The 120,490-nt window shown below is 40.4% G+C and overlaps 2 protein-coding genes across 19 annotated transcripts; one reads left to right on the forward strand and one right to left on the reverse strand.

Annotated features, from left to right (window-relative positions):
• Nucleotides 1-18,984: 18,984 nt before the first annotated feature.
• ATP23 (ATP23 metallopeptidase and ATP synthase assembly factor homolog) lies at nucleotides 18,985-37,425 on the reverse strand. 4 transcript variants are annotated; one of them, XM_060694698.2, is made up of 6 exons: nucleotides 37,273-37,425; nucleotides 25,808-25,853; nucleotides 25,644-25,725; nucleotides 24,550-24,687; nucleotides 21,563-21,646; nucleotides 18,985-19,591 (listed from the first exon to the last, which is right to left on the reverse strand). In XM_060694698.2, the coding sequence occupies exons 1-6, from the start codon at nucleotides 37,334-37,336 to the stop codon at nucleotides 19,388-19,390; spliced, it is 618 nt and encodes a 205-aa protein (XP_060550681.1). In that variant the 5' UTR covers nucleotides 37,337-37,425; the 3' UTR covers nucleotides 18,985-19,387. The 4 variants fall into 4 exon arrangements, with proteins under 4 accessions (XP_060550681.1, XP_060550679.1, XP_087730277.1 ...); XM_060694696.2 differs by lacking the exon at nucleotides 37,273-37,425 and adding an exon at nucleotides 36,828-37,113; XM_087874151.1 differs by lacking the exon at nucleotides 37,273-37,425 and adding an exon at nucleotides 29,454-29,596.
• On the forward strand, nucleotides 36,537-119,903 carry RPAP3 (RNA polymerase II associated protein 3). Of its 15 annotated transcripts, none has more exons than XM_087874148.1 (17): nucleotides 36,537-37,183; nucleotides 38,585-38,737; nucleotides 42,146-42,283; nucleotides 42,980-43,093; nucleotides 45,851-45,978; nucleotides 47,363-47,484; nucleotides 49,737-49,807; nucleotides 49,962-50,093; nucleotides 50,577-50,704; nucleotides 55,563-55,684; nucleotides 56,065-56,135; nucleotides 56,269-56,385; nucleotides 57,677-57,903; nucleotides 58,393-58,591; nucleotides 60,924-61,021; nucleotides 62,351-62,451; nucleotides 62,981-63,350. In XM_087874148.1, the coding sequence occupies exons 2-17, from the start codon at nucleotides 38,585-38,587 to the stop codon at nucleotides 63,064-63,066; spliced, it is 2,007 nt and encodes a 668-aa protein (XP_087730274.1). In that variant the 5' UTR covers nucleotides 36,537-37,183; the 3' UTR covers nucleotides 63,067-63,350. The 15 variants fall into 15 exon arrangements, with proteins under 15 accessions (XP_087730274.1, XP_087730268.1, XP_087730265.1 ...); XM_087874142.1 differs by lacking the exon at nucleotides 62,981-63,350 and adding an exon at nucleotides 62,584-62,793; XM_087874139.1 differs by having other exon boundaries at nucleotides 37,097-37,183; nucleotides 38,552-38,737; nucleotides 62,584-63,350.
• Nucleotides 119,904-120,490: the final 587 nt, after the last annotated feature.

Raw genomic sequence — 120,490 nt, forward strand, 5'->3', positions numbered from 1 at the left:
AATGTGCTAAACATATTCAAATATTCCTCCATTTTTTTTCAATTTTGGAAACTTAACCTAGGCATCATTCAAGGAAAGATATATGTAGGTATGGATATGTGTCTATATATATGCGTCTGTGTCTAGTGTTGCAATACTAAGTTTACTTATTGTCTTCAATATTTATTTATTTATTTATTTATTTATTTATTTATTTATTTATTTATTTATTTATATATTTATTTATTTATTTATTTATTTATTTAATTTATATACCGCCCTATTCCCGAGGGACTCAGGGCGGTGAACAGCGAACGATAAAAATACATGTAATACAAATGTTAAAAAAACCAATTAAAATATACTAAACACTCTGGTCCTAGATAATTCAAGACATCCCAGTTTAAAATAAAATCAAAAGCAATATAAAGGGAAAGTTAGGCCAGGCCGGCCTGCTGAAACAGGAATGTTTTGAGGGCACGGCGGAAAGTGCGCAGATCCGGAATCCTCTGTATCTCTGGGGGGAGCTCGTTCCAGATGGTGGGTGCCCTCACAAAAAAGTCTCTCCCCCTGGGGGCCGCCAGTCGACAGTGTTTGGCTGACGGCACCCTGAGAAGCCCCTCTCTATGGGAGCGTACTGGGCGGTGAGAGGCTATTGGTGGCAGAAGGCGGTCTCGTAAGTACCCCGGTCCTAAGCCATGGAGCGCTCTAAAGGTGGTAACTAAGACCTTGAAGCGCACCTGGAAGACCACAGGGAGCCAGTGCAGCTCACGCAGGAGGGGAGCCATATGGGAGTGCCATGCTGCTCCCATTACTACCCACGTGGCCGCATTCTGGACCAGCTGGAGCCTCTGGGTGCTCCTCAAGGGGAGCCCCATGTAGAGAGCATTACAGTAGTCCAGGCGTGAAGTGACGAGGGCATGAGTGACCATATTTAACGAGTCCTGATCCAGAAAGGGACGCAACTGGCGAATCAGGCGAACCTGATAAAAAGACCTCCCGGCCACAGCCGTCAAGTGTTCTTCTAAAGACAGCCGTGAGTCCAAGAGGATGCCTAAGTTGCGAACCCTCTCCGTGGGGGGCAATGACTCATCCCCAATAGTCAGTGATGGCACCAACTGACTATATCGGGATGTCGGAAACCACAGCCACTCGGTCTTGGATGGGTTGAGCCTGAGTGTGTTCCTCCCCATCCAGATCCGTACAGCCTCCAGGCACCGGGACATCACTTTAAGGGCATCATTGGGGTGGTCTGGGGTGGAGATGTATAGCCGAGTATCATCAGCATACTGATGATACTTCACCCCAAAACCACGGATGATCTCACCCAGCAGCTTCACATAAATGTTGAACAGAAGGGGTGAGAGAACCAACCTCTGTGGCACCCCACATACAAGGGGCCTCGGGGTCGACCTCTGCCCCCCTGTCAACACAGACTGCGACCAATCAGAGAGAAAGGAGGAGAACCACCGCAACACGGTGCCCCCCACCCCTAACTCTTCCAACCGGTGCAGCATGATACCATGGTCGATGGTATCAAAAGCTGCTGAGAGGTCTAATAGGACCAGGACAGAGGAGCAACCCCTGTCCCGGGCCCTCCAGAGATCATCTACCAATTTAGATGTAGTGATCTGCATGAAAACAAGTTTGGAAGTGCTGTTTTGTGGAATTTAGCATCCACTTGAATAAACTCCCAATCCACATTTTTATGTTTAAAAGAGCAAGAGATATGCTATTAAATGTGTATACTTTTCAACAATTCATGCTGGCAGTCTTGAAAAACCATGAAAAAATGTTGGGCAGTTAGGTATTCTCCATAAAAAAGTAAAAAATATTGTCACTGGCAATTGGAAGCGATTGAATGTCCACCTTTAATACTGGAAAAAATAATTTGAAAAAAAGGACATTTCACTTAAAATTCTGATTAATCGTAGTAGGAATCGATCATCTAAATTACATACATATTTAAGAACCCTTGCTGAATCATTCAATCGCTATATTTATTGAAGACCATGCTGTTCTGCCCCAAAGATTTAAATGGAAAACATGTCTAAATGTTTATCTTGAAAAATCTGAAAGAAGTTTTCTTAGACAGGATTACACTTGTTTTTCAATGATTAACTTCATAAGCTGACAATGTGATGTCAAACAGCCACTGTAATTATCTTTTAACAAATTGGAAACAGGTAAGACGCTTCCACAGAATTGAAGATTCTGCCATCAAAATGATGAAAATAGGATCATGCTATTACATTGTCAGAAGTATGTATACAAAATGCAGAGTTTGTGGCACACTGGTAGGATGCTATTTTTGTCATTCACCCTCTATCGCTTCACCTCCACATCCACAAATGTTTCTGCAAGAGAGCCTGAGAAAGGTATATACTCAGTCCATTGGAGTTTATTCTAATATTGAACTCAGTTGATGTCAACATTCAGCTTCCATATCTTTCTGCAAGGGAGATCCTTTATCTACCTATCCTAAATATCCTCACGGTAAATGCATCAGGAGAACCAGAGCCTGCCAAATATATTCTACTTATAGTCTCTGATCATTATTATGAGGAAGTAAATGTTTCATTTTTGAACTCTCTAGTGCTGAACAATGCAGCAGAATTGTGTTTAATTTCTAATCTGTTTTAACATTAGTTATGTAAATTGGATTAAAATGTACATTTAAATAAAAATGGAAATGCATGCTGAAATAATTCAAGGCTTGCTTTTCACTGTAGTTTAATTTTAGTGATACTCTAGCTCCCTCTGCTGTGCTGATAACTATCCCCAAATGCAAGGGCAAGGATTACTAATCCGATTCTCCCGTTTTTCCCCCCTTCAGTAAAATTATTAGCAAATAGCACATATTCATATTATAGAGAAAAGCAGTGGTTTCTAACAATTATAAATAGTTCAGAAACTGTCTATTACCTCCATGTATTTTAAGATTAAAGTACATGCTGACTGCTCGTCATTTCTGCAACTATATAAGCAAAATCCATTCTTTTTTTAAGTCTTTGCACCTTTCACAGATGACCATTGGTGGCAGCATATAGTCTCAAAAAAGTTAAGCATGTCAGGACTGCTTAATGTTTGGAAGATAGACCACCAACACCCCTTCCCCAATCTATAAACTAGATTGGGAATTTGAACAAAGTATTATGGAAGACTATGTCTGTCACTGCGTTATTTTATTTACCAGCTGAGCTCATCATTTCTGGACTATCAGACTTTCCGTAGCTTGCCAAGAATTGTTATCAAAAGCTACTACGCATGTCCATCCACCCACATTCTTTCACACATTTTTTCCTTTGTTCTCTTGCCAGAAAGGTCTGGCTGAGATAGCCGGCACGAACTATTTCAAAATATAACAATTACTTTTCTTAGTTAGTGAGGTGTTTTATTTTACTTTATAACAAATAAATGAGTTTTATTAGAAAATATTTCTTCGGGTTTTATTTTCAGAATATTGCAACTTGGAGAAGCCACGACCCATCCTCTAATTAAAAATCAGGGTGATTGTCCCAGAGCCAAAGATGGGATTAATCAATGCCCTGACATCTGGTAGCAGACGGACGATTGATTTATGGCTTTTTCCTTGTTTTGTTATTTCTGATAAGAGCGCATAGGCAATTAGTTTTTAGCTACTGAGGTACGCTAATTATTTTTGCTGAGATGCCGAAACAAAAGAAAAAAGGCAAAATGAAACTAAGACCACTCTTCGTAAATGATTTGATTGATCTTTCCAACAAAGAGGTGGCAGACAGGAGATTTTCAGATTTCCAGCCCTTTGCTACAGCCACACGCCTGGAACAAGAAGCCATGGGAGCAGAAATAGAGGGAGATAAGACAGAAGCTGTTTTTGAAGATGATGATTTACGACTGAGGTCAGTAGCATTTTCTTCTGATTTTCCAAGCTCTGAAAAAGTCCTCCCAGAACCTTCTGAATTTGTAATGCTTGGTGCAGAGCCAGATTCCCCACAAATGGCAAAGCCTTTTTACTCCCACGCAGAGAGAGAAATAATTCATTATTCTCCTCACACTCTTGAGCTCACCCTGGATGAGCTGGCTATGAAAGCCTATTGTGACCGTATAAAATTCTATGAACAGGAGCTATCCCAGGCAAAAATGGCTATATCTATGCTTGAGCAAGATAAGGGAGAATCTCGTGACTTAAGATTTTCAAAAAGCGCCATATTGCCTTCTTCTCCGGAGCCAAAGACACTCCCCCTGGTGAATTCTGTGTCAGGCCAATTAAAACAGAGAGCACTGCATACGTCACATGAAAGTCTCCCTGATCAAGTTACATGTAAACCTGCCACACAGTCATTTCTTGTAACTGGGCTGCCCGAAACTAAAGGTGCAGCACTATCTGCTGCCGAAAGTAATTTACTACAGGAAGCTGAAATGCCACAAGTGTTTCCACAGGCCCAAACTCAAACACCCCCTGGTGGTGCTGGTGTCTTTTTAGATGGAACACAACCAAGCTTAATGCAGCAAAGGCAAATGACTGCATCTCCAGCAGGTCATACCAATATTGCAGCTCAAGCACAAATGGCAACTGGAATACAGCAGATTCTAGTGCAACAGCCACAGCAGCTACAAATGCCTGCATATGTGCCACAGCCACAAGTGCAAATAGGGCCAGCTCCTGGTCCACCTCCAATGGCACAACCAAGACCATTTTTAGGTCCACAACAGGCACAGCAAATACCACTGCCATTTCTGCCAGCACAGCCAGCATACCAAATGCAGGCTCCTTACCAGGCATTTTCTGTCTCTCCACTAACTGGTGAATCAAAACTAAAAATGTCAGGACATAATTATAAAGCCTGGGTCAGTGAGATTACACTATTGCTTCTTAGAGAAGGCACTCACTGCATGATTTTTAACCTCCTGCACAACCTTGGACTTTTGCAATAAGAGATTTAGAGATAAGAGCTTGTACAACATTATTGATGTCCATGGATACTGAACTGCAGGTCACTTTTCCACCAAACACAACAGCCTGACAAATTTGGGCTCAATTGGAAAATTGCTACAGGCCTGTCTCAATTGAATCTTCATGTTTACTCATGTCTGAACTCCACGGTTCAAGATTGAAACCTGGTGAACAAATTGGAGGGCATTTGACCAAACTGAAAGGAATCAGAACAGAATTGAGAGAAAGAGGCCATAACATTGAAGATATTCAAATGATCAGCATTATCATTAATTCTTTGAATTATGAATGGAAAGATGCTGTTACAAAAATTAACCAAGTCCCAATTGCTCAACGCACAGTGGACAATGTCTGTAGACTTTTAATTGAAGAAGAGGCATTCATGTTGGCCACGCCACACTTGAGAGGACCACTCGCATCAAGAGCTCCAGCTAGGCGCCCCTTCCGAGGAAGGACCTACGCTCCAAGGATGCCAAGGTGCAACACCTGCAATCGTGTGGGACATGCCACCCGGGATTGTCCCCAACGAGTTCCAGCTCCCGTGACGTACCAGCCCAGAGGAACAGATTCCAGAGGCAGAGGCAGAGGTGGAAGACAAGGTCGTCGTGGTCCCCAGCGTGATCCACAAGCTCCACTCGCCACATTGGCTTTAACCAATGATCCACAACTTCAACCAGAGTACGACAGACGACTCCTGTGGACTTTGGACAGTGGTGCAGCATTGCATGTTACCTACAGAAAGGAACTTTTCACAGAGATGCATGAGCCTGAACCAGAATTACGTGAACTTTATTCTTTTTCAAATCATCCTTGTCAGGTCAAAGGAAAAGGAACTATTTATGTTGAAGAGCTCAATGCATTCATTCCAGATGTTTATTACATACCAACAGCAACCAGTAATTTGCTTAGTCAGAGTCACTTGTCTAGAGCATTAAAGTTCCAGGTTCACCACCTTGAAAATGCAAGTTACATAGTTAAAGATGGAGATATTGTTGCTGGAACCATATTAATTAGTGGTGTTTATTACTTAAAGCCAAAGCCTAAACCGCAAACACAGGCAAGTATGCAAACTCCAAAAAGGGAGAGCACAGGCCCAGAGAGAGATGCTCCAGTGAGAGATCCTGTTGCTGCCCCTAAAGCCAACAAAAAGAGAGTTGGTAAACAGGTTGCTCAGAGCAAGCCTGAGGTTCCTCATAAAAATGTTAATGTTGAGAATTCACTAACTGGTAAACCTTTGCATTCCAGGTGTATCCATAAATGGCATAGAAGATTGGGGCATGCCAGTTTCTGTGTTCTTAGGAAGATGCCGGAGTTCGCAAAAGGTTTGGATCTAAAGGGGTGTAAGGTGTTTTTGGATTGTGCTGTCTGCAAAAAGGCCAAATCCAAAGCAGCAGCCATTTCCAAACGCGCTACATGCCTGTCAACACGCATTTTTGATTTGGTTCACACTGACATAGTTGGTCCTTTCCCGCCATCATTTGGTGGTAGAAAATATTTCCTAACAATTGTTGATAATTACTCTAGATATGGATATGTATATCCTATGAAAGAAAAATCAAAGACCTTTCAGATCTTTAAAGACTTTGCAGCCCTTGTTTCTACCCAACACCAAGTTCGCATCGCCAGAATCCAGGGTGATCGTGGTGCCGAATTCATGTCTCAGCGTTTCCAGGACTGGATGCGTAAGAATGGAATTATTCATCAGACATCAGCCCCTTACACACTGGCTCATAATGGAGTCGTAGAACGAAGACAAGGGGTACTGCAAACCATGATGCGTTGTCTCCTAGAAGACGCCAACCTTGGTAAGATATACTGGGGTGAAGCTATCAAGTATGCAAATTACATTGTCAACCGTACTTGGAGCAGTGTAACAAATCAGACTCCTTTCTTCATGTTGTATGGCTACAAGCCCGATCTTAAAAACATCCATATTTTTGGTTCATATGCTATGGTGAACATTCCCTTAGCTCAAAGAAGAAAGGGAAGTCCAGCAGCAAAGAGACTGAGATTTATGGGTATTGATGATAACTCAAAATGGAGCAAATTTATTGACTCTAAGCATGTAATTGTGATTTCCCAATCTGCTAATTTTGAGGAAGATGTTGACTGGTCCAGGATTCATTCCAATGATCCTGGAGTTTATTTTCCTAGAGATGATACTGCTGATGCTACGCAGATTGATGATCAAGATTCCACTAGTTCTTCTCAACCCGATGTTCCGTCTTCGCAAGCTGCGGATGCTGACGCTAGCGACGAAAGTGAGGACGAGGATGAAGCAGAAGAAGACTGGACTGTTGTTCCGAGACGTTCCAAGAGGGCCACAAAAGGAATCCCTCCACAACGATATTCTTGGCAACTGACAAAAGCATCCTTGCCTTTGATTTGCAATGTTACACTTCCACCTGATAATTTCACACAAATCAAGCAGCTTTCTGATTCAGAGCAAGACAAATGGTATGAAGCAATGCAGGTTGAAATGGACAGTCTAAAGAAACTTAAAGTATTTACACCTGCAAAACCTCCGGCAAACAAAAAGGTCATTGGCACTCGATGGGTCTACAGAATCAAAAAGAAGCCAAATGGTGAGTCATTGTACAAGGCCAGACTTGTAGCTCAGGGTTTCGCTCAACGTTATCCTGAGGACTACACAAATACTTACTCACCGACAGTTTGAACTGAGAGTGTAAAAATTGCTTTAGCAACTGCAACTATTCTTGGTTTAGAAGTTTTCCAGTTCGATGTTGACACAGCTTATCTACATGCAGACCTAGATGAAGAGATCTACATGAGAAGCCCTCCAGGATTCCGACAGCAAGAAGGGGATACCTGGTTTCTAAACAAAAGTCTTTATGGTCTGAAACAATCTGGTTTAATGTGGTATTTATGTCTTACTGACAAACTAAATTCAATGGGCTTTATTAAGTCCGAAACTGATGAGTGCGTGTTCACAAAAAGATCTAACAATGCATATGAGATAGTTGTTGTTTATGTTGATGATATTGTTTATATTGGTCCAAATAAGCAAATGAGTGAAATTTTTGCCAAAGCTTTGCAGAGATACTTCACATTGAAATCATTAGGTCACATTAGCACTTATTTAGGTGTTCAGATTGAAAAAACACAGAAGGGGTTTAGTCTTTCACAAGAAGATAAAATTGAACAAATTTTGCATCATTGCAACATGAAAGATGCTAACACAACAAAGATACCCATGCAAACAGATTTTCATAACTTAACACATGAAGCAAGTCCTGAGTTCGAGGATCAAACACTTTATCGTTCAGTCATTGGGTCACTATTGTATATTAGTAGTTGGACCAGACCCGACATTGCATTTAGTGTTAATCTCTTATCACGACACGTAGGTAAGGCAAAACAGTTTCATTGGACATGCATTAAGAAATTATTGAGATACGTAAAATACACTAAACACATGAAGTTATTGTTAGAACCAACACATACTGATTATGCAGAATTAAGTTGTTATGCAGATTCTGATTGGGCAAGTGATAAGAAATCACGTAAAAGTACTTCAGGTTATATGATGTTCTTAAATGGATGTCCTGTTTATTGGCAAGTACGTAAACAGAATTTTGTTTCTTGTTCATCTACTGAAGCTGAATATGCTTGTGTTTCTGATGCATGTAATTCTCTAACTTGGTTTGATGCTTTAGTCACAGATATCTGGACCCACCCGATCCGACCGATCACCATGATGGAAGACAATGAATCGGTGGTTTATATTTCTGAATCTCATTTCACAGGTTCTAGGTCCAGACACATTGACATTCGTTATCAAAACATAAAACATTTAGTGAAAAAAGGTTTTGTTAAAATGCAATATGTATCTACACATGATCAAATTGCTGATATGCTCAACAAACCACTCCCAGAAGCTCAACACGAGTATCTGCGTAAGAAGATGTGCCTTATTTGATGATGTACTGATATTCGCTCAACTGGCAAAAGAAGGGGAATGTCACTGCGTTATTTTATTTACCAGCTGAGCTCATCATTTCTGGACTATCAGACTTTCCGTAGCTTGCCAAGAATTGTTATCAAAAGCTACTACGCATGTCCATCCACCCACATTCCTTCACACATTTTTTCCTTTGTTCTCTTGCCAGAAAGGTCCGGCTGAGAAATAGCCGGCACGAACCATTTCAAAATGTAACAATTACTTTTCTTAGTTAGTGAGGTGTTTTATTTTTCTTTATAACAAATAAATGAGTTTTATTAGAAAATATTTCTTCGGGTTTTATTTTCAGAATATTGCAACTTGGAGAAGCCACGACCCATCCTCTAATTAAAAATCAGGGTGATTGTCCCAGAGCCAAAGATGGGATTAATCAATGCCCTGACAATGTCAGACCAGTTCCATAGTATTACCCGGAAACTATGTGGATATTCCAATATAGTGTAGATATTTTCCGACAAGTAAATTGCTGATTTGATACATCAATCCTCAGGAGCAGCCTTTGAACACATGCTAAGTCAATCCCAACCTGTCATTAGGCAGACACCTCAGATGTTTTTATGGGTGGGGGGGAGATAGCATCCCCACCTCTCTCCTGCACCTCCCGACACATTTCTTCCATTGCATTACTCTTTATGTTCTTCCTCAGAGCTAGCCTTCCATGGTCAGATATGATTAGGAAAGTAGCCTATTCCCCAGACATAACATACAGCTCTTAAAGCCATACAATTTTTGGAATAGAGCCATTTTGTTACTTCAGGCAATATGTTTTAGAGCATTTAGACAATGTTGGTTGCAAATAAAGGAAAGCTGGTGCAATAAATAATAAATAAATAAATAAATAAATAAATAAATAAATAAATAAATAAATAAATAAATAAATAAAAGCTTTTGCAAATAAAAGCATCAGACTAGAGAGGTCTAGGTATCTTGAAAACTTTTCAAGATATCAGGACTTGGCCCCTTATCTCTGATCACTTATTCCCCTTCTGCTCCGAGAATCTCGCCTCCCGAAATGCCACATTCTCAGTACCCACAACTGGCTGGTTTGACCTTTCAGACCCCTCGGGCTCCCCCTCTTTCCCCGGCTATCATCATCACCAAATCACATAACGGCTGCATTTCTTTTGATGACAACAACACCATACAGTTGTCCCCCCCGACAGTTCTACCTGTACGATATTCAAGCCACTACCGAGACCAGGACGATAACCTCAGCCCAAATCTGGCTTCCCACCAGAATTCTCCAAGAACTAATAATGACCCCAAAACTAAGCAAGGAAAACAAGGCAAGATAACAGATTTTTTCAGCCTAACTGTCCCCCAGTCTTCCCACCAGCCCCCTGTTGCTTCTAAATGACAGTCAAAGATCTAGTCTCCAACTCTTCCTTGGTCCATCATGAGTTGGAACATTGCAGGGTGGGCATTCAAAAATCCGACCCAGACTTTTTGAACTACCTCAAAAACTTTCAAATTCTCATATTTCAGGAAACGTGGGAGGTCAACGACATTTCGCTATGTGGTTTTGAAATCATATCCCTGCCAGCCCGTCCCTCACTGCTTGGTGGTCGTTCGAAGGGCGGCCTTGCAACAGGTATCTCCCTGGATTTGCACGCAAACATGGCTCTTGTGGACTCTCTTCCCCCTTATGCCCAGGCAAATTTGATATCCGTCGGGAAGCTCTCGCTCCTGGTGTTTAATGTCTATCTTCCTCCCAGGGGCTCTCACCGGGACTTGGATGATCTGTGGGCCGGTCTGGAAGACTTTCTCACTACCATCACACTTAGATTCCCTCATTCTCTGGTTCTTCTGGCGGGGGATCTAAATGCCCGCATTGCGGGGACTTGGGAAACCCTAGTTGCCTCCCATTGGTGGACAGGCCTGGCCAGGGATGACCATCCCCTGGAAACCCTGAAAGGGAGAATTTCCAAGGATCAGAAAGTTGACAAAGCGGGGACCTGTCTAGCTCTCCTTACCATCAAACTAGACCTCTTCCCCCTTAATGGCAGATGTGCCCCGGATGTCCCCAGGGAATTTACCCACTTGGCCAAAAATGGCAACAGCACAATAGACTATACTTTGGTCTTGAGAGCCTTTTTGCCATACATTTCTTCCTTCAAAGTAGACGACAGGATTTTCAGTGACCACCTTCCTCTCATTACGGTTGCACGGCTATATAGACCTCAAGGCCATCCTGCTCACGTTGTCTCAATAGACTCTAATCCCAGAGGCTCCCCGATGTTGCCGAAATGGTCAAAGTCTCTGGCCCTTTTCCACGCATGCTTTTTTTTTTTTAATCTTGAATTTATATACCACCCTACTCCCGAAGGACTCAGGGTGGTGAACAGCCATAGAATAAAACATATAAATACAAAATTTAAAATGAAATAAAATGAATTAAATAATTTGGCTGAACAAATTTAAAACCCCAATAATTTAAAGCCAAATTTAAAATTTCCATTTAAAAAGGGGAAAGACTTAGGTCAGGCCAGCTTGATGAAATAAGAAAGTCTTGAGCGCACGACGGAAGGTACGCAGATCTGGGATCCTCCGTATCTCCAGGGGGAGCTCGTTCCAGATAGTAGGTGCCCCCACAGAGAAGGCTCTCCCCCTGGGGGCCGCCAGTCAACATTATTTGGCTGACGGCACCCGGAGGAGCCCCTCTCTATGGGAGCATACTGGTCGGTGGGAGGCTATTGGTGGTAGCAGGCGGTCCCATAAATAACCAGGTCCTAAGCCATGGAGCGCTCTAAAGGTGATAACCAAAACCTTGAAGCACACTCGGAAGACCACCGGGAGCCAGTGCAGGTCGCGCAGGAGAGGTGTTAGGAGAGGGGAGCACCATGTTGCTCCTGTCACCACCCCCGCGGCCACACTCTGCGCCAGTTGGAGCCTCCGAGTGCTCTTCAAGGGGAGCCCCATGTAGAGAGTGTTACAATAGTCCAGATGGGAGGTGACGAGGGCATGAGTGACCGTGCGTAAGGAGTCCCAATCTAGAAAGGGACACAACTGGCGGATCAGGCAAACCTGATGAAAAATCCTCCCGGTCACAGCCATCAAGTGCTCTTCTAAAGACAGCTGTGAATCCAGGAGGACATCCAAGTTGCGAGCCCTTTCTGTAGGGGCCAATGATTCGCCCCCAATAGTCAGTGATGGCACCAGCTGACTATATCGGGACGTCGGAAACCACACCCACTCGGTCTTGGATGGGTTGAGCCTGAGCCTGTTTCTCCCCATCCAGATCCGCACGGCCTCCAGGCACCAGGACATCACTTCAAGGGCATCGTTGGGGTGGTCTGGGGTGGAGATGTACAGCTGGGTGTCGTCAGCATACTGGTGGTACCCCGAAACCACGGATGATCTCGCCCAGCGGCTTTACATAAATGTTGAACAAAAGGGGCGAGAGGACCGATCCTTGTGGCACCCCACATATAAGGGTCCTCGGGGTCAACCTCTGCCCCCCTGTCAACACAGACTGTGACTGGTCAGAGAGAAAGGAGGAGAACCACCATAGTACGGTGCCTCCCACCCCCAAATCTTCCAACCGGTGCAGCATGATACCATGGTCGATGGTATCAAAAGCCGCTGAGAGATCTAACAGGACCAGGACAGAGGAGCACCCCCTGTCCCGAGCCCTCCAGAGATCATCCACCAACGTGACCAATGCTGTTTCCATGCTGTACCCAGGCCTGAAGCCCGACTGGAATGGATCTAGATACGTTTTATCATCAAGAAGCAGCCAATACCTTGTCAGCCTTAATTGGCACCAAGGCCACACCTGGTGTGCTACTGACCACCTTCACTGAGTGTCTAAACGGTCTTATAGCCTCCTTTCAGCCCCCCACCCTTATCCCTGGTAGAGTTTTCCGGAGGAAGGGAGCCCCTTGGTTTAACTCACAGTGCAAACAAGCCAGGAACCATATGAGATTTATATATTCTGCCCACAAACAAACAGGTTCATCGAGCCCCCACCCCCTGCTTATTTCGAGGCCAAGAAGGCATACAAGCTAGCCCTTTCAAGAGCTAAGCAAGACTGGCACCGGCTAAGGTGGAACGCATTACTAGAGGCCGCGAAATCCAGCAACCCTAGAGATTTCTGGAGTCTGTTAAACAGGAGGCCAACTAGTAGGCTCACTCATTCCATCTCTGCCACTACATGGGAACTCTTTCTACGCCGAGTCTTTTATGACACTGACATGCCAGTTTCTTCGACCTCAGGCTCTCTTCCTAACCACCTTCCCAGATGGCCTCCTGTCGAACCATCCACGATTGCCAAGCTAATCGGACAACTCAAACTTCGAAAAGCCCCCGGTCCGGATCTCATCCCAGCCGAAGCCATTTTAGCCCATAAGGACTGGTGGACCCTGGTTCTTACTGAGGTATTCAATGCGATCAACCAAATGGGCCTTATCCCCAAGCTCTGGAAGGATGCCATAATCATCCCAATACATAAGAAAGGCACCCACTCCGATCCTGGCAACTTCTATAACATCAGTCTTCTTTCAATTTTGGGGAAACTCTATGCCCGCTATCTCCTGTCCAAACTGGAGTGCTGGGCTGAAGAGGCTGACCTGCTTGGTCATGAGCAGGCGGGGTTCCTTCCAGACCACTCTACAACTGACCATGCTCTGATCCTTCATCATCTTGCCGTCAAATATTCTACCCTCAGGAAGGGTCGTCTCTGCGTTGCCTTTATAGACCTAAAGGCTGCCTTCGACAGCATCCCTAGAGCTATGTTGTGGGCCAAACTTTCCGCCTGGGGTATTGACAAAAGATTACTCTGGCTTATCTCCCAACTGCACGATGGAACAGAAGCAAAAGTGCGCCTTACCCCACAGGGAGATCTCTCTAATGCTATCCCCGTTAACAAGGGGGTTAGGCAGGGGTGTATACTGGCACCCTTTCTCTTTAACTTATATATCAGTGACTGGAGAAAGGCATTTTCGGTTCACATGGTCTACATCCATGCGCCTAGATTAGCTGATTATAGATGTCCGCTCCTGCTCTACGCTGACGATGCCGCAATACTTTCATTTTCCCGGGTGGGCCTACGTAGAGCCTTAAAAATCCTTTCTGCTTATTGCTCTGCTAACCAACTGCATATAAACCACTCTAAGTCTAAAATCATGGTTTTTGCAAGAAGTAGGAAAATTTATCATTGGAACCTTGATGGCAGCCCAGTGGAACAGGTCCACAGATTTCAATATCTAGGTATCCTCTTTCAATCCAATACCAAGTGGCCTGCGCAGGTTAAGTCTCTCTGTAATAAGGCTAAGATCTCCACCCATGCCCTCGTGCACTTTTTTCATACTGAGAGAGCCCATCACATCCCCTCAGCAATAAAAGTCTACAGGGCAAAGGTGATAGCTGCTATCACCTATGGCGCCCCCCTCTGGGTCCAATCCAACATCTCCTCTCTTGAGTCTGTCCACAGCCAGTTCCTAAGCTGTTTGATGGGAGTCCCTCCCTGCGTAAGTAATGCCGCAATTTGTTTGGAACTGGGCATATCCTCACTTGCTACAATCTTGTGGAAACGTGCAATTGGCTATTGGTTGTCCCTGTGGATTAGACTTCCAGGCTATTACTTAGGCCAATGCCTATGGCGGGACCCTTTTCATAGTCCCTGGGCCCATAATATCCATACAAAACTTTTGAAGATCGGGATTTCCCCCATTGAAGCTTTTATTTTAGGCCCTGATGCTGCCAAATCATTGATTTTTCAACGGCTGGACAACATTGATAGACAATTAAATCTGGCAAACGGATCGGGAACATGTTCACCGTTTTCCCTTGGTATTGTTCCCTCGCCTCACCCTTCGCCTTATCTCTCCGTGTTACACTCTATCAAACATAGGCTCGCATTTATGAAGGCACGATTTAATGTGATCCCCTCGAATGTCCTCGACAGTAGGCTCTCGAGGGGAGTAAAATCCATCTATTGTACATGTGATGGCCGATCCCCGGAATCTCTGTTCATTTGTATGTCCCCACTACCGAGACGTAAGATCAAGATTCATTTCTCCTATTTCCCAGAGATTCCCTGGTTCACCTGATCTGTTCAGCCTTTATTTCCTACTCCAGGACACAGACCCCAATATAACTCCAAAGGTGGCAATTTTTTTTGCTGCAGTCGTGGCTGAAAAAAAACGGGGGAAGAGATGGGTAACCCCTACGGCAGAGGATCACTAGTATTGACAGTACAGATTGTATCTGAGGCAATAGATGGTGTACTGTCACATGATCTATCTATATTTGTAAAATATACTCCCCTTCTATGTGTATTTTAATTTGGTCTCTGACCGCAATAAAAAGCTTACTTACTTACTTACTTTGTGTATAGGAATATTTCTACTGCAAACCACAGCAGCTAAAATGCCTCAAATTACAAGGACCAAAATACCTAGGGGAGAAAATCAAGGTAGTTTTTAGGTTACACTTAATATCATAAATCTTTGCAACATGTTACTACACAAGGTGACAGTGAACAACAGTTTATGTGCATGACCTTTTGATGCTTCCTGAAAATGCTGCCATACTGGAAAGTGTTAAGAGGAAACTGGAAAATAACTAAAGGTCACAGGCATATTAACAAGCATGATTATGCTATTGCAAGCTAAACTGTTTATGTCAAGAAGGATCTTTGAAGAATTTAATGCACAATTTTCTCCATAGATGCAGAAAATATTTTCTAATATTGAGTCACTTTACAGCCAGGAGTTATGACATAGTAGGTCACTGGTAAAATTACTGCTTGAAAGGAAGATTTAAAAAATCTTGACATGAAACATAAGGAGGGGGAGGGAGGGTCAGTTGTTTATAGATTAGATAATTACAGATAGAATTGTATAATGCTCCACAATGGGACAATAAATGTGCAGGCATATGGATTGTGATATAAAATATTTGCAATTCCCCCCATCAAGATCCCTGGTTACTCCATCAGTCTCATCAGATGTGGCAGAAGAGGCCTGCCAACAGATGCCCCTACCATGTCTGTGTCCTTTGGATGGAACATAGTTTGGTCCCAGCCCTTGACCTTTAGGAAGGGCCTGAAGATATGGTTGAGCCTGTCAACTCTGAAGCAAACCTGGATGAAGCCATCTTGTGCTGCCTCATAGTTGCCACGAAACCAGAAAGGGGGAAGGGAGGGGGAAAGTAGATGGCCAGGCTCCAGTCAAAATGCTTTCTTGTGGGAAGCAAGATCATTGAAACAGGTAGTCGTTGAAAGTGGAGAAGAATCTGCCTTCCATCTTCATTGGACAATGTGACCAGTGACACTTGGAAGAGGGGAGTTTGATTCTTTTAATTAAATGAAAACTGTGGGAATTGTCAGAGTTGGTTTTCACCTGCTGTCCTGATATGATGTATCCAATAAACATATCCTTTGAGGAATCTACCTGCCTTGAAGTTATGTTTTCAATGGGTGCATTACTTGGAACGCTGACAAAGCCACTGCGTTTGGCAGTTCAGTTGGAGGATGCCTCTTCAATAGTTATATTATTGGGATTGGATCCAGGCAGTAATAATAGCATCCTTGGATGAGGGGATCTTCCCTGCCGCCCTGAAAGAAGCGGTGGTGAGACCCCTCCTCAAGAAACCTGCCTTGGATCCAACCATATTGGATAACTTTCATCCGGTCTCCAACCTTCGCTTTGTAGTGAAGGTTGTTGAGAGCGTCGTAGCATGGCAGCTCCCATTGGCCCTAGAGGATACAGACTACCTGGATCTGTACCAATTGGGTTTCAGGCTGGGGTACAGCACGGAGACAGCATTGGTCACACTGGTGAATGATCTTTGGAGGGCTCGGGACAGGGGGTATTCCTCTCTTCTGGTCCTCTTGGATCTTTCGGCGGCGTTTGATACCATCGACCATGGTATCTTGCTGCGACGGCTTGAGGGGTTAGGAGTGGGAGGCACTGTTTTACGGTGGTTCTCCTCCTATCTCTCAGGCCGTACACAAGCGGTGTTGGCAGGGGGGCAGAGGTCGGTTATGAGGCCCCTCACCTGTGGGGTGCCCCAGAGGTCGGTCCTCTCGCCTCTCCTGTTCAACATCTATATGAAGCCGCTTGGGAAGATCATCCGTGGTTTTGGGGTGCAGTATCATCAGTACCAGCTTTTTATATCCATCCCAAACCAGCCCAGTGATGCCCTCGACGTGATGTCCTGTTGCCTGGAAGTGGTACGGACCTGGATGGAGAGGAACAGGCTTCGACTCAACCCTGTCAAGACCGAGTGACTGTGGGTACCGGCATCTTGTTCTGATCGAGATATTCCATCGTTGACCATCGGGGGTGAGGTGTTACCCCCTGTGGATAGGGCCCGCAACTTGGGTGTCCTCCTGGATTCATGGTTGTCTCTGGAAGACCATGTGACGACCGTGACCAGGAGGGCATTTGCCCAGGTTCACCTTGTGCGACAGTTGCGCCCTTACTTGGACCAAGATGCCCTACGCATCATTACTGATGCGCTGGTCACCTCCCATCTTGACTACTACAACACTCTCTACCTAGGGCTGCCCTTGAAAACCACTCGAAGGCTTCAGCTGGTGCAGAATGCGGCCGCGTGGGTTGTGATGGGAGCGTCCCGACACTCCCATGTTACACCCCTCCTGCGCGGCTTGCATTGGTTACCGGTTGCCCTTCGGGTGAGGTTCAAGGTGCTGGTTATCACCTATAAAGCCCTTCATGGCCTAGGCCCGGGATATCTGTCGGACCCCCTGCAGCCAGCAACAATCCCCAATTGCCCGGTGCGTTCCCACAGACAGGGCCTCCTCAGGGTGCCGTCGGCCAGACAGTGTTGGCTGGCGACCCCCAGGGGGAGAGCTTTCTCTGTGGGCACACCCACCCTCTGGAACCAACTTCCTTTCCAGCTCCGGATGGCCCCTGACCTTCGCTCGTTCCGCCGCAAGTTGAAGACCTGGTTGTTCCATAGCCTGGACTGATGGCGGGTTTTTAATGAATTTTAAACTGTTTTAAATTGGATTTTAATTTTATATCGTTTTAATAAGGAACTATGCATTTTATCGTTGTGAGCCGCCCTGAGTCCTCAGAGATAGGGTGGCATATAAATTGCATAAAATAAATAAATAAATAAATATACTAAACTGGATGTATTGATTGTATTTATCTTCTTATCATATTATGCTTTTGTGCATGAGGTTTTTAACAGTGGTTTTGGTATAGTTGTACATTAGCTATTTTTACTTTTTAAATTCTTCTTCCTGTTTTTTAAAATTTCTGTGAGCCACTGTAATATCCCATTTCAAAGACAGGTGCTGTATTTTCAAAAGGCAGAAGCCAGTCTAACCTAACAAGTTCTTGGATTTTTAATGCAAAAATTAATATTTGTCAGGCATATATATTTGAACATGTCTTCTTTAGTACATAATTATTCACTGGAATAAAGAATTATTTTAATAAGAGCACGCACACATATAGAAAGCAGGAATGGATAAGACTTGGTGTGAATCCCAAATCCAGAATGGATTAGAATAATTTACTCAAAGAGAAATGAAGCAAATCCAATTTGTCCACAAACCAAACAAAGAAAAAACTACCCCTCCTCCAGACAGTTCAAAGAAAAAAGAATGGAGAAATCACTGAATTTAGTGAGTATATTTTCTGACTCTTTCAGTCTTTTTTTTTTTTAATTAAAGGACTATTATTTTAAACCCCTTCACCAGTCTTTATGATGTTTGGCTTCCTCCATTTCTTTGTGGTGTCCTAAAGTTCCTGAAATTTTTATCCAATTCTAGTGAAAAATAAAAATATCATTGGAGAGTTCAGATTGCTACAATTCAGTTTGGGATGTTGCTTCAATTTGGGCAAAGAGATCAGAGTTGTTGTTTTTTTTAAAAAAATAAATCTTACATTGATGTTTGATTGAAACATCAAACAAACTAGGGCAGCAATGAATAAAAATGACTAGTCATGGCACACTCTTTTGGGATGCATTCTGAATGTCCTACAAAACAAGAATGTTATGATTTGGTTTAAGTGTTTGTTTTCATATTGACTTACTACACAGCTCTGAGTTTGATGATATTTACATTATGTTAAATGACAAAATCACACTGTCCAACCACTTGGAATAAAGTACATACAATTAAACATGACCTTTATTCAAACAAGGATGAAAAAAATTGCAAAACTAATTAAAAGAGTAATATACACAAACAGACATTTGAAAGCCAAAGTGAACAAAGCTCAGTTCTGTGGCAAGCTTCTCTCCTTTTGTTCCCCCCAACGCAAAAGCAAATAATAAAAGTTACTGAGCTTGCAGTGAGATGCTACTTTCATAATTTGTCCTCCCTTGAGCCTAGCCCTTGATGCCTATGTTCACAAACATCCATTTTGCTTGTTGAAAAAAAATAGTAATCAATCAATTGGGCAAATGAAACACAGAATGGAAATTAAACAAACTGGATATAGTCTCTCCAGGGACTTCAATTATCCTCTAATGTGGTAGATAGTCTGGATACAAACAGTTTTCATTTATAAATTTTGATAGTAACGGTGTCGGTTTTGAAAACCTCTGTATGCATACTTTGCATCCAATTTGCTGTGAGGCACTCTGTCAAATGGCTCATGATCATTGAAGCAGGATTCAAAGACTTCATCTACTGCTTTCTCTGCCATCTCTTTAGTGATATTTCTAACAGCCAACATGGAGCGAACAGCTTTCATCTTTACACAAGTCTGAAACAGGTAATAAAAAAAGCCAAGGCACATTTAATCAACTATTAAATCATCATCATTTAATCATCAATCATCATTAAACAAACAAATAGATTTATATAATATTAGGTAATATAACTATTACCTAAATAAATAGATAATTATGTTCCATGGATATCTTCCAATGTATTGCTATCTAACTCAAAAATATTTTTAAAATATTTTCCACATTAAATGTATCACTTGGAAGATACCATAGTGTACAATTCAACAGTTAATAACAAATAATTCATGAGGATACTTTATCAGCTGTGTCATTTAAAAAAAAAAACCGTAAACATTTGTAATGCTTTTGCAGTAATTTTAGATCAATGAATAAATTCAGACTTTCATTATATCTAGGACTTCCATTACTTGAAATACACATATCTAGATTACCTGATTATATGATTTCAAGAATAATAGCAATTTTCAAAGGAATAGCGAGAAATAATTTAATATATTTATTACCTCATAAATATTGTGGGGCATCCAAGGCCTATATAAAGTAGTCCTGAACTATAGATTATTACCAAAGAGCAATGAACAATTATTTTATCCAAGTCCAAATAAACAAGTAATCTTAGTGTCTATGGAGATTGATTCTCAGTCATGCAGGTCATGGTTGTCCCAAAAGTGCTTTTTCAAGAGGCAACTGGGCTTTCTGGTTTTTCTTTGAAGATGTTTTGCTTCTCATCCAAAAAGTTTCTTCAGAGCTGAAGAAGCTGTTTGGATGAGAAACAAAACATTTTGAAAGAAAAACCAGAAAGTCCAATTGCCTCTTGAAAAAGCACCTTTGGGACAAGTAATCTTCGTCTTTCTAACCATAAAAATAATGTTCCATAATTTGGAATGTACATATCAAAACTGAGAAATATAATCCAAGATTTATTGCTTAATGCATTGTAAGCCACCCTGAGTCCCCGGAGAAGGGCGGCATATAAATCGAACTAATAAATAAATAAATAAATAAATAAATAAATAAATAAATAAATAAATAAATAAATAAGATTGGCTAAATTTTGAAAAAATTGATCTGGTCAATGAACAGTAGATTTCTCATCCTTAATCCCTCTTCTTTAAAATAAAGGATGCATGAAAAGTATTGCTCTCACTTCCATAATGTTAATTTAAATAGGAATATTTTAATAAATAAAACCCAAAATCATTGAAAGCTATCTTTTAACTGTCTTATTATATTTACAACTCCATATTATCACCATTATTCACTGCTTTATTAAATGCTTCATTAAATGCTGTCACAAAAGTGCTTCACATTTTGTCTCTTCATCCAGGCCTTGATAATCCTTTCCACTTCCTCTACCTTTGCCACTTCAAAAAAAACAATTACCGTATTTTTCAGACTATAGCACGCACCAGTGTATAAGACACACCAAGATTTCGAAGAAGTAAGTAAGAAAAAAAAAGTTTTTGCCTTCCCCAGCCCCTAGGAGCACTTTGCAAGCCTTCCAAACCCCATTTTTTGCAAAAACGGGTCCGTTTTTCACCTGTTTTATCCCATCTCTCTTATCCCATCTCTGAGGACCTGCTGGAAGACCAAAATGTGAAGTTCTTTCATTCAGAAGCTTGTTCATCACTGAGAAATGTATTCAGAGAATGTGATTTCATGGGGAAATAAATTCAGGTAACAAACAGTTTATTTTGAGGATTATTTTTCTGTTCCATCTATTTTAACATCCCTATTTCAGTTAAAATTATGGAAATGGAGGCATTATTTTTAATTCTCTCTATTTCCCCCCCCTACACACACACACACATGTACATGCATACACACACACAGCATAATGAATGAGAAAAAAACTTCTGGTCTTATGTTTTTTTCATGTCTATTGACACTACATTCCTTTTGCCAAGTCTCAAATTACAGAAGAAACTACCTCAAATGAAGACATGAACTGAAAACTTTACTTTGACAGATTATTATTAATTTACCTGCTGATGCTGCTTCAGCCCAAACCTAAATCTCATCATCTCATTTATTAGAGAACAATCTCCACTGAGATTAGATGCCCGAATCTATAAAAGATGCACAAATTGAGTAGAATATTTACAGAAAAGTTAGCATAGTATCCCATTTTAAAGCTTTTGTCCAAATGGCTGCAAAACTGTCCTTCATTTCCAATTTGTTTTGTAATTGTTGTCAAATGGTTAAGAATAAGTGAATTCTCTTGGTTGTTCATATAGCCAAGGATGCTATTAAAACATAACTGCTGAAAGACTATCACCTTGATATCATTTTAGATGAATAGAACATGACTTTACTCATTCAACTAGGGCAGTAGTTTTCAACTTCAGCAACTTGAAGATGTGTGGACTTCAATGCCCAGAATTCCCCAGTTGAGAAATACTGAGCCAGGTAGTAGCTAAATCTCAAATTACAGAAGATACTACCTCAAATAAGACATGAAACCTAGCTGAACTTAGCTGATTGCAGAAAATTAAAGAAGAGATGATTTTATTAATTTTTGATTTTATTAATTATTCATGATTTTATTAATACTTAGTTGGGATATACCAGGAAAACTCCAAGGCTGTTAGCTAGGCGAAAAGTGTTTATTAGAAGCACCCCAAAACTGTACCAAACTATTCCCATACTACTGCCAATAAACTAGATCCGTGATGGCAAACCTGTGGCACGCGTGGCACGCAGTGCCCTCTCTGTGGGCACATGACCCATCGCCCCAGTTCAGCTCCACTGCACATGTGCACGTACCTCCTGCCAGCCAGCTGGTCGTCGGGTCTCTGCCATGCATGTGCAAGGGGCCAGGCCCCCATAGGGGGGGCCATGAGCACATGTGTGCATACGCTTTGGGCACTCAGTCCAGAAAAGGTTAGTCATCACTAAACTAGATTAACATATCCATGGAGACAATAGGAGTTGATATTCTGATTCAGCAACGACTTTATTTTCTCCAACCTCTAAGTAATACTACCCAAACTAGCTTAATTAGCACCTCTTAAGATCTGATGGACATCTATCAGTCAGTAAATCTTTGATTATCTCAGTAGGTGGTAGTATTTAATCTATCCTTTCTGAGTTTTGAAGCTATACAAGTGGGCTCTGCTTAGTCCTTGAATGAGACAACACTAGTACCAGAATTATATTAGAAAGAAAAGTTTTTAAAAATCTGAGGAGACAATTGCAAATTATGACAGTATTGGATACATCCATGAAGTCACAAGGTACCAAGTTCAACCCAAAGAAGATATCAGTGGGAAAAGACAATATAACTGCCATAGATCAGGATTATTTTCCTTGTGTTTACAAACTGTAAAGCTCTTTCTAAATTGTGTGAGGCAGGATGCTTCTTCCCTGGAACCAAAAAAAAAAAAAAGGGGGGGGGGAAGAACTATTGTTCTTTATCTTAAATATAAATCAGCTGGTAAGATATTTTCGATTGTTTGCAAAACTATTTATTGTTATACTAATTTAAATAACTCGGTGGAGTTATTTAAATAACTCATAGGTTGTTTTATGTGTTTACTTTTAAAAGCTTGCTGGCAGTGAGGGTTAGAGAAATACACTGCTGTGGTCAAACAATGGCTTAAATCATTTGAAAGATGCAAAACATGCTGCAGTTTCACAAGCTATTTCTCCTGTGACATTTCTAGGCTGCTCTAGATGAAAGAGGAACGAGAGAATAGTCAAGTGAATATATTGTTATATCCGCTGAAGATAAGAACACACTACTCATTTAAAAAACTATTCACATTACCTTACTCCTCTCTTAACTCTCGCTATCCCACCCTCTTTACAAAGTCCTGGATCTGCTTTAAAAGTACATAGACACAAACACATATTCACACATTTATAGACTAAAAATTTGCTGCAAACCATCCAGAAAAATGGTGCATAACATAATAATTTTGTCTTAGTACTTCATATATTTTGATATATGTTAAAATAAATCAAATGTCGGGGTTTATTTTTGATTGATTGTTTGATTGATTCATTGATTTATTCCATTTGTACCAACAGGATGAATGAAGAAAATCTATTTACAGAAATTGCCCAGTATATTTTACTTTTAACATGTAAAAAGCAAACAAGCAAACAAACAAACCAAACAAACAAGTCCTTCACAATGTAATTGATAAATTGCTACAATAAAACTGTGAAATCACAGAACCAATATCATGACCTTATATTCCAAACACTGTGGAAAACTTCAGTATTGTGATTATAAGAATTTATCTCTTCTTGCTTATACTGAAAACAATGAATTAGGAGTGGAACTGGCTTAAACCTATAGGGTAAAAGGTTAGAAGCCTGCAACCTTCTTTCCCAGACGTTCCCTGGGTATTTAGACCTGGCCCTCCTACTTCCTGCTTTAGAGTAGCAGCTTGGTAGTTCTACTGCTATCATCTAATTTCCCGCGTGTGCTTCCCCTATTATCCTCTTCCTGAATCCCAGCACACAAGAGACATACGGTTCCACGTACTATTTTTCCGGCAATAATCAAAAGGAACCAAAAGTAAAATAACATTTGAATAACGTTACAGTCTACACATTACATTACAGAGTACTCCTCTGTAACTAATGTTCTTGTTAAATTCTCTTTCTCCAGACTAGAGGGAGGGACTGGAAAATTTCCATGGGCACATGGACAACAACCAGGTCTCATTTGTGGGTACAGACTGAGATACCTACAATTTGTGAATGTTTATGCCTATCTATAAAACAGACTGATATTCACAACAGGAATTAAGCAAAGAAACATAAAATATGATAGTAGGATCACTTAATTCTACTAATTCATTCAGAAATATGTTTCACTTAAACCATCAGGACTTACTTTCTGAATAAATAAGCATAAGACTTTACTGTAAGTGAAACTGTGTTGATATGAGGTTTATGCTATGTGTGTTTCTGATATCCTTATTAAAATATATTTATAAAATTAAGTGTTTCAACTTACCTCTGAACAGGCTAAGTGCTTTATATTGTTAAACCAATCCACATGAGCACGGCAGTGATCAAATGCATGGATAAGTTCATGAGCAACCACTCTGTTCATTTGTGATTGACTATGTATGTTGTTTTGGCAAAGTACAATCTGAAAACAAAGTTAACCCAAAATTTTAAGAATGCATTTGATTTTTAGAGCTTTCACAACATAATGTGCTTTCCTGTTCTATACACATCATTGTTCAATCATTCATTAGATGTAGTGCCAGAGAACTTGAGGGCACTGTTTATCTGGTTTCCCCCTCTCTTTCCTTTTCTGGGCATGAGGAACCTCCCAGAGACTAAATATACATATTAAAATACAAACTAAAACTAAAAATCAGCTGATATCATTACAATATAGCAATAGCACTTAGACTTAAATACCACTTTACAGTGCTTTACAGCCCTCCCTAAGCGGTTTACACCGTCAGCAATTGCCACCAACAATTTGGGTCCTCATTTTACCCACCTCAGAAAGATGGAAGGCTGAGTCAACCTTGAGCTTGGTGAGATTTGAACTGCCAAATTGCAGGCAGCCGGCAATCAGCAGAAGTAGCCTGCAATACTGCGCTCTAACCAGTGCGCCACCGTGGCTCATATACCGGGAGGAGATCACCAGGCTGAGGCTGATGTATCAACAGTCATGAGTCCCTTTGTGCCCACAAGAGAGCTAAGTCCAGCCCACCGTGAATTCCATTTTTACCGCTAAATTGCTTTGACCACTAGTGAAAAATAATTGCTTTGTCATTGAGCTCTGGGGCTATTCCTAATTTATTTGATTTCCTATTATAGTTATCTAGAAATAGCACCATCTATTTTAATATAATAAAGCTAGCTTACAAAAAATGAGGGAAAAATATATTGACCCAATAGAAAAAAAAATCAGAGGGTTTAATATGAATATTTAGAAAATATTAAGTTGAGATTGACAAAAATTCTACTATTTAGAGTTCTACTATAACTACTATTTAACACTGACTACATAACTCAACTATTTTGTTTTACTAATATAGCAGAGCATAAAAAGGTGCAAACATTAGGCAGAAAAAAGTAGTAGTTTACCTGTGATACTGAAGAATCAAATCCTCCACCAACATGTTTATCACAATTTTCACATGAAATGTGTCGGTTATTGGTAACAGCACTAAAACAATTGAAGAGTCACACATGTAACAAATATAATACAGAGCATTCATATAATAATCTTTGGACATAAATTATCTCACCAGCCAGAATTCTTCATAGCTTCAAGTAGCAGTTTAGCTTGTGGACCTAGAATAAACATTGGCACAATAACTCATTTTTAAACAAATCTGTTATTCAGAGAAAAAAAAAATGCAGAGCTCATCTTTAAATTACCACAGAAAGTGTTTACAATATCATTAAACTTATGAAGCATCATACATCCAGAAACAATTTATAGATATCATAATCAAAACACAAAGATGAACTTGATTGATGGCAAGAGATACTACTGGCAAAATCTTAAGTGTTTACTTAGATATCAAATCTAATTAATTAAAGGGAGTTTAATAATGTTCAAGTGTACACATGACTTTCACAATCAAGGACCATAGGAACTAATCTGAGTAAAATTGCAAATGAATATTCTGCTTTGGTAAAAACTTTGAAACAATATTCTTTTGATGTAGGGCAGTGGTCCCCAACCTTTTTATCGCCGCGGACCAGTCAGCCTTTGATAATTTTACCGTGGCCCGCTGAGCGCGCGCAGGGGTGGGGGGCGTTGTTCGCGACGACACATTGATTGTTTATATATCAGATTATTTTGATTAAACAACTTTTATTTTATTGTATTTAAACATGCCTTACAAAATAAAATACAATTACATAAATATAAAGTGCTTTAACATTTTAACAGTTAAACTTTAACTAAGCGCTCTAGTTACTAGATTCTAGTGAATCAATGAGAACCCTGAGCTTGTTTTTCTGCAACGAGACGGTTCCATCTGGGGGTAACAGGAGACAATGACACCCGAAGTGTCTTGCTTATGTCCAGTTTATTTCGTTGTTTTATTTTGGTTGCTGTCACTGCAGAAAACCCCGCTTCACACAGATAGGATGTTGGAAAAGGCAAAAGGGACTTAAGAGCTGTAGTGGCAATCTCAGGATATTCCGCCATGACTTTAATCCAGAACACCGGCAGAGTTGTTGTCTCAAATACAGTTTTAAGGCCGCCGTCATTTGCAATCTCCAGCAGTTGATCTTCTTCTTGTACAGACATGCTACATTCGTCTGGTTTGTTGACAAATGGGTCGCGGATCCATTCCTTACCAGTTCGTGGGTCTTTTGTGGTTGGGAAGTAGTGCTCAAACTTTTCTAAAAGCAAAGACAGGTGATCGTGCACCAACTGGGAGAATGAACGCTCAGGCTCAGTCTCTCCTAAAATCCCCGCTAATGTCTGAAACATGTCCAAAATGCCTCTGTTCACACGCCGTCCCCACAACTCCAGTTTGGCTTTAAATGCAGCTACTTTGTCAGCCAACTTGAAAACAGTTGTCATTTTCCCCTGAAGGGACAGATTGAGTTCATTGAGCAGGCTAAATATGTCACACAGGTAAGCCAGTTTTGCAAGCCATACCTTGTCACTGAAATGTGCTGCCAGTGGTGACTTCTTTTCTGAGAGAAATCTTTGCAATGGCTCTCTTAATTCAAACACCCTGGATAGTGATTTTCCTCTGGATAACCATCTTATTTCTGTGTATAAGAGAAGGCATCTGTGCTCTGTGTCCATCTCCTCACAAAGCTGCTCAAATAGACGCGAGTTAAGGGCGTTTGCTTTGATGTGGTTAATAACTTTAACCACATCATTCAATACACTGTTAAATTCTGGTGACATTTTTCGGCTTGCCAGCATTTCCCTGTGAATGATACAATGTGTAGATTCGCACTCAGGTGCAACCTCCTTAATCCGAGCGGTTAAACCAGACAGCCGTCCGGTCATGGCAGCAGCTCCGTCTGTGCATATGCCGACACAAAAGGACCATTTTAGTTGTCCTGATATATAACCATCCAGTGACTTGAACAGTTCTGCTCCTGTGGTGTTGGTTGGCAAAGATAGTGCACATAATAAATCCTCATGCACATCCTCCTGATAAAGATATCGCACATAAACAAGTAGTATTGCCTTGTTGTCGATATCTGTAGATTCATCAACCTGTAGTGCGTACCACGGTGAAGTATTAATCCTCTCCAACAATTGTGTCTCAATGTCTTCAGCTATTTCATCAATGCGCCTAGTCACGGTGCTAGCCGACAAAGGCACATTTGCTACCTTTTTTACAGCAGCCTCTCCTAAAAGTTCACGACAAATGTCTTTAGTGGAGGGCAAGATCAATTCTTCACCGATAGTGAATGGCTTTTTAGCCTTAGCAATACGGTTAGCCACCAAATATGATGCTCTCAGAGCATTCTCCTTTATTGCTGTGGTGGCCCTCAGAAATATCTTCTGTCCTTCGTGTTCCCTTTTTTTTCTTTCAAAATACTGCAGGGGTTTGTCTTTTAATCCAGGGTGCTTGGCATTCAAGTGGCGAAGCAGTTTTGAGGGTTTCATTGCCTCATTAGAGAGCCGCTCACCACAAACTATGCAGAGTGGGGTTGGCACGTGGGAATCACCTATCCCGATAAATCCATATTTCAAGTAGGACTCATTGTATTGTCTGTTAAAAGTTTTATGTTTCTTTGATGCTGAAGGCTCTTCTTCTGTCTCTTCACTGGGCCTTTTCTTTTTCCCAAGGAAACTTTCTGACGACATCTGTTTCGTACTCATCTTTGCTAATTTGTGGGTTAAATTTGAGCAAAAACAATATACACCTACACCAACTACTGTAAAAATGAGAAAGTACCAGTGAAAAGCGAGAAGAGCTAGCACCTGGGTACACGTTATGAATTATTAATGCACTTATGCACTTTATATGTTTGGACACTGGTAGAATTAATATAAATTATATGTAATTTCACTGTATAATGTTAGAGATAATTTGGGGCCTCTAGCCATGGCTCACACTTGGAGAGTACCAAAACCTGCTATAGTGTGCTGTTCGTATTTCCCCCCCCCCCATCTATCTATGTCAGTGTTTCCCAACCATTGTGCCTCCAGCTTTTTCCAAACTACAACTTCCAGCATGCCTGGAGGGCCAGAGGCTGTCTGGGTATGCTGGGAGTTGTAGTTTTGCAACAGTTGGAGGCACCCTGCTTGGGAAAAATGGAGCTATGCTTGTCCTCTCTTTCTGCCTATCTATGCATCTATCTATATCAGTGTTTCCCAACCAGGGTGCCTCCAGCTGTTGCAAAACTACAACTCCCAGCAATGTGTGTCCAATCACACTTGGTCAATAGAGAATTCAATTCAATTCAATTCAATTCAATTCATTCTATTCCTATCCTATTCTATTCTATTCATCTTCATATATATACACAGGTACTACACAAACACACACACACACACCTACTCTCCACCTCATCCCTACCCAGCTCTATAGAGTCCACAGAGCCCATTTCATACAACGCAAACCCGCAGGCATACAACCCCCCCCCCACACACAACCCGGCCCCCACAAGGGAAGGACCCAGATTCTCTCTCTCACACACACACACAGAGACGCGTGTATTGCAAGACACGTGTGCATGCCACCCCCCATGCCCAGAGACACCCCCCCTCCAGTCTCCCCCAGACAGGGAGGCGTGTTTCGAAGTGTGTGTGTGTGTGTTTGCACAAGGGTGTGACTTTTATACACACACACACACAGAGGGGGGAGGGGTTTGAGCCCCCCTCCCAGTCCTGCAGGCCCGAAACCCCCCTCCCCTCCCCCTCCCCCCATTCCCAGGTCTGGCTCGGCCCTTCGCCCCGCTGACCTGCCCGGCTTGGCTCGGCCCCAGGCGCCCTTCCTTCTCCCGAGACGTGGTGCGGGCGGCAGGCGGGGCGACGCCGCCCCTTCCTTCTCCTCCTCCTCCTGCTCCGCCCACAGGACGCTTCCGCAGCCGCACCGACCTGCCCGGATTTAGGGGGAGGGAAGCGAGCGTCGGAACAAATGGAGACCGGAACAGAAGGAGTGGGACGCTTCCCCCCCCCCACCAGCTGCGCGGCCCGGTGCCAGGTACTCCACGGCCCGGCACCGGTCCGCGGACCGGGGGTTGGGGACCACTGATGTAGGGCACCTAGGCAGATGGCCCAATACCTAGATACTACAATAAAATCACGATACCAGAGCACCCACTTTGCTGATTGTGACATCCTTTGTGCAGGAAAAGAAGGAAAGCAACATGTCCCAAAGGTGCTCTTTCAAAAGGCAACTGGATTTTCTTGTTTTTTTTTTTCCTTTGAACACGTTTCACTTCTCATCCAAGAAGCTTCTTCAGAACTGAAGTCCAGTTGCCTTTTGAAAAAGTATCTTTGGCACAATCATGGATGATTGAGAATCTCCATAGTCAAGGAAATCATTAATGTTTTTTTTTCTTTTCTTTTGCTGAATGGTATCTCAATGGTTAGACTGGAGTATAGAAATAGAGCACTTTGCTTTTCCATAACTCACTGAAACTTCACTTCTGTGTTCAGAGAAAGAAGTACTGTACTCTATATGGAAGCTGACTTGCAACAAATTAAACTGTGTCAATTTAACTTAAAACTGTCTTAAAAAGTCTTTTTCAGCTGTATTGAGATACCATGAATTAAACCGGGCACCTTTATACTCTCTATAAAAGTGCTCACTTACCAATTGCTTCACTTAGTGACCCCTCAAAGTTATCATGATGTAAAACAAATAGTTTTGCAACACAACCACCTGGACAAAAAATTGTGTTTTTTCCATACCAGTGTCATGAGTCAGCTTTATAAATAAATTTGTTACAGATAAATTCCAATACGGTGACTGAAAATGTAATATAGTTTTCAATATGCATCAGCATGATTTCTACTTGAAGAGAAGCAAATTTTATCCATTTTGACAAAAAAATGTATATTTGAGGTTTCTATTCCTTCCAAGTGTCCAGCTAGATGACAGCATCAACATCCTTGACTAATGTTGTGAAATAGGTATTTATTTTAAATGATTAAAATAAATAAAAGTTAATAATAATGTATCTAGAAAAAATAAGACCAGTAGAACATTCCAGAATTGTAATTAAATTGAAAAGGAAGAAGAAAAAAGATGAAGCCATGGAAGAGGAGTTGAACTTTGACTGAAATGAGTCTTCCCTTGCTATGGAAGAGTACACAGGAAGGAGAAATTTCCTAAATAATTAATCATTGAAAGGAGCTGGACTCCAGAAGTTGTGGGTTCTGCATCACTGGAGGTTTTTAAGAAGAGATTGGGATTGTATTTCTAATTAATTGTAGACATTCAAACTATCACCTCCATCTATAAGTTGGTAGGTCTCCTAGTTTGTAGCTGGTTGCTTTAACCACTACAGGAGCAGCAGCAACTGCAGGAATGATTTCCTTCTGTGGTTTTATCAATGAACCAAGACTGATAAGATTGTTTGGACCTTTTAATATTTCAGTTTAAGTATTTTTTTTTAATAGACCTGTGATAGTCAGGCAATAAATTGTAACAGGCAAACCTCTCTCGGAGACAACATGGCTGCGACAAGGCCAAGACAACCCAAGATAAAAAACTTTTTTCAGATAACGGACACTGCAAGTAAGACCCCTTCACTCTTTTCTTCCCCCCCTCCAAACAAACCTAGCCCCATACTGGATTGGGAAAAAGACAACTGCTTCTCTGTGGAGGAGGGAGTTCCAGTTACAGTAGGAGTTGGGGGAGGGAACAAGAATAATATTAGGAACAATTATAAAGGAGACTTGGATTAGGTCGCCAAGAATTGCCTACTAAAAGCACAAACAGTTTCTGCCATATTTGACAAGCTCCTGAAAGCAAATGGAGGGATTAAAGAACTAAAGTCTCTAATGGGAAAACATATCAATAAATTAGATGAAGAAGTAAACATCAAAACTCACATTCCAAATCTTCCCCATAATGCTTAGTCAACCTATGTGGACCGGGGGCCTCAAGACAGAGAAGATACAGTGGAGAGTCTGGTCTTACAGAGACACAGGATCTTACTCCACGTTACTAACACCTCTCTGAACAGGGGCAGGTGGCATAACAGGAAAGTGGTTTTGATCTCTCTAGCCCAACTCTTACACTGTAGGCTATATTCCAAAGAGCTAACAGAGATTTCTTGCCTCCCCAACAAACAAGGCTGCAAAAGAATATTGCTAACCTTTCGGTAGATTGTTCTGCCATCGGTGTTATTCAGGCATGAAACCTCCTTAAAGAAACTCTGCATTTGGCCAAGATGGGTATTTCACATCACCCAAATTCAGTTAAAGTCTGGGCAGAGAGCCAAGACAGTAAGGGAGGTTGACAACAACCTTGGGAATTCCAAAATACTAAGGGCCAAACAAACAAGCCTTCAACTAACAAGGTTATAAAAAGATAAAAAAGAATATTTAAATCTATGCAATGGAAAGTTTCAGTTCATGGATGACATGGAAGAACCAGTTTGCCAGCCTTTGCCCAGGAGACCAAGAGCAGATACTAAAGAAGATTGAAATAATTAGCTTAATATTGAAATCAGCAACTAATGCAACAGAAAGCTTGAATGTTTTGCTTCCTTCTGGCAGCTTCTCTGTGGAGTTGCTATCGGCTTCTGAAAATACTCAAGCGCCAATAAATAGAAAGAGATGGTGTACCAGTCCAAAACAAAAAGGAAAGGGACATCCAACAGGACATAAGAGTACAAGTCCAAATTAACCATCTAGTAGGACAACTAAATAAGGAGAAGGAAAGCCAGAGTCCCCGCCCACTTGAAGAAACATCACTTAGATCAAAAGTAGAAGAACACTGGCAATCAAGATAAAGAGGAGCAACAACAACAAGAATTGCAACTCACAAGGAAAAATACCGAACCTCACAATAACTGTGTCTATATGAGAAGCATAGTTAATATTGACCCAGCTCCAAGTCAAGTTGACATCCGGCATTTTACTACCTAGCCAACCAACCAAGCCAGACCACCTTGCTTCCGCAATCTCATACAGATGGTGACGTGGAACGTGGCTGGCTGGAAAGGAATGGTTAATAGTGGACTAATGAACTTTAGATTTGATGTAATAGCCATTCAGGAAACCTGGTTAACTGAAAGTGGACGAACCAGGACAACTGCCAGGCTTTCAGGGATGGGCCTCCCCAGCCCAAAAAACAAAGGGAGATCCTCTGGCAGGTTATGCATTTTTATAAAGCAAGAATTGCAATGGCAGGGGAAGAAACTATACAATGAAGACAAGTATTTGTATTTCTTAGCTGTTAAATTTGGATATGAAGAGTTCGAGTTAATAGTGGTAAATGTGTATATCCCTCTAAACACATCCCGGTATATTACAACTCCAAATACTGGATAAATTTGGAAGTTATCCTAGATCTAGACGATACATCTGTATTGTACCCTCAGTCCATAGTGGTATTACTAGGAGATTTAAACGCTAGATTGGGCCCTTCTTTGTATGAGTTCACCCAGAAAAAGGGAGTCCCAGGGCAGTTTTTCTATAACCATCCTCAGTGGCTCTCGAGAGACCGCAACGCTGCTGGCCTGCTTCTAATTTCCTTAATTTTTAAGGGTAATCTCCAAATCCTGGGAGGTAAGGATAAGAATTATACGTATCATTACACATACACTTGGCCCATTCAAGCAGTGTACTGGATCTCTTTTGTGTGTCTAAAGATAAAGTCGACCTCTTCTCGGAGGTTATGGTACACTTCAGTGACAATAGCGATCATCAGCCTGTAAGCGTGACATTGCGAGCGAGCTCAGATTCAAGACCATATAACATGGCTGACAGATGGCTCTCCAAAAAGGTAGAGGTGACCCAAAATAAAAGGTTAATGTGGGCTAAAGTTGATACTAAGACAATATCTCTGTCTTAAAGAAGAGAATGCTACCAACTGGGTTACAATCCAGTCTACTACTAACTGGCCGCCAGCCTTCGACACATTCTTTAATCTTTGTAATATCCTGAAGAAACACTTAACAACTAAATCTGCTACCAAAAGAGCTCGAGTGGGTAGATCCAGTTGGTTTGATTCTGAATGCCAGCGGCTGAAAAAGAAATTGAGGGCAGCCATGAGGCTTGCCCAGAGGAATCCTACTGCTCATATACAAGCTGAGATGTTGCACACAAGAAGAGAATACAAAAAAAATATAAAATTAAAGAAAAAAAGCTTCACCACCTTAATTTGGGCAGAACTTGAATTGGCCGCTAAAAGTCATAACTCAGCAATATTGTGGCATTCAGTAGCAGGAGTTCTAAAGGAACAGAGATTTGCATTGATAAGCCAATCTCTGCTGAAGAATGGGAAAACTACTATGTAAGTCTGTTTGCCTCTCTATGTAGAGAAACTGCCTCTAAGCAGTGAACAAGCACCCCCTAAAACCCTTCCCCCTTGGGGGCCAGTCTCTGTAAAAGAGATACAATCTATTATTAAATGTCTAAAGAGCAATAAATCTCAAATGTGGCCAAGAATGAACATTTCGCTTGTAGCCAGCCCAGATGCTAGATCGGCCCCCTGCAAACTCTCATCTCTCGAGGAGCGCTCACTGAAGCGGCACAGGAAACTTCGGCCGGACTCCTTGAGAGATGAGAGTTTGCAAGGGACCGATCTAGTGTCTGCAATGGACACCAAAGGTAGGGTTGACTCTGGCTGCTTCTCTCTGCTGTAGTGCTTCCCGGACATGGTTTACCACTCCAAGCTCCAAGCGGCAGGAGATGAAGGCTGCCTTGGGGCCGCCAGCTGGCGCAAATATACCGCGGTGAAGACGGAATGCTGATGCCGCGCAAATGCAAGTAGCGCTTCGCTCCCACGCTTTCCCGCCATTGCCACCGCCGCTTTGCCCTGCTTCCCCCCCCCCCCGCAACAGCACCATTACCTCATTCTGGCTGGTGAGGGCTGCTCTCCTTTTTGCATGTTGCACCACCTGCAAAGTTGTACATTGCACGTGCCACCCCCACCCCCATGGTGGAGATTTCCAGGCCCCCCAACGGGCAGGCCAGTGAACTCGGGTGGAGGAGCTGCTCTAGGATGACCAAAGGGCCAGTCCTATGACTACTACAGCTCTGGAATATGAGACTGACTTTCCCACCAACGTCGGCAAGCTACCGTCAGTCTGCCCATCTTTGTTTTCCTTAACTCAGATTGACCAAGCTTCTTGAGAGAAGGAACACAAAAGAGGTTTCCATGCTAGGTGACTGGACCAGGCACTTTCTCTTGGGCCTCCCACCCAGAGGCCTCGCAGAAGCAGACAGGTAAGCCTGAAAGGCGGCTGAGAATTCCCCCCACAGTGGTCCGTGGGATTTAAAATTATGAATTTGGTGGACCCTGAGGTCCAAAAGGTTGGAGACCCCTGCTCTGGATTACTAAATTGACAAATTATATAAAGAGCTGTGGCCTCCCTGCCCTCTGTGTAACAGGAGAACAAAAAAGAGTTGCCCAAAGAATCATGGATATAGAAGCTCAAAGCGACATATCCACACTTAGTAAGGCTGGTAGCCTGAAATGGCAGAGCAAATATAAATGCACCTTCTAAATGGACAACTATTTAAAGTCACAACTGCCAAAACATCTCAGGGAGATATTTACTTGAGCAAGATTCAAACAGCTTGATGGTTAGATTTGGGAGATTCCATTCTATCCCATATAATGAACGTACATATATTTGTGGAGCTGAAGAAGTAGAAGATCTGACTCATATATTATTTGATTGCTGTTTATATAAGGGGGCGAGAGATAAGTACCTTGATCCACATATTAAACATATGGTCCAGTGGGAGGCCCATATTAAAACAACATACCTCATGTGTGGCCAGAATTTGAAAATGACATTGAATACAGCACAATATCTGACTAAAATGGTCCAATGCAGGTGTGAGGGGCAGCTCTCTGCTTCGTCTTCACCCTTCACCACCCTCGCTTTGTGGCCGCCACATCAGTGCATTGCTCAGTATCCTGCTAGGTTATGGCAGCGAGCAACAAGTGGCAAAGAATGAAGTGAGGCAATAGGAGGGGGGTGGAGGATAAAGCAAGGCATGGGGTGCGGAGCAGCCCCACCCACCTCGGCTTACCTGAGGGCCCTTCAGCCAGGCCAAACCCTCACCCCCCCCCCCCCCAGGGCAGCCACAACCCTTTTACTAACCTGCTTTCCAGCTCTATTCTCCATCACTGCGTGCAGGGCAAATAAGTAGTCTGTGGGACTACGGTAAAAAAAATAGTTCCAACCTCGCAAGATTTTTTTTTTATGAGAAGTTGGAAGGTCTGGACTATTTTTTTTCCCCGTAGTCCCACAAACTACTTTAGTTGCCCTGCATGCACCAATGGAGAACTGGGCCTGTGCGCGTGCATGCACACCGGGATGGCGTGGGCCGGGCTGAAGTGACATGGGCCAGACCCGTTTCCAGGATGGCCTGTAGGCTGGATCCGGCCCGCGGGCCTTAAGTTTGACACCCCTGCTTTAGGCTAATCAATCAATCAATAATAATAATAGTTCACAGTTTGATTCAGATGACACTTGATATATCAGCAAAATTATTTTCCAAGTTTATTAAAATAAATACTCAAATGATATTTTATTTTTTGCTCTCTCCTAGGCCAGATCTCCTCTGCATTAACAATGACCACAGTTGGAGAGGAACAAGCATTTTCTTTGTTGTCAGTTGGTAGGTTTAACCTTATAAGTCACTTTGGGAAGATTTACAATCTGGAAATATCAAATACAAATAATATTATACAATTATAATAAATAATATCAACACCACATACTACAATTCTGCATTAAGTTCTCAACTTCCATTTTGGAACTTTGCAGATCTCATGGTTGAATTACATGCTCTAAAATTTTGGATCTTTCCACCTTTTCCCATTTTTTTCCTCCCCCATTTTGCTTTTTGAAGAATTCTGTCAAATGAGAAAGTGTGTGTAGGTGTATACGTATTTCTATAACCATACGGATATAGTTTCGTAGCATTTTGGTCAGTCACTATAGTGGAGTTACTTAAGATAGGGCAATATATTTTCAAGGTCAGAATTACAACTTACCACGCAGTAAACTTTAAGGAAATATGTTAAGGCTCATTTGTTTGAGGAGAATGCACACTAAATACCTAGAGCGATTTCTCTGAAACCGCTCACTAGAAAAATACATTCTCACGACTAGGGAGCCGAGGGGGGGGGGACTTACTGTCTAAGGCAATCTTCAGCATCGACTGGCACCTATACTGGGAACCAAACAAGCTGGAGATGATTTTTCCCTTCAACGCGGGCTTCTTCCCCTGGCCAAGAGTTCGCTCGGGAAAGCGACTGTAGCCAAAGTCGTCCTCCTGCTCTTCGCCAGAGTCGCGACTCTCCGGTTGCGAAGTCTGCTCAGATGTCATCGTTCATACAAGCGCGGGCGATGGAGCAAAGTGACCTTTGTTCACATGGCCTCCCCGGCTACCGTACCCGTCCCTCGAATCCAGGCAAAGGCCACCTTCTGCCGAAACCATAGAGGTTCGCCACGCGTGTTTCCTGCTGCCTGTCTGGGGTGATTCATCGTAGGTAAGCTAAATGAGATGGGGTCCATAGAGCTCTTTCTTTATGCCTCTTTTCTAAACCATCTATAGACAAATAAATTATAATTCTCTTGCCTCGGCAACTTTTTAATTCTGTATCCATGAAGCGGGGTAGTGGAAGCGCGGCAGTCATGCGCATTCTGTGTAGGGAGAACGACACTCATGCACCAGAACGCGCATGCGGAGAGGTGGGCGAGCGGAGCTGTCGACGCTCTTTCTCATTTTCTCTTTCTGCCTAACTTGGACTATAGAAGTTGGAAGTCTTTTCCGCTAGAGCGGCTACCAAGACAACTCACTTCCCTTCGTTTGGCGCGCTGGGTGTTGTGGAAAAGGAAAGCGAGAAGGGCTTCGGAGCAGCAGAAGAGTGAGAGGAGTTTGCAGTCGCAGAGGTTGGGGCCGCCCCGCTACTGTTCCCAGGCAGGGCTGGGGGAAAAAAAGCAAAGAAAGCGCATTGAGGTTGGGCTGATGGCTTGTTTCTTGGGTGCTTATGAAAAACCGGGAACATCGAGCCTTGTTTGCCTTTCTGGCGCAGTCGGAGAAATTGACGTCCTCCCTTCTTTTTGGAGGGTGACGTTCAGCATTCACAGGCCGCACCCAGGACGATTCTTTTTCACTGGGGGAATACTGTAATAATGCATCAGGGTTGCTTCCCCGCCTCGTTCGCCCCCCCCCCACCGCGTCCCTTCATGCCCACCATACACAGATATCTTTTTTTAAAAAAACCCTGTCCTTTAAAACCTGTTCCCGCCAAAATGATGGGCTTTCTGAGGCCACAGAATATGAATGAATATGTACAGAAATAAAGCATGCTTATCTGACTTGTGTATAAAAATAAGTTGCACCCGTCATTTGTTCAAATTATTTCTCATTTTAGTGAAAAATTAAAAAGTGGATTAGTTGTTCCATATCAGTTAAAAAAAAGTGCAAAGGTGCTTGCATGGGCAGAATTTGTGCTTCTGGTTTGATTCCTGCCTTAGTGGCTGATTTATTTTCAGGTGAACTGGAAACCTGATTAGCTGTGGTAGGACAGTTGTCAGAGAAACTGCAGAACTTTAACTAGGCCCAGCTGGTTGGCAGGACATCACTTTCTAGTACCAGGGTTCTTCATAAGATGCTAAGATGTTTGCTTACATCAGATTTAATTTATCCAAAGGGGAAGTGCAGTGCGGCAATTGTCCTTCAAAGAGACTTTGAACCTGGATGATTTCAATTTGCTTGTGTTATTTTACACCTAAGTATTATTGTAATAATCACTGGTAAGCTAATTTTTCCACAGTAAGCACATGTGATTTACGTAATACTATGCCAAAAAAGAGGGTTTTTTTAAGCTAAAATATGTTTATGATTCTTACAGACCTATCTGTTTTCCAATGCATTCTTTCATCAGATGAGTTCACCAAATAAAGCAATTGAGTTACAGTTGCAAATACGACAAAATGCTGAAGAACTTCAAGATTTTGTGAAAGATTTGGAATCATGGGAGAAGGATATTAAAGAAAAAGATCATGATCTAAGGCATCAGAGTGGCACTGCCGAAAAAGTAAGACTGGTGTTTTGATAATGGGATGAATAATGACAGCTTGAAATGCAGTCTGTTAACTAGATCATCTAATTACAAATAGAGTTACAAATAAAACACCTATATAGTTAACTTAGGATTCGGTTATATTGCTTCTGTGCCAAAGACTTAGGCGTAATGGACAGATGGGCTTTCTTGCTATAGGTCTAAGTAGAATATCATAAAATAAAAATATATTCCTTTTAAAACGCTTTAGAAATTGCTACAATTCTTCCTCACTGTTCTGCAGTGAAGAAAATCAATACTTGGGAAGGTGGAATGGGATATTTTAAATCCAAACGTTTGTCTCCATATCTTAGATGAGTACTTCAGCTAATGTAAACTATTTCAATCTGTCACTGTTAAAATCATGTGAGAAGCAAAACCTTTTCTGTTAGGACAGATTGTCAGTGTTCAATTCAAGGAAGTGGAATTGCCCTTGTTGGAAGAAATAGCCAAGTTCAGTTCCAAGCCGGGAATAAAATGGAGGCTGATTGGAAAGAAAGGTTCCCCTTATTGATGAAGCAGAACCATCAACCACATGTAATTCTGGGACAGCTGACAAAATGGAGTTTAGAGTGGGTGGGTTTTATATCTTCTGGATTCCTAAGGGGTCATGTAGGGGTCATGTCTGGCTCTATAGGCAAAAGGGGAAATGCAAATCCTAGATGTTTGTCTGAGCTAATTTTGTCAACCTTTGGCTTGATTGTGTTGCTTATCTGAAGTTTCTGCCTGACCCAGTCTTTCTGAATTGATTACCAAATCTGCATTTCTATAAGCTGGCCTCCTCCATTTCTGCTTGGGGCAGGGAAAAGGGCTGGTTTATGCCTCCCTTAAGATTTTTTTCATTTCTCCTTTAGGGGAAATATTCTATCCTGCCTTTTTAATATTCCCCAAAATACTTCATTCTTGGGGTGAGGGTGTCCCACACCCTGTTAGAATTAGAATGAATGAGCTGGAAGGGAACTTGGAGGTCTTCTAATCCATCCCCCTGGTCAAGCAGGAGAACCTATAAGTGATTGTCTAGACCAGGGGTCGGCAACCTTAAACACTCAAAGAGCCACTTGGACTGGTTTCCTACAAAAAAAAAACAACGCCGGAAGCCACAAAACCTGGGTGGGCGTGGCCAATTCGATGTCACTCACTCCCACCCAGTCACATGACCCCTAGCCATGCCTACCCAGCCACAAAACCATTCTCTATGTCTCTCTCCCTCTCTCCCCCTCTCTCCCCCCTTTCTTTCTCTCTGTGTCTCTGTCCCTCTCCCTATCTTCCCCTCTTTTTCCCCCCTCTGTGTCTCTCTCCCTCTGTATCTCTCTCTCTCTCCTTCTATGTATCACTCTGTGTGTGTCTATGTCTCTATCTCTCTCTCTCTCTGTAAGTGTGTGTGCGTGTGTGTCTCTCTCCCTCCCCCCTCCAGGTGACCGTCCTCCTCCTCCCCCTCTCCTCTGGCTGGCTGCGGCTGAGCCAGAAGCATGTGCACATGTGTGTTGTGGCCCCGCCCTCTGAGCCTGTCCCATTGGAGGAAGAAAGCTCCGAGCATGAGGAAGAGGAGTCAGCCAGGCCTCCCGCTCCAGGCCCCTCCCCTCTGGCACTGTCTCAGGTGCCGGCCGAGGGAGAGGAGATTAGCAGGGAGACAGGTGGCTCGGATGAGAGCGAGGGAGAGACATCATTCCTGGACGCACGCCTCCGAAGGAGTGATAAACGCAGCAGCTCAGGAGGCGTGCTAGGGATTAGAACTGAGTCACTGGACCACACCCCAGAGACTATATAATAGAGGGTGGTGGCCAGCAATCCCTGTGACGAACAAAAGTAAACCTTGGATAGTTACTAAAGCCTCGTCCGGAAACTGCTGAGAGGAATATTATTCTGATTGGACTTTTGTACGCTAAGTATCTTATCTTTCTGTTTTGTGGAAATAAATGCACTTGGCAGACGGTGTGTAAATCGCTGCCAAGTTGGAGATAAAGACCTGGGTGTGTGTCAAAGTGTTTCCTTAACCCTCGGCTGGCTGTGTTTGTGTGTGTGTGTGGACGGGGACAGATCAACGTGGGGAGACCCTTCTCAAGCAAGCGCCAAAGCTCAGGAAAGGCGCACGCAGGGCGGGACGCAGCTTGCTTAAGGTGGGCCTCCCTGCCCAGTGTGCATGCACACTGTACTCCTGCCCTCAGCCACAGCTGGCCAGGGGGTCATGAGAGGAGGAGGGGTGAGGAGAGTGCAAGAGCGAAGTGGCGCTGTACCTGCCTTCGCGCCACTTTTTTTTTTTTTAATTTGATTTATATGCCACCCTTCTCCAGAGACTCAGGGCGGCTTACAATGCGTTAAGCAATAGCCTTCCTACTTTTGTATATTTATACAAAATCAGCTTATTGCCTCCACAAGCTGGGTCCTCAATTTACCTACCTTAGAAAGGATGGAAGGCTGAGTCAACCTTGAGCCTGGGGAGATTTGAAATTGCAGTAATTGCAGGCAGCTGAATGTTAATAACAGGCTATTAGTCTGCTGTGCCACCAGGCTGCCTTCGCTTCCTGCCATTTCGGGCTAGAGTCCAAAAAATAAGAGGGGTGAGGGGCAGAGCTAACCAGTGATGGGAAAGGGAGCCACGGCAGAGGGCCCAAAGAGCTCCTTGCGGCTCCAGAGCCGCGGGTTGCCGACCCCTGGTCTAGATTCTTCTTAAAAACATCCAGTGATGGAGTGCCCACAATTTCTGGAGGCAATTGGTTATTTGTCCTCACTGTTAGGAAGTTTCTCCTTAATTCCAGGTTGCTTATCTCTTTGATTAGTTTCCAACCATTGTTTCTTGTCCAGTGCTCCAGGGCCCTTCAGAAGCCCTCCAGTGCTTTGGAGAATAATTTGACCCCCTCTTCTTTGTGGCAACCCCTCAAGTACCGGAATACTGTTATCATGTCACCCCTAATTCTTCTTTTCTTTAGACTAGCCAAACCCAAATTCTGCAGCCGTTCTTCATATGTTTTAGTCTCCAGGCCTTTGATCATCTTAGTTGCTCTTCTCTGAACTTTTTTCAAAGTCTCAACATCTTTTTTGTAGTATGGTGACCAAAATTAGTTGCAGTATTCCAGGTGTGGACTTACTAGGGTTTTATAAAGCAGTAGTAATTCTTCACGTGATCTTGATTCTATGCGTCTGTTTATTCAAGTTCTACCGTTTTCTATTAAATCATTGGTTTGGGATTTTCTGTTGAAGTGTTTGGAAGACTTTATGGTTTTCCCCTTGGAGAACCACTTTCCAGTGGCTAATGTTTTGGACCCTTGTCTTTTAGAAAAAAGCTAGCATTGATTTTATACTACTGCATTCCTGTTTTATAAATGGATGTCATATATTATTGTCAAAAGTTTTCTCAAAGTATACTGCTACATTTTCTGTTATTAGGATTTACCCCCAATTCGGAATGAAGCTTACAAAAAAAGGAAGAGCAAAGTTAAAACAGACTCAAAACAAACAAGTGAGGAAAACAAAAAGAACAAGATAAAATCTTATGATTATGAGGCTTGGGCAAAGCTGGATGTGGTATGAGAATATTTTTTATTAAATATGTTTATCAAAATGCTAGGCAAGATTTCGTGACATTTATACACATAACTATAAATTACTAGTTTTCATGTTGTAAATAATGTTGGTAACTGTACTAAAGATACCAGTCTTAAGTGTTGTAGTATTTCATTAAAACTGGTATCCAAAATTTAAAAAAATGCTTATTTTATAAAAAGTATAGTTGACACTATTGTGTAGCATGCATTAATTTTGTTTTAATGCTTAAACACTACTTTAAAGTTTGGGTGTTGATTTTATTTAGCTGTTGTACATAACCTTGATGCTGTCATGAAAAGACACTATATAAATATGACAATATTTTACACACACTTTTAATATAAAAAAAACAGCAGACATAGGAAGAAGATGTTTATACTTCTAGAAATTATGAAGAAATTTATTTCCTTCATTAGATAGGAGTTTGATGGAGTAGTTGGAAATAGTATCGAAAGGCTATGATTCTGCCATTGATACAAATATTTCTATATAGTACCAGTATTAGTATTAAATTTATATGCTGCCCTTCCCACTATCAAGCGACTATATAAACTTTATATAACTGCAGGGTTCTCTTTATGTATCATATATTTACTTAGATTGCTTTGTTGTTGGATTATATACTCATTCTTTAAATTTGTTTTGCCTTTGTAAGATTTACATTTGTCTTTTCAGGATAAGATACTTGAAGAATTTGATAAGGAAGATACCACTCATGATTCAGTGTCAGATTCTGAGGAAGATGTAATTCACATTTATACAGAAAAAGCTCTTGCTGAGAAAGAAAAGGTTATTTTTCATGTTTTAATAGACCCACATTTTTTCTTCTAATGCTCACTAAGGAACAGGATAAATTAACCTATATAAAAATTTGTATTCTCAAACTCTAGTTGAGAACATTTTTTTCTTTATATTATGCCTTTATTATTTGTATAAATAATTCAAGGCATACTCAACATACCTTCCTCCTATTTTTCCACAACCATGTGAGGTGGATTGGGTTGAGAGAGAGTGACTGGCCCAAAGTCACCTACCTTGCTTTCATGGCTAAAGTGGGACTTGAACTCATAGTCTCCCACTTTCTAGCCTGATGCCTTAACCACTAGACCAAACTAGCTCTTAAGTTTCAAGTTCTTATATTGTTTAGTTATATGAATTTTGAAACCAAGTCTGGATTTTAGTAAAACCAAGAATATGTCTTGCTGTTCTTCAGTTTTTCATAAGATTTTTGTTCATATTGTAATTTGATTGCCTATTCATCTTATGATTTTTTCATAAGATTTCAAAATTGTCAATAAATAGTGTTCTAAATCAAATTACAGAATGCTTTGAAGAACTTTTGTCTTTAGAATATATTACAATGCAATAGTGACCATGATTTAATATCCCTATATATCTATGTCTTCTTTCTGTTTCTCTTCTACCATGGGTTTTGTAGATCCTGAAATTTATGTTCTTGAAACTCTAAAAAAAATCCTTCTTGGATATATCTAGGTAATTATTAAATGATTGATATGTCTTTATTGCCATCTGATCTACCTGCTAGAACAGAGGTGTCAAACTCTTTATTTCATTGAGGGCCACATCAGGGTTGTGGTTGACCTCGGGCCAGGTGGGCCTGGCTGGGGTGGGCATGGCCAGCTTAACATAGTTTGTTTCGTGGGCACCTGTGGTGCCTGGGTGAGACTGGGAGGATCCATTGTCTCCAGAGGAGGAAGGCGAGACCAAGGTGAGTGTCAAAACTTTATCTTGGGCCACACAGAGAACCCCTGGATCGTGGTGCAGGCTGCCCGGAGCCCTAGGCAGTGGAGTGCAAGTACCCAGCCCAGCCCTCGAGCTCCCAAGGCACCGGAATCCCAAGGGGGTACCCGATTCCGCTTACCTCCTCGAGGCTGCTGCTGCTATACTCACTCTACTTGGCCAAGTTGCTCATCATGTGTGCAGGAGGGCAAAGTTTGTGGATCAGAGGGCGGCCCATTCCCTCTCCTTGCAAAGAGACCCGGCTTTGTAACCAAAGCATCTTCAGCTCTAGAATGGGAGACCAGCAGGAGCAAGGTGATGGCGAAAGGGCAGCAGGGCTGCTGGTGGCCAAGTGCTAAGGCAGGACTTCCCTCAGACCCTCCCTCCTTCTCATAATCTCCACCCTTCCCTCCTTCCTTCTCCTTCTTCCCCTCTTCCCCCTTTTCCTGCCTTCTCCCCCTCGTCCCATCTTTCTGTCCCTTCCTTCCCTCCCTCCCTCCCTTCCTTTCTTCTGCATTTCTCGTTAGGTTAAAGACAAGCCCTTTGTCCCTGTCACCCACTCTCCTTTCTTGCTGCGCTATCAGCTGACTAATCTGCGTGCATATTCTGATACACATAGCTGTGAAAGATTGAATCTCTGCGTTGCCATCTCCCTCCCTCCCCTCCCTCCCTTCCTTCCTTCCTGGGCAGGGGGAAAGATTGGCAGCTGTGGCTTTCCCACACAGTGGCGGGGCAGTCCCAGCAAAAGGGAAGCCTCGTAAGTTGCGAGGCCAAGCCTGTGAGCAGGGTATGGAGGCTTGTGGTGGCCATCCAGGCCAGTACATGGTCAGCTTTAGATCTGTCCCATGCGGTCACCCTGAGTGTGTGCACAGGAGGCGAGCGCTGGCATCCTGGGTGAAACGGAAGCACTCCGAATGCAGTCAGCCTGCGAGGCAAGATGGTCCTCAGGGACACCAGGTCCTGCACGCTTGTTGTTTCCTGTGCGTGCATCCAGGGGGAAGGGCAGGAGTGGTCCCTCGCTAGCTCCAGGGTGGCCCCACAGATCTAAGGGTGACCACATTCTGGCCCGGATGGCTGCCACCAGATTGTGGGCCGAGGCACCACAGGCTGCTGTTTGCTGTTTCCAGGGCAGTCCCGAGGACCAGATCTAACCACTTCGTGGGCCGGAACTGGCCTGCGGGCCTTGTGTTTGACATGTCTGTGCTAGAATAAAGCCTGAAAACTAATATGAATTCTTATGTATCTTAATGTTTTAAAAAGTAAGAATTGATAGAGTTGATAGATTGTGAAGTAGATTGGCCTTCTGTCTTTTTCCAATTTTGTATCTTGTCCTCTTTATCTTATCTCTAAAACAGTCCCATGAGTTAGGTTACAGTAAAAACGAAACAGACCAAAGATCTTTTTTGCGTGTTTTTCTTTCTTTTATAAAATATAGTTTTGTTTTTTATTCATTTATTTCAGTCATTCAATTTACACTATTTGGATACTACTAATTGAAGATAAGAATTCTTAAAGAAGTTCAGATGAAATGTCATAAAATTAGATTTATAATCACAAATTGCCATTTCAATTATGATGATATGGGAAATATAGCATTTATTTAACAAAGATTTTGAAAAACCCAGAATATTGTGGTTGAATTGGACTCTCCTGTTAAATCAAATGTAAGGATTTCCTTTATCTAGCACTTGAAAATAATTCTGTTGGTTTGAAAAACTGTGCAAGTATTGTTTCAAAGACATGAGAAAAAGAGAATAAAGGTTTGTAATATATTCATCTTTGTGTATATCTCATTTGTTTTAACAGGGCAATACTTACTTTAAACAAAGAAACTATGATGCTGCAATAGAATGCTATACAAAAGGAATGAATGCAGATCCTTACAATCCAGCTTTGCCTACAAATAGGGCATCTGCCTTTTTTCGGCTAAAGAAGTAAGAGTTTGTTGACTTCCATCATATTTCACTTCAAATATAATTAATTGCAGATTAAAAACTGAATTTTTACATATATTTTATTGGGATATCTTTACCACATCATTACCTGGCAAAAAAAATTCTTGCTAGTTTTAACCTTGTAATGTTTTATATACTTGTGTTATGCAACCCTATACACACACACATACACACATATACATACATACACAAGTATTATAACAAAAAACAAGACTATTTTTCCTGTTGGAGGGCAGTGCAAAATAGAGCTATCTGAAGAATACAGAATGTACTTACAAGCAAAGAAAACAAAAAACTAAAACATTTTTAAAAATATGTGCTTTAAGAAGAATTACCTCATTTCTAATGCATTTCTATTGCACATCAAATTTCACTTTAATAATGCTCAGGGAAATGCATTTTAAAATTCCCATTTTAGTAGTAAAACAATTCTGTGAAGTGAGGAAGACCAAGTGATAATGATAGGCCCCATGCATTTAATGCTTCATCTTGCTCCTGGTCCTGCCTAGAATATCACTAATTCCAATTTGTGTATTAATCAGGGAAGTTTAAATTGGTTAATCATAAATACAGACCACGTGAAATTCACCAAATTTGCTTAGATATAGTATAGTATATAGTAGTAAAGAATATGGCCAGAGCTAGACTATAGGGAAAATTAACCTTTATTTCTCCATAGAGTCACTGATTCTAAATTGATATTTTTGGAACCTTAAAAAGGATTAATATTTAGGTTTTTTTTTTCCTAGTAGGGTATTTTCCCTGGACACACTTAGATATTATGTTACAAATTTCGTCTAGGGGTTCATGTAAGCATCCTGTTTTCTCTTTAATTACTTAGGAACCTCATTTTATTTCAAATTGGGTCTATAACCTAGTTCACTATTAAAGGAATTGATTACAAACTAAATTGAAACACCAGTACCCTAACGGTGGTTGGCTGGTGTTTTCCTTCTCAAAATTGGACCGCCAATGTGAGAATATTTTTTTCACAGTCCTTCCAATGTACAGTAATAGACTATGTCTTCAACAGCCTTGATAGTTTATGAAGTTAAGAATGGGAGCTTTTTAAAGTTTTGCCCCAATTGTTCATTGATAGCTTTGAGAAATAATATGGTGAAATAGTTAAGATGGTGGATCTAAAAGAACCAGGTCTAAATCCTCCCCTATGGTAACTTGCTAGATAACTTTGTAAGATTTCTCAGCTCTCGGTATTCAGAAAAATTGGAGGAAGATAACTTATTGAACTACTGAAAGAAATATAGCAGATAAATAGTACTTCAGAATCTGTATCTGGGCTTGTCCTTTTATTAGTATGTAATTAATGAATAAGTATTTTAATAGCCATACAATATCATTTCAGGTTTTCTGTGGCTGAATCTGATTGCAATTTAGCCCTTGCCTTAAACAAAAATTACACAAAGGCTTATAGCAGAAGAGGGGCAGCTCGTTTTGTCTTGCGAAATTTTAAGGGTGCCAAAGAAGGTACATGTCACGTATTGTATAATGCATTCCTTTTTTTGTTGTTATGCAAAACCTTTGATATATAAAGTATGTATTTGAGATGATCACTATTACTTTCCATAACTGCTGTTTCTCCAGTTTCAGCATAGAAGAAATTAGCCAATTATTCTTAAAGGTTGCTTAAGAATTTTTCTTGTGTTATTATGGGAAATATCTGTGATTTTAAAAATTTAAACACTGACACAATATGCTTTATCTGACCTTTGTAGGAGATATTACGGGAAATATCTGGTTTTAAAAATTTAAATACTAATGTAATATGCTTTATTTGACATTTGTAGAAGATCGTGATTTGTACCGTATTTTCCGGCGTATAAGACGACTGGGCATATAAGACGACCCCCGACTTTTCCTGTTAAAATATAGGGTTTGGGCTATACTCGCCGTATAAGACTACCCCTCTTCCAACGCACACGAAATAAAAATTAAAAAACATCAACTGGCTCACCCACAATGTAAAAGCAGCTGTGCTAGACCCAAAATGGCCCCTGCAACAAGCAGGAACCTCACACAGCCACAAAAAGCCCAAAAAAAAACAACTTTCACACTTTACACAAACAAAATTCCACATACAGCTTTGTGAGATTTTGTGTGTTTGTGTAGTTAGAGTGAAACACTACAGAAACACACTAAATCTCAGAAAGCTGCACAAATATTATTTTATTTTATTTTATTTTTATTTTTATATGAAAACTAAATTTAAAACTTCCTAAACTTTAAATGGCTAGGTCTAAAAAAGAACAACTAAAAAAAAACCCAATTAACTATTTTTTTTAAAGCTCCCAAAGGGGAAAAAAACTTACCCAATAGAACAGGGGTCTCCAACCTTGGCAACTTTAAGACTTGTAGACTTCAAGTCCCAGAATTCCTCAGCCAGCTTTGTTTTGCTGGCTAAGGAATTCTGGGAGTTGAAGTCCACAACTCCCTGCCTGCTTGATTGCAGGCAGGGAGTTGCTTGCTGATGGAATGGATTCAGGCAAGCGTTGCGACCAGCAGCTAAGGTAAGCAAGCTGGAGGGGGGAAACTTTTTTCCTTTTACATGGCTCTGGCGATCCAAGCTGAGTTGCCTGATTAGCAGATCGTCAGAGCTTGAATCGCCAGAGCCATGTAAAAGGAAAAATGTTTTTTCCTTTTACATGGCTCTGGCGATCCCAGCTGAGTTTCCTGATTAGCAGATCATCAGAGCTTGGATCGCCAGAGCCATGTAAAAGGAAAAAAAATTTCTTTTACATGGCTCTGGCGATCCCAGCTGAGTTGCCTGATTAGCAGATCGCCAGAGCTTGGATCGCCAGAGCCATTTAAGGCTTGTCAGAGCCTTATGGGCTGGTCTGCCTGGTTACAGGAGAACGACACCCGGCGTATAAGACGACCCCTGACTTTTGAGAAGATTTTCATGTGTTAAAAAGTCGTCTTATACGCCGGAAAATATGGTATATAAAAGTTATTTTTTACAGTTTTATCCCATCTTTAGGTAGACGATAGGCTATGTCAGTGATGATGAACCTTTTACAACTTTTTAGAGTGTCCAAACTGTGCACGTGCATGCCCAAACTGAAAGGTGCACGCACGCTAACGTGCATGTGTGAACATGTGCATGCATGCGCATGCACGGACATGCATGAGCGTGCACATGCACGGATATGTGCATGCATGGACATGCGCACATGCACAGCAGAGACCCGAAGACCAGCTGGCCGGCGGGAGGCGGGGCATCCCAACACCGGCAGCGCAGCAAGAGGTGTAAGATCTTTTTCTTTCATGAGCTTCTGTTTCATCGTTTGCAGGGAAACAGAAGCTCACAAAAGAAACGCCATGGAGACCTGACCTGGGGCGATGGCGCACATGACGGTGCAAGCAGAGAGGACTCTGTGTGCTACCTCTGGCACGTGTGCCATAGGTTCGCCATCACGGGGCTATGTTAATAAATTGATAACATAAAATGAACTGTGGCAATGTTCAATCAAAATGAAAACAAGTACATGGAAGACCTGGTTTCTAATATTGTAGAATATAACTATAATACTCTAGACAAATAGAATATATTTCAGGAATGATCTAGTTTATCTAGGGCACAGTTTTTGCACTGAACTATGTCATATTTTATATAAAGAAGCACTACTGGTATCATAACGGAACCTTATATTTTCCTTTCTTTAAAGAATTTCTTATACAATCATAGTTTTTGAAAACTCTACCTTTATATCTTCATGTAGATTATGAAAAGGTTTTGGAATTGGACCCAAACAACTTTGAAGCGAAGAATGAACTTAGGAAAATTGAGCAGGTGAAGAACGTCAACTTAATAAATTTGCCAATGACCATGATTTTGTGTAGCTAAATATGCACCAAAGACAAATTCCTTGTATGTCCAATCACACTTGGCTAATAAAGAATTCTATTGTATTGTATTTGAAATATTGTTTATGTTTTTATATTAGGCTCTCTTGTCAAAAGTAAACTGTCAGGCTGAAGAAACAGATACTTTTCGGAAAGTGGAAATTACAGAAGATGAACTGAAACAATTGGAGGAGGAGCAGTTGAAGCAAAAGGCTATGGCAGAAAAAGATTTGGTAAGCAGTAATGCAAGAATATTTTTCAGATATTTAAATTGGAATGTTTTTGGTCTAACGAATCATTTCTTGGCCAGTGGCAGAATGACCATGCTATTCATGGATTGCATTCTCATAATTGATGACTATATTTGACCAGTATTGTTAAACTGATTTTTTCTGTACTTCCTTTGCATGTCAGTAATTTCAGATGACGCATTGCTTACAATTGATTTATGACATCTCAATTTAACTTATAATTTCAACAGTAACGCTAATTGTGGTATAAGGCAATGTAGTCCAAAACAGCTGGAGACATCATATTGCTTACTGTCTGATACCAAGAATACAGAATTCTATATAGCTGTTTGAAATTTTTCCCCGTGGTCAAATCTTCCTGCTCTACTCTTGCAAATAAAATTATTGAGAAAAATGTTATTTTCAGTAGTACATGAATGCATATATTTAGATTACCACATTATTTATTTCTTTTTCCAAATATAGGGCAACAGATATTTCAAAGAAGGTAAATATGAAATAGCAATAGAATGTTACACACGTGGAATAGCAGCAGATGGCACCAATGCACTTCTTCCAGCAAATAGAGCTATGGCCTATCTAAAAGTTCAAAAGTGAGTTGTGTGAATTTACCATTTTTATGTATGCATTTTTATGAAATTCACTTTAAAATGCATGATTTTTATTAAACCAACCGTTCATTTTATTGGTCATTGGGAATGGCTTACAAGGAGTCCTTGGTGCTCTCTGAGCTTGCTTTTTTTCTTGCAGATGTTTCATTACCCTAACTAGGTAACATCAGTGCTAGTAAGGAGATTTGTCAGAGTGCCAGGCTTCTAGAAATTCCCTGGCATTTTTGGACTTGACCTGGTCTAAGTTTGTCACATTTTTCCAGTTGATTTTCTCTGAAATCAGCCATCATTAGACACATAAACATTAACAACATCTATAGTCTATGCAAAAGAGATGATCAACCAGCCCAAAAGAGAAAAAAAAAGACTCCAGCACCTCTCCACCAGTAATCAGCACTCTGATTAGCATAGATTACCGTATTTTTCGGATTACAAGACGCACCGGAGTATAAAACACATCTACCTTTTTTGGTGTTTTTTTTTTTTATTTTTTAGACAAACACACATACAAACATGCAATGTATTTTCTTTGAACAGAGTATTTGGCTGGTTCACAAATTTAAACAGTGTTTAGTCATTTCAATTAAATTTACAATTTCTATATTTCCTTTTTACCATATTTATTCCTCATCTATTTTTTTAAAAAACCAATATTACCCTTCATCCTCATCTCTAATCTTTATTTTTTTTATTTTTTATTTTACTTCAATTTTATATACCGCCCTTCTCCCTAGGGACTCAGGGCGATGTACAGCCAAGTAAAAACACATAAATACATAATACATAATACATAAATTAAGAACAGATTAAAAGGAAATATCTCAATTTGGCCCAAAATTTAAAAAGACAAACGAATTTAAAATGATTTAAAAGGATTTGTTAGGCCAGCCCGGCTTGTTGGAAAAGGAAAGTTTTAAGGGCACGGCGGAAGGCACGGAGGTCTTGGATTCTCCTTATCTCTGGGGGCAGTTGATTCCAGAGGGTAGGAGCCCCCACAGAGAAGGCCCTCGGTGGCAGAAGGCGGTCTCGAACATAACTAGGTCCTATGCCATGGAGCGCTTTAAAGGTGGTAACCAACACCTTGAAGCGCACCCGGAAGACCACTGGGAGCCAGTGCAGCTCGTGCAGGAGCGGTGTTATGCGGGAGCGCCATGCAGCTCCCGTAATTACACGTGCGGCCGCATTCTGGACCAGTTGGAGCCTCCGGGTGCTCCTCAAGGGGAGCCCCATGTAGAGAGCGTTGCAGTAGTCCAGGCGAGAGGTGACGAGGGCATGAGTGACTGTGCACACGGAATCCCGATCAAGAAAGGGGCGCAACTGGCGAATCAGGCGAACCTGACAAAAGGTCCCCCTGGCAACAGCTGTCAGATGTTCCTCCAAGGACAGGAGGACACCCAGATTGCGCGCCCTCTCCACTGGGGCCAAAGACTCGCCCCCGATAGTCAGCAATGGAGTCAGCTGACTATATCGGGATGCCGGGAACCACAGCCACTCGGTCTTGAAAGGGTTGAGCTTAAGCCTGTTCCTCCCCATCCAGATCCGTACAGCCTCCAGGCACTGGGCCATCACTTCAAGGGCATCGCTGGGGTAGCCTGGGGTGGAGATGTACAGCTGGGTGTCATCAGCGTACTGGTGGTATCTCACCCCAAAGCCACGGATGATCTCGCCCAGCAGCTTCACATAAATGTTGAACAGAAGGGGTGAGAGGACCGACCCTTGTGGCACTCCACAGATGAGAGGCCTCGAGGTCGACCTCTGCCCCCCTGTCAACACAAACTACAACCGGTTGGAGAGAAAGAAGGAGAACCACCGTAACACGGTGCCTCCCATCCCCAACTCTTCCAACCGGTGCAGCATGATACCATGGTCGATGGTATCAAAAGCCGCTGAGAGATCTAATAGGACCAGAACAGAGGAGCAACCCCTGTCCTGAGCCCTCCAGAGATCATCAACCAACGCGACCAATGCCGTTTCCGTGCTGTGCCCAGGCCTGAAACCCGACTGGAACAGATCTAGATAGGACGTTTCCTCCAGGAATTGTGGAAACTGTCGCGCGACCACACTCTCAACAACCTTCGCCACGAAGCGAAGGTTGGAGACAGGACGGTAGTTAGCCAATACTGCCGGGTCCAGGGAGGGCTTCTTGAGAAGAGGCCTCACCACCGCCTCTTTCAAGGCAGCGGGGAAGTGACCCTCACTCAACAAAGCGTTGATAGTTCCCTGGAGCCAGCCTCGTGTGACCTCCCGGGAAGCCAGTACTAACCAGGAGGGACACGGGTCCAGTAAACATGTGGTCGCATTAAGTCTCCCCAAAATCCTGTCCACGTCATCTGGAGTCACAGAATCAAACTCTTCCCAGATAACATTCTCAAGACTATTCCTCTTCATCCTGCCCGGATCTACCCAGTCAGAGTCCAAATCCCGCCGGATCTGAGTGATTTTGTCATACAGATATCGTCCGAAATCCTCAGCCCTGCCCTCCAAGGGGTCCTCCCGCACTCCCGATTGAAGCAGGGAGCGGGTCACTCTGAACAGGGCCGCCGGACGATTCTCTGAGGACGCAATAAGAGCGGAAAAGTAATTAGACTTCGCCGCTTTTATCGCCACTAGGTAGGTCTTAATATACGACCTTACCAGTGTTCGATCAGATTCGGTGAGACTGCCCCTCCAACCGCTCTCCAGGCGTCTTTTCCGGCGCTTCATCTCCCTCAGCTCCTCAGTGAACCAAGGAGCCACGAGGGATCGACACCGGGTCAGAGGCCGCAAAGGCACGACTCGATCTAAGGCTCCGCTAACGGCCCGATCCCAGGCCGCCACCAGGTCCCCAACCGAGTCATGTGCTAGAACCTCAGGAAATGGCCCAAGCTCCATCTGGAACCTCTCAGGATCCATCAGGCGCCTGGGGCAGACCCATCTTGTAGGCTCCGCCTCCCTGCGGCGGGGTGTAGCGGTTCGAAGATCTAGGCGAAGGAGCGAGTGGTCAGACCATGACAAGGGTTCTATGTCTATATCCCCTATAACAAGGCCACTCAACCACTGGCCAGAGACAAAAATCAAGTCCAGAGTGTGACCCCCCCTGTGGGTGGGGCCATGAACTAACTGGGTCAGGTCCATGGCCGTCATGGAAGCCATGAACTCCCGGGCCATCTCAGATGTCTCACCAGCGGATGGCAGGTTGAAATCACCCATGACCATAAGCCTGGGTGTATCAACTGCCACCGTGGCTATCACGTCGAGTAGCTCGGGCAGGGCCGTTGCCACGCGGCAGGGAGCCAGGTACATGAGCAACAGGCCCATCTGAGCCCCATGACCCCATCTCACAAAGAGGGTTTCACATCCGGCAATCTGTGGCACAGTGGTCTCCCTCGGACCAAGACCTTCTTTAATAATAACCGCCACCCCCCGCCCCTCCCCTGGGCCCTCGGCTGATGGAGCGCTCTGAAGCCTGGTGGGCACATCTCAACCAGGGGGACCCCTCCCTCCGGGCCCAACCAAGTCTCAGTAATAGCTGCCAGGTCCGCTCCCCCCTCCTGTATAAGATCATGGATGAGGGGGGCCTTATTAACCACAGACCTGGCATTGCATAACATCAGCCGGAGGCCCAGGTCCTGAGTATCTAAGCCATCTAGTATCTGAGTGGAGTCTTGGGGACCGGGGCGCGCAATTGCTCTCAAACAGCGAGTGCGCACCCCCAACACATGATATGGTCCCCTGCTCCCGCCATATCTGCCCCTCCCATTATCTTAATCAAATTCTATTTTTCCCTTCTATTCTATATTATACCCCTTCCCATTGTCATCTATTTTTATATCCATCCTCACATTGGTTAATTATGTAATATTACAGTTGTTTAATACAAATTCAACATTTTAATATAAATCAATTAGTTATATAACTATCTTTTTTGTATATTAATATGAACATGAATATTCCAATTATTTCCATGCAATCCAATTTCTTACAAATCAATTAATTATATTTACCAATAATAATAAACCAAATAATTTCCCCCTCTTATATTACTCATTTTCACATCTTAAACTCTCCCAATAACCCACATAATTTTGCCCATATAATCCACCAAATCACAACTTAATCATTTCTACTTTCATCACAATATATAATTAAAAATATTTAAATCGTTACAATTTCCCTAATTAAATGTAAAAATGTTCTAGCTGTTATCCAAGCTACAACTTAATCCTTTTTACTTTCATCACCATATACCATTAAAGGTATTTCAATTGTTACAGTTTATACTTATTCATATTTCTAAAAAAAAAAATAAAAAAAGAAAAACTTACAATTGTCTAGAATTCAAAAATACAAAGACAAATATTCCAATTATTATTCATTTCATTTTTACAATCATTTGTAGTTCTAGACTAATATTTCTCACATGTATTTTAGCTGTATATACCTCATCAAATTTACATGTTTTCTTAGTGAAGTTAATTCAGTCACAGTTATATATTTATTTGCCTTTTGTCTTTATTTTTTATTAACATTCACAAAGTACAGCTAGTAAAAATTGAGATTCTTGGGATCCAAGCAAGATCCTGCAACAAATTATTGCTGTTAGCTTCCATTAGAGTATCTTGCCATTCTAGTATCTACAAGATTTTTGTTTCTAAATAATAAATATATATTAGTCCTTCCCTAATTAATCTGTTGAGGTGATTTTACATGCATTCTAGTATATATTTCTCTTTCATACCTCACATAACATGAAAACCTTAATTGGAATAGATGAGAATTACTATATGCTTTAAGAGCCCAAAACTGTATTAAATTATGCTATAATAAGTATTTTTTAAACAAACAACTCTTTATCAATAAGATATGAAGAAGCAGAGGAAGATTGCACTCGAGCTGTGTTATTTGATTCTTCATATTCTAAAGCCTTTGCCAGAAGAGGCACAGCTAGAGCTGCTCTTGGAAAACTAAAAGAAGCTATGCAAGGTACGATTGTATGGCTGTTTAATGTTGTCCCTTTCTCTATCCAACTCTTTGAAGGAAGCAGCTCCAATCCAGCAATAACATTCAGAAATTCAAAATGCTGTGATGTACAGTAGCATCATAATATAGCTTTTTTGAACCAATTTTTTTCTAGTTGCTTTTTAGTAAGAATTAAAGAACAGATAATATTACTATTACGAAAATCCTATAGGTTTAAACAGATAAATGTTTGGGAAGTCCTGTTGAAGTTAGTGAAACTGCCAAGTGCTTACCCTTTATAGATGTAACTGTACCATTGTAAATAAATGTGTATATTGGAAGAAATGCACTTGTATCTTTATAAAAATGTATTGAAAGCCTAAATATTTTTTTTCCTTTGCTAGATTTCAAAAGTGTCCTGAAGCTGGAACCTGGAAATAAGCAAGCAATGAATGAAATAACAAAGCTTAAAAATGTATGTGTGCTTGTGCTTGTGTATTTTAATACTATCTTGCAACAGCAATTAATTGCTTTTAATCTGGATATTTTGTGGGTATTAACCTCTTTAGATTTCCATGGATATTTATTTGACTAATCTTTCCTTTAAGGAGTTAATCGCAAAAGGTTTTTTGTCAGACATTGAATATTTTGGACTACTACAGAATGAATCAGAAATACAAAATCTGGTAAAACCCATTGATAAACCCTTGCATCTGAGATCAGCTGTAAGTAGTATTGGTTTGTTTGTTTAAATATAAATATTTTAAATAGGACAAAAATAGTTAAAAATGTGACATTAAAAGGCGGGAGGAGGGCTTAAGTATTAATGATGAAAGAATGCAAGTCTTATTTTTTTAAAAAAAAATTAGTGAGGACTTTTTTGTGTGTAGTATTTCTGTAAGGATAAGCAATTTGGCATATTAGTTGAAGTTACTTGTTTCTGACTCCAATCCTGTCTCTCTTATGCATTTACCAGTAATTGAATACTTATAATACTGAGTGAATAGTGTTTAGTAGATAACAAGAGAATGCTTCTTGATAATAAAACTGAATAAATTATCCAGGATTCAATTCCACTTATCCAGTTCAAAGCACACTATTGAATCTAATCCAGAATTTATTTAAGTTAATTGCAAATCCTGGCCACCAATATATCAGTCATAATTCTCTTGGGTTTAGATGAGGGTGGGATCATTAAAATCTATAGGTGGGCAAAACATTTGTTAGAACTAAACAAAGTTATTCAAAAGAGCATGAACATTTTGAACCTAGAGGCTCTTCATCAGGTAAGACATTGCACAAATGGATAGCAAATGAAAAGAAAAAATAAAAATGCATCACAGTATTAAGTCATAAAGTCCACAGTAAAAATACCAATATCAAGTTCTTGGACTCAGTATATTGGGTATTGTTGGTAACAGGTTACACTTGTTGTCAGGAACAAAGCAGATGAGTTGTAGCTGATTTTAAAACCATAGTTGCTAGTCTTCACATGTTGATAAGTCAGGAATTAATAAAGAATATTTGTCACGGTTGAAATGAGGGGTCCGTGGTGCTCTCTGAGCTTGGTTGTTTTCTTGCAGACATTTCATTACCCAAAATGAAACAGCTGCAAGAACACAACCAAGCTCAGAGTGCCTCAATTCAGGAATTGGCCAACACAAAAAAGTGGAATTCTAGTTTATTCTTTCCTGTTGTTCTTTATCTCATTCTCCTTTTTCACATTAAAATAATGATAAACTACCACTTTAATATTATATTCAAGTCACTGAAAAATCAGGCACAAAAAGTATAATTATTTAAAGGAGTGAAATTTCATTTATTTTCTTCTTTCTACCTTTGTGATAAGATTGATAGATTGGATGCAACATTTTCCTTAGATTATTTCTGTGGAAGAGATAGACAAAATATTCTTTGTTTTCATTAAGATATAGTTATTCTTTAGAAATGCTGCTCATTATATGTAAAAGTGTGTTTCTATGTTAATTCATTGCTTGGTTATTTTTGTTTATTTAGAAACCTTTAAGAAGAATAAACATTGAGGAAATCAATAATGATGTGCTAAATGCAAATTTGATGCTCACCAGAGAATCTGAGCCTATTCAATCTGTTTTTGATAACCCAAATGAAATACAGGAATTAATATCTATTAAGAATCAAAATGAAGATTTCTCTTCTCCATCTGGGACTCCCAAAGCAAAGCTGCTGAAAATAGAAGAAATTGGTGATGCTTTGTTGACCGAGTAGGCTTATATATTTTAGAATAGAATATTGTCAAATTTTTATGTTCAAAGGCTTTGTAAAAGAAATATCCTATGCATGAATTTGTGCCAAAAACATATTGTGATTTTCTTACTACTTTTTGTAACCCTTTAAAATTATATGAGTTTAAGAATCTAGTTCAACATTTCAACTGCTTATTTACATATCTACAGTTTGGCAATAGCACTTAGACTTATATACTGCTTCACAGTGCTTTTACAGCCCTCTAAGCGGTTTACAGAGTCAGCCTATTGCCCCCAACAATCTGGGTCCGCGGAAGGATGGAAGGCTGAGTCAACTGCATTTAGCATTTGTTAAACTTAATTACATAAGAAAATTTGCATAATTTGCTACACAATGATTCTAATGGTACTTTTGACATGGTACTAAGTACTCTAAACAGGTAATTGTATATATTTCCTAAGGCAAAATATTTAACCAAACAGAAATTCTCTGTCTTAATATTTTAGATCTGTTATCACAAATGCTGTGAAAGAAAAACCGTCACTTCAGCCTAGTGTTATAAAAAAACAAGCTAAGACAAAAAACTACATTATTTCTTCTGTGTCTGAATTTTCCGTGCCTCCAGTCCCTGTAAATTCTTTCCAACTTGAATCAGATTTCCGAAAATTAAAAAGTTACCCTGATCAATTGTATAGATATTTGAAGGTAAGATAACTCATTCTTTTTATGGTCACTAGTTTCTCCCAAATTTTTGGCATTTAACAAATTTTATTTCAAAAACCAGTTTGGTTTGGTGGTTAAGGCATCAGTTAAAAACTGGGAGGCATCAACTAGAAACTGCCTTAGGCTCAAAACCAGCTGGATGACCTTGGCCAGTAATTCTCTCAGCTGTAAGAAATAAGGAATGGCAAATCACTTCTAAAAACTTGCCAAGAAAGCTGCAGGGGCTTGTCAGAGCAGTTTCCAGAAGTCAAGACTGACTTTGTCAAAGAATGAAATAAGATTGCTTTAGCATGATCTGTTTTTAACAAATCTGTGTTGGCTAGTTGTTATAACTTTATTTGTTTCTAGATGTTCACAAATCTGTTTATTGATTATCTTTTCCCAGTATCTTTTCTGGTATTGATGTTAGGCTGGTCTGTAATTTCCTGGGTCTGGTTTTTTTTTTCTTCCTTTTTTAAAGATGGGAACCATATCAACTCATTTCCAATCCTCTGGTAGTTTCCTAGTGCTCCAAGATTTTAAAAAAATATAATAAATGGTTCTGAGATAACATCTGCCAGCTCTTTCAGAATTCTGGGATATAATCCATCAGTCCTGGTGATCTATATTCGTCAAGATCAGATGGGTGTTCTCTAAGCATTTTCTTGCTTATTTTAATTTTTATTTCTAATCTGTCTTTTACAGTTATGTTTTTGGTAGGTTCGACTATAATTTTTTTTTTTGTATAAAGACTGATGCAAAGAATGAGTTAAGCAGCTCTGCTTTCTCTCTGCTGCCTGTTACTTCTTTGCCATCTTCTCTCTTTAGTGGACCAACTGTTTCCTTGACTTTTTTTCTTGTTATTTATATGTTGAAAAACTTTTTTTGTATTATCTTTGACTTTTGTTGCAAGTCTGTTCATTTTGAGCCTTTGCTTTCCTAACTTCATCTTTTCAGATTCGGACTGTCTGCTGATATTCTGCCTTATTTCCTCTTTCCACTTTTTGTACTTATCTTTTTTTTGTCTTTCAGTTTATGAGAGAGATCTTTGTGCAACAATGCTGGTTTCTTGGATTTCTTGTTTTTCTTTTTCAGTGGTATTGTTTTGGACTAGGCTTTAATGATCATATTTTTCAGTGTTTCCTATGCTGCTTGAGTTGTTTTCCCCTTTAGGATTTTTATCCATGAAATTTTGCTTAGGGTCTCTCTGAGTTTTTTAAAATCAGCTCTTTTAAAGTTTAAGATACTGGTTGGACTATTTTCTATTGCTTGTGTTTGCATTTAATTAAATTCCACTTTGATGTGATCACTCGTCCAAGTTTCCAACAACTTCAACTCCCTCTATCATTTCTTCCCTACTAGTAAGAATTAGGTCCAGTATAGTTTTTCCTCTAGTTCCTTCCTCTACTTTTTGGATGACAAAGTTGTCAGCTAAGTTGGTTAGGAATCTGTTCGATCTCCCACTTTGTCTCCCAGTTGACATCAGTTAAAGTCTCCCATTACTACTGTGGTATGTTTCCTACAAACATTTGTTAATTGATTAGCAAAGAGTTCATCTATTTCTTCTGCTTGGCTGTGTGGCCTGTATTAAAATATTGCAATGGATCTAAGAGATAATTAAGTTTCACACATGTATACTCAAAGCAAGCTTCATTTGTTAACGAACTCAGGCTGAGGGGAAGAAAAAATAAAGCTGAATATTTCTCTTCAACTAATCTTGGCTGTAATTGGCTGTAAACTTGGCTGTAATAGAATCTTGAAAGCCGATCTAAATTGTTTTCTGTTCTATCTTACACTAAAGAAAATAAGGTTATTTTGAATTTATTTCTAACAGTTTTTTTCAATTCATGGACTGTAATCTTTTCTTCAAGTCCATCTTCAATGACTTTTGGTATCTTCTTCAATATTGAAATTAATTCCTTTATACTGAGTATGAATTTAAATCCAGGTATCACATATCTAATTCATGGACAGATCTTTAGGGCTTTATTTCACCACCATGTAAACTATGAAATATGCTTCAGAAAATGGTCAGCATTTTTGTCTGCTAATTATAGGAGTGGGGTGGGGATAGCATTTGTCATTCAAAGGCATTCATTGTGTTTTACTGTGAAAGGTGATTGCCATTATTAACCTTACTGAGAAACTGAGAAGCTCCCAAGGTAATTAATAGTAATCTGCTATAATTTGAATAGTAATTGTTACAATAAATTATGTTTGAATGTTATTTTAGTAGGCATTATGAAAGAATATGAAATCTATTAATAGTAAATGTGGGGTCTGATTTATATATATATTCCTATTATTAGTCTGTTTTTCTTTTGTTCTTCCAAAGCAAATTGATCCTTCCCTTTATCCTAACCTCTTCCAAAAATCATTGGATCCAGAGGTTTTTTGCCAAATCTTGAAAATTCTACAAGATTTTCATACTAAGTAAGTTTAAAGCTATTTTCTCAGATTAATTTACTATTGTATTTTTGATTGGATTGTGCCTTAAATGGACTACCAGTTTTAATATTTTCTGCTGCATATTTCTTAGACAAATTTGTTCTATCTGATATTAGTAATATGCTAATATTAAAATTCATACTATTTGGATAAGAAGCAGGTACAATAAATTATTATGTAATTTAAGATGTTTTAAAAAACAGGGGTAAGAACAGCAAAAGTAGTTCTCATGGTTGAAACACTTCAATGTGACTTACCATTTTTGAATAGAAATCCAGAGATGATCCATAAATTGCCATGGCAATTTTTTCTTCATACATATCTGACAAAATTGTATCCCAGAAATACTCTGAGCTTCTGAATAACATGTTAAATTAAAAAATGAAAGCATTTTTTTCCCCCAGACTTATAACTAGGGGAAGAAGAAGCAACTCATCTCAATATTTTTGTGCTATGTTTCAGAACATTCTGAATTTATAGAAAGCACAAAATTCTACCCAAATATTGTTCTGGAAGGGATCAGTGACTACCTCTTGAAAGATGTTGTAAAGGTCTTCCATCAAATTCTCTCTGCATATTGGAAAAATCAGCAGATACATCAAACTATTAAATACTCTTTTTAATTCAAGATGCCAAAAATTTAAACGAAGAAAATGATTATTCTTCTTGAACTTTTACCAGTTTCTTTGGGAGAGGGGTGGTTACATTTTAAGAGGAAGTTTAATTTATTTAGTGTTGTTTAGTGACCACTTGAAAATCAGTTGCATACTTGTATACAGAGAAAGAAAAGTTTACAGTGACCAAGGAAATAAAGATTAATAGACTATTTAATATAAATGGAATGTTTCCATTATTGTGTATCTATAATATGGAACAGATTTTATTTATTTATTTGTATATTAAATTTCTACACTTAAGTGACTCTGGGCAGTTTAGAACCAGACTCTGGGCAGTTTAGAACCAGACTCTGGGCAGTTTAGAACCAGACTCTGGGCAGTTTAGAACCAGAATGCCATAAAGATAAAATCAGATATTCTCATTTAAACAATTGCAATTTGGGGAATCCATTAGCTAACAGAAAAATACAGAAGGGTCATTTGGTTTTCAGGGCGTGACTTTATTTTCATTTTAACAACAATTATATATTTGATATATAGCTACTTTTAGAGTATGCAGCTGTATGTATTATTTTCAAATATGCATTTTTCATTTTAGTCAATGTTGTGCTTTTTTTATGCCATGAAATATAATTTTTTTTATTATTTTATGCCATAAAAATAATGATAGGTATGAATTAATATCTTATCTTTCAAGGAAAGAAGAGCCTTTACTTATCCTTGAAATTCTGCACAAATTATCAGAATCCAAAAGATTTGATATGGCAGTTATGTTTATGTCAGAATCAGAGAAAAAAAGTAAGTAAAACACATTACTGGGTCATTATTAACATCAACTGGCTTGTTAGTTTAGAGATTAGTATAAATATGACCAGCATGTCACTATTCCAGATATATTAAAAACATTTATTACAACATTTTTTTCCACAGAAACCCTTCTGTCCCTAAAAATATTTGAAAATATTTTTTTCAGAACAAACTATAAAAAGATTTGTTATGTCTGTGAAATTCTTCTCTAGATCCCATATCTCTTTGAGTATCTTTTCTTTCTGTTTAAATTGGAAGATAATAAAGAAACAAAGAACCAAGATGGCCAAGCCATTTTCTGTCTCTTTTCTGTACAATTACATCTGTATAGCAGTGGATTGTATTGTTCATAAAGTCAAGTTTATGTTCATTCCAAGTTTAATATGACTCTTAGTTCAGACTCTTTGCAACTTGTTTATTGTCTTTTTAAATATATAAATTGAATGCTGATATCATTTACTAAATGCTAAATCTATTTTTAATTTAAACAATGTAATACCGGATTTCTCTTTCATTATAGCTGTACGTTGTTTATTTGATCATTTGGAACAATCTCATTTGGAAGATTCTCCTATTAAGCAACTCAAGATAAAATATAGCATTTAATTTAAACACTTTTTATATCTCTCTATACAGCAGATTATATACTGCTTTGGAAGGACAGTTCCATATAGATGATTATGATAGAGAATTTCAAGTTCATTGAGCTTTTTTGTTATGAGTTGATCCACCATGTTATGCCTGAATCTTATTTAATTTTTCATTTTGAACATTCTGTAGAAATAAGATTGATAGCTGTTAAAATATTTATCAAATTCCATTTTTTACTAGTTGTGTGTTAAAAATTATATATTTTTATTCATATAAATAAATTCACAAATGTTAAATTATTTCAATCTTTTTTCTTATTTGCAATACTTCCAGTATTTCTTGGCAGAATTTCAAGCTTAGACAAGTGAAAAATCACTTTAAAAAAAAAACTGACATCTAATGTTTCTCTTATTTTTATTATTTAGTCTTGGTATCTTTTAAGAACATTTGCTTGCTGTTAAAATTTCACTAATTATGATTTTGACTGTCAGTTTCTTCTTTGAAGACAGAACCACTATCTATACTTAATTGTAATGCTTTAGGTGTATATTCCTTTAATAAGGAATAAGATTTTAGTTCTGAGTGCCATGATAGGATGAGCTACAATAGAGAGAATTACTTTTTAAAATATATACAATCATGGCCGTAAATGTTGGCATCCCTTTTCCAGAAAATGAAGTATTTCTCACAGAAAAGTATTGCAGTAACACATGTTTTGCTATACACATGTTTATTCCCTTTGTGTGTATTGGAACAAAACCAAAAAAGGGAGGAAAAAAAGCAAATTGGACATAATGTCACAGAAAACTCCAAAAATGGGCTGGACAAAATCATTGGCATCCTTTCAAAATTGTGGATAAATAAAATTGTTTCAAGCATGTGATGCTCCTTTAAACTCACCTGGGGCAAGTAACAGGTGTGGGCAATATAAAACTCACACCTGAAAGCAGATAAAAAGGAGAGAAGTTCACTTAGTCTTTGCATTGTGTGTCTGTGTGTGCCACACTAAGCATGGACAACAGAAAGAAGAGAACTGTCTGAGGACTTGAGAACCAAAATTGTGGAAAAATATCACCAATCTCAAGGTTACAAGTCCATCGCCAGAGATCTAGATTTGCCTTTGTCCACAGTGCGCAACATTATCCAGAAGTTTGCAACCCATGGCACTGTAGCTAATCTCCCTGGACGTGGACAGAAGAGAAAAATTGATGAAAGGTGCCAACGCAGGATAGTCCGGATGGTGGATAAGCAGCCCCAAACAAGTTCCAAAGCAATTCAAGCTGTCCTGCAGGCTCAGGGAGTATCAGTGTCAGCGCGAATTATCCGTCGACATTTAAATGAAATGAAACGCTGTGGCAGGAGACCCAGGAGGACCCCACTGCTGACACAGAGACATAAAAAAGCAAGACTACAGTTTGCCAACATGTACTTGAGTAAGCCAAAATCCTTCTGGGCAAACGTCTTGTGGACAGATGAGACCAAGATAGAGCTTTTTGGTAAAACACATCATTCTACTGTTTACCGCAAACGGAATGAGGCCTACAAAGAAAAGAACACAGTACCTACAGTGAAATATGGTGGACGTTCACTGATGTTTTGGGGTTGTTTTTCTGCCTCTGGCACTGGGTGCCTTGAATGTGTGCAAGGCATCATGAAATCTGAGGATTACCAACGGATTTTGGGTCACACTGTAGAGCCCAGTGTCAGAAAGCTGGGTTTGCGTTGGAGATCTTGGGTCTTCCAGCAGGACAATGACCCCAAACATACGTCAAAAAGCACCCAGAAATGGATGGCAACAAAGCGCTGGAGAGTTCTGAAGTGGCCAGCAATGAGTCCAGATCTCAATCCCATTGAACACATGTGGAGAGATCTTAAAATTGCTGTTGGGAAGAGGCGCCCTTCCAATAAGAGAGACCTGGAGCTGGAGCAGTTTGCAAAGGAAGAGTGGTCCAAAATTCCGGGTGAGAGGTGTAAGAAGCTTATTGATAGTTATCGGAAGCGACTGATTTCAGTTATTTATTCCAAAGGGTTGCAACCAAATATTAAGTAAAGGGTGCCAATCAGGGTGGATTTAGTAAGGCTTGATTTAAATCATAGTTTTCTACATAAAGACTAATTCTTACTGGTATAACTTTAATATGCAAATAGATGAAGATTTTTAGAATAACAACTTTTCATATTAGTTTTTTTATCCCCAGTTTAATAGGTTAATCATTCATATTTGGACAACTTTTCTGTTGTACTTAGGAAGGAGAAAAATAATCATTACCTTAATAATAACAATTTAAATAGATTTATTCAACTGAAATAATAACATTACAGCATATGTTATTTGCTTAAACAAACATCCATGTTTGTTAACTAATTTGGCTAAACAAAATATATATATTTTAAGAAACTTAGACTGTCAGCCCAGCCTACACATGAAAAACTTAAATACTATCCTCTGTAGCTCACTTGTCATCTTCATCTTCTTCTTTGTTCATAATCTGGAAAAGAAAAACAAGCTTTCCTGCTTTATCGGGTCCCAAACGATTTCTCAATTTAGAATTAATGAGTCCAAAGGAAGAGAATATTCTTTCAACGCCTGCAGAAGAAGCTACTGCTGTTAAAAGTGAAATCATTACTTGAACAGTCTCTAAATCCAAGTGCTTAAGTGACTTCCACCAGTTCACTGGTGTGACTTTCTTTAAAATATCTTCAGCAAACATATATTTCTTGAATGGTTCCCCCTTAGCTTTGCAGTTTATTATAGTTGGCATTACAGATGGATGATTGCTGGATATCCATGTCATAGCTAACTCCTCTTCCTCAGCACTTAAGTTTTGACCCTGATACTGGATATTGACAATACTTGCCAAAAAATGAGCTGGAGACAGTACTTGTCCCATTCGTTTTTTTAATGCTTGTAATTTAATTCTGTCCATGTGTAGTTCTGTTTTTAAGTGTTCACTCAGTTCCTTCCAAATTTCAACAGCATCAGCAATAAAACAGCTATTTTTCTGTATTTTGTTTAAAGCTTCAGAGATGGGTTTCAGGATGCTCAGCATATGTTCAACATTTCTCTTAAACCCAATGTTGAAGATTTTGGCCGTGACAGTGCCATCTATTTTATCTCGATTTTCTTCACAAACTGTCATTAGAATAGGCCAGTTCTTAATATACTGCTCAAAACAGTCCACCACAGAGTTCCATCTAACATCTTGTGGGAGCGTTAGCTTGGTTCCACCCATCCTTTTCAGAGCTGCTGCAGCAAAATGATTGTTACGGAAGTATTTAGCAATTTCAACAACATTAGTCTTTATTTCTGGAACACTTAAGTCTTTGGCTAAGAGGTGCAGCAAATGAGCACTGCAACCATATGTTATTGTTATGGAAGGAGGAAATTAAGAGACATCCCTTTGGGCAGACAGAGTCAGCTTTATTATTGCAATAAGGTTCAGACAGGTATTGCTACCTAAAGAATCTGAGCAAAGTATAAAATGAAGACCTCAGTCTTTATACATTTTCAAACAAAGGATTCTGTTAACTCAGCAATTCATATGGTCATATACATTTGTCATTTTTAATTGACACTTCCTAATTTCTTTTTCATTTTATTCTCTGCCAACATTCATAATTCTTCATGTAGATTACTGAAGCATAGATTCAAATTATCTCTTGTTGATACAACAATATGGTCATCCTTGTCTCTCTGACCTTTAAAGTGTAAATCACCAAAGTGCTTGTATCTCTGACAACTGAGGAGCCTCTCCTCACTGGTTCTACATCAAAGAAGGAATGTATCTGCCTTTTATTTCAACTGGATACATTTGCAAGCACAATTTCTCTTCTACAATACTATGAACAAAGAGGGCCCTTCAGTGATCATCTAGCTGGACCCGCTTTTCCTACTTTATTCCCCCCTCTGAAAGTTTTTCAATGCAGAAACTTTCACTACTTTCTTACAAATGTAACTACTGAGTATACAAAGTTCCAATAAATAAATCTACAATATATAAATTCTAACAAAATATAAGTAATAAAGGCATATAACAAGGTATACATGATTGTGTTTACTCTCTTGATTCTTAGGGAGATTCTCTCCGTCTTTCCACCGGTCCCATTTCCACATATGGTTCTACCTCAGAATCTGTAGGTCCTTCCATAGTATAGGGACCAAGCTGATTAAGGAAATGTTCTGTCAAAGCTAGTTCCTTCTCAACTTGAATCTCCTTTACTGCTTTTATTGATAGTTGTCTGAGTATTGGGATCACACATGGGATGAATGCTAGACCAGCTATCGCACATATGAACAAAAATATCATTTGTTTAATCCATCCAGAACCTGGCACCCAAGAAAACCACATATCTGATGTCTGTAATCTGATGTCTTATTATTGGTTGAGAATAATCGAGATGGAGGAAGGGAGGTTACCAAAATTAGCGCTAATGGAGCAGATTATCTCAAGTAATAAAAATAACTGTTTATCAAGAGTTCTGAAGCAGGTATCTAGCTCTGGTATCCCTTTAAATTGGCAGCAGTACGACTATAGGCAGATCCGAAATTGGATTGCACAGAGATTTAAGGACATAAGTGCCCAATCGGATATTGCACAGGTGACAGCAGTAAAAGTTTGCTCCTGGTTATCAGCCAATAAACAAATTTTCAAAATAGAAAAATATTTAGCTGTTCCTTTGTTTCCCGTCCTGAGAAGATTCTTTACAAAATTGAGGTTGGACCAACTTGGAACAAATATGCTCTGGGGTAGATATAAGGGTATTCCTGTAAGGGAAAGGATCTGTCTATGTGGGACGGGGGAAGTCGAAACAACGTCCCACATAATTTTAGATTGCCCCCTATATTCAGACCTGAGAGAACATCAACTGGGCAGGATCTTTTATACCAGCACCCCTAAGTCTAGAGCACTTTTTGCGATATTGTTTGCTAGGTTCCAACTTGCAGTTGGTAAAATGGATTGCTAAATTTGTGGTAAAGTTGATGGGAAGGAGGACAAAGTTGGTGCAGCAAAATGCGGTAGATTGTAAGAATGACCACTTGATCTAACAATGTAATTTTAATAGCAGTTAACACTGATTGGGTAGATGCAGGGGCGACATTATAATATTTTAATTATATTTAAATGGTACTTTAAATTATTGTATTTTATCCCGATTTTATTTTAGATCGTATTTTATTCTAATTGTATTTTAATTGCGAGTTATTCCAATCTTACTTAATTTATTTTACCAAACCTTTGTAATGATTTGTCTTTGTAATTCTGCACTTGATATGGCCCAAAGGGCTAATCGATAAATAAAAATTGAGTGATTGAGTGATGTCTGTAACCTGTGGCTTATCTTGGAAGCCCTTACTTGTAATTCCTTAGCACCTTCTCTGACCACACCTGATTTATTCATGTAGAAACAACAATCTTCATCTAAAAATACACATGTTCCTCCTTTCTCTGCTGTCAGGAGGTCTAAGGCACGTCGGTTTTGCAACACTACTGTAGCCAAGGAATCTATCTGATTCTGGACCTCGATCAAAGTGCCAACAATTCGATTCAAATTTCCTTGGAGCTCCTCTGATATTTGCCTAAACTGGATTACGGAGTGTGTCAGTCCTGCTATCCCCGTCCCAACAGCAGTACCCATCCCTATAAGCACTAATAGTGGAATGAGTATAGGGACCCTCTTCTGAACATGTCCCATAAGGGGAACAGGGATAGAATGCTCTGCACTGACAACACCTACTTTAGGAAAGAGGTGGGCCAGTGTACAAGTTCCCGTCCAGTTTGCTGGCAAACACAGATATGCTTTTGTTCCACACAAAAAGAACACTCCTTTTTCTTCCACACATACTCCTATGTTCATGGAGAAAGCATGGATTCTATGGTTGTTTTCATTAGTCCAGACCCCCAAAGTCCCTGCTATAAACATTCCTGCTAAAGGTTGCAATGGGACTTCTAGTGAAGGGTCCTTCTGTTTATCTCTGAGAATTGGTCCTTCAAAAACATATCGGGAAGTTGTATTTCCAGGTGGAAAAAGGATACCTGATTTGGACTTTACGTTGAACCAGAGTCTTGGTGGTTGAAATGGTCTTGGACAGCTTTCAAAGGACATATTCCATCCACCCCATTTTCCCTTCTTAAAGTTCATTTCTGGGGGAGTTGAGAAAGTAACTTTTTGTTTAAATTTGCAGTAGGCAGAGGGAAAATACCCTTTGTTAATTTTATATCTGCCAAGTTCATTTTAGGGCCAAAATATATTTCTGACTGACATTGTTCTTCTGTCAGAGACCCTACAGGCCTACCAAGTTTCTGGTGTTTCTTTACACATAAGGTGTTCCTATGAGGTCTACACCTGTAGCAATTGGGCCTGTGATAGGAAGGCAACTTTTTCCCAATCTTTTGAATGCCTCATAAAAATCTGCCAGGGCATTTATTAATCCCATGTTTGGCTCTGGGACTAATTACCCTGGTTTAGAGGAGATGTATCGTGGCTTATTCCAAGTTGTAATAATCTGAAAAGAAACGCGAGGAAAAGTTTCTAATAAAACTCATTTATTTGTTATAAAGAAAATAAAACACCTCACTAACTAAGAAAAGTTAATTGCTACATTTTGGAAGTAATTCTTGCCGGCTATGTGAGCCGGACCTCTGGCAAGAGAACAAAGGAAAGAGTTGTGTGAAGGAATGTGGGTGGATACGGAAACACGTAGCTTACTGATAAGAAGTTGGCAAAGCTACGGAGAGTCTGACAGTCCAGAAATAATGAGCTCAGCTGGTAAATAAAATAACGCAGTGACATTCCCCTTCTTTTGCCAGTTGAGCGAATATCAGTACATCATCAAATAAGGCACATCTTCTCACGCAGATACTCGTGTTGAGCTGCTGGAAGTGGTTTGTTGAGCATATCAGCAATTTGATCATGTGTAGATACATATTGCATTTTGACAAAAACTTTTTTCACTAAATGCTTTATGTTTTGGTAACGGATGTCAATGTGTCTGGACCTAGAACCTGTGAAATGAGATTCAGAAATATAAACCACCGATTCATTGTCTTCCATCACGGTGATCGGTCGGATCGGGTGTGTCCAGATATCTGTGACTAAAGCATCAAACCAAGTTAGGGAATTACATGCATCTGAAACACAAGCATATTCAGCTTCAGTAGATGAACAAGAAACAAAATTCTGTTTACGTACTTGCCAATAAACAGGACATCCATTTAAGAACATCATATAACCTGAAGTACTTTTACGTGATTTCTTATCACTTGCCCAATCAGAATCTGCATAACAACATAATTCTGCATAATCAGTATGTGTTGGTTCTAACAATAACTTCATGTGTTTAGTGTATTTTAGGTATCTCAATAATTTCTTAATACATGTCCAATGAAACTGTTTTGCTTTACCTACGTGTCGAGATAAGAGATTAACACTAAGTGCAATGTCGGGTCTGGTCCAACTACTAATGTATAACAGTGACCCAATGACTGAACGATAAAGTGTTTGATCCTCGAACTCAGGACTTTCTTCTTGTGTCAAGTTGTGAAAATCTGTTTGCATGGGTGTCTTTGTTGTGTTAGCATCTTTCATGTTGCAATGATGCAAAACTTGTTCAATTTTATCTTCTTGTGAAAGACTAAACCCCTTCTGTGTCTTTTCAATCTGAACACCTAAATAAGTGCTAATGTGACCTAATGATTTCAATGTGAAGTATCTCTGCAAAGCTTTGGCAAAAATTTCACTCATTTGCTTATTTGGACCAATATAAACAATATCATCAACATAAACAAGAACTATCTCATATGCATTGTTAGATCTTTTTGTGAACACGCACTCATCAGTTTCGGACTTAATAAAGCCCATTGAATTTAGTTTGTCAGTAAGACATAAATACCACATTAAACCAGATTGTTTCAGACCATAAAGACTTTTGTTTAGGAACCAGGTATCCCCTTCTTGCTGTCGGAATCCTGAAGGACTTCTCACGTAGATCTCTTCGTCTAGGTCTGCATGTAGATAAGCCGTGTCAACATCAAATTGGAAAACTTCTAAACCAAGGATAGTTGCAGTTGCTAAAGCAATTTTTACACTCTCAGTTCTGACTGTCGGTGAGTAAGTATTTGTGTAGTCCTCAGGATAACGTTGAGCGAAACCCTGAGCTACAAGTCTGGCCTTGTACAGTGACTCACCATTTGGTTTCTTTTTGATTCTGTAGACCCATCGTGTGCCAATGACCTTTTTGTTTGCTGGAGGTTTTGCAGGTGTAAATACTTTGAGTTTCTTTAGACTGTCCATTTCAGCCTGCATTGCCTCATACCATTTGTCTTGCTCTGAATCAGGGAGCTGCTTGATTTGTGTGAAATTATCAGGTGAAAGTGTGACATTGCAAATCAAAGGCAAGGGTGCTTTTGTCAGTTGCCAAGAATATCGTTGTGGAGGGATCCCTTTTGTGGGCCTCTTGGAACGTCTCGGAACAACTGTCCAATCTTCTTCTGCTTCGTCCTCGTCCTCACTTTCGTCGCTAGCGTCAGCATTCGCGGTTTGCGAAGACGGAACATCGGGTTGAGAAGAATCAGTGGAATCTTGATCATCAATCTGGGTGGCATCAGCAGTATCATCTCTGGGAAAATAAACTCCAGGATCATTGGAATGAATCCTGGACCAGTCAATATCTTCCTCAAAATTAGCAGATTGGGAAATCACAATTACATGTTTAGAGTCAATAAATTTGCTCCACTTTGAATTATCATCAATACCCATAAATCTCAGTCTCTTTGCTGCTGGACTTCCTTTTCTTCTTTGAGCTAAGGGAATGTTCACCATAGCATATGAACCAAAAATATGAATGTTTTTAAGGTCGGGCTTGTAACCATACAACATGAAGAAAGGAGTCTGATTTGTTACACTGCTCCAAGTACGGTTGACAATGTAATTTGCATACTTGATAGCTTCACCCCAGTATATCTTACCAAGGTTGGCGTCTTCTAGGAGACAACGCATCATGGTTTGCAGGACCCCTTGTCTTCGTTCTGCGACTCCATTGTGATGTCTGATGAATAATTCCATTCTTACGCATCCAGTCCTGGAAACGCTGAGACATGAATTTGGCACCACGATCACTCTGGATTCTGGCGATGCGAACTTGGTGTTGGGTAGAAACAAGGGTTGCAAAGTCTTTAAAGATCTGAAAGGTCTCTGATTTTTCTTTCATAGGATATACATATCCATATCTAGAGTAATTATCAACAATTGTTAGAAAATATTTTCTACCACCAAATGATGGCGGGAATGGACCAACTATGTCAATGTGAACCAAATCAAAAATGCGTGTTGACAGGCGTGTAGCGCGTTTGGGAATGGCTGCTGCTTTGGATTTGGCCTTTTTGCATACAGCACAATCCAAAAACACCTTACACCCCTTTAGATCCAAACCTTTTGCGAATTCCGGCATCTTCCTAAGAACACGGAAACTGGCATGCCCCAATCTTCTATGCCATTTGTGGATACACCTAGAATGCAAAGGTTTACCTGTTAGTGAATTCTCAACATTAACATTTTTATGCGGAACCTCAGGCTTGCTCTGAGCAACCTGTTTACCAACTCTGTTTTTGTTGGCTTTAGGAGCCTTAGGAATAGCAACAGGATCTCTCTCTGGAGCATCTCTCTCTGGGCCTGTGCTCTGCCTTTTTGGAGTTTGCATACTTGCCTGTGTTTGTGTTTTAGGCTTTGGCTTTAAGTAATAAACACCACCAATTAATATGGTTTCAGCAACAATATCTCCATCTTTAACTATGTAACTTGCTTTTTCAAGGTGGTGAACTTGGAACTTTAACATTCTAGACAAGTGATACTGACTAAGCAAATTACTGGTTGCTGTTGGTATGTAATAAACATCAGGAATGAATGCATCGAGCTCTTCAACATAAACAGTTCCTTTTCCTTTGACCTGGCAAGAATGATTTGAAAAAGAATAAAGTTCACGTAGTTCTGGTTCAGGCTCGTGCATCTCTGTGAAAAGTTCCTTTCTGTAGGTAACATGCAATGCTGCACCACTGTCCAAAGTCCACAGGAGTCGTCTGTCGTACTCTGGTTGAGGTTGTGGATCATTGGTTAAAGCCAATGTGGCGAGTGGAGTTTGTGGATCACGCCGGGGACCACGATGACCTTGTCTTCCTCCTCTGCCTCTGCCTCTGGAATCTGTTCCTCTGGGCTGGTACGTGACGGGAGCTGGAACTCGTTGGGGACAATCCCGGGTGGCATGTCCCACACGATTGCAGGTGTAGCATCTTGGCGTCTTTGGAGCGTAGGTCCTTCCTCGGAAGGGGCGCCTAGCTGGAGCTCTTGATGTGGGTGGTCCTCTCAAGTGTGGCGTGGCCAACATGAATGCCTCTTCTTCAATTAAAAGTCTACAGACATTGTCCACTTTGCGTTGAGCAATTGGGACTTGGTTAATTTTTGTAACAGCATCTTTCCATTCATAATTCAAAGAGTTAATAATGATGCTGATCATTTGAATATCTTCAATGTTATGGCCTCTTTCTCTCAATTCTGTTCTCAGACCTTTCAGTTTGATCAAATGTCCTCCAATTTATTCATCAGGTTTCAATCTCGAACCGTGGAGTTCAGACATGAGTAAACATGAAGATTCAATTGAGATAGGCCTGTAGCAATTTTCCAATTCAGCCCAAATTTGTCGGGCTGTTGTATTTGGTGGAAAAGTGACCTGCAGTTCAGTATCCATGGACATCAATAATGTTGTGCGAGCCCTTATCTCTAAATCTCTTATTGCAAAGTCCCATGGTTGAGCAGGTGGGTTAAATACCATACAGTGACTGCCTTCTCTAAGAAGCAATAGTGTAATCTCACTGACCCAGGCTTTGTAATTATGTCCTGACATTTTTAGTTTTGACTCACCAGTTAGTGGAGAGACAGAAAATGCCTGGTAAGGAGCCTGCACTTGGTACGCTGGCTGTGCTGGCAGAAATGCCTGTGGTATTTGCTGTGCCTGTTGTGGACCTAAAAATGGTCTTGGTTGTGCCATTGGAGGTGGGCCAGGAGGTGGCCCTCTTTGCACTTGTGGCTGGGGCACATATGCAGGCATTTGTAGCTGCTGTGGCTGATGCACTGGAATCTGCTGTATTCCAGTTGCCATTTGTGCTTGAGCTGCAATATTGGCATGACCTGCTGGAGATGCAGTCATTTGCCTTTGCTGTGTTCCATCTAAAAGGACACCATCACCACCAGGGGGTGTTGGAGTTTGAGCCCGTGGAGACACTTGTGGCGTTTCAGCTTGAATCTCTGAGTGAGTTAGAGACAGGTTTGCCAGGGTCTGCTGTAGTAATTTAAAATGTTCGTCTAAGCTCCTTTCTCTTTCAGCTTCCTGTAGTAAATTACTTTCGCCAGCAGATGGTGCTGCACCTTCGGGCAGCTCAGTTTCAAGAAATGATTGCGTGGCAGGTTTATATGTAACTTGATCAGGGAGACTTTCATGTGACGTATGCAGTGCCCTCTGTCTTAATTGGCCTGACACAGAATCCACCAGGGGGAGTGTCTTTGGCTCTGAGCAAGAAGACAAGATGGCCTCTTTTGAAAATCTTAAGTCACGGGATTCTTCCTTATCATGCTCAAGCATAAACAAATCTCTCTTAAATCGAGACAGTTCATTTTCATAATATTTTACATGCTCACGATAGGATTTGATGGCCATCTCACGCTGGGTGAGCTCAGGGCTTTGAGAAGAATAATGAATTACTTCTCTCTCTGCGTGGGGGTGGAAAAGCTTCGCCGTTTGTGGAAACTTTCTTGGCCTGGCACCAAGCACATCGTAATCTGTGGGCTCTGGTAGAATAGATTCATAGCATGCAAATTGAGAAGAAAAAGCTACCGACCTCAGTCGCAGTTCATTATCTTCAAAAGCAGCTGTTCTGATATCTGTCCTTTGATGTGTTTCCGAAAGCATTTTCAGATCTTCTTCACCCATGGCACCTTCTTGTTCCAATTGCGTAGCCGTAGCAAGAGGCTGGAATCTTGAGGGCGTTACTATCTCCTGTTCTTCTTCCAAAGAGGATAAAGCTCTATGCTTCATTTTTCCTTTTTTCTTCTTCTGTTTCGGCATCTTAGCAAAATAATTAGCGTACCTCAGTAGCTAAAAACTAATTGCCTATGCGCTCTTATCAGAAGTAACAAAAACAAGGAAAAAAGCCATAAATCAAACCATCCTCTGCTACCAGAATGTCAGGGCATTTATTAATCCCATGTTTGGCTCTGGGACTAATTACCCTGGTTTAGAGGAGATGTATCGTGGCTTATTCCAAGTTGTAATAATCTGAAAAGAAACGCGAGGAAAAGTTTCTAATAAAACTCATTTATTTGTTATAAAGAAAATAAAACACCTCACTAACTAAGAAAAGTTAATTGTTACATTTTGGAAGTAATTCTTGCCGGCTATGTGAGCCGGACCTCTGGCAAGAGAACAAAGGAAAGAGTTGTGTGAAGGAATGTGGGTGGATACGGAAACACGTAGCTTACTGATAAGAAGTTGGCAAAGCTACGGAGAGTCTGACAGTCCAGAAATAATGAGCTCAGCTGGTAAATAAAATAACGCAGTGACAGTTTTCATTAGTCCAGACCCCCAAAGTCCCTGCTATAAACATTCCTGCTAAAGGTTGCAATGGGACTTCTAGTGAAGGGTCCTTCTGTTTATCTCTGAGAATTGGTCCTTCAAAAACATATCGGGAAGTTGTATTTCCAGGTGGAAAAAGGATACCTGATTTGGACTTTACGTTGAACCAGAGTCTTGGTGGTTGAAATGGTCTTGGACAGCTTTCAAAGGACATATTCCATCCACCCCATTTTCCCTTCTTAAAGTTCATTTCTGGGGGAGTTGAGAAAGTAACTTTTTGTTTAAATTTGCAGTAGGCAGAGGGAAAAATACCCTTTGTTAATTTTATATCTGCCAAGTTCATTTTAGGGCCAAAATATATTTCTGACTGACATTGTTCTTCTGTCAGAGACCCTACAGGCCTACCAAGTTTCTGGTGTTTCTTTACACATAAGGTGTTCCTATGAGGTCTACACCTGTAGCAATTGGGCCTGTGATAGGAAGGCAACTTTTTCCCAATCTTTTGAATGCCTCATAAAAATCTGCTTGTATTGGTGAGACGGGTATTTTATCTCTACTATCCCTTTCAAGGAGTATTGTAGCCTTTGTTCTAACCCAGAGTTGTGGTTTGACAGGAATAGCATGATAAGATGCAGGGTCAGCAGATAGACATAACCAGCATTTCTGTCCTAGGGTAGGGTTATACTGATTAACAAGATCTTGACTTAATTCCAAAATCCATGATATATAGTTTCCTTTATGTAATTGTTGCAGAGGCTCATTTTCCTTATCTATTCCCCCCTCAGCTAGGAATGTCAATAGTGCAACCTTAGGTGGTGGAGTTGACTTAGGTCTCAAGTAACGACCCCGTGCATAGACAATGCGTTTTTGGCGGGAGCGAACTTGACCTAAAGTGTCTCTACTTGGGGAATCAATGTTCATGTTATGTTCACTTGAGAGTCCTAGTGCGAATAATGTCCAAAGCCATAAACAAATCATAATCAACTATGGTGTGAAGCTCACTACGTCAGGGAAAGTGTTAGTGGTGTGTGTGGTTTGGGAAACAGGAGTAGCAATAAAAATCCTAGGTCTACCACAAAACCGTTCCTTATATATGTAAAACAAGAGTATTAGTAAGGCTAGAAAAGCAACTACCCACAGAACCCACACCCAAACTCCCTCTAACATTAGTACGTGTAAGAAAGTGTTATATTACAGCTAATAAAATGTATATGTACAATGTGAAGGCAGTTGTCCTCTTTACAAATCTTCCGCCGTGTGCTGGGAATCAGCTTCCAGAGTGATTCAGCAAGGCTGATGATCACCACCGTGTGTAGAGAGTTCGTTCCCGGTAGAACTCAGCAGGGTGTATTCTTCTTAAATCTCAGCACGAGGGGTTTTTCTGTCCAAGTCACCTGGTACGTCACTGGATCAGTCTGGTTCGCAGGCTTCAGTCTCGTCCAATGAATCCACGATTTGCCTTCTAACGTCTTAACTGCAAGAGGTGAACACATCACAACAGTATATGGCTCTTTCCATCTAGGTTTTAAAGGTTCATCTTTCCAATGTTTCACCCGTACTCTTATCACCTGGTTTGTAATCATGACCTGCAGTTGTAATAGGGGGTGGTCTGCATTCTTGCATATAATGCCTTAATTGATTAACATGATTGTTATGTTGTTGTAACTGCAAAAGTAATCTTTTGGCTTCTACTCCCCCTTTTTGAGCTAAGTCAGGCCAACCTTGAAAATGGTGTTTGAACAAAGCCAGGGGTCTTCCATATAAAAGTTCAAAAGGAGACAACTGGTATTTGGTACGTGGAATAGTTCTAAAAATGTACAAAGCCATAGGAAAAACTTGAAGCCATGGCAAATGGCTTTCTAAACACAGCTTGGTAATGATTGCTTTCAATGAGCGATGAGCTCTTTCAAGCTTCGCAGCCGATTGAGGTCTAAAGGAACAATGATATCTCCATTTTACACCTGCTGCTTCAGTTAGGTGGCAATTTATACGTTGTACAAATTCTGGGCCATTATCAGAACTGATGTTAGATGGGCAGCCGAATCTTGGAATTATTTCCTTTAAAAGAAAGCTTGCTACTTGTATAGCTAACTTGTTTCGAGTGGGAAAGGCCTCCATCCATCCAGAATAAGTGTCAATAAAAGTGAGCAATGCTTTATACCCATTGCATCTAGGCATATCAGTGAAATCCACTACTAAATAGTCCATTGGCAAGTAAGAGATGGGTTGTTGTCCTTGAGGTAAACGTGGTCCTTGTCTAGCATTTACTTGAGCACAAGTGGAACACTGAGAAGTGACCTTGGCCACCAGGCTCTGTAAATTAGGGATGTAAAAAGCAGCCTGTAACTGTTGGGCCAAAGCAGTCTTGCCTATGTGTGAGGTTTGATGTGCTTCCATTACTAGGGGCCAAGCAAGGGAAATTGGCACCACTGGGCGATTGTCCGGAAGTGTGTACCAACCCTTCACAAGAGTGGCTTTGAGATCTTCTACAGCCTTCTCCTTTTCCACAGGTGTATATGTAGGATGGGATCTCTCAATGTATGATTCTATTTCTTGTGCCAAATAGAGATGATAATCCTTTTTGTCTATGGGCTGATGTGCTGCAAGTTTAGCTTCTTTATCAGCAAATAGATTGCCTTGTGCAATGAGGGTGTCTGTTTTCTGATGACCTGGGCAATGGATGACAGCTAAAGACTTGGGAAACTGCAGCATGAATCAACCTTTTGATTAAAGAGGCGTGTTGTATTAATTTGCCTGAAGAATCAGTGAAGCCCCTCTCTTTATAAATAGCTGCATGTGCTTGAATGGTCAAAAAGGCATATTTACTGTCTGTGTATACATTAATAGATTTGCCTGTGGCTAACTCTAATGCTCGGATAAGGGCCCATAATTCCGCTGCTTGTGCGCTTGTGCCCATGGGGAGGGATGAGCTTTCGATGACTCCCTCCTGACTAACTATTGCATACCCTGCATATCTAATTCTGTTTTTTACAAAGCTGGATCCATCAGTAAACCAAGTAAGCTGGGCATGTGAAAGAGGGGTGTCAGTTAAGTCCGGTCTGCAGGAATACTGATGATCCAAAACTTGTAAACAGTCATGCAATGGTAGAGATGCATCTGGGACTGGCATGAGGGTAGCAGGATTAATGGTTGCACATTGATGAAGAGTTATTTGAGGATTCTCTAGCAAGAGTGCCTGGTATTTATGCAGTCTTTGATTGCTTAACCACAAATGTCCTTTATTTTCTAAAATAGTTTGCAAAGCATGTGATGTATAAACTGCTACGTCTGAAGTAAAAGTCAGTTTGTTTGTATCTTTCACAAGTTCTGAGACAGCAGCCAGCATTTTAAGACAATGTGGCCATCCCTGTGCAGGGGCGTCCAATTGTTTAGATAAGTAGGCTACAGGCCGTTGCCAGGACCCCTGCTGTTGTGTCAACACCCCTAAAGCCACATTATGACGAACGTCTACATAAAGACGGAAGGGCTTGGTGAGATCTGGTAATCCTAGCGCTGGAGAGGATGTGAGAATTTCCTTTAATTGCCTAAAAGAATTCACTTGTTCCTTGCCCCATTCAAAAGGATCTATTTCTGCTCCACGAGTTGATGCATACAAAGGCTTGGCTAGCAGGGCAAAATTGGGGACCCATAGACGGCAAAAGTCCATGACTCCCAAAATGCCTTGTAGTTCCTTTCGAGTTTTAGGTGGGGGCAACTGTAAAATTGCCTGTTTCCTAGGTAAGCCTAAATTTCTTTGACCTTGAGACAAATTATATCCCAAATATGTAACTTCCTTTTTAACTAATTGTGCTTTCTTTCTGGATGCCCTATAACCACAGTCTCTCAGTAATTCCAGAAGGATTTGGGTATTTTTGAAACAATTCTCCTGTGTGGTTCCTGTCACTAAGACATCATCTACTTATTGAAGGAGACAGTCTCCTTCCTGAACTGGTTGAAAATGTTGTAAGTCCAATGCAAGTGCTTGGCCAAAAAGAGTTGGAGAATTTTTAAAACCTTGAGGCAATCTTGTCCAGGTATATTGAGAATGCCTTCGTGATTTAAAATCTTTCCATTCAAAAGCGAATAAATCTTGGCTATCAGGATGTAAGGGTATTGTGAAAAAAGCATCCTTCAAGTCTATAACTGAAAACCATGCTGCTGAAGGAGGGATGGTCCCTAACAAAATATAGGGATTAGACATAATTGCATGAAGTGTTACAGTCCTGAAATTAACAGGCCTAAGATCCTGTGCCGGTCTCCAGCCACCATCTGTTTTTTTTATGGGTAATATTGCAGTATTCCATGGGGATTTAGTTTCCCTTAATATGCCTGCAGCTAGGAATTTGTCAATTAAGACTTGAATGGCTTCAGCCGCTTCTTGTGGAATGTAATATTGAGGCACGCGAATAGGCTGGCATCCTGGTTTCAATTTGACTTCTACTGGAGATGCAAATATAGCAAGCCCAGGGGGGTTGTCTTCAGCCCACAATGTAGGAACATTGAATTTCTCCCAATTGCTTTCAATGGGTGTGTCTTGCATTAGCATTAATCGCCACGTTTCTTCCACTGGGTGTGTTACAGTCAAGTACTGTCCATTATCATTGAAAGAAATTGTGGCTTGCATTTTAGAAAGCAAATCTCTCCCTAACAGTGGAACTGGGCAATGAGGCATGTACAAAAATTGATGCTCTACTAAGCTGTTTCCAACTTTGCATTTAACTGGTTTCAGGAGACTGTGTGTAACTGCATTGCCAGAAACGCCTTGGACTCTAATCTTCTTAGCTGACAAAGGAGTTACTTGTGTATTAATTCCTGATCGACTAGCTCCAGTATCAACCACCATGCAGACGTGACGTCCTCCCACCCATAAATCCATCAAGGGCTCTGGGGGGTGGGGTGGAGCCGCGGAGCCATGGCAGCTTCAGTCGTCCCATTCCATCTCAGCTAAGCCGATAACTTCTTGATTCTGGTTTGGCTGGCTGGGCGGAATAAACTGCCTGTCATTTCCTCTTCTCCCTCTGAAATCCCATCTTGTATTTCCTCTCACAGTCCTTCCTCGAAAAACACCTCTCTGACTTCCTCTCACCATCTGAGATCCGTGCCCGTAGGATCCATCTTGGGTTTCCATACTTCTACGGGGACACCCCCTCTTCCAATGACCAACTTCTTTACAAACTGCACACTGATTGGGTCTCAAAATGACCCCCCCAAGTGCCAGAGCTAATATCTCCATCTGGTTTCTTTCTTTAGCAACTTGCTTCCTTTCTTCCTCTCTGTCTCTGTTCAAAAATACCTTTTTAGCAACTTCTAACAATTCAGTCGTATTCTTGCCCAGGGCCCCTTCTAATTTCTGTAATTTTCGTCTAATGTCTGGAGCACTCTGGCTTATAAATCTTTCATTTAACATGAATCTGTTTGCTGGGTCTTCTATTTGTATTCCAGTATGGACTTTATAAGATTCAACCAAACGGGTTAAAATGCTTCAGGGGATTCATCTCTCTCCTGCAAAATAGTAGCGGTCTTTGCATAATTAACAGGTCCCTTTGCAGCCTCTCGTAAACTGTTTACGCATAAGAGGCGGTAGTTATTTAGTAGTGTTTGATGCGGAGCATGATTTGCATTCCAAGCAGGATCGACCTTGGCTGCGGCCGCTTGTTTTGCTGCTGCCTGCTCCCATCAGGAAACATATGGGTCAGTACTTTTTCTTCAGCAATTTTGAATTTCTCTCTATCTTCCATAGAAAGCAATGTATTTAACAGTAATTGAATATCTCCCCACGTAGGTCTATGCGTTTGCATGATAGTGTTGAATAGATCCACGACCTCAAGGGGTTTTTTGCTAAATGGACCGTACTGCTGTTTCCAGTTAAGGAGATCTGTAGTTGTAAAGGGCTGATATTGCATCAGTGAGCGAATTATGGGCTGACCTTGTGGATCCTGTCCATGATCTAACATCTCCCTTAGAGGAGCCAGAGTTTCTGCTTTCTTAAGATTAGTTTGACTCGAGTCCAGGAGCTTACAGGTCCCTCCTTCTCTTCCTGTTCTCCATCACTCTTAACTTCTCTTTTGACTTGTAAATGAGTTTTCCGAGGTGGAATGTTTCTCGGCGTTGCAGGCAGCGTTGGGTAAAGGTTTTGCCTTGGGGCTATAGGAAGGGGGGCATAGGGAGGGGGTCGGTTTACTTCTTCTTCCTCTTCCTGACTAAAAACCTGAGTTTTAACCTTTTGTTTGGTGTTTTTAGTTTGTTCTTTCATCATACATACTCTCACACATTCCAACTGACACTCTTTAAGCCATTTGGGTTTTGCCTTCTGAATGATCTGCCACTGATCTGTGTATGGAAACTGTTTCCAACGACCCTCTTGTGTGATGATCCTGTGCACTTTTGAAATTATTATGGGATCTAATGTTCCTTCTTCTGGCCACATCACATCCAATGCTGGCCATATGTTAACACAAAAGTGTTTCAAGGTGTCAGGATCACACTGAGGACCGCCATAGGATTCACTAAAGGCAGATTGAAAGTGGGCTAACATACATTATAACGGCGTCCGTTGGACACTGTTTTTCCCACCCATTTCTAACACACTACCAATGACCTGGGGCGCTGGACACTCCACAGTCACCGTCAGGAACTGCGTTGGTTTAACCACCCCACACAGCCTAACTTGGAGGATTAAGAGGTGTCACTCTTTCCTCCTAGGAGATTGATCAGATCCCCCTCTGTCTCAAAAATAGACAGGTTCTACCTTTTCTCTGTTTAATGTATACTCGCCTGGCTTGCGTTGTTTCTGACCATCCGCGGAGATTGCTGAGTCTTGTCTGCCCTCTTGTGGGTCCTTGGCTGAGCTGCGTCTCTAGCAAGCATACGGCAATCCCTCAGCGAAGAATTCTATTGACTTCAATGGAGTCTGGAATGCCGGCTGATGAATCTTCTTTGAGAAAGGGTCGTTCCTCGCCAGGACAGCACGTCTAAGCAGAAAAAGTCTCTGCCTCTCAATGTCCCAACCGCCGGGTGCCAAAATTGTTATGGAAGGAGGAAATTAAGAGACATCCCTTTGGGCAGACAGAGTCAGCTTTATTATTGCAATAAGGTTCAGACAGGTATTGCTACCTAAAGAATCTGAGCAAAGTATAAAATGGAGACCTCAGTCTTTATACATTTTCAAACAAAGGATTCTGTTAACTCAGCAATTCATATGGTCATATACATTTGTCATTTTTAATTGACACTTCCTAATTTCTGTTTCATTTTATTCTCTGCCAAAAGTAAACCAAGCATCTGTGATAATATCTTGTAGGCAGAGAAACTGCCCAATAATCTTACAAAAACCTCTGGAAGAGCATGACATTGTGAATAGATTAATGGAATTTATTTACCAAAAAAACTAAACATATACAGCCTTATTCTACATAATTAAAAAACTAATCTTTATTTCATGTTGGAATAACCTTTGGATGGTAATATATTTTCCTCAAAAAGCATGTTATTTAAAAAAATCCAATTTAAATAAAAAAAATCCAATTTAAATAAAAAAAATCTGATTTTTTTGATTTTTTTTAAAAAAATCATTGATTTTTATCCACCCTGGTGCCAATGATTTTGTCCAGCCCATTTTTGGAGTTTTGTGTGACATTATGTCCAATTTGCTTTTTTTCCTCCCTTTTTTGGTTTTGTTCCAATACACACAAAGGGAATAAACATGTGTATAGCAAAACGTGTTACTGCAATACTTTTCTGTGAGAAATACTTCATTTTCTGGAAAAATTTCAGGGGTGCCAACATTTACGGCCATGACTGTAGCTAAATGTGATGTTTATATAGTAAACCAACCTATGACCCATTGGGTAATCCTTTCAGGTATATTTCCTCATTTTATTTATTTATCCAACCTTTGTATACCTCAAGATATCAAACATATCTAATATTCCTTCCTCCTTCACAACAACCCTGTTCCTATACAACGACCCTTTCACCACAACAACAACCCTGGGGAGTAAGTTGGCATGAAAGAGAGTGACTGACCCAAAGTCACCAGTTGTTTTTCATGCTAAGACATGATTAAAACTCACAGTCTCCCTGTCAGACCTGCCCCAATCTGATTCCTTAGGAAAGAAAGACTCCATTTGGTTGAACCGAAAGGTTTTTTTACTAAAAGTTGTTGGCTAAAGTCAGGCTAGTTCTGGGTTTCTCATGCTCAAAAGATAAGAAAGATTTCCTCTCATCCCAGTCTTCCCCTTGTGACCAGTCCATCTTCAGCCAATCAGAACTTGCCGAAGAGTTTTGAGAACACACAGATGTTTTGGGGTAATCCACATTTTTTCTCAAGGTGCCTGGCCTTGTATACAAACTGGTTCCGAGCTTGTCTGATCTTTATCACCTGTCATTCCCCCATCCCTATTTCCCTTCAGATACACACACAGCTTTATTGCCCATCTATCCTCCCTCCCTCCTTCTAGTCTTTGATGGCAGGATGCCTGTGAGGTGCCAAGCTGAATCTGGCAGACTTGACATTCTACCCCCCTTGGCAGAGATGTTGGTCCTGTGAAGAAAAAAAGGGGAGGGAGAGAAGCAAAGAAATATTCTAATTAGCAGATATTCAGTAAGGTTTATCTAGGTACTGTTCATGGAATTTTTAAGCACTCTTGGAGGCTTTCATACGTTTAATAATATCAACCCATTCAGTCTCTGAGAGAGGGAAGGCTTTCCATGTTACCAAGTACTAGATTTCCCCCGATGCATATGGGAGTCCAAAATGTATTTGACCTCAAAGTGTTGCTCTCCCTCAATCTTAATGTGGTCGGGAGGTGGTTGTGACTCAGGACATAGGGAAGACGTAATCTCTGGTTTCAGTAGGCTGCAATGAAATAACGGATGTACGCGTCTGAGCGGTTTTGGCAAAGTTCTATAGTCACTGAGTTAATAATCCTTTTTATGGGGAAAGGTCCAATGTATTTCAGCCCCAATTTTTTTGGACAGATGTCTAGATTTTAAGAATTTGACAAGATGGATGGATGGATGATATAGTCAACCTTCCTTATATTCAGTTGAGATGATCTCTCCAGCTGGATGAATGTGCGGAATAGAATGATTCTAGCTAGAAAATCCTGGAAGGACCTAGGCCAAGTCATGCAAGACCAGTGGTGGGATTCAAATTTTTTAACAACTGGTTCTGTGTGTGTGTCTTGGTGGGCATGGCTTGATGGTCATGTGACTGGGCGTGGCCAACTCAACATCACTCACATCGAGGGGCACCTCTCCCAGCCCCTCCCCTCCCAGTCACTCCTTGTTACACTCAGCCTCAACGTATTTATAGTTCTGAAAAAACGTTGTTTACCTTTTTTCGACTTTACTATCTGCATCTACATATTATAGATGTACTTTTATGGGCCACTGAAAGGAAATGGCTCACATGCTTTGCCCAAGAGTGTGATAAGCAGGTCACAAAACAGGCTTTTGAGGGGCTGCCACAAAGAAGGGGGAACTGCCGTCCCCCTCAGGCCACGCAAAGGACTCCCGAACAGCAGCGCAGGCTGCCAAGAGCCCTGGGCAGCGGAGGAAAAGCACCCAGCCTGGCCCTCAAAGTCTCGGGGCACTGGGACCCCACTGCTCAGCCCCACTTCCCCGAGGGGGCACCGGGCTGTGCTTACCTCCTCCTCAAGGCTGTTGCTGTTCTCGCTCTCCTTGAGCATGTTGCTCATGGTGTATGCAGGAGGGCAAAATGTGTGGGTCAGAGGGAGGCCCACTCCCTCTCCATGCAAGGAGACCTGGCTTTGTAACCAAAGTATCATCAGCAATAAGATGGGAGACCACCAGGAGAGGTCAGGAGGAGGGGACAAGGGGATGGCGAAAGGACAGCAGGTCTGCTGGTGGCCAAGTACATACAAGTACATACAAAAGTATGAAAGCTATTGCTTAACGCATTGTAAGCCGCCCTGAGTCTCCGGAGAAGGGCAGCATATAAATCAAATCAAATTAAAAAAAAAAAAGTGCTAAGGTAGGACTTCCCTCAGAATCTGACTCCCTCTGTTTATAATCCTTCCTTCCTTCCTTCCTTCCTTCCTTCCTTCCTTCCTTCCTTCCTTCCTTCCTTCCTTCCTTCCTCCCTTCCCTTCCCTTCCCTTCCCTTCCCTTCCCTTCCCTTCTTTTTTCCCTTTTCTTTTTGCTTCCCTCTTCATTTTCCTGTCTTCTTTCTTCCCCTCTTTCCTTGTTTTCCCTTCCTTGCTCTCTTTCTTTCTCTTTCTTTGTCTTTCTTTGTCTTTCCTGTCCCTTCTTGGATGCTCAAATGCAAAAGGGGAAACATTTCTCGATGCCTCCTTGCCTTGTGATCAAATGCCACTTTTGCTAGTAATTTGTGGCCAAAGACTGAGAACAAACCAAGCTCAGTTTATCCCGTGCTTGCATTTAGTGGAGAGTCCGCATACAAGAGCAAAACTGTCAAACTCTTGGCTGTGATAGTTGATCAGAGCTCCTCAGTTTTTTATGTACAACAGCTTTAGCATTTAGGAACAGAGCTAAGTTAGTTGCTTTTCTGTTAATACATAATCCTTAAAAGGGCTCTCCTGTAGGGAGCCTGCCATTGTCTAATTCAGACTGGAAATATAGCAAAGGAAAATATTTTCCCCTCTGCTTTATCCTGTTTTCCCCACTGGAAATGGTTGTTTGCAACACCCAAGGAGGGGATACTTTCTTAAGAGCTCACAATTCAAAAATACCAACGTTAACTTGGATTGCCAACAAAGTTCTGTCTGTGACAAAACAGAACACAACATTGCTTTCTCTTTTGAACTGGGGCATCTCTAACCAAGTTGCCCTTCCTTCCTTCCTTCCTTCCTTCCTTCCTTCCTTCCTTCCTTCCTTCCTTCCTTCCTTCCTCCCTTCCTTCCTCCCTCCCTCCCTCCCTCCCTCCCTCTCCCCCTTTTCTTTTTTTTTTTAAGCTGCCAAAGGCTCCCAACAGAGACTTCCCATTTTGACCCCCATCATTGCTTCAGCGTGGTTTTTAGCTCACATCTCCCAGAGTCGTGTGTGTGTGTGTCTGTGTGTGTGTGTGCGCCCCTTGCAGCCCAGCACCATGAAAGAGGAAAAGATCGGGAGAGGCTGGGCTGAGAAAAACAAGCATTTTTTAAAAAGCTTTTATTAGCTTGCAGGCTGCAATGAGTAAGACACCTCTCCCTGCCCTCCCCCGCCCCCATGAACACACACACACACACACACACACACACACACACACACACACTCTCAAAGAAACTTCTGGCTGCAAAGTGCAAACTAAAGAAAGCTCTTTTTTTTAATGCTTGTTTTTCTCAGCCCCAAGTCTGTCCCGACGTTTTCCTCTCCATTGTCACAGTGCCGGGCTGCAAGGGGGGAGACCTTAGGTGCGCGCGCACATCAGTGGTGGGTTGCTGTCGGTTTGGGAGAACCGGTAATGATAATTTGTCATCGGTCGCCAAACCGGTAGTGACGGCTGGCTGGCCATGCCCCCGAACCGGTTGCTTGCTTGCTGCCATCTCGTCCTGCCCAGTCACTCCTCATCTCCCAGGTGGCAGAGCACACTGTGTGACACATGCGTATGCGCACAGTCTGCTCTGCGGCTTTGTTTGCGTAAGCTGCCTTCCCATGCGGTGCCTGCCCTGCGCTACAACTGAGCTGCCTCCTCCTACCTACAAGTAAGCATGCAAGTCGCGCTAGCCCCCCCGTCCCCATCACTTGCCGTGTCCCCCCTACCGTCCCTACTGGACTCACATAGCTGGCTGAGCTGCCATGGTCTGGCCCAGCTCCATTCCAGGCTGCGCTGCCTGCAGCCTAGCTTGCCGCAGCCCCCCCCCATCGTCCCCACTGGGCTCACGTGGCTGGCTAAACTGCCACGGCCTGGACTGGCTCCATTCCAGGCCACACTGCCTGTGGCCATAAGTCATAAAAATCACCCTGTCTTGCAGAACCATGCTTAAAGGGAGCGATCAGAAACAAATGATACAAATGCAGTTCTAACACTCCAGAACACAGAAATTGCTATTTATTCCTTGAGACCATTCCACCTCAGAGAATAATAAGAAAGATAATGCCTTACATTATTAGCCATGCTAACCGTGAAAAAGACCACATGTCTTTGGTATAACCTTAAACCTGAACAATGCAGGCAACCGGCCATTAAAGCTTCATTCATTAAAAAATATGGAATTGTTTTCCCTAATAAATCTAAAATATATGTGTTATATTTCTGAAAACATATTTTATTAATATGTACAGTAATACCACGTATAGAACAAATTACCTCAGGCAAAGCATTTTTTTAAAAAATTAATTATACCTAAAACATTTTAAAAGATTTAGTATTCAGCTATGGATTCTATACAATTCTGTGAGGAAAATCATTTGGACCTAGTGTTTTGGCATTCCTCAAACTATTAATTATTTGTTCTATTAATTCCTTCTAGATCAACTCAGAAAACAGCTTTAATCAGAAAAAAAAAGTATTTGATAAAAAGTTTAATTTCCCATCAAATCCTTATTTTATTAAGAAGTTTTAAAGTTATCTTGTGTCTGTCTTAATAAAAAGCAGATGATACATTTTCTACATAATAGTTTGCATTTCATTATCTAGAGAAGGATCAATCAAAATTTATTTACTGTCCAAGACTGAAGACTGGATTAATACAAATTGAGACAATAGAAACTTAAATTTGTCTTCTAAATTTATCTTCTAAAAATACCTTTTTCCTTTTGTGGGATATATGCCTTACCTTTAGTTATGCTAAAGAATTATGAATGTTCCTCCAGATAAAAACAGGCTTGAAACCCATTTGCTTTTGAAATTATAGTAATTTAACCAATTAGCTGCCATTTAATTTTAATTAATAATTTTAATTTAATCTAATTTAATCTAATAAATTTAATTGGCTGCCATTTAAATTTTAGTTAATTAAAACTATTAGTTTCAAAGGAACAATATCTGAGATGTACGGTAGTAATATATTTCTGTGACATTTTAATATGAAGAATTAAAATCTATTCAGATGAGATAAACTTTTACATAAATAAGAAAGATATAAAATCCAACATACTGGATAGATTGCATAATGTGAGAAATAGTGTCTACAGAAAGATGGTATGATAGTCTACAGTGAAGTGGCAGTTTTCCAGGAAGAAGAGAACACGTTCTAAGAATTGAGGGTTGGGGAGGTGGAACATGAGTTGGATAGGAGATGAAAGTTTAGAATAACCACTCCCTAGAATCTCCCAGGGTATATCCATTGGGGTGAGAATAATAAAGATTTAATCTGGCAAGATACTATTAGTATAAGCAAATAAATAAATAAAGAACTGAACTTTGGCTGGACTATACGCACCTTACACAAATAAGCCTTCAGTGCTAATCAAATTGAAGATATAACTTTTTTTTTTTATTGCAAAAGTTTTACAATTACATTTTCACCCCTTTCCCCCCCCCCACCCACCCCAAACTTCCCAACCTCCCTAACCCTCCCTAACCCTCCCCTCCCCCCAGACTTCCCTATATTATACTTATATCTGGTAAAGAAAGATAAAAAAAAAAAACAAAACCCTTAATATAAAACTTATGTAAAAACTTGAACCCCTCCCTCCCCTTTATAGTTTTTCTTTTTACCCTCATTACATTAAAATATTTCTAATATATTATTTTCAAATAAAAGCTATTTGATACTTTCTAGTTTGATATTTGTTCTGAACATATTCTATCCACCTTTTCCATTCCCATTCATAAGTCTCTTGTGAACAATCTTTTAAGTATGCTGAAATCTTCGCCATCTCTGCAAAACTGGCCATCTTCAAAGTCCATTCCTCAATAGTGGGCAAAGCTTCATTTTTCCAATATTTACCAATCAACAATCTTGCTGCTGTTATCATATACAATATCAGTTTTGTTTCACCCGATGTAAAACCCTTAACTATACCCAGTAAAAACAATTGTGGAGAGAATTGAATTTTTTTCTTCAAAACATTCTGCATGACCCACCAAATTTTTATCCAAAAAGCCTTAACTTTCCTACAGGTCCACCAAACATGATAATACGTAGCATCCAAACATTCACATCTCCAACATTTTGGCTGAACATTAGGGTACATACACGACAACTTTTTGGGATCTAAATGCCATCTATAAAACATTTTATAAAAATTTTCCCTCAGGTTCTGCGACTGTGTAAATTTAACATTCTGAACCCAATTTTTTTCCCATGTTTCCAACATCACTGGTTCTTCAAAATTTTGTGCCCACTTAATCATACAATCTTTAACTAATTCAGTTTCTGAATCCCTTTCTAGCAAAACATTATAAAGCCTTTTGATATGCATTGGACCTTTCTCTTTTATATGTCTAACCAATTCTTCCTCATGCAACATAATACCAGTTTTTTGGTCCTCTTTCCATCTCAATTGTAATTGATTATATTGTAACCAAGTTAAATTAATCCCTTCGTCCAATAGTGTCTGCAATGTCTTCAGCTGCCTTCTGCCCGCATCTGTAAAAAGAACCTCTGTATAAAAACCCCCCGAGTGACATTATATTTGTATTCCACAAAATATGACCAAGATCCAGCCATAACGGTATTTTATAATCCCATTTGAATCGGTGCTTCTTCCAAACTCTCATCAAAGAGTCTCTAAGTATATGACTTTTAAATACTTTATCAACTTTGTCATCATAGAATAAGTAAGCATGCCATCCAAATTCAAGATCAAAACTTTCTGCATTCAATATTCCAGTCTTTTTCCTTCCAAACCAATCACTTGTTAAGGTTAAAGCTGCTGCATCATAATATAACTGTAGGTTTGGAAGTTTAAGACCTCCTCTTTCTGGAACATCTTGCATAATTTTCAATTTCACTCTCGGCTTTTTCTCGTTCCAGACAAACTTATTCACTCCAGTTTGCCAGACTTTCAATTGTTTATCACTTTTGAGCACCGGAATCATTTGAAACAAAGAAAGAAATCTTGGCAAAATGTTCATCTTAACTGCTGCTATTCTTCCAAGTAGAGACAGCTGCAGTTTTTTCCAAGTCTCCATATCTTTCTGCACCTCTCGCCACAACACCTCATAATTATTTTGAAACAATTTCATGTTTGATTCTGCAACCTGAACTCCTAGATATTTTACCTTAGGTACAATCTCAAAACCTGCCCTTCTTTCAAGCTCATGTTTACGATCTTGTGTCATGTTTTTAGCTATCATTTTAGTCTTTTTTGGATTCAGTCTAAAACCTGAAACTTTACCATAGTCTTGTATAATGTCCTTCATCAGGATTATTGATTCCATTGGTTGTGATAGGATAACAACCAGATCGTCTGCAAATGCCTTTATTCTGTAATCCTCTTGCCTAATCATTATACCTTTCAAGATATTAGAGTCCCGTATTGTATTTAGCAAGACTTCTAGTGTTAAAATAAATAAAAGTGGGGACAACGGACATCCCTGTCTTGTTCCTTTTTCGATTTTGAACTCTGTTGTCAAACTTCCATTAATAATGATCTGTGCCTTTTGCTCTTGGTAAATTGCTGAAATCGCCTGTATAAATTGATCCCCAAAATCCATCTTTTTTAAAGTCTTTAGTAGAAAATTCCAATCCACTCTATCAAAGGCCTTCTCTGCATCCAAAAAGACCAGCACTGCAGGAATCTGTTTATTCTTCTCAAGATATTCCAATAAATCTATTACTTGCCTTACATTATCCTTCATAGGTCTGCCCTCGATAAATCCCGCTTGATCATCATGAATCACCTTTTGGATTACTGGCATCAACCTGTTGGCTAATACTTTCGCATAGATTTTATAATCTGTATTCAAAAGAGATATTGGTCTATAGTTCTCTGGTTTTTTAGGACCGACTTGTTCTTTTGGTATCAAAGATATGTAAGCTGTTGTCCATGATGGGGGTATTTTACCCCCTTGTTGAATATTGCAAAATAAATCTCTGAGTTGTTCCACCATTTCAGCTTGCAAAGTTTTGTAATACACTGCGGTCAAACCATCCGTACCAGGAGCTTTGGCTGTTTTTAACTGTTTAATTGCTACTATTATCTCCTCCTCTGTTATAGGATAATTCATTCTTTCCTTTTGTTGATCAGTAATTTTTGTAATTCTTTTATCGTTTAAATATTTTTCTATAAGTCCATTCTGCACCTCCTCTTTGGCATATAGTTTGGTATAATAGTCCACAAAAGCTTCTTTAATTAATTTTTGTTGAAAAATTTCTTTCCCTCCAATATCAATACTATCAATAGTCCGTATACTTTGTTTTTTCCTCAATGTGTAAGCCAACCATCTGCCCGGTTTATTAGCGTTACAAAATGTATTATGCTTCGCATATTGTAAGTTTGTTGCAACTTGTTCCGCCATAAGCATTTGGAATTGATCTTTCAAGAGTTTTATAGCACCGCATATTCTTTCATCTGTTGGATTTTTAATAAGTAACTGTTCTTTATTCTTTATTTCTATTTCCAATTCAGATCTTTTCTTTTGTCGAAACAGTCTATGTTTAGAGTTCATATGGATAAGCACCCCTTTCATATAGGCTTTGCTTGCATCCCACACAATTTCTATTGGGGTACCTTTATTCAAATTTATTTCAAAAAATTCTTTCAAATGCTTTTTAAGTTCTGTTGTGTTTTTTTCATATCTGAACAAGTTCTCATTTAATCTCCAAGAACGTCTCTCAATCTTATCCATCTCAATTTCTATCCATACTGGGCTATGGTCAGTCAAAGTTCTTGGAAAAATCTTTGTTCTTTTTGTCTTAACAAGTAGATCATCTGACAACAAAATGAAATCAATCCTAGAGAAGGATCTATGTCTATCTGAATAAAAAGTATAGTCCAGTTCTTTTGGGTTATGTATTCTCCAAATATCTTTTAGTTCCAAATCTTCTTTCATATCAAAAAAGGTCTGAGGTAACCTAATCCTAGATTTCGCTGAACTCCTTTTGTCTAATTTAGAGTCTATTACTCCATTCCAGTCTCCCATGATTAAAATAGATCTATAGTCCCATTGTAGTATTTTAGTATGTAACATTTTATAGAAATAATCCTGTTGTTGGTTGGGAGCATAAATTCCTATCAAAAGAATTTGACCATATGTTGTAAGTAATTCAATTGCTACAAACCTACCATCTTCATCTGTTTCTATAACTTTAGCCGTAAATTTCTTATTTACATAGATAACCACACCATTCTTTTTTTTGCAACGTTGAAGATATAAAATGTATTCCTAATTTGGAGTTTATCAAGTATTTTTGATCTTGAACTGTAATATGCGTTTCTTGTAGACAAATTATATCATTATTAAATTGTTTCAAATATGTAAATAATTTCTTCCTTTTCTGCGCTGAATTCAACCCATTCACATTCCAAGATAAACACTTAAGCATCATCTTCATCTTTCTGGAGCAAAGAGCAGAATAACCGAATATCATCCAAAATCTTCAGAGTCGCTCCCCCCATGGCTCCAGTCTCTTGTGTAGTAGTCTTAGCTCCCTTCTTGTCTTGTCTTTCCTGTTGTTGTTGCTTTTGTTTAAGTAATTTAGATTGAGCTCGAGTTATACGTTGATCCTTAACTTCGATCATCCGAACCGGGTCCAAGATTGGAGAAGATTCCAGCAAAGGCTCATCCAGAAAACCTCCTTCTGCGCCTTGCATTTCCTCTGGTTCCTGCTTAGACTGTTCTTGCAATTCTCGTTGAGGTTGCTTCTCATCACTCTCCTTAATCTCCAAAACTGTAGATGTACGTGGGGATGGTGTTCTTTCCTTAAGAATAGTAGTGTAAAAGTGCTCTGCCTTCTCCACGGTGTTCAAACGATATCTTTCTCCCTTGTATCTCAAAATTATACCAACTGGGGCGTCCCACCGAAATGGTATCTGTTGATTCTGCAATTCTTTAACAAGAAAACTGAATTCTTTTCTGGTTTTCAGCATTTTAGGAGGTAATTCTTTATAAATTCCAATTCGTGAGCCCCCCACTTGCACAGAAGTGTAAAAGGATTTTTGCAGGATGTCATTTCTTATTTCTCTATCTGTAAAATATATGACCACATCTCTGGGCAATTGTCTTTGTCTGGCCACCCAAGAATTCACTCTGTAAATTTTATCTATTTTGTGAAAAACCACATCAGGATTAACTTGTAAAATCTTGGCCAGAGCCTCAGAACAAACCTGTCTCAAATCCTGTCTATCCTCTTCTCGAATTCCTCGAAGCCGTATTGCAAACTCCATTGCCCTGAATTGTACCATCACAATTTCATTTTCAACTCTTTGCATTTTATTGTCAACATCAGCAATTTTATAATCATTGTCTTTCATCTTAACATTAACTTCTGATTTAAATTCTTCAACTTTAGAATCAACTTTAATAATAAATTCTGCCAGGCCAGACGCCACTTCTGATATTTTTTTGGTCACCTTGTTTTGATTCTGTTTCACCATATCTTTAACTTCATTAATTTCCTGCATAAATTCCTGGTGTGACTTTTGAAGTTTATCATCTATCTCCTGTTGAGATTTTTGAAATTTGTCATCCAGAATTTTAGAAATAAATTATTTTAAATCTCCCACGTCAAAATCTTTTTTCTGAGTCTGTATCTGTTGTTCAGGGGGAGGCTGTGTTTTATGTGTGGGAGATCCACCTCCTGTTGCCTTCACTTCCTGCTTCTTTGAGGCCATCCTGCCACGTAAGCTAGTTTTACTAAAAAAGGAAGTTCTTCTTCCTCTCCCACCTCCACAAAGACTTCTGAAAAAGTCCCCCAGATTTATTCAAATAAAAAGTAAAGTAAAGCAAAGTCCAGTATTGAAAAAGGAGAAATTTCTCTCTTATTCTCTTGTTACCAGCGAAGCAACTTCGTAACAGTTTAGAAACTTTGTAACAAAGCAAGATGAGTTCAGCAATCCACACTCGCCAGCTCGTTAACTCTAAGGCTAAGCGCCATGTTTTTACAGTTCACTTTCACTCATCCGCATTTTTTCGTTCAGATTAGAAAGCCAAGAAAACTCTAATACTTGCGATTCTGAGTTTCAGGGTTCAAGTAAAAATATACTGCTTGTTAAGGCTGGTTCCTTTCCTTTGAATTTGAAGTTTCCTGTAGCCAGCTTGTTCTGCAAAAGCAGACTTGTCCCACGCCGCCCGGAGTCCAGCAGGTTGAACGGGAGCCGCTCCTGTTCCCTCCCCTGTTCCCTGGGGGGGTTGCAGGGGCTCAACCTGTGCCCTGCGATCTCTCTTCAAAAATCCTAAGGATTTTGAAGTTTTCGAGCCGCTTCTTAGTCGCGAAGCGGCTCTACAAGCGGCGGGGCTGGCGGAGCTTCAAAAGGCACCGCCGCCGCCGAAGACGAGGAAACCGGAAGTCGAAGATATAACTTCTTAAGTGAAAAACCAGGATGAAAAACATCCTTGAAATCTAAAGCAATGACTTTTTAAAATTTCATTAAAATTAAGCAATTTGTAACAACATACAATTATACCATATAACACCTATGTTAAAAATTATATATAAAAATTATATAATAAATTATAAACATACATTAACATAAAATACTAAACCAAATAAAATGCTATCCTATATTAATATCATTTCAATTGCTGCAGGTTCTCTGAACAACATTTTCCTGAAATGTCATCCTCAATAAAATGCTTTGTATAATCAGAAAAAATATTCTTCTATTAGGATAATTAGGATAATTGTTTAATCACTGAAAAATCTCTTTTTGTAATGTAATCTCAGAAATCTAAACATAAACATGTATATTTCCTGCTTCCATGTAAGTGGGAGAGGATTGGAATCTAATGGCTCTTCTGTTTTTTAAATGAAAGTCTATTGATAAATTGAGTATCTCCTACTCAATTTTGACCAAACTGTAGAATTTTACTTTTCCATATTTTTGGAAATCCTGATTTTATTTTTGTGCTTCCAAATACATAGGCCTGGCCTATAATGAATTTGCTGAATGGCAGTCTCAGAACCCCATTGTCATGTAATTGAAAGATATTGTTTCTTATTTTATTATAAAAGTTATATATGAAATACGCTCATTGAGTATATTAAAAATTGTAGTTCTTAATTCTGATTTATCTTCCTTTTATAGTCATTGAAACACCCTACTATTTTCCAATTAAATGAAAAAACTCAATTTTTTCAGTTAAGGGAGACATGCAGCTCTCTAGATAAAATGAGATAGAAAGTAACAGATGGAGAAAACTATCAGCTGATATATTTTGATTATGGGAGAAAAGAATCCTTAAAGTTTAAAGCATCTGGATGCATACGGTATATTAATAACCTAGAAGATATTTCTCACAAAATGAGTTACAGGGGAATACAACTGTTCTTTCCCTCTGTGTAAAATCTTTTTATTTATGCCTTACTTGATTGACTAACTCTGGAAGTCTACAAATCTTTAAAATTGTCAAGGTTGAGAAACCCTGCCTTAGATTTTCATTCTCAAATTAACTGCATATTTTCTATTTTCTCATTAGTCAATTATCCAATTAATTTCTACTGTGTTTCCCCAAAAATAAGACATGTCTGGATAATAAGCCCAATCGGGCTTTTCAGCGCATGCGATAATATAACCCCACCCACCCCACAAAATAAGCCCCCTCACCAACTACTTACATGCATGTGCAGCCAGTCCTGCCATTTCCTCTGGTTGCTTGCCGTGCAACCAAAATGAGTTGAGAAGGCAAGGCCGGAGGGGGGGAAGCGGGGACATGCCCTCCCCTCCCTGTTGTTCGCGCCGGCCAAGCAGCCCAATACATCCCACCCCACCCCAATGACAACAGCAGCCTGGCTGCTTCCCTTCTCTGCTGTCTCTTTATCAAGAGGGGTGGTAGGTGGGGCAGGGGAGAAGCAAGACATGTGGAGCGAGAAATTTGATTGAACTCGTGAGAAGGCTTTCTTTTACAGCGTGTTTCCCTGGACACAATGGTGAGGAAAGCGACGGAGCTTGAAAGGTAAGACCTGCGTTCCGTTTCTCACCCATCCCACCTGCCACCCCCAAATTGAATCCCTAAAGAGGGCTAAGTGAGGGGCAGGGGCCCTGTCATGCCTGGTGGGGTGGGGGGGAGAGATGGCAAGGGGAGGCATGTCTTGCTCCATGCGTCTCGCTTCTCCCCCACCTCACCTGCCACCGCTCTCGATAAAGAGGCAGCGGGGAAGGGAAGCAGCTGTTCTCATTGGGGTGGGCTGGGATGTGTTGTGCCGTGAGACGTGCATCTTACCTTTCAAGCTCCATCGCTTTCCTTGCCATTGTGTCCAGGGAAACATGCTGTAAAAGAAAACCTCGTGAGTTCGAGAAGTTTGATTGAACTCACAAGAAGGCTTTCTTTTACAGCATGTTTCCCTGGACACAACAGTGAGGAACACCCACCCTACCTGCCATTCCCAAATTGCATTTCTAAAGGGGGCAGGTGGCTAAGCGAGGGGCAGGAGCCGTGTCATGCCTGGCGAGGGGGGGGGGAGAAGAGACGGCAAGGGGAGCCATGTCTCGCTCCACACATCTTGCTTTTCCCTGCCTCACCTGCCACCCCTCTCAATAAAGAGATGGCGGGGAAGGGAAGCAACTGTTGCCATTGGGGTGGGGTAGGACATTTTGGGCTTCTCGGCCGGCGCGAAGAACAGGGAGGGAGACGACAGCAGCGACGGGACATCCAGTCCCAGGTTCACTGCCTTCTTCACCCCAAAAATAATTAAGACCCCCTTTATTTGGGAGGTCAATAGAAAATAAGACCCTGTCTTATTTTCAGGGAAATACGGTTCTTCCCAGCAAAATTCAAGCTAGATATGCTAAAAAAATGACATTGTCTACCAAATTTTTTCTGAGAGTTGATAAGAAAATGTAAGCAATAAAGGTACTTTATTAGAATAATATATACTGTGTATGTATTATATATAACAAAAAATATAAAAATCCTCAAAGAAGAACCTCAGTAACAAGATCCTAAGAAGGTAATCATGCCATCCAATTCAGAAGAAAATATTTGTGGTTTCTCTGAAGAGAAGACAAGTTCCAGAAACAGGAAGCATGTAAGATACTGTCTTTCCTTTTTGTATAATTTTTATTTAAAACATTCTTTTAACTAAGAACTATTGTTGTTGTTGTTTTTTAAGGGATGCGGTGGCTCAGTAGCTAAGACACTGAGCTTGTCGATCGAAAGGTTGGCAGTTCAGCAGTTCTAATCCCTAGTGTCGCAGAACTGGGTGAGCTTCCGTTACTTGTCCCAGCTTCTGCCAACCTAGCAGTTCAAAAGTACGTAAAAATGCAAGTAGAAAAATAGTGACCACCTTTGGTGGGAAGGTAACAGCCTTCCATGCGCCTCTGGCATTTAGTCATGCTGGCCACATGACCACGGAGATGTCTTCGGACAGCGCTGGCTCTTCGGCTTTAAAACGGAGATGACATTTTAAAACATTCCCTAGAGTCGGGAACGACTAGCACGTATGTGCGAGGGGAACCTTTACCTTTATTGTTTTTTTTGTCTAAGATTATTCGATTAATCGTTTTTGTTTTTACCTTGCCTGTCTGTTCATCCTTCCAAACTCCACAACTGTTGCCTGGAATTTACTGAGGCAAAACACCATGTTGGGGTAGACTGCTATATGAGCCTTGTTGGGGTGCCAGGAGGGCGAGAGGAAGAAAGTGAGAAAAAAGAGGAGGAGGAAGAGGAGATAGCAGGAAGAAGTGCTGAGAAAACAATAAAAAAAAAAAAAAAGACCAAACCAACTGAATGAGGACCCAGATTGTGGGGGCAATAAACTGACTTTGTATAAATATATAAAAGTATGAAGGCTATTGCTTAACGCATTGTAAGCCGCCCTGAGTCTCCGGAGAAGGGCGGCATATAAATTAAAGCAAAAAAAAAAAACTTGGCATAGCACAATCCCTCTTTGCAAACAAACCTGAAGCATGCAGTCACCTCAGCTTGCAAAGGCTTGGAGTAAGCAGTGAAAATCATTTAAGCACACACACAAACACAAGCCATGAAAAACAGGTAGGTAGGATGTTGCCAAAACACACGAGGCATCCTCGAGCATCAAAACAAAAGCAAAAAACTCCAGTGCAACAGAGCCCAGCGGTCTTGGAAAAAGTGCAAACAGGAGAGGGATTCCCTTGGAGACGCAGCAATTAATGTGAAAGGTAGCTTCTCCCTGCCTCTGTTTGCACTCCAAGAAAAAAAATCCCCCCACACACATACCTTGGGAGGGTCCCCCTCCAACAAAACTTTTGGAAAGCCCCTGGTTTCAAGTTGGGCTGCTGTATGCTTGTCTTGCACACATGGAGAGGTGCGCGAAGGGAACACGAGCCCAGTTGGGATGCGGGGAGAGGGAGAGGAGGAAAGTGTGGAAGAGGAGGAGGAAGAAGAGGTAGCAGGAGAAAGAGGAAGCAGGACCAGGAAGAAGGGGAGGAGGCAGAACGAGGAGGAAGAGGAGGAAGGACATGCAACTCAGCTGTTGCAAGCCAGTTGCAAGCGCAGCTGCCAGAGGACCTTTGAACTGGGCAAGAGGGCTTCGCATCTGCCGGCCATACTGTTTGAGGGAATGAACAAAGCCTTCAACTGAACAAAGCCTTCGCACCCACGTCCAGCCTGCCAGAGCTTGCTGTGCCAGGGGAGGAATGAGATCAGTAGAGAAGGAACCCAAATAATTCATGTTCTGGAGCAGCTTTCCTCTGGCATACAGTAAATGTGTAGGTACCCTAGGTCAAAATAAACATTTTATTGAATCCCCAAGTGAAAAGAAGCTGGCACAACTTTTCCATGCTATGGTAAACACAACTTTCTCCAAATCTGAAGGTATACTTGCTATAAGTGCTCCAAATGTGAAGTCTCCTTGCCTGTATTGCAAGTTTGAGGTTTTGTCACAGATTTCAATAATTTTCAAGTCTAGTAGCTTGTAGCTGTTGATTGAAAATAATGGCAAAGAGCCAGCCTGTTCAGCTTCAGTCCATTAGTCTAGAATTGTTGAAGTCTGATGTCAGCATTCCAAGTAATGCACCCGTAGAAATGCCACTTTTGCTAGTAGTTTGTAGCCACTTAAAAGACTGAAAATAAACTAGACTCAGTTTACCTTGTGCTTGCATTTAGTGGGGGCGTCCACAGACAACAGTACAGCAAAACTATCAAAATGGTAGCTGTGATAGTTGATCAGAGCTCCTCAGGTTTTTTTTGTACAACAACTTTAGCATTTAGGAACAGAGCTAAATTAGTTGCTTTTCTATTAATACATAATCCTTAAAAGGGCTCTCCTGTAGGGACCCTGCCATGGTCTAATTCAGAGGTCCCCAATCTTTTTGGCACCAGGGACTGGTTTCATGGAAGACAATTTTTCCATGGACCTGTGTGTATGTGTGTGTGTGTGTGTGTGTGTGTGTGTGTGTGTGAGAGAGAGAGAGAGAGAGAGAGAGAGAGAGAGAGAGAGAGAGAGAGAGAGAGAGACAAGTGTACAGTTGGGAAAGAGGCACAAACAGAAGTGGTAAATTAAATGGTGGGCTACACACGGAGCAAAATAAGTGTGGGATTGTTACTTAAGTCCTGCCACCAGATGATTTTGGTCCAGTCCAGAGGAAAATCAGAATAAACACACAGAGAAGACTTCACTAGAAAGGGCTGTCTCTTGCTTCAGGGGAAAATCAGAATAAAGACATGGAAGAGCCTTCACAGGAAAAGGCTTTTTTGTTCTGCTCTGGAAGAAAATTAGAAGACAGAGAAATCTTCAGTGGAAAGAGGCTCTTTACTTCTGTTCCAGAAGAAACCCCCAATCAAAGGCCCGGAGAAGTGGAAAGACGGTGAATGACCATCACCTGCACTTTCCAATGGTTCAGTACAGTGTTTCCTTTCCAGATTAGACCTATAAGTTTCTGCTTGTAAGAAAGTGGGAAGGAAGGTGGGGGAGAATTCTAAGCCTTCCAGCAAAACAAATTGAAGCCCAGCAGTCTTGGAAAAGGTGCAAATGAAAGGGATTCCCTTGGAGACACAGCACTTGCTTAAGAGAGGAAAGGTAGCTTCTCCCCTCCCCATTCCAAGCCGGGTTGGAGCATGCTTGGCTTGGCTTGCAAACTTGGAGAGCTTGCAGTTTTGAGTTCCATTACAGAAGTATAGGATTGACAGATGAAATTCAGCTCTTCTAGCAGATAGTTTTGTATACTTTTTAGCTCAGTGTTTCCCATTTTCAGTATGTATTTTTCTAAATTATATTTTATATTTTATTTCCCCATCTGATTCTGAATCTATAAAATAAATTGAAATGTATGAGGTTTACCAATGTGAATTAATTAAACTAGAGAACAGTAATGTATTTGCAAATGAGCATAGGAATCATCTATTTTTCTTAACCAGGCTCAATTCTCCTGAAGTTCCTAAAGAGTTGAAGAGCTAGGGAAGTGATTAAAATATCCTGGTTTGACTGTAGTTGTAAAACCTTCTTGGTAGGAGTTAACATAATATATTCTTTAACAGTGTGATCCTATTTTTGAATTATGCCAACTGTATTGGAATAGATTCATCTCCCAATTATGCCTGCCAAAGAACATAATGTTAAGCCAGAGAAACATTGCTATGGCCACAGAATAATATGTATTTCCCCACATTCTGTCAGCTTTGACCTTTAAAAGAAAAGGAAATTGTAAGTTATTAATTGAAGGCAGGAGAGGCAGCATAGATTTTTTATGAGCAAATAGGAAATTTAGCTGGACAAGACCAGTAAACCTAACTAGAAATTCTATATTTCATTTCTGGAAATTGTTTAATTATGGAACTGTACATATATTTGAAGGATCATTTTGTTCAATAAAAGACTTGAGCACAGTAGCTTTTCATAGTATCACTTCAAAGAATTGCAGAGGACAGTAGCTGCAGTACTCTATCGCGGGGTCACCAACCTTTCGGACCTCAGGGACCACTAAATTCATAATTTTAAATCCTGTGGACCACTAATATGATCTGCCTAATGACCGGCTGGATTGGTGCGGCTAGATGGTGATGTGATTGGTGGGTGTGGCCAACTTGATGTCACTCACATAGAGGGGTACCTCGCCAGCCTCTACTCGCCCCTCCCCTCCCAGCCACTCCTCGCCTGCCCGCCCGGGCTCCTTAGGGCCCCAACAGGAAGCAGTTGTTGGAGGTAAGTAGCCATCACTAGAAAGAGTTGGCAAAATAGTTCAGTTCAAATTAGATCTGATCGAGAAGGAGGCTCAGCAGAAGCACCTCATTGAGGACTATGAGCATAGGCTTTCCAAGCAGAGGGAAGACCTGCGGAAATGCAAGGCCAGGTCCCAGCGCCTGGAGTCTCAGCGAGCGGAGATGGTTAGCCAATTCCAGCCCATGATACAGTCCCACTGGAACGAGGCCCTCCGGCTCTTCGCCACCAGTGGCGCTTCCCCCCAGCCTACGCCCAAAGCCTTGCACCAGGAGGCTGAAGCAAACCTCAAGTTGGAATTTCTGCCCCCCTCTGCCCCATACAAAAAGATCTTGAAGGGGGAGAGACACAGTAACACAAGCATTCATTGTACGAATCCAGCCCAGGGGCCGTAGTTTGAGGACCCCTAATTTAATGCAATATTAAAAAATGCAAATAACTTTTCTGCGGACCACCAAAATTTTCTCGTGAACCACCAGTGGTCCATGGACCACCAGTTGGTGACTGCTGCTCTATTGAAGCAAAATAGACAATGTAAACAGACTTGTTTTGGGTCAAAACTTTGAGGATTCCAAAAGAACATGCTTTTCTGAAATTTGTTGCCTCATCACAACCCCACAAAACAAAGCACCTTAGTGAACCATATCAACCACAATCAACACAAGTCTAACTGAGCAATATTAAACATGTTACAGTTATTTTCCAGGTTAAATTGTCTATTTCAATGATTCCCTGAGTTAAGGCCTGACAGTCTCTAAAATCTGAAATACAAAGTTAAGCATAATATGTTTACTATTTATGTATAATTGTTTACATATTTGAAATAAGAAAGATGCAGACATCTGGGGTTCCTTCTAGTTGATGAAAAGCTTTTTTAAAAAGCTGGTGTTAATTACCCTGCCTCCAAATATGAATCACTTATTATGCCAATTGGCTGAAAGTTCCACAGGTGAATAAATATTCTGACCCTTGTAACCTCTCCAAATGTCATTGTTCTGTCTATTTCTGCCTAGTTCCAACAAAGATAAGCTCCACAAAACAGCTGCCTAAGAATCTGAAAATAAAATCACAATTACAAAGTAGGAAGGCTGTAAAATAATCCCTAAAGGCTCCCACATAGGAATTTCAGCTGTGAGTAATGCTGTTAAAAAATGTTACGAATTGTAGTTGGGAATTTAACAGGCTGTCAGACACAGTGAACAACAACAACAACAACAACAACAACTGAAGGACAATGATGAAGATGCACTGAAGTTAGTATATCAGGAAGGCTTACTGACTACTGAAGAGACAAACTGACCTTCAAGAAAGACCAAATGAAAAACAGAATGGAGGTATGGGAAGACAAAGCACTACATGGCCAGTACATTAAAAAAAATAGCAGGGAAAGCAGATAATAACAAGACCTGGCAATGGCTAAGAGAAAGAAAGTTGAAGAAAGAGACTGAGGGACTAATTCTGGCTGCACAAGACCAAGCCTTAAGGACAAATGTATACAAAGCCAGAATTGAGAATACAGTAACAAACAGTAAGTGCCACCTATGCAAAGAAGCTGAGGAAACAGTGGACCACCTGGTAAGCTGCTGCAAGAAGATTGCACAGACCAAGTGCAAGCAGCATCATGACAAAGTAATAGCAATGGTGCACTGGAAGATCTGCAAGAGATACCATTTGCCTGCAGGCAAAAACTGGTGGGACCATAAAATAGAGAAAGTCATAGAAAATGAAGTTAAATTGCTCTGGAACTTTAGAATTAAAAAAGATAGGCACCTGCCACATGACACCCCGGACAATTGTCAATAAGAAAGACAAAAAAGTCTGGATAGTGGATGTGGCAGTGCCTGGAGACAGCAGGATAGACGAGAAAGAATTGGAGAAGATAACAAAAAACAAAGACCTACAAATAGAAAAACTGTGGCAAAGGCAAGCAAAGGTAGTACCACTAGGTAGTGCAATCCCAAAACAACTGGAGCACTACTTGAACACCATAGGCATTGACAAATTTGCCATCCATCAATTGCAGAAAGCAGCTTTACTTGGAACAGCTTCCATTCTGTGACAATATCTATAACACCAAACATGTATAACAAACATCCAGATCTGCCTGTTCCAGGTCCTTGGTAAAGACTCAATAGGTAGACCGAAATGCCAAACCTAATCTGAACATCTGGCTAACTCTGCAATGAATACTACTAATACTAATACTACAGTAATACTTGAATTGGAAAAAATCACAAAATATCGCAACCTGGCCATTGAAATTACACGATTATGGATGAAACGTGTAACAGTGATACTCATTGTCATCGGGGCACTTGGTACCATGTCTAAGAATTTTATAAGATGCATCAACAAATTGCAGCTTCCTGCAATAACACTAGCAGAACTGCAAAAAACTGTGCTACTCGGAACATCATATATTTTAAGAAGATACTTGGTTGATACCTAGGATGCTGGCAGCAACCCGTATCAACCTAATCACCAGTCAAGGGTATTTGCGACACATTTTTAAATGTTCAGTTGACTGAGTTTCATGTTTAATTAATAAAAGAGATGATGATGATGACGATGATGATGATGATTTACTTTATTCATTAAACATGAAACTCAGTCAACTGAACATTCAAAAATGCATCACAAATACCATTGACTGGTGCTAATGGTTGATACGGGTTGCTGCAAGCATCCTAGGTATCAACTAAGTACCTTCTTAAGATGTACGATGTTCCACTTCCTGTTTGCTGTTTGTCGCTGCCAGACGTTCCTTCGGGATCGTCAGCTTCCATCGCCTGTCAGAGCCGCCTTCACAACAGAATGGTGGCTCGAAAAACTCCGTTTCCATGAGGAAACGGAGATAGAGCCGGCAGGGGTGGGTAGAACTCTCTGCGGAGTCCCAAAAGTTTTTCCTTTACTTTTGGGACGGAGCGGATGAGATGCCCCGTATCCCCAGCCGCTGCTCCGGGCTTTGGGAGACCTCTGCTGATGCAGAGCTAGGCGTCAAAAGCAAGCTTGCAAATTTAACAGACTACTCAAAGAAAATGTGAGCTGGACCTGTAATACTGAACTGCAAGTATTTTACTGATTTTTTAAAAGAAATTATTTAAGAGAGAGGAGGAAAAGAAAGAGGGAAAAAAAAAGCCTTTTAAAAAATGGCGTCGGCTGGAGGAGAGGCAGAAAGGGAAATTCCTTCCGTTTTTTATTACTACAATGTAGCGGAATAAATACCACTGGCTACATTTGTAGACAAAACTTCGCTCCTGTGTTTTTTTCTCTTTTTCTCTCCCTTGGAGACCAGATATTGTTGTTGATTGGAAAGAAGTCTTTCTTGCTTTTTTTTTTAACAAAGTCTGCCTGGGCGGAAACATGGCACTGAGACTCATAAAGTCAGATACACAAGAAGGGGGGGGGATTCCCCCACCAACAACTTAAAGGAACAAGTCTTAATTCTTCAGTCTGAGAAACCTGATTTTAATATAATAGAATTTTTTATAGAAGAGATTGAAAGAAGGGAGGAGATTGTGAATCAGCAATTTGAAAAATTTAAGCAGGAAATTAAAGAATTGGTGAAATCTATGGCTAATGGTTTTACAGAATTTATGATGCAGTTGGACACAAATACTAATGTACTAGAGTCTAAAATGGAAGGAATTCAAGATAAACTGGACAATAGAATCCAAAAAATTGAAAATGACTTGATAAATATTCAGGATAATAGCTTAGAAGAAAAATCTAAAATGAATGCTGATAAACTGGACAATAGAATCCAAAAAATTGAAAATGACTTGATAAATATTCAGGATAATTGCTTAGAAGAAAAATCTAAAATGAATGTTGATCAAAAGTATGGTAATGCAGAAAATCTGCAACAGAAGATTGAAAAAGAGATTTTAATGGCACAATATAATTTCACAGAATATGCGATAAGATTAAGAGGTTTGCAGGAAAATAATAGAGATGATTTAAGGAAAATATCTTCTGAATTTCTAGCTGGGATTCTAAAGGTTCAACCTGATGAAGTGTTTTGTAGGATTGACAGAGTTTATCGAATTAACTCCTGGATTGCCAAGCATAGGCAATTGCCTAGAGATGTGGTGATTTATTTTACAGACAGAGAAATTAGGAATAACATCGTGCAAAATTCCTTCAATTCTAAGTTGCAATTGTATGGAAGAAAGATTTGGATTTACAAGGAACTCCCACCTAAGATATTGATGGAAAGGAAGAAATTTGGTTTTCTGGTGAATGAGTTAAAAAAGAGAAATATTTTATATAGGTGGGACGCCCCAGTTGGTATTATATTTAGATATCAAGGAGAAAGATATCAGCTAAACACTGTTGAAAGAGCGGAAGAATTTTATCAAAATAGGTTGAAAATGAACTTAACATCTTCAGGTATAATACAGGATAAGCAGAAGGAGCCGGAAATAAAGGTAAAATATCGAAATATAGAGACTGTACCAGAAGAATTGCCTTTGGATTTATTGGATACCCCAGCTGGATTATCTACAAATCTGAGAGAAGTGGCATCTAATCTTATGGTGATGACTTATCAAGGCAAGGATAAGCATGGAAACCAATTAGGTGAAATACAAGGGATAAAAAAGAAATATGAGATACAAAAACAAAACCAACAAGACCAATCTACAAAGCAGAACAAAATCCGACCGGATGATACACAATTTGTAGAAAAGAAACCAGGATGGAAAACAAACCCACAAAAAGAAAAGAAAAAAAAAAAGAAATAGGTGGCATAAAAATAGAAATTTCTAAATCAGGCAACAGTGAAGCCAGTGACTTTAAAATATGAATTATTATGTGTAAATACAGAAGAGGCGACGTATTGGTTAATATCATCCTGAAGATTGTGGCAGATCTCTGCATGGCCGTAATTTGGGGACGTGAAATGAGCCTTAAACTGATGGATTTGAATTATCCATTTTGGAATTTTTTTTTTGTGTTGATAAATATATTATATTATCTCGTTACAAGGCAAGAGAATTATGCTGGGGCATGCAGAAGATCGGGTTGTTACCCACTACGATGACGGGAATTAATAATCCTGATGAAACCCATAATTATTACTATATGGAATATAATTATAATGTCACTCGGGTGGTTGTTTTTACTTTTATATATATAAGAAGATATTTACTACTGATGGGGGCAGATATGATTGAAGATCTTGAATAAACTGTTGCACCAGCAAGTTATGTTACCCGATTATGGATGTTGGTTCTACCAATCCAGTGGAAAGATCTTAAAGAAGATACTATATGGATTATAAATTTAAAGTTATTGTCTTTTTTTTTTTTTTTATTTAGATATAATGGAAAATATAGACATAGATTTTTAAGTAGTGTGGGCAGTGAATTAATGATATTAAGAAATGTTGTGTATGGTAATTTTGCTTGATACTGGGTGAATAAGCTAGTTAGTAGATTGATTAGTCTAAGAAAAGGGATTTTTAAGTGATATATTTAGGGGAGTGGAGGAAATGGATAGAGTGGAATAAATGTTAAACTAGATTTGATGGGGAAGGCTGTTTTGAAATGTCATAGTAATATACATAGAAGATTAAATGTTAAAGTAGGACTTATTGTATATTTTTAAAGTGGAGAAGTTATTTTATAATGTCATAGTATAATGTCTTTTTTTTTTTTCCTTTTTTTCCCTTTCTTTTCTCTTTTCTGAAATGTATGGATAAAGGGGGATGTTATAATATTAATAATATTTTTAGTAAGTAAAGATCAATATCTAGAGGAGGGAGTAAGTAATCTGTTATGAATTAGGTTTTTTTTTTGTTATGAAGAAGTCACGGGGGGATGGGTGGGGTGGGGAGGGGGGGATAGGGAGGGGGAGGGAGAGGGGGGGAAAAAGGGGGAAAAATCTGTATTTGAAAACTTTTTCAATAAAAAAAAAAAAAGATGTACGATGTTCCAAGTAGCACATTTTTTTTGCAGTTCCGCTGGTGTTATTGTAGGAAACTGCAACTTATTGATGTATCTTATAAAATTCTTGGACATGGTACCAAGTGCCCCAATGACAATGGGTATCATTGTTACATGTTTCATCCATAGACGTGTAGTTTCGATGGCCAGGTCGCAATATTTCACGATTTTTTCCAGTTCTTTTTCTTCAACTCTGGCATCTCCTGGTACTGCGATGTCAATAAATTGTATGTTTCACTTTTCAACAACTGTGATATCTGGCGTGTTGTGTTCCAAGTGATGATCTCTCTGTATTCGAAAGTTCCACAAGATTTTCACCTTCTCATTTTCTATAACTTTTTCCACTTTATGTTCCCATGACTTTTTGGATACAGGTAAGTCGTATTTTTTACATAATGACCAGTGGATTAATTTAGCAACTTGGTCATGTCTAGTTTTGTAATCAGTTTGTGCGATTTTGCTGCACTCACATATTAAATGTGAAACAGTTTTGACTTTGTTGTTGCAAAGTCAGCAGTTTGGATTGTCGGTGGATTTTTGTATCTTTGCTTTCATGGCATTAGTTTCTGGTGTTTGTTCTTGAACAGCGAGTATTAAACCTTCCATTTCTTTCTTGATGGTTCCCATCTTAAGTCATGCCCATGTAAAGTTGTCATCACGTTTTCCCTCAATGTTTTTCAAGTCCTGTCCATGCAAAGCTTTGCTTTCCATCTATTTAATCTGTCATCCAGCTGTTTTTCCTTATATTCTGCCTTTGTTTTTATAATGTTCTCTGTTTTCACAACCTGCAGTAATTTTTCTGTACTTTGGTTCACATAATCATTCAAATTTCGTTTTTCTTCTTCTACAGTTTGATGGATTTGCAATAGTCCTCTGCCCCCTATTTTTCTTGGCAGGTACAACCTATCAATGTCACTTCGTGGATGTAAAGCATAGTACATATTCAAAAGTTTGTGCGTTTTCCGGTCCAAGTTTTCCAGTTCAGCCAAAATCGTATTATTATTATTATTATTATTATTATTATTATTATTATTATTATTATTATTATTATTATTATATACTCAAACTTGACAGTATACACAGCAAACAAGATAACCATGCTGGATTTCGTATCTCAAACCACTAGTCGAACACTTCCCAAGTGTTTAGGACTGCGTGATGTATCAGCGGATTATGCGAGCAGATCCCAGTAAGGTGGCTTTCTGCAGCTGACCAATGGTGATCTTGTCAGTGCCAATTGTTTTTAAGTGCTTGCCTAGGTCTTTAGGCACAGCACCCATGTGCCGAGTACCACTGGAACCACCTGCCAGAGTCAGGTGGCAGAGTTTATGCCAGAGTCTCTGCAGTTCAATTCTCAGGTCCTGATATCTGGTGACTTTTTCAAGTTGTTTCTCATCGATTCTGCTGTCACCAGGTATGGCAATGTCGACGATCCACACTTTTTTCTTCTCCACAGTCGTGATATCCAGGATATTGTGTTCCAAAACTTTGTCAATCTGTATTCAGAAGTCCCACAGTAGTTTTGCATGCTCATTTTCAACCACTTTTTCAGGCTTATGATCCCACCAGTTGTTTGCTACAGGCAGATGGTAGTTGTGACACAAGTTCCAGTGGACCATCTGAGTGACTCTGTTGTGACGTTGTTTGTAGTCAGTCTGAGCTATTGTCTTGCAACTGCTCAGTATGTGATCAATGGTTTCATCCACTTCTTTGCAGAGTCTGCATTTGGGATCATCAGCAGATTTTTCTATTCTGGCTTTGATTACATTCGTTCTGATGGCTTGTTCCTGGGCTGCAAGAATCAGGCCTTCTCTTTCTTTCTTCTGTGTTCCGTTGGTCAGCCATAACCAGGTTGTTGTTGTTGTTGTTGTTGTTGTTGTTGTTGTTGTTATTATTATTATTATTATTATTATTATTATTATTATTATTATTATTATTCAGTACAACCAATTCAAGTAACAAGAAGTCATATTCTAATTTGGAGAGTGGTCCAAGCCCTACAATGTGCCATCAGGTAAAAAGGGTTGAGCAGTGAAGATTAGTATGTGTCTTCAATAGAAGAAGTTATCTGGTATCTAAGTAGGTAATTTCTGCTGTACAAGAGCATATCTTGAAACTTTTCTCTTGAAAATGATGGGCTATTTTCTGATTTATGTTCCTTTGGCTTCTTTTTTCTCATTTGTACTGCAAGCAGATCTTTGTGGACCTTCAACTGAATACTGTAAGTGTCAACCCTGAAGTGATCTTGGCTGAGATTTCTATGGGTGCATTACTTGGAATGCTAACATCAGGCTTCAACAATTCTAGACTAATGGACTGAAGCTGAACAGGCTGGCTCTTTGCCATTATTTTCAATCAACAGCTACAAGCTACTAGAAAATTATTGAAATCTGTGACAAAACTTCAAACTTACAATACAGGCAAGGAGATTTCACTTTTTTTTTTTTAATTTGATTTATATGCCGCCCTTCTCCGAAGACTCAGGGCGGCTTACAATGTGCTCAGCAATAGCCTTCATCCTTTTGTATATTTATACAAAGTCAGCTTATTGCCCCCACAAACTGGGTCCTCATTTCACCTACCTTAGAAAGGATGGAAGGCTGAGTCAACCTTGAGCCTTGGCGAGATTCGAACCCTGCAGTAATTGCAGGCAGCTGGTCTTAAGCAGCTTAATAACAGGGTGCCTTAAACCCCTGTAGTACCAAGGCTTTTCACTTGGGGATTCAATAAAATGTTTATTTTGACCTAGGATGCCTACACATTTACTGTATGTCAGAGGAAAGCTGCTCCAGACCTTCTCTACTGATCTAAATGTTAAATGCATGTTGTCAACAAAGATGAAAAAGTAATAAAGATGTTTCTCATCAATGTAAAGCAAACTCTTTTTAAAGAATTTCTTCATTTGTCAGATCCACTATCTTTGGCTTAGAGCCTCACTGTGTCCTGCCATCAAAGGACTAGGGGGCAGGGATGGCGGGGGGGGGGGGGGGGGACAACAAATGGGCAACCTTTATGCGTATTGTATGTAAATTCAGGAGGGGCAATGACAGCTGAGGAAAAGCAGAGCAATATGGCACCAGTTCATGACAGGCATCTTCATGGCTGTTTGCCCTAAGTGTGGAAATTTACCAGCCAAACACCTCAGTGTTCCCAAAACATCTTGGTGGCATCTCACTGGCTGGATTTGGACTGGTCATGGGAGAGGGATGGGAATGAAGGAACTAATTTTGTATTGATGCATGGGAATCCACCTGAATTTATTACAACCAGCATCTCTTAGTAAAAATACCTTTCACTTCAACGAAATGGAGTCAAGGTTTTTTCTTCCCTAAGGGATCAGACTGGGGCAGGTCTGACATTAGGTGGAATCTGCAGTTGTGGTAATCCAGAGAGGACATCACTTTAACCATAGGGACCATGCACATGATGTTGGCTCAATGGAATGATCAGGAAGAGACCAGATGCCTGGGGGGAGGCTTCGTCCAGACCTCCTCTGGGACTGGATCTCTCTGAGATGATAGAAGAAGCAGAAAGCTGTGGTGATCCATTGAAACCCAGGTGATCTGGGTGTTGGGAAGAAGGAAGATTGGGAAGAGAGACACATACGGATGACCTTCACCTGTGGGAGCACAGCAGCCATTAATGGGAATAGCAAGTGGAGCTGGAAGAACTGGAGGAAGAAGAGGTGAACAAAGAGCATCACCAGGCCAATGGAATGATGGAACAGCCATAAACTTCATGCGGGGTGCTTTTGAAAAGCTCAAGGCAAGTGAAATCCTCACTCAAGCTGTACAAACTGATGGCCAGTCACCTCCAGCCACCGTGACTAATGCATCAAGCACATCTGCTGCCGCTGGCAGCCTTGAAGCCAATTCCACAGCAGCAATGACCTCTGTGACCCCAGCACCTGGGTGGCAGCTCAATTCACCCCTCCCTCCCATGGGATTGGCACCAGCAATAAGATCCCACCACTGGGCATGAAGTTTAAAGGGGATTTCTAGCAACTGGAGTTCTTCCTAGCCCAGGTTTGGACCTACATGCAGGGATATGATCTGGAGATAACTACAGAAGACAGCAAAATGAGATGTGTCACTATGGACCTTGAAGGGGCCACAGCACAGGGATGATTATGCCCACAACAGTGATGCTCCAGAGATGAGAAACTTCAATTAATTCATGATGGTACTCCACAAGCATTTCGAAGACCCCCTAGCCAACCCCAAAGCTAGAGATCACATCAAGACCATCAGCCAGAGATGGAGAGGGGTGGCTGAGTACACCCAGGAGTTTCATGACCTGGCTTGCAGGCTCATCGACTGGCTGCAAGACATCCTCATAGGCGGTTTCAAAGATGGGCTGTGTGATGAAGTTTAACAACACCTGCATCTCCAGGGGTGCTCCCCTAGCTTTCATGGCTGGTATATTCTGGCAGAGGAGGTGGCAATCAACCTAGGCCGAAAAAGTATTGCCCAGGGAATTGGTGGGAAAAATCCTTCCCAGAGAAGAAGGAAGCAGCAAATGTGCAGCTGAACATACAGAGCCCTCAGCAATGCTCCACTGCCTGCTTCAAGTACAGGAAAGAGGGGCATAGGGCTACTAAATGGAAATCCAATTGTTCTGCCGAAAAGGAGGAGGAGGAGGAGGAGGAGGAGGAGGAGGAGATGAGGGAGGAGAAGCCTGCCAAGCTGCCCCTGTGAACTTGTGAGACAGCTCTGGAAGGAGTGGAAGTTGTAGAGTTCACTCCATCCCCCAAGGATGGCAAGAGAACTCCAACTAGCCCCATACAGGGACTTGGGGGGAAAGGATATTGACTCCGATGATGATGCCCTGGTAAGTGGCCTAGACATTTACTCTGGTGACAGTCCCCATTGAACTGGTAGTCCAATCATCAGGACAAAAAGCCCACCTACTGGCTCAGGACTCAGGTTGCACCAAATGCCTGGTCAACCCTGCCCTGGTTGGAAAGCTAGGAATGAGACTTAAACTGCTCAAGGTGCTGGTGGCCTTTTCTCAGCTGAAAGGCTCTGTATAACAGGGGTATCCCAGCAAAGTTTGTCACCGAGCGAACATAAATGTGGATGGGGGTACCCACAGAGACTCTGAGTTTTATCATAGCACCAGGCATGGAAAGACCCCTGGTGCTGGGATTTGCATGGCTATGGAAATGGAAACCTATGTAGAGGAGAGGGTTGCTTAAAATCCAGTGAGCTGAAGTGAAAGGAAAACTAGGAAGGGATTTATGGGGCCCAAAGCCAAGGCAGGCAGTGGGGGCTGCAATTTAGGCGTGAAAGAAGGCTGGCCCTTGGATTCCACAGGAGTACTAGGACTTGCGGGATGTGTTTAGCAATAAGAGCTCAGACAAGCTCCCATCCCACCAGCCAACTGACTGCTCTATAGAAATCCTGCCAGGAACCAAATTGCCTAAGCCCAAGCTATATTCAATGACTCCTAGGGAACTGCAGGACTTACAGGCATTTATAGACAAAAAGTTAAAATGGGGGTTCATCCAATCTGCCTGACCCAGGGTGGCTGCTCCAGTCCTGTTCAGAGGGGGGAAAAAGATGGGTCCCTTTTTCTATGCATAGACTATAAATGGCATGTGTGTTGAAAATGTCTACCCATTGTCCCTAATGAAGGTGTTAGTCCATCTGGCAAAGGGAAGATTTTTACTAAACTGGTCTTGCGAGACGCATATTACCAAGTCAGAATTGAAGTGGGTGATAAGTGGAAAATAGCATTTAACTACCTTCTGGGATGTTCTCAATTCAGAGTTCTCCCTTTTGGACTGCAAGGGGACCCTGCTGTATTCATGCAGCTGATAAATGAACTGCTGCATGAGCACTTATACAAGATGGTGTTGGTTTACCTAGATGACATACTGATCTATATTAAAACCATGGCACCTGCCATCAAAGGACTAGGGCGGAGGGATGGGGGGACAAATGGGCAAACTTTATGCATGTTATGTGGGAATTTGGGAGGAAATTCCCACATAATTCAACTGAGGAAAAGTAGATGTGGAACCAGTTCATGACAGGTATCTTCATGGCTGTTTGCCCTGAATGTGAAAATTTACCAGCCCAAACACCTCAGCATTCCCAAAACATCTCGGTGGCATCACATTTGCTGGGTTTGGACTGGTCATGGTGGAGGGACAGGAATGAAGGAAATAGTTTTGTATCGATGCACAGGAAACTCAGATTCCACTTGAATTTACTACAACCAGCATCTCTTAATAAAAGTACTTTTCACTTCAATGAATTGGAGTCAAGGGTTTTTCTTCCTTAAGGGATCAGTCTGGGGCTGGTCAGACATTAGGTGGAATCTGCCTGTGAAAGAAAATTTTACAAATATGTTAGGGTTCCAAGTAACAGACCCAAAGCAATCAAAACTCGAAGGCCTAGACTTTCCTCAAAGTATGAATATATTAGGAATGTTGTATTGGCACAGCTGGTGAAAACCTGACTCTGAAGGACCTGGAGTTTTCCCCACCCAAATCAAAACCCTAAGTTCTTGCCCCCAGGTCAAAAATCCATCACATGACCCAATCACTTTGCAGTCCCAGCTCTGGCTGGCTCTTGTCCATGCCCCTCCAACACCTGGTAAAGCATCCTTGCTCCCACAGGAAAGAATGTTATTATGGCTACACATTCTCCCAGCTATCTCCATCTCCCTCCTCATGTTCCCACAGCTCCAAACAGCCTGGCTGTGGCAACCCTGAAGATGCTCCCAAAATGGCTTCAAGGCTGACACTTAAGTTTGCAAGTAAACATTAGGTATTGAAGGACATATATTTATACAGGTATTCAAAGAAAAACGTTCATATAAGTATATCTAACAGGAAATTATCTTTGAATATAATTTAAGTAGAGACTGATATGTAGATTTTTGCCGGCTCAATTTCAGTAAATCATTAAACTGTAGAGTTTGAAGCAAGAAGTATCTAATCCAGACCTCTTTAATATTCAATGAAACCATTTAAATTGTCCACAAGAAATGGCTGTCCAGTTTCTTAAAAACTTCCAGAGATAGAGAATGCATAATTACTGTTTGCTGTTTGACTATTTTACAATTATTGTAAGATGTTTTTTCCTTATAGTTAAATAAAATCTAAGTAGTATCAACCAGGGGTGAAATCTAAAATTTGTTACTACCGGTTCTATGGGCGTGGCTTGGTGGGGGGGTAATGTGACTGGGTGGGCGTGGCCAATTTTTTTTTAACTTTTAAAAGCATTTTATCTACAACCTTAAGAGATTGCAGGAAAAAAATGCTTTTAGAAGCCTCTGGTGATCAGGCAACTGAGCTGGGATCGCCAGAGGCTTTTAAAGGCATTTTTTTTTCTACAACCTCTTCGGCCGAAGAGGTTGCAGAAAAAAATGCTTTTAGAAGCCTCTGACGATCCCAGCTGAGCCACCCGATCATCAGAGGCTTTTTTTTTTATTTTTAAAAGCATTTTTTTGGCCAAAGAGGTTGTAGAAAAAATGCTTTTAAAAGTTAAAAAAAAACAACCTCTGATGATCACGCAGCTCAGCTGGGCATGGGCGGGGGGGGCAGGGATTTTTGCTACCAGTTCTCCGAACCACCCGCCACCATCACTAGTGGATCAGGCAATCCAGTCTGAACCGGGAGCATTTCACCCCTGGTATCAACCCATTTCTAGTTCTAATTTCTGTGGCCATGGAAAGTCTGTCCCATTTTCCCTTTAGTTTCCCTTTAGGTATTCTAACATGGCTATAAAGGTAATGATAAAAGTTTCCCCAGGTGTCTGACCTGAGGGAACAGTCCCCATCTCTGTTTCAAGGGAGCCAGTGTTGTCCGAAGACACTTCCATGGTCATGTGGCTAGCATGATTATATGCCATGGCACATAGAACGCTGTTACATTCCCACCAAAGTGGTACCTATTAATCTACTCACATTTGCATGCTTTTGAATTGCTTGGTTGGCAGAAGAACATGGCTATATGTGTCCCCTAAATCAAAGTTCCCCAACCTTTCTGGCTTTATGGACCAGTGCAGGAGGGAGGGGGGATGATTCTATATGAGCGACTGTCAAGTGTGCACATGCTGCTCCATTTGCATGTGCAGTAAGCATGTGTACCCATTGCTCACGCAAATGGAGCGTGTGTGCATGCGCTCACCCACTACCTGAGCAAGTGGAGATGTGTTTGCATACACACATCACCTGACATTTCCACAGCCCAGTTGCAAACAGCTCATGGTCCACTAGTAGACCGTGGCCCAGAGGTTGGGGACCTCTGTCCTAAATCATCTTATCTTCAGATAGAGTTGCAATTCATTCAGTTTTGGCTCACCAGATTAAGCATTCTATACACTTGATTTTTAATGTCTATGTTATATTAATAAATGATTTTTTGTATATGACACTTTATTAAGTCATATACTTAGGGGGAAAATCTGAATCTTACCTGAACTTCTTTTAAATCAACATAAATATTTCCTTTGTTTTCTGTAGGGAAAATAGTATTTTAAAAAATAATTCATGTATTTGTTCATTCCTTATAAAATGAAATGAGAAGTAATCAAGAAATAAATCACTGTCTGGAGAACTTGTTGATTAAATATCTCTTCCTGAACAGCAGACATGAAAAAGAGAGAAGACTAATTATGAGTACAATAGTCTCTAAGCAAATGTCTTACTGTTTATAAAGAAGTACCACTATTAGTGGTAATTACTTCTTTCTACTGCATTGTTTTTCAACTCATATTGAATATTATTTGTGTGCAAAAATAACCACTTAATTTCCTCTCAAGAAAATAGCTTACACACAAGGAAGATTTATTGAAAATATTAGTTGTAATAACTGTTCCATTGCTGAGGAAAACCAAACGGATTTAGCCGAGTATTTCCTACTCTATTTTCAATAGTACAAAACAATCTACAGCCCTTGCTATGTTTTAAAACCTGGCAGAAGCTGCATGAGTCACAGGATTGGTCCTGTCATTTGGCAGAATGTGATAACTGTCTGAAGCAGATGGTATGGTAAGCCATGGAAAAGAAGCAAGTTGTTGATGATGAAGATGCTCCTCTTGTTTTTTTACTTCCACAGATAGGAAAAGTTACCTATGAAAAATTTGACTTACTACCAAAATAATTTGTCTAGCTTTTGATATTATTCACTTTGATCAGGCTATGAGGAAGAGAAGGAATTGTTACAAAGTACACAATATCCTATATTGGTACTGTTGAGTTAATAACATTGTGTATGAGTTTATATAAGGTACGTTTTGGTGGTTTTGATACTATAGGAAGCATTTAATGGATTAATTTAATCACTATGTGTTCTTCTCTGCTGGTTCCTTTTTGAAAAGTGCAAATTTGGAAACTTGCTATCTACTTAAAGGCCAAAAAAAAAAAAAAAGTCCCATTCCTAATACTTTTGGAATTATGGTTTAGATAAGTACAGCTGTTGCTATGGCTCAAAAATATCAGCACTACTATAGCCCTTAGGAGAACGTAAGTTTCCCCTTCTAATTAATAATGTTCAGTTCTACTGTGTGTCCATTGACAGTTGCCAAAGTGGCCTTATAGCGCATAGATAAACTCATAATGCTTATAAAAAATCTTTGTGAAAAAGGCATGGAAACATCTCAATATTACATGGGTCTTAAGCATATTGGGTTTTTTGATGGGTTGCCAGGCAGTATTTTCTTCCACCATTTTAAAAAATGGGATTTAACTCTAATAAAGAAGCATAAGCCATGGTTACCCTAGAATATATTGTCTATAAAAACAGCTTTCAGAACTGTAGAGAAAAAAAGAATAAAGAGAACCAATCTTTTGTTCAACTTTACACAAATGTAATAACACAGAAAATGCCAAGTATTTAAAGGTCACATTGTAGGAACATAGGAAATCCCAAAGATCTGTGATTTCTGCCAAAAAGATTGTGCCTACTCGCTCATTGAGTAAATTTACTGCTTTCTTAGAAAATGATAGATATTAAGTTGGCATCTTAATTGCTCTGGCACCTTGCATTGAAATCCCAGTAGAATTCTCTTTCTAAAATAATTAGAATTCTGTAAATCCATGGTGTTGAAGTAAGTAAAACCCCTAGGAACCTGCAGGTGACATTATTTTTCTTCTATTCCTTCATAAATACAATCTCAATGGCATACTGTGTACTTAGTATGTTCTGTACTTAATAATTAGTATTCTGCAAAATTCTTAGGTATTGATTGTCAATCAAAGGGTCATTGATCAACTGGGAGTCTAATCCCTAACGTGCATACATATTGACGATTCAGTCCTATCCAAGGTGGAGAAAGATCCACAGTGATGTCTTTTCTTGCACTTAACTATACCATAAATACATTCCATCAACCTTTTTTTTATACTGCCATGTCCTAATGAATTGTCACATCCCCAACTCATCCCTGCATCATCCTAAAACCATTTGTCCTGGTGTTCAAATGCTAATTGTTGCTTTTTAATCAGGCAACTTGTAGCAGTTCAGATGTGAGTAAACTCTGTTGCACTTCATTTAATCAGTGTTGCAGCCTAATAAGCCTTAGATGGCCTTGCTACTTAGATGCAAACACAGCCATCTTCTTCTCTGATATGTGGACATTATCTTCTGCCTTTGGAAACAGGAGAATCGGATTCTTTCAAACTTAAATCAGACTAAACATCAGTTGATCAGAAATGACAGCAGGGAGGTGCTACCCAGTAAAGTGGAAGAGTGACTTCTGGCAATTCCCTAATGTTATTAAACCCTTATACCAAAGAAGAATAGTAACTGGGAAATAATAATTAGGGTAATTCACCAGTTCCTGTCCTTGATATGCCTTGTACATGCTAAATAAGACACCATCATCTAACGGCATTGTGCTTGCAGCAGGACAGGGATTGCCAAGGGAATAGGGGTTGCTACCTTTCATGTTAATGTAGTTTTATGCTAAAATGCAGTGAAGTGTATTTTAGCTCAATCCTAAATCACCAAGGGAATAAATGTCTAGAAAGTTCATTGCTAGCTGAATACTGAGAAGCTAAGGAGGTTATGTATCTGACTATGGTTCTGGACTATTTCTTCTACTGCAGATTTTTCCTGAGAGAAAGCAGTAGAAAGTGCAGAATATCATACACATCATGTTCTTGTACATATGACACAAATTACACAAACCTCTACAGTTGCATGATAATTTAAATGGTGAACAGCTATAGTTTTTAATTTTTTTCTTTTTACGACCCTCTAATCCTTTTTTATAGGTATGAAGTTGGGGCAACTGAATGGAGCTGAGTGTTTACTTGCTGGATGCCCTTCATGACACCTATACGGAGTTCACAGCAGATAGTTTCTCTTTGCAGCCTAATAAATATCTATCACTGCCTAGGGTTGAACTCAGCCTCTGGAGTATGAGGCAAGGATCTTCATCGCTCTAGCACTGCTCTAGCAATGGTTTTTAAGGATCCAATTTTGGACTGCTGAAATCAAGATACTTGTGTAAAACAACAGAATCTTGTGGGGAAAGGAGGGCAGGCAGTAAAGATATAGAAGCCTGGAAAATAGGTATTTGAATCCAACAGTTTAAGAACTACTGAAATACAACTTGTGCAACTTGAGCTACGTGTGCATGCACATGCACGCTGGCCTATCACTCACATGAGTTTAGCTGCACGTGCACATGTACATGCCAGCCCACTGCTCACGCAGCCTGGTTCCTCTCTCTCCCCCCAGCTGGCCTGCCAAGCTGCAAAGGTTGGGGACCGCTGTTTAGAGTTTTTTTTAATTGTAAATGGGTTCTTGAAGGCTAGTCTTTCAGTATCTTCAGTGAATACAGTGTCATTTCAAGAAAGAACATTTTGTCCATAATCCAATTAAGAAAATGAAAACACCTTGTAGTTTCACCCAGAAGGCTGCACATGTCTTACCCTAAAAGAAGTGAAAGTAACTCAGGATCATTTTTTTAAAATAAGGCCTTGGGCAGCTCTGATCAGAAGCTTGCTTCATTCATTTCTGTTGCCTGCTAGCTGAATCGCTAGCAAATCAGAAGAAAGGTAATTTCATGACAGTTTAGTAATTCAGCACTGGGTAAAATTATAGAGTAATATAAAATAATTATTTCAGCATTTTGAATGCAGAAAAGACATGGAAAAAGAGAAAGAAGAAAACAAAAATTTTTTTCTTCCATTCTGATTATAGGAACAGGAACAGGAACAGGAACAAGAACAAGAACAAGAACAAGAACAAGAACAAGAACAAGAACAAGAACAGAATAGAATAGAATAGAATAGAATAGAATAGAATAACAGAGTTGGAAGAGACCTTGGAGGTCTTCTAGTCCAACCCTCTGCTCAGGCAGGAAACTTATACCATTTCAGACAAATAGTTGTCCAATCTCTTCTTAAAAACTTCCAGTGTTGGAGCATTCACAACTTCTGGAGGCAAATTGTTCCACTTATTAATTGTTCTGTCAGAAAATGTCTTCTTAGTTCTAGGTTGCATCTTTCCTTGATTAGTTTCCACCCATTGCTTCTTGTCCTCCCCTCAGGTGCTTTGGAGAATAGCTTGACTCCCTCTTCTTTGTGGCAATCCCTGAGATATTGGAACACTGTTATCATGTCAACCCTAGTCCTTCTTTTCATTAAACTAGACATACCCAATTCCAGCAACATTCTTTATGTTTAAGCCTCCAGTCCCCTAATCATCTTTGTTGCTCTTTTCTGCACACTTTCTAGACTGGTGATGGTGAACCTTTTTGGCA

This window comes from Pantherophis guttatus, chromosome 7 (genome assembly GCF_059756535.1).
Source record: "Pantherophis guttatus breed Tessera chromosome 7, ASM5975653v1, whole genome shotgun sequence".
NCBI lineage: Eukaryota > Metazoa > Chordata > Lepidosauria > Squamata > Colubridae > Pantherophis > Pantherophis guttatus.

Excerpts from the sequence above, each read along its gene's own strand:
- ATP23 (XM_060694696.2), bottom strand. The coding sequence starts at position 37,020 with ATGACATCTGAGCAGACTTCGCAACCGGAGAGTCGCGACTCTGGCGAA. Across the intron at positions 24,688-25,643 it reads TTGATTCTTCAGTATCACAG|ATTGTACTTTGCCAAAACAA; the intron begins GTAAACTACTAC and ends CTTTGTTTTCAG. Across the intron at positions 21,647-24,549 it reads AGCACTTAGCCTGTTCAGAG|ATTCGGGCATCTAATCTCAG; the intron begins GTAAGTTGAAAC and ends CATCTTTTATAG.
- RPAP3 (XM_087874142.1), top strand. The coding sequence starts at position 38,585 with ATGAGTTCACCAAATAAAGCAATTGAGTTACAGTTGCAAATACGACAA. Across the intron at positions 61,022-62,350 it reads CTACAAGATTTTCATACTAA|GAAAGAAGAGCCTTTACTTA; the intron begins GTAAGTTTAAAG and ends TTATCTTTCAAG. Across the intron at positions 62,452-62,583 it reads GTCAGAATCAGAGAAAAAAA|AAACCCTTCTGTCCCTAAAA; the intron begins GTAAGTAAAACA and ends TTTTTTCCACAG.